The sequence below is a fragment of the Argentina anserina genome, chromosome 6, assembly GCF_933775445.1.
Source record: "Argentina anserina chromosome 6, drPotAnse1.1, whole genome shotgun sequence".
Taxonomy (NCBI): domain Eukaryota; kingdom Viridiplantae; phylum Streptophyta; class Magnoliopsida; order Rosales; family Rosaceae; genus Argentina; species Argentina anserina.
The window spans coordinates 13,204,720-13,326,615 of record NC_065877.1 but is presented as its reverse complement, the minus strand read 5'-3'; the positions used below and the strand labels follow the sequence as shown (position 1 = coordinate 13,326,615).

The 121,896-nt window shown below is 37.6% G+C and overlaps 8 protein-coding genes, 1 long non-coding RNA gene, 1 other non-coding gene and 1 pseudogene across 15 annotated transcripts; 5 read left to right on the top strand and 6 right to left on the bottom strand.

Annotated features, from left to right (window-relative positions):
- Positions 1-217: 217 nt before the first annotated feature.
- Positions 218-1,447, bottom strand: LOC126800086 (uncharacterized). The gene is made up of 3 exons (XM_050527369.1): positions 1,066-1,447; positions 417-535; positions 218-332 (listed from the first exon to the last, which is right to left on the bottom strand). Exons 1-3 carry the CDS (start codon positions 1,441-1,443, stop codon positions 218-220), a joined length of 612 nt encoding a protein of 203 aa, XP_050383326.1. The 5' UTR covers positions 1,444-1,447.
- Positions 1,448-3,418: 1,971 nt separating this feature from the next.
- Positions 3,419-4,515, bottom strand: LOC126796915 (uncharacterized). The gene is made up of 3 exons (XM_050523628.1): positions 4,144-4,515; positions 3,675-3,793; positions 3,419-3,545 (listed from the first exon to the last, which is right to left on the bottom strand). The coding sequence occupies exons 1-3, from the start codon at positions 4,513-4,515 to the stop codon at positions 3,440-3,442; spliced, it is 597 nt and encodes a 198-aa protein (XP_050379585.1). The 3' UTR covers positions 3,419-3,439.
- Positions 4,516-24,399: 19,884 nt separating this feature from the next.
- Positions 24,400-34,914, top strand: LOC126801120 (ubiquitin C-terminal hydrolase 12). 4 transcript variants are annotated; one of them, XM_050528585.1, is made up of 32 exons: positions 24,400-24,538; positions 24,763-24,829; positions 25,042-25,189; positions 25,311-25,468; positions 26,466-26,731; positions 26,819-27,037; positions 27,111-27,219; positions 27,314-27,429; positions 27,752-27,850; positions 28,025-28,134; positions 28,839-28,913; positions 29,573-29,651; positions 29,773-29,919; positions 30,020-30,100; positions 30,189-30,308; positions 30,555-30,677; positions 30,900-30,977; positions 31,095-31,183; positions 31,271-31,379; positions 31,550-31,618; positions 31,706-31,813; positions 31,914-31,969; positions 32,063-32,240; positions 32,337-32,438; positions 32,526-32,597; positions 32,993-33,058; positions 33,228-33,293; positions 33,417-33,503; positions 33,665-33,778; positions 33,869-33,943; positions 34,055-34,141; positions 34,322-34,914. In XM_050528585.1, the coding sequence occupies exons 1-32, from the start codon at positions 24,509-24,511 to the stop codon at positions 34,361-34,363; spliced, it is 3,345 nt and encodes a 1,114-aa protein (XP_050384542.1). In that variant the 5' UTR covers positions 24,400-24,508; the 3' UTR covers positions 34,364-34,914. The 4 variants fall into 4 exon arrangements, with proteins under 4 accessions (XP_050384542.1, XP_050384540.1, XP_050384541.1 ...); XM_050528583.1 differs by having other exon boundaries at positions 33,662-33,778; XM_050528584.1 differs by having other exon boundaries at positions 24,760-24,829.
- Positions 34,915-37,655: 2,741 nt separating this feature from the next.
- LOC126799128 (uncharacterized) lies at positions 37,656-42,311 on the bottom strand. Its single transcript, XR_007672596.1, has 5 exons — positions 41,714-42,311; positions 41,556-41,626; positions 41,343-41,450; positions 41,157-41,260; positions 37,656-38,777 (listed from the first exon to the last, which is right to left on the bottom strand). It is a non-coding gene; the product is annotated as an uncharacterized LOC126799128 (long non-coding RNA).
- On the top strand, positions 42,269-42,341 carry TRNAR-CCU (transfer RNA arginine (anticodon CCU)). The gene has a single exon. It is a non-coding gene; the product is annotated as a tRNA-Arg (tRNA).
- Positions 42,342-47,021: 4,680 nt separating this feature from the next.
- LOC126798916 (agamous-like MADS-box protein AGL80) lies at positions 47,022-49,642 on the top strand. 2 transcript variants are annotated; one of them, XM_050526004.1, is made up of 3 exons: positions 47,022-47,165; positions 47,374-47,415; positions 47,854-49,642. In XM_050526004.1, exon 3 carries the CDS (start codon positions 48,872-48,874, stop codon positions 49,418-49,420), a length of 549 nt encoding a protein of 182 aa, XP_050381961.1. In that variant the 5' UTR covers positions 47,022-47,165; positions 47,374-47,415; positions 47,854-48,871; the 3' UTR covers positions 49,421-49,642. The 2 variants fall into 2 exon arrangements, with proteins under 2 accessions (XP_050381961.1, XP_050381959.1); XM_050526002.1 differs by having other exon boundaries at positions 47,374-49,642.
- A 3,600-nt stretch (positions 49,643-53,242) lies between these two features.
- Positions 53,243-58,520, bottom strand: LOC126798623 (probable glutamate carboxypeptidase AMP1). Its single transcript, XM_050525632.1, has 10 exons — positions 57,438-58,520; positions 56,206-56,448; positions 55,425-55,577; positions 55,213-55,281; positions 55,035-55,122; positions 54,795-54,878; positions 54,615-54,703; positions 54,201-54,314; positions 53,885-54,019; positions 53,243-53,696 (listed from the first exon to the last, which is right to left on the bottom strand). Exons 1-10 carry the CDS (start codon positions 58,368-58,370, stop codon positions 53,514-53,516), a joined length of 2,091 nt encoding a protein of 696 aa, XP_050381589.1. The 5' UTR covers positions 58,371-58,520; the 3' UTR covers positions 53,243-53,513.
- A 13,319-nt stretch (positions 58,521-71,839) lies between these two features.
- LOC126799401 (amino acid transporter ANT1) lies at positions 71,840-75,264 on the bottom strand. The gene is made up of 4 exons (XM_050526602.1): positions 75,082-75,264; positions 74,745-74,979; positions 73,760-74,407; positions 71,840-72,479 (listed from the first exon to the last, which is right to left on the bottom strand). Exons 2-4 carry the CDS (start codon positions 74,955-74,957, stop codon positions 72,111-72,113), a joined length of 1,230 nt encoding a protein of 409 aa, XP_050382559.1. The 5' UTR covers positions 74,958-74,979; positions 75,082-75,264; the 3' UTR covers positions 71,840-72,110.
- Positions 75,265-80,756: 5,492 nt separating this feature from the next.
- Positions 80,757-81,237, top strand: LOC126799374 (V-type proton ATPase 16 kDa proteolipid subunit-like; annotated as a pseudogene).
- Positions 81,238-107,175: 25,938 nt separating this feature from the next.
- LOC126799116 (probable carboxylesterase 15) lies at positions 107,176-109,827 on the top strand. Its single transcript, XM_050526239.1, is given in 2 exon segments — positions 107,176-108,086; positions 109,330-109,827. Coding segments are annotated over 2 exon segments (1,218 nt in total). The 3' UTR covers positions 109,637-109,827.
- Positions 109,828-111,908: 2,081 nt separating this feature from the next.
- LOC126798901 (cell division cycle 20.2, cofactor of APC complex-like) lies at positions 111,909-114,591 on the bottom strand. 2 transcript variants are annotated; one of them, XM_050525984.1, is made up of 5 exons: positions 114,573-114,591; positions 114,400-114,462; positions 113,760-114,032; positions 112,942-113,211; positions 111,909-112,816 (listed from the first exon to the last, which is right to left on the bottom strand). In XM_050525984.1, exons 2-5 carry the CDS (start codon positions 114,454-114,456, stop codon positions 112,103-112,105), a joined length of 1,314 nt encoding a protein of 437 aa, XP_050381941.1. In that variant the 5' UTR covers positions 114,457-114,462; positions 114,573-114,591; the 3' UTR covers positions 111,909-112,102. The 2 variants fall into 2 exon arrangements, with proteins under 2 accessions (XP_050381941.1, XP_050381940.1); XM_050525983.1 differs by having other exon boundaries at positions 114,582-114,585.
- Between the last annotated feature and the right edge of the window lie 7,305 nt (positions 114,592-121,896).

Below are 121,896 nucleotides of genomic sequence, written 5' to 3'. Positions count from 1 at the left end.
TATAAAAAATTTTACACTAGAATGCATTGATTCAATTATTTAACTCTAAAAAGAAACCAGTTATACAACCACTGAACCACAAGCTAGCAAAGCAACTCTGGTAGCTAATTAATTTACAAAGTTTCAACTTTCAAGTACTTCGTTCATCTAGATAGAGAGATACGAGCTAGAGAGTTCACTTGAAATGAAAAGACATAATCCAAATCCACATCCCCGATTACTTTGGAGATGATGCAGACACCCTTGGTCCAGAGCCCATTGGTGGCCTTACGATCATGACCGGACATGCTGCATGATGTGCACAGTAGTTGCTCACACTTCCTAAGAATGCTCTGAAAACATATATATTATTAGCTAGTTATGAGGAACATTTATCAAATAAAGTCGTAATTAATAGTTAGATTGTACGGTCTCACCTCTTGAACATGCCCAGACCACGACTACCTACAACAAGAAGATCGACATGCATCTTCTCTGTGGCTTCACAAATGACCTCCTTTGGATCTCCACTGAGATGCACCGCTTCTGCTTTGACCTGCACAATTGATCACGTTATCACATATTAAATTAATCAAACTATCAAATTGGGGCTAACAATTAATGTTGCCAATAACTCCCATCTAAGTAGGTAAGTTTTAACAAAATCTAACAGCGTTTCCCTGTTTATATTGTTATTGTTAAACGCTAAATTAAACCACACTAATAACGTGAACCCATTAAAGGGAGTTCTACGCTGAACTAGTTATACGCATGTATCTTACTGATTAATGCTCTAAAATCACTGTTCCTAGATAGAGCATGTCGTACTCAAGTCTCATTTGAGTCCCAACTTTTCTCCTTCCTCATATAATACACTAGTTAGCTTAGGGCTTATAGCTAAACTCGATGATAATTTACATAATATCTCCGGCAATATTATACATGCATGTACGTGCATCAGCTTAATGAAAATCGATCATTATATTCTATATATTAATCTCAATAACTACTTTAGGTAATCTCAGAACTAAAATTATACATTTCAATTCCATATAAAAAAAAAGTAATCAGAAGTTGGTGACCTACCATCTTGTCCTTACAAATCTGCAAAGCGCGGGAGAGAATGGAAGCAGAGGTCTCCTCCTGAGCTTTCTTAACCGACTCCATCACCGACGTGGGTGGATAATAGACTGCTCCACCAGGCCCGACAGGGTACACATAGGGCTGAAACGGCTGCGTGACGTGGACTAACGTCACCGTCCCTGCCACCCCCTCATCGCCTTCCACCGTGCTTGGTGCGTTGAGAAAGAGATGGTCAAGTGCCCATTTGAGCGCTTCGAAGCTCCAGTCGCTTTCGTCGATGGCCACCATCACCCTCATCCCCGCTCCCAGTCCTTCATCCCCACCGTGCACCAATGGCGTCGTCTGCTCTGCGCTGCCGCTACCTGCGTTTGTGCTCTCCATTGCAGATTGGGGTGGTGGAACTCGAACAGGTTGGTTTCTGGTGTATCCAAGTTAAATGAGTTTTTCTGAGTAACTATATATTCCCGTGATGTTGAAGATTTTGAAGATAGGAATGATGATTCGTGCTTTCGTGTTTAGAGTTGGTAGCTACGTGGTGGTGCCTTGACGAAAATGGGCAGCTGGTGGTTTGTGTGCGTGGCAATCATGTAGCTACAATTTTCCAATTTTACATGCAATAATAATAGGCAAAATTGTCAAAATCCACATTAAATTTGGCTGAAATTGTTAATTTGCACCTCAAACTTGTATTTGAGTCAATTTACCTCCTAAACTTGTTAAAAATTACTAATTTACATCCCAAATTTGTATTTGAGTCAATTTACCTCTTAAATTTGGTAAAAATTGCTGATTTGCACCTCATCCATTAAATTTAACTGTTTCTATCTAATTTTGCGTCACATGTCATGCACATGAGGGGTAATGTTGTCATTTTCTATTTATATTTTTCTTAAAAACAAATAAAAAATTTCTTTAAAATGAAGATTATTTTGTTAATCAAATTATTTATTTACATCTTTTTCTACATACTTAATCCTATTTTGAATTATATATTAAACATATCCACCCATTCAAATATAGTGTGTTGTGTATAAATATATTTTTATATGTACACATTGTTGGAGGAGGAACAAAACGAGAATAATAACGACGTAATAGCACATAACGTAACCGTTTATTGATTGATAATGAGACCAATATATAGGTATTACATAACCACAATCCCGTAGGATTCAGAGTCCTAATTTATTACAGAGATGCGAATCTATCTCTAACAGGAAACCTAATAAGGCTAAGACACACACAATGGTAGAATAGTAATTCTCTCGGAACACACATTTATTTTTAATTTTAAATGTATTTATTTATTTATATTTTTCTAATATCTTTTAACATATCATATCACATAAAATAATAAATATATAAATCAATAACATGTTTCGAAAAAACAAACATTGTAGTAAGTGTTCCTCTTAAGTAAATTTATTAATTTATTTCATTATTAAATATGAATAAATATATAATGACAATACGACCCCTTAAATGCATGACATATGACTTAAAATTGAATTGAAAACATTAAATTTAACGGATAGGGTGCAAATCGGCAATTTTTACCAAATTTATGAGGTAAATTGACTCAAATGTAAATTTGGGGTGTAAATTGACAATTAAGACCATATTTAAGGTGCAAATTGGCATTTTTGCCCTAATAATATTTTGAGTTAGCAAAAGATATAGTGAGTAATCATCGAATCACCTGCTTTGCAATTGACATAAGCAATTACACAAAAATCGATCAGGCGATAATTGTTGCTCACTAATTATCTATGAACTAATATTACATCGTATTACTACTTTCTGGCTCCATTTTTGTTTAGCTGAAAGATCCATCGACTCACATTTCGCAAGTACATTTCCATCCTCTACCAGATCGACCTAATTGCATGCACATGTTTGGAAATAGAGAAACCAGCTATTTCCCGTTCGGACTATGATATATTCCGATTATATGTTCCACTTGCTTAGGATTTCCTTAGGCATTTGAGTTGCCAGAACCCAATTATGGCTGCGATTACATCAACCCGCCATATCAGAAGCCAATCTATGTCATTGGCCACCGTCGTGCCACTACTATCCATTGTCTACCAACATCTCTGTCACCCCAACAAATTCTAATGCCCATCAACAGACATCGGACCATTGAGCCTAGCCAGCAATACATTCAACCTCCTTGTCACTTGCATTGGTTCATTTATAAGAAGAAAGCAGTTCTACAATCTCAAGATAGCTAGCATAGAGCAACTCCATCAGCATGCAGCTAAAATTAATTTGCTCTTTACTTATTTACACAAGATTACTTTTGAGAGATTTACTATAGCAAGTGATCGAAATGTCTAATTCGATTCTAACTGCAATCTGATCAGATTGTCCCCGCTTACTTTGCAGACATCTTTGGTCCAGAACCCCTTGGTGGCTTTAGGATCATGACTGGACATGCTGCATGATGTGCGCAGTAGTTGCTCACACTTCCTAGGAATGCTCTGCATGCATCACCCGATCAAATATATGATTAGCTAATAACTGTGGGGAATAATTACGTTAATTTGTTGATCGACCTAGAAAATTTAGTAGTGTACTGTACTAGTGTTTACTGAAATGTACGCTCGAACCTTTTCACCATTCCCAGACCACGACTACTTACTACAAGAAGATCTACATGCATCTTCTCCGTGGCTTGACAAATCATCTCCTTTGGATCTCCGTTCATAACCACAGCTTCAGCTTTAACCTACACGATTGAACATAATATTATAATATTGATTAATTGATCGTATATGAAGCAAAATAACTCATATCTAATTAGATAGGCATTAACGATTCGATCTGGCAAATAATTAGCATGGCTCCATATGGATAACCTCAGAGGCTAAAACTACAACACTATAATTCAAAATTTGAAATCAAAATGCTTGATTAGTTGGAGATCAACATAAACTAGTTATAGTCTTGACAATATACGTATCAATCGTTTAGAATCATTTTATTAATGTCAACTATTAATATAATTGATCTAAGAACTGAAACTATACATTTCCGATGCATACACAAACTCAGAATCGAAGTTGGTTATCGACTTACCCTTCTATCCTTGCAAATCTGCAAAGCGCGGGAGAGAATGGCCGCAGAACTCTCCTCTTGAAATTTCTTCACCGACTCCATGACCACCGACGCGTTTGCAAAAGCGGGTGCTCCACCGGCAGGGTACACAAAGTGCTGAAACGGCTTCATAACGTGAACCACCGTCACCATCCCCGCTGCCCGCTCGACGCCTTCCACGGCAGTACTTGGCGCGTTGATAAAGAGGTGGTCAAGCACCCAGGTGAGAGCGTAGAAGCTCGAGTCACTTTCATCCATGGCCACCATCACCCTTAGCTTCGCTCTTCCCAGTCCTTCATCCCCACCGTACACCCTCTCCTCTGTTCTACCGATACCTGCGTCTGCCGCCTCCATTGGTATTTGGTGTGGTCGAACAAGCTAGTAGGTTTTTTCGGGTGTACGTGTATAATGGGTTGTGACGGGTGTTTCGCATTCGATTTCCTTGTTTGGAATTTTTTTTCGACGAGGTAACTCATTTAGATTTGTTACCTTGTCGAAAAAAAATTCCAAACGAGTTACAATTGGCTAAAGATCGACTTTGTAAGCTACGTGGTGGGTTACTCGATTAAGCTTGACAACAGCTGGTTTGTGTTCGTGGCAAGCTAATGGTAGATGGTGTTAGAATGAAATTAAGATACGTGGAGGTCCCACCATCGATCTCTTGTATGTTAACTATGTTTACGGCAAACAAACACACGGTCATTTTAGTAGCTCTCGTCTTCCTTGAATGAGGAGTAGTACGTTTTGCTTTTCTGGCTGAACACAGTTTCATTATGTAAATTGGCAAATCAAATTAACAAGATCAAATGGTGGAAATAATTAATCAGGGACCTAACTAGGGTTCAAAATTTGGGTAGGCTGCACCGGCCTTTAAATTAAAATTGAGGGAAGAGTCATACTTAAATTTATACCAAATTTACTCTAAAGTCTAAACTCTTTTCATTTAAGTGCTTTTCATAAAAATAAAAAAATTTAAGATGATGACTACTTTAATTCAAATCACAAACAAAAACCAATGGAAGACTTTTATGTGCCACCTGCTACCACCTTTTAGGGTATACGAGGATTTATGACAAAATGTCAAATGACACATATCTCACCCACCTATCTAAGCAATAAGCACCATGCATAAGAAAACTCCATGATCAACATGGGAATACAAGAACAAAACCAACCAAAAGAAAAAACCAAAACCTAGAGTTCAAAGCAAACAAAATAGAACAAAAACAAAACGGAAAAACAAAAAAAAAAGCTACAGGAGACCGAATTTCCAAGCCAATTACTCTCTAGATCCAGGCTTACAATCCCAGGCCACCCAAGCCCGGCCCAAGTGTCTCTTCCCAACTCGCTAGCAATGCAAACTCGATGCCAATACTAGATCTCTGCGCCGACCACCGCAGCTGAGACCACAATCCGACTCCATCTTTGAACCACAGTAGCAGAAATGCCTTCTTGGTGACCTAGCCCAAGATTCGACCAAGCGAGATCTGTAGAGATCAATGAAAGGCCCCCAGACAACGCCTTGCTCTAGGCATAAACAATCGCCGCACCACTTCCATAATCTGGATCTTCATAATCGCAGTGAGTAGTTATCTCAGACCCTTGCACACCACCATGAACATCACCCTTCAAAGGGTGGCTTTGCCACAAGACTAAACTAGCCATCCTATCATGGCTCTTTCGAGACGCCCAAAGCACCAATTTCTCTGCAAAAATCTTTTTTTGCCGAATAGGTACGACACAATAGAATTAAAGAGGAGCAATCAAGGACAACGCAACAAGGTTGTGGCCTGAATACAATCTAGACGAGCTAGGATACCAAGCAACCAAGAGCGGCGTCCTTTTTACATGTGCCTCTGATAATTCTTCAATTCTTTTCATAAATTGAAGTTAGACAAAAAAATATAAGTGAAAGATGAGAATTAGAGAGTGTACAAAGTTTCTGAATTTTTTTTAATCAATAATGATATCATTTCATTAATCACTAAAATGAAGGAACCGAAATGATCACGTACAATTCTACAAGACACCCGGCCCTCACGAACAAAATGAAATGTACGTACATGACAACCTGACAATAATTCTAACACTAAATCAAGTTATCCCAGTGTTAGCAACCTTAACAATTTAACCTGGGAAAAATGAACTCCCAATATCACTCAAATTGTCATAGAGGTGAATGTTGGAAGTGTTGGATGTAATCAGTGCCTTCAAACTATCTATCCCAATATAACCCGAACCGAGACAAATGATATATAAAATAAAAATGTATGTTAATCTATACTCTAATAACTAAAACATAATTATCAATCAAAACGAATATGAAAATATACTAATAACCTTAAAATATAGGTTAATTGAATTCATATTTTAATTAAAAAGTAAATAGCAAGATAATAGACATGAATAAATTTTAAAAAAGAGAGAGATGATAATATGGATGGAAGTTATATGCATCATGTAACTTCTACCCCACGTAAACTACATTCCCCACATTTTTGGGAAAGTAAAATTTTAAGAGAAGAGATGATAATGAGATCATGTTGATCTATCCCACAATTTGCAACTACCTTCCTCACATTTTTTGGAAAATAAAATTTTAATGTTGCGTTTGGATAGAAGAAAATAACAATGAATTTAATTAAATTTCAGAAATTTGATATTATTTATCCTATTTGGGATGAAATTCCTTTAAACAATACAAATTCTATAAGAAAAGATAAAAATAATTTGAAGCTTGTTTTCTATGTTTATTTTCCATGAAAAAGCGGTGTCATTTTTCAATTCTCAATCTTTTACATACAATTTATATCACTGAAAATATGATATCTAAGAAATTAACATTACTGGAAAATAGGATTTCCATGAAGGATTGTGAAGCACGATTGCACAAACTAAAGCTGTTATGACCCAAATAATTTTGTCGCATTTATTACTGTTAAGCCTATGTACGAATGGCAGCATAATTCGACATCTTTCAAAGTTTGAGGAATTGGTCTTTCAAACAGAGTTCGTTGGAAAGAAAACTGATTTGGAAAATTATTGTTTTTAGGGGGGGGGGAGTTTTTATATATATGGGTAAATTGTCATTTTGGGAAGGAGGTAAAAAGAAAAGAAAAAAAAGGGGAGAGAGACGCAGCAGCCCCGCACCCCGACCCCATCATTGTAACATCATTGGTTCTCCGTCATCCAACCAAACTAGGTCACCGCACCGGTCACATATTGGAGCTTGGAGTGTCGTCGTTCATCCTTGGTAGGTGTCGCAGCCTCTCGAGCCTCCGTTCGGGCAGCACCATGCTGAGAAGATACGACTGACTATTTCCTCCTTTCACCGGAACGCGCTCGTCCGGCCACCATAGGTAGAAATCTTTAGCTCATTTTAAAGCTTGTGATGTGCGTAGAAACCCCTCCAAAAGATTGATCTAATTCAGTTTGTGCATGCAGAATCGATGATTTATAATTCTAGGGTTTATGATTTGGGAATTTTCGATTTCTGTTTAATTAGACCTTTTGGAGTTAAAATTGGTTATTGATGTTGTAGAGAAAGTTGTTAGGAATGTTGTTTAGATTGTGGTGTTGAAATTTGGTAGCCATTGGTAGTAATCAGAGTAGGGGCGGCTGGCTGCCGCTGTACCGAAGAGGTTTTTTACTGCATTTTTAAATCGTATAATGATTGAGGATGGTGTATAAATTTTTGGAAGAATTTAGGGATGGATTAGACATTATTTTTCCCAAAATTTAATTAATATGGGGATGAGTTCTTGATTTTTAATCAAGGAACCCTTGACGTTATAATCCTATGATATTTTGTGAAGTGTTGAGGTTGCTAGTAAGGTTGGAGGATTTTTGGTTGAGGTTGGAACGGTTTTGGGTGTGTGAAGCTGTTTGTGCCCCTTAGTCAGTTCTTCCGAAATTATAGTATTTAATTCTAAATGTCTTTTAAAATAAGACGTGAGGAGAATCGAACCGATGAGACTTCGAACCGACCCCAGCATAATTGGTTACTGTGACTGTGTGAGTGGACTTTATTTTAAATGGATGCATGCATGAATTATTTGAATTAAATGATTTTGATGTTATTTTGAGTTATTGTCTATTGATGATTGATATTGATTTCCCCTTATTGGATATTTGAATTTGTTGAATGATTATCCGGGAATTGGATTTTCGGGAATTTCTTTTGAATATATATTTTCTTTGGCTTATTTTATACAGTTAGGAACCGTACGTATCGTTTATATTTTAGCTAGCGGGTGTAATACCCTGTTATTTTCTGACATTTAGGACTCAACGTCTCGACATTTTTCTGAAATGTCGAGTTAGTGGTTTAACACTTTAATCTTAGACAACACGTCGCCACGAGCGCGGAAATATTTTCGTAAGATTTTTCCAGCGCTCTATTTATTTATTACAAATTTTCATAATTTTGACAATTTAGTTTGGTTTTCTGAAAAAAAAATCATTTTTCACTAACTTCATTTTCTAACCGTTAGATCTATTTCTTTTTCTCTCTTTAAAACTGGACCGTTGGTCCATATCCTAGGCTTTAAATAGCCCACTCCCTCAGTCCATCTCATTTCTCCTCCACCTCTTTCTCTCACCGAGACCAACACCAGTCACCATCATCTTCTTCGCCTCTCTCCACCACAGTCCGGCGAAACCCAACTCCATGCATCCACACCATCTTTTTCCTCTCGTCTTTCTCTTCATAACTATATCCCTCAATCCCACAAACACTTCCATTTTCTCTCGGATTGAAATTAAGGCAATTGAGTAATTGAAGATTGCAGCGCCACAATGAAGCTCTAGCAGGCCTCCTATCCTCCTTTTCTGGTGAAGTCAATACTCCTTCATGGTATACTCGATTTTCCTCCAATTCCTTGAAGCTCACAGCCTATTTTAACATAATCCTTTTTTTTTTTGGGTTGCGAGCCTTGGGACGAACTTTGTGTTTTCAGAGCACAAGAATCCAATATTTGATATCTTAAGGATCCTTTCATGGTAAATGGGCGGAAATAAGTTAATAGCCCTTCCATTGTGATATCAAATGCTATCGGATTTCTTATAGTTATTTACTATCACACGGACAAGTTTAGTGATTATCGAGTTTCTCGAGTTTTGATCGACTTTGGTCAACTTGGTCAAATTTCTGGTTAATCTAGGAATGACTTGGTCAACACCAAGTCAACATTGGACTTCTCCTAGTCAAACTAGGAGTAGGAAAATTCGACCATGATAATCGTCACGTTTTCATAGTCGAGTCGTTTAAATGACTAACATTTTTATCAAACGAAATTCAAGACTTCATCGCTTTTGGAGCACATGGATTGAAGTACGAGACGTGGACGTCGATGAAGTTGTATCAGGTAAGGGGAGCCGCCCATTAGGGTGAGCCGCTCTCTTCCGGTCAGTCTTTTCCAATTCGTGTAACGCTCTATTTGTTTCTATTTCTTGTGTTTTATGCATATATCCGCATTTTAGTCTATACCTTAAGATTTACATAATTCATATTTACTATTTTACCAATGCTAGACTTCATTCATATATTATATTTCCTGAGTAGACTTGAGAGTGAATGGGAACCTAGAAATAGGGACACCCTCGGTGTCGATAACCGTAAACCTCCGAAGAGGTAATGCCCTGTTATCATTCTACATTGCGCACTATATTTTACTTTAGGGTATTGTCTTAAATGGACACTTTCGCTCACTTATTCTTATTATTGGCAATAAACATAATTGACCTCGACTTAAGGGATGACTATATTCCCTCATAGTCGCTAGGTCTGGCCACCAGATTACTAAAATTCTACAGATTATTATTCTCACAATATTCTATCTATTTTGGTGTTAGCATTTTTGCACATGAGTTTTTGCCAAAAGCAAAACCTTCTTAATTTCTATCTTTTATTGTTTTACTTGAGCGCTCTAAATATGTTTTACATATATGAGCATTACCACATTTTCTAGTTTTCAAACCTGTTTCGGTTGAGTTCGGCCCTTTCCGGGTTAGTGAGGATGAGTGTTCACCCTTACATTTTCAGGTATCTTAGTTCGAACTTAGAGGAGCTGATCATGGTTCATTGATCGAGTTCATCTCCGAGTAGTCATTTGTTTGCTCAATGGTATAGTTGTTTTCTTTGATGTCTGAAATATTATAAGATAATTTGTTGGGTTGCATCCTTATTTCTGAGACCTAAGTTCAATTTTTCTTATATTCTTAAGTCTCATGCCACCTTCCGTAAATTTTGAAATGGGTTGTTTATTTGTAAATTGTCAACTCCTTTTCATCTACACTGTTCAATCTATTTAATTCCTTCATTTCAACCTTGTGAGTTCGGGTTAGTAAGTGGTTAACACTTCTATCCGACATGTTGGTTATTTTCTAATTCGGATTCATGGCGGTTACTGCCATGTTTCGGGCCCTGAAACGGTCTCAGGGTGTGACAGCGAGGCTAGTCTATTCCCTATAATTATTTTTATTCATTTTAGTTTTGACTAATGAGGGTAGTATTTTTTCTACGAATATTCTCATTTATTTTATTTAGACTAGCGGAGCTAGTCTATTTTATGATGATATCATATTCCTATTTCGGTATCCTTTTCTTTAAATTATATAAAAGAGACATGATCGACGGATAAGAACGGTATCCATTTTCATATCACAAGCCATACCTTTTGAGATTTATGCTAACACACTATATCACCTTATGGTAACTCTCTTCGGCCTACGAGGCGATGTGACATAGTCGACAATGTCATAACAGTTCAATACCCTCTCAGGTAATGTGATGTGACGGTATTGAGAGCTTGTGATTATATACTTTGCCATGGGGGCATATTGTATGACTTATTTATATTATTTAGGCTAGCGGGGCTAGTCTACTATATATATTTGGTTACTCTTATTTATTTCTTTTAGACTAGCGGGGACTAGTCAACTCTTTATAATTTTATTAATTTTATTATTTTGACTAGCATGGCTAGCCCATTTCCTATTCTTTGATATTTTACTTTTTATTGATTTGGTACTTCTTTTGGACTAACGGGGCAAATTCTCTTTCTATTATTTTTATATATTCTTTGGACTAACAGGGCTAGTTCACTTTCTAATTATCTTTGAATAATATTCTCAATATTATTTAGAATAGCAGGGACTAGTCCGTTTGTTGTGAGAACATTTATTGTTATTAAAGCTTGTTATAACACTTGCATGCATTGTATTTTTTTTCTCATTAAAAAAATGGGGAAGTATATTAAACTGTGTATTTATTCGATATTTGATTTTCGTCCATTCACTCTAACATATTTGTTTTAAATACTTTTCCCTGGGTCTTTCGTTTTCAACCGCCCAGTTTGCAGGAAAAGGTCGATGAGGTCAATGGTACCAAAATACAAGACATAGTCCATTTTCCAACTTCTGCCTGCTTAATTTGTGAGGCTTAATTAATACCGACTAACCTCTCTACATGCTTTATGAATGTGAGAAATCAGCGTCCACACGTGCTTTATTCATTTTATTTTCTCCGTCGCTCGCTTAGTATAATCATTTAGCAATCATATGATATCAACATTAAAGTTTAATATAAATTTAATCATGCACAACCTAACTCTTTTATATGCATATTATACCTTAAAAACAACTCATAGATACTTTACTCTAACTCATATATTGTTTTGTACTCTTTTAATAAAAGAACAAAATTGTGAAATCATAAAAAAAAAAGTACGTAGTTGAGGACTTTAATACAAGATTCTACAAACCATCCACTCCACTTCGCTAACAGGTCTAAAGAAAAGTTATGCTCCAAAGTATTAGAAGATTCTAGGTGGAAATGAAAACTCTAAACCTTGAAAGTTCTAAAATATATATAGAAGAAAAGATAAAGTTACAGATTATGCAACCCCAAAGTCTTTATATACGTACTTAGATCTATATGACATTAAACAGATTTAATGGTGTGAGATTTGTTAGCAAAGTTCTAAAATTGTAAGTCATTCCCCAACAAGTAATTGCAGTATGTGAAGAAATATATACAATCCTTAAACACCAACTAAAATTTTGATTGATCTCAAAACAAAGAAAAAAACGCATTAGCTATCATTCACCTAGAGTTGTTCTTCTCTAGTTCTTAGGCAAAGGCATACAATCAGTTAGACACATATTTATCAAAGCTCTCGAGGATTGATGAATTTGAATGATAAAAGTGTCATGGGAGTTTTACCCCGAACAATATAGGCAAAAGAGGTCTTAGATAGAACTATAACCTCTGGAATAACTGCAATGACGTGGGAGTAGTTGTGGGAAGGGAAACTGAAATTGACCGGTATATTGATTATAGGCAAAAAATCGCTAATGGTCACTGAGTTTTAACTCATTTGACACTTTACTCACCGACTTTTCAAATACATACTTTTACTCACCGACTTTTGCATCGTTTATCACTTAAACTCACTCATCCCTAACGGTGTCTATTCCTCTGTGACGACATGTTAATTCAAAAGTCATTTTGGTCACAATAGATATAAACGTTAACCATACCAACACCCATTGTCTCATACTCAAAACCCTTCATGAGAGAGAGAGAGAGAGAGAGAGAGAGAGAGAGAGAGAGATAGTGGTATGGAGTTTCCTACTCACTGAGATTGAGTAAAAAGAGTCGGGGGATGAGTGTAAGAGAGACAACGAGTGGGAGGAAAACAGAACCAAGGGTTATCATTGGGTATTTGAATAGCATGACAGAGATCTCGAGTAAGTGGAGTTATTTCAGACTTGATGGGGAGCCACCAACACCTCATGATAATTAAATTCTCCTCCAAGTGGTATAAATTCTTAGTGATAGATGTGTTTTTCTATTTTGTTTTGAATCTAGACGAGTGATTTAGAAATGGAGGTTATCGTTTTTGAAATATGGAAATTGAAATTGGGAAATAAGGGTTTTGAGTTAATCTTTGTTTATAGTTGCGGTTTCTTATTATGTTTATCGAAATTTGAAGGAAGTTTGGGTTTGTTTATTAGTGCAGACATTATTGAATTGTTTAGTATAATGATTAATTTAGTTCAATCTACACCATCTTTTGTTTCTGAATCACAAATTTTATTTTATTTTATTCTTGATTACTTTAGTTCAATTTAAAACATCTATTACACCTTGATTAATAGTATTCTCTTATTTGCAGATCCTAGTTGGTTCACAATTGCATTTCACCATGGGGAAGGTTTTATATGTCGGGAAGTGGTTATAGGTTTTATAAGGGAGGAGATGTGGCTTATGTGGACAAAATGGATATTGATACAATTTCATGGACATACCTGAACTGTTTTGTTGAAGATTTGGGTTGTAGATAACCCTTGATTATGTATTGGTTCAAGTTACCTGGATGTATAAATGGAGAAGGCTTCTTGCCTATCAGTGAAGAGAAGGATGTTCAAGACATGTTGCAATTTATGTCAAGTAATAGGGTTTTATGACTTTACATTGTTGGGGTGGTGTGAGGAGAAAAGAGGAGGCTATAATGATACCTAGTAAAGAAGTCAATCACCTACAGTACATGTGGAATGTTGTAGAGGACTTTGAAGAACTGGAATCACTACAAGTAAACGCAATGGTGATGTAATATCAAATAGGCTGGAGATTACAAACGAATCGGAGAAAGGATGTCATGCAAATATGGTGAAAAACAAGTGTGGCATACCTAAAAACAAGAAGCACACATGATTTACAAATTGGTTTGTAAATATGAAAGGTAGTGAAACAACTGAAAATGGAAAGAGAGTGGGTGTGAATGGTAAGAAAGTTGGACAAACTTCAGTCGCATGTCGGGTGACAAAGAAACCTAAGAGATATGATACTTAACAAACAGGGGAGCACAGTTATACTAAAGCAGAAGTTGCGGAGGAAAGTGAAGAATCTGACAGTGATGATCCAGATTTTGAAGATGACAAGGAAATTGTTTGCATGTTGAGCAGACTTCATACGTTGATAATGTATGTAGTGTCCATACTATTAGTTGATTTGCTTGGAACAATGTCAATTTGTATTTGTTAACATGTCAATTTGTGTTTATTAGGTTCAACCAAATATCACTACCTCTGTGCAACACGATCATATTCATACATATGGATCACTTGAAACACACTAATAGGACAAGTAATGGTATACACTTTTCTTGATTGTTAATTTTTAATATTAGAGAAGGTTAATAAAACAATGAACTATAAAAAATGATTATAGGTGCATAGACAAACACCGTTAAATGTGGGAGCTACTTCATTACAACCACCTTTTTCATCAACATCATCAATAATGTCACAAGTCTACCCACATCCTCAATCATCTTCTCAGCCAAGTATTATCAGATCATGCTCAATACCAAGGTCCAAGACCATATCACCAGCACATAAGCAAGTACTTATGAGAAGTCAACACAACAAAGCCCCTGCACCTAATGGACAATCTCAGCGAATGCCAAATTGGATGTCACGACCCCGAAATTTAGAGTATAAAAACTCAAATTTCGAAGTCATGAAAAACACTAAAACAATCTCAATGAATCGAAATCATTAAAATGTCACAGCGGATCATCGCTGAGTTCATAATACAACTCAGTCAAAACCGATTATTACAAACCAAATTATAATTCGACATTATAACAAATGGAAATGTATAATCCTCACAAAACCTCACAGGAAAATCACACAAAATCCTCACCACAAGCTGGAAATAAATAACTTCAAGTCCTCTGCGTGGTCCGTCAATTCCCGCTAATCCACACATGCGGAGTTATCCACTATACCATCGAATTGGTGCACCGGGATTGTAAACACAAACCCGGTAAGCTTTACAGCTCATATGAGTAAAATAAAAATATAACTCGCATATCAATATATATGAAAATCAAAAACATCAATTATAAATGCAGTCATGAGTCAATGGACGGCCCATCTAGTTGTCCAAAAATATGAAAATGAAAGTGCTCATGAGAATTGGGCAACCCTTATGTTTACCCAAATGCATTTATAATACGGGTACTAATGAACGCTGGTACACCTCTGTTACCCCTCACGTAGTACACCGCCGATATTGGACAACCATCTGTCATCCAATATCAAAATATATGGGTACTCATAAGCCGATAACCCATCTGTTACCTCATATGCAGTACCCCGGCAGACAGACTAGAACTCTAATTGTATCGTAACTTTCGCCCGGACAAAGGCTAGGTTCTGACATGCCAAACACGTCCGAAGACATAAACACGTCCGAAGACAAAACTCATCCAAAGACATCATATACGTCCGAAGACAAACCTTGTTCGAAGACAAAACTCGTCTGGAGACAAAACACGTCCGAAGACATCACACGTCCGTTGACAAAATCACGTCCAAAGACAAATCACGTCCGAAAACAAAACGCGTCCGAAGACAATCACGTCTGAAGACAAAACATGTCCGAAGACATAAACACGTCCGTAGACAAAAATCATGTCCGAAGACAATTCACGTCCGAAGACAAAACACGTCCGAAGATAAATCACGTCTGAAGACAATCGCGTCTGAAGACAATCACGTCCGAAGACAAATCAACATTTTAACAAATCTCCATGTTAAAACTACGTACAATAATCATCATGTCATATTGTACAAATCAAATCACATGCTCGATATATAAATCTCGTCATCAAAATAACATATTCACAATAAAATCATAACAGTATATAATATAGCAAACTATATATATATGTACCTATTTACCATTTATACAAATATATATATATTCCACTATATCATATACATATCGTATTTCAATCTTTAAAACTCTGCAAAAATCTTGAATCTCTGCGAGGGTAGATTCGTAAATATGTGAGATTTTACTCACCTTATAAACTCGAGCGTAATTCCACAATTCCGACAGTAATTCATTTCCTTGAATTATCGATCACCTTGAAAAGATAAGAAGAGAATTTAGAATCGTTACGTAAACCTTGAATGCCGAAACAGTAATAATCATTTACTGTTCAGCAATTTCTGGTTTTATGAAATTACTGTTCACGGAGTTACTATTCACGTATTAACCATTCACGTATTTCTGTACAATTACGTATTCATGTACGAGTACATACTGTTTACGTATTTCTGTACGTATAAATACTAATCAAATGTAAATACTGTCTCAGTAAATAATAATTACTGAATTACCCTTCTAAAATTATTTTTTACATTTACCGTATGTAAAATAAATTTACATTTACAATACGTAAATCACCTTTTTACAATCACCGTCGTAAAAATAATTTTTTACAAAATTACTGTCTGAAAACTCTATTCTCGCTCCACCGCACGTGGCGGCGCGTGGGGTACACCCGCCATAGCAGCGTGTGGGGCCCACGCGCCGAGCCTAAAGCTGGCGCGTAGCACGCCACCGCCGCCCCAAAACCCCTCCTTCCTTCCCCCTCTTCCTCTCCAAGGTCTCACGCCGCCCCTAACCACCTCCACGCGTCCACACGCGCCGCCTAAGGCGGCGGTAACCCCTTTCCTCCAATCCTCCTCCGATCTCCACAAATCCAACCCAAATTCATCCAAAAATCATCAACAATCCATCACAACAATCACACGATGTTAACCCTTACCTCAATCGACGTTTTGGACTGTCGGATTCATCGGAGAAGTTCAAGAAGTCGCCGTGAAGGCTCGGATTCGAGGGGGAGCGGTTGACGGTGCTGCAGCTCAATTTAAGCCTCTACTCCAGTGGAATCACGTCGAGGGGTGAGGGAGGAAGCTCGCCGACATGCCTCCTAGCTCGCGCAGTGCCGGCGACGTCGAGATCGGCGGGGCCGAGGCTATGCTCCATCGTCGCCGCTTGATCTCCGCCTAAGGTGGGTCGCCGCTACAACCGGTTGCTGCATCGTGGTTGTGCGGTCTCAATGACACCGGCGGTGTCAAGCACGAAGGCCGGTGGAGGGAGATCGCCGGCGTGGAAGGAGAGGGTCGGGGGGAGAGAATCGCGAGGGTAGAGAGAGAAGAAGGAGGCGCGGGTGAGAGGAGAGAGAAGGGCTTCCAAAAATGGAAACCCTACTTCAGAACAATTTTCTTTTATACCCCTTTCTAAATCGGAAACTAACTTCCGTCGTTAATAACTTTCACGTACGACGTCCGATTAGAACGCGTGACGTGTCCACGAAATCGTATCGACGAGTTCTACAACTTTCGTGAAGAAAGTTTTCTCAAACGAGCGACGAAATAAAAATCGATTCTCAAGTCGCGGAAACGTAACGTTTTTCTAAATAAACGTTCCGTTAGCGTTTCCGTTTTCGATTTCTGACGTCACAAGCAGAACAAACATGATTTAATGAATTTTCACAAACTTTATAAAGGGAAAATATTGAGCAAGGTTGGAATTGGAGGGAATTTTAAAGTTATTTTGGAGGGAATACTGTACAATATTAAAGTTGGAATGATATTATTGTCAACTTCTAATAGTTGCATGTGGTGGGTCAGATAAATTTTAATAGTTCAATAAACAAAGTGAGTCAAGGGATAAACGGTGTAAAAATGAATGAGTAAAAATAGAAATTTGAAAAGTCGGTGAGTAAAGTATCGAATGAGTTAAAACTTAAAACTCAGTGAACATTTACGATATTTAGCCTTGATTATATTCTACCATTTGTTTGGTTACTCTTATACCAAGGTTTTATTAAATGTTGCTCTATAAGATTTTTTTTTAAGGGAGGGTAATATGAAAATTACGTGTAAGGCAGTTCTATAAGCCACATGTTGGCTTAATTAATACCGATTCCCACCGATGCTAGTGTTGTGTGTGTATATATATATATATATATATTAAAGGAGATTCTATGTTGGTCCGAGTCAAAATCCATCCTGAATGTTATGGGCTTATTGGCAATTCCCCTTTAAATGCAAAACCCTAACTCTTTTCTCCACCATATATATACGCTCACTTCCTCCTCTTGTCTCTTTCTACTACTGTCACGGCAAGACCCCTTCTCATTTGTCTTTGGAGCATCAGAGTCGAACCTCTTTCACGATCGGAGGTACCCACTTTACCCCCAACTTCTTTTCCCGATTACGTTCATGTTTACATCCGATTCAGATTGTGCTTCTTCATATTCAATTTGATTTTGTGAACTAGATATTAAAAACTTAAAACCAATGTGAAAAGGGTTCCGTGTAGTTAATGAAATTTGGCTCAGTTTTTTGGATTCTGATAAACAAGTTGTTGTATTAAGATATGAAGCTCTGTTTTTGTTTGTCAGTATATGGGTTGATCGAGTTTCTTTGGGTCCAAATCAAGCTTTTAGTTAATTGGTTTACCAGTTTGTGATTATGATGCTGAAGGGTTATCAGTGTTACGATTAGTCGTCTTTCTAGATTGTTGTGTTCTGACTATTAAAACAGATAGACGCTTGGTTAGTTATATGATGTTTTGATTATAGCTAATGTGCTATTTAAGAGATAGAGCTAATGTAATGCCTAAGTCACATCCACAATTGGGATTATACAAGAGAATTTTATGCACTTTGTGTTTTCCTATCTGTAGATACAATGCTTATTTCTGTTGGTAGTTGTGTTGCAGCTGTTACTTTATGATTTCTTGCCGTTAGTAGTATCATCTCAGACTTTGAATTTTGTCATGGAATTTCTATATGTCGGAATTATCTAATTTCATATCAATTACTATTTCGGCTAATGTTATGTTTGGAAGGGTATCAGTCTTTTCTATAAGTTGTTATATACAATTATTTCCCATCCCGCTTGCATCGCTTCCTTTGATCTTGAGTTCCTTGTACTTTAATCATGCTTCTCTTCCCTCTTTATGAATATGCCCGAGGCTTCCCAATTTGATCGCATTCCTCATGGCATCTTTCATGCCAAGGTGGTCTAAATCCACATTCAGAAGAGCTAGTCAGTGTATAAGAAGTCTGAACCAATCTCTAGTTCCTTGATAGGACTTCTCTTTGGTATTCAAGGAGGCAAACAACTGTAGTTTAGAACAATGGCGCCCAAGCTTCAGCTTGGAGAACCAATATTCACTATACAACGGCTAGTAACTAATTACTCCATTATGTGTATTCTTCCCAACTTTAGTAGATATAGCATGACGTTTTACTGGGTGTCAATCAGGAATAGTAAAAGAAGGCTGTAAATCCTTGTTTGCTTAATTGCTTAAACTACTGTATCAGTGAGCCATATATTCCTTCCGACCAAGGGTGAATGTGGCCTTTATAATGTAGGGTAGATCAACAACATATCATACATGCTTTCATAACGACAATCATCATCAGAACAAATGGCACAATGAAGACTATGTCTTTGAATATCTGATTTTTCCCTCGGTGATAATCCTAAAGAAAACTCAGTTTTTGGGAGTCAAATTGTCAAAATGACCAAATCTTCTTTCATTTAAAATCAGAGAGGTCACACTCTATGCATAACTAATAATAAGAAGCAAATTTCACAGGAATAAAATACATCCCCAAGGCTCCAAATCTGTTTCCCTTCACTTTGGTCAATGGAAATAGGATTGCCCATATCATCAAGTCATCAACAATACAAGTGGTGGAAAAAAAGCCAGATCCCACTACCCCTACAGTATTCCATACAAATATGGCAAACTTGCCCCCATACTATGCAGCCTTCTATCGCCAGGTCAGCTTTTGGGAAATCCCTTGTGAAATGGTTTAGACCAATTGTTTCATTTTGTCACAAACTGACCACATATGTTATGCTGAATTACTTATTTTTAGTACAAAAAAAAAGTACTCAATCACTATTAAAATTTAAAGAACATCACTTGAAAAAAATAATTCATCCCAATGTTGGATTTAAAATCCTGAAGTGGTTTAGGGCTAGTTTGATATTGTTGCAGCTTTAAAAAACACTCGTTATTAATGTGATGTGAATTGAATTAACTATGAATTTGTTGAGTAATTGTGCACATAGTAAGCGAAAATGTCGCCCAACATAATTTCACTCATATTCATATAGTAAATAGAGTTTTTTTAATTATTTTGGGATCGACCCATTCAAGACAGAATGTGTCTCTTAATTACAACTCCTTGTTTATAGGGAAATACCATTTGATTTCATTTATGAAGAAACCAAATATGTGGATTATGTGTTTGTTTGTTTTTGCGACTACACTCGGAAATTTGAATGAGTTACCTACGTATCTTGGGAGAGGGATCAAACCACTCGTAGTTCAAGAGTTCCAATCCGTGAATGACACATTGGAAGTCTATGGTTTTGAAATGAGAATAGTGTTTGAGACCAATTGGGTGTAAGCTAAGTAGCACGGACACGTGCTCATGGCACCGTATTGCGTGTCCGACACGGACACAGACACGGATACGGACACGCTCGGACACGCGAACTGACTTTGGACACGGCCCGGACACGCGAGTATTCGAATCAGACATGCGAGTATCCGAATCGGACACGCGGACACGCACCAACTCATAATAAAAGTGAAAGTGCTGATGGTGAGAATCGAACCTTGGTCATCCAAGTCACTCAAGAACTCCTCAACCATTCCAACAGATTCAGTTTTTGTTATATTTATGCACACTTTAATATATATATAAGGAGAGAAACTCGTGATAAAAATAAGAATGCTTGTGGTGGGATTCAAATCTTGGTTATCCAAGGTACTTATCAAGTCCTTAGCCATTCTAACAAGTTATGTTTTATGTTTTTCATCATATTAATGCACACTTTGACATATAAATACATCTAAAATTCTAAATACTTTCAAATTTATAAAATAATTTTTTAATATATATATATATATATATTAAAAATAATATTTAATTAACGTGTCCATGTCCAAAAAAATTTCTATATGCCGTGTCTACGTATCGAATCGTGTCCAATACAGACACTCGTGTCATTGTCCGTGCTACTTAGGGTGTAAGTGAACCAGGGATTGGATTTTGTGTTTGTGATGTGGGTTTAAAACCTATGGATTTGATTTGGATTTAATTGTAGTTTGAGAATGGATATGGTTTTTAGGTGTTTGTGAGAATGTGACTACAATAAGTGATTCATTTGGAACTGACCTAATTCGATTAGTGGTGTTAGGGATTATGTTTGGATTCTAAGGGGTGGTCAATGATTTTGTTTGGACATGTGGTTGCATCTAATAGGTCGCTAGATTGCATATGTACCCATTGTGAGATCAAACTGACCGTAGTTCATTGATTTAGGCTTTCAGTTTTGTACCGATTTTTGAACTCGATGGATATATGACGAACTTGAATCCGTTAAGGGTATTTCATTTGGAAAAACCAATTTGGTAGTGTTTGTTGGGCTTTGCAGTGGGCATAAGCATTTAGTGGAGCGTTGAACTTTACAACGGGCCTCAGAATCTGGTAGGCTTGCTTCCATTTCTTTCGTAGGAGGCCTAATTATCAATTTCATATCTGAACTTGCCCATGACTCTCCATACAGCTTCTAGTACTGCTCGAGTGTTGATCACCTGGTCAGCTGTTGAGCACCAGGTGTCGCTCAACAACCTTTCGATTTGACTGTTTGGCCACTATTTGACCAGATCAGATGGCTGTTGAGTGCCACCTGGTGCTCAACAGCTGACTGACGAGGTGATCAACAACAAGTACTCCTCAGTGTCGTAGACTTGATTAATTGAAATTCTCATTCGCGATTGACCACGAGGCTTCCTAATTTTTCAATGCAGGTATTTTTTTCAACGGGGGAGGTCAGCTCTGACTCGGGCTCTGGAAATTTAACACAATGGCAACTTCTTGCAATCAAAGCTTGATAAGCACGCCTGACATGTCTCGGATAGTTTTGACAATGGGTTCCGACTTTGATTTTGAGCAGAAAATGTATGTGTGCTATCATTAATCTTGTCTCCATTGTTTCGTAGCACTGATCGATGCTCATGTCTGGCACCCTTCTAATTGTGACACCATCCTCATTTTTGCATGCATAATTAATCAAACTTTGGTTCTTATAAGCAAGAGTACGCACAGTACACCACCACTTGACCACCATTTCAAAAGCATCCATAATTAACACAATTGACTTTTGCTTCATTTTGTCTTATTGTTAATTAAATTGATCACCACTCCCAGGGACGTGTATTGTCTTTGTTCTGGGGATGTCTCGTTATAATTAACAAATGATTTCAAGGCTTTTGTGTCACTACCACCAAGCTGTACGGCCAAATTTGCAAAAGGTAATTAAGCATCGCGGATAGTTATTTTCCAAAAGAGCTTTTGATCATTCGCTCTTGATTACTGCCTTGAAGTTATTATGTGTTGAGGCTTTGATTACTTTGCTTGATGTTGGCTTTTTTCTGATGATGGATTTAGACGGTGGTGCGAGGTCGTGGGAGATAGTTGGCTATAATCATTTTCAGAAAATTCGACGTCACTGGTGGATCATCGATCAGTATAACGGTGTTTCTGCACATATTTTAGCATTGAAATTAAGCCGTTCATGAACAATCTTTTGTTCCAATGGTATTACAACAACCGAAATTGCATTAAGACTTCGGTTGTTCATGAAAAGTCGTATTGTCTATTGATTCGGACTGAGAACCTTGCATGAGGTTGGTCAAGAATAGCCTACTAGAGTCTTCGAACTCCATAAGAGATGGTTATGCTCTTCCGCAATATATGAAGGCGTTTGTGTTGCAGGGAGTCAGACTTCTTTTATGTCATCAACATCATATGGACATTTCTCAGATAAATAAGATAACCATGGATGCCGCCGTATACCTACAAGATTTTCTTTTCCTTCCTTCTGTAGCGAAACTTGGAACTTGAATTTCTCTGTGTTTCTTTTGTTCTCCTTTGTGCTATCTATGCCGTCCTCTTTCTTTAATTTTTGAGAGTCACGTTATATATCCCCAGGAGAAAGATCAGTTGGTTTCTTGATCAAATGATGAACCTCACCTTAAATTTGAATATGTACATTCAAATTTCAAACCATGCCAAGCTGACTCAATCTTCATTCTATCCTCTTGACCGACTTGCATATATATGCCGATTTGTTTTAATTGCTTGAGAGTTCAAATACTCGTCGGAGTCGTTGATAAGATGAGTTTAAAACAAACCAAATAACTTGTAGTCCAACCCTATATTTTGTTGGCTCACTGTTTCTCTTACTTAAGAGATAATCATAAAGACTATCCAATAACCAATCACATTTAGCTTGGCTTTCTTCCCTCCGTATTACGACCTCAACCATCACCTATTTTTTGGGAGTTAATCAAATTGCACTTTTGAATTTTTTTTGTCCCAACATGATTGTTTTTAAAATCTAGTTCTACTGACAAAAATATGCTTTTATCTTTATCTCAAAACACATCAAAATTAAAAAAAATTACATGGAAGCTAATTTTAAAAGCAAATATATACCAAACTAAGCCTTATAAGGTGAAGTTCAAGATTATGTCAGGTAAAATTTGATAGATGTATACAAACTAGAAAATAACTAGTTAGAAGTGTTGATTCTAATTAATTTATGAGACAATAGTGGAATTGTATCGACATTTATGTTGTTGGTTTAAGAAATAAAGTCTTTTAGACCTGAAAATTTGACAAATTATCTGTAACGTCGAGCATTTCTGATACAACATTTATTTAGTTAATATTTGCTTTGTTAAAGACTGAATATCCAATTATATGCTTGTGCACATTTCATCTTCTCATATTATAACAACAAAGAAAATACCAACAAATACCATATCAAATGTTTTACTCCATTTGGAATGAAAAAATTTCCATTTTTGTTTTCCTATTTTCTATATAGCTACTTGCTACTTGCTAGTGCTAGGTGGTGTAGACGTGGTGCAGCTTTTAAACACGAACAATCAAGCCTCGTACGAGGAAGGGATTATACATTTATACTACGTCACTTCCCTGAAACGTACACGCACGACGCATGTGACCTCCTCCCTCCGCCACGTGTATCCAGGTCCCACACAACCCATCCAGCACTACCTGTCCGCCTCCCACTGGTCCTTTCTCACTCTCAAGATCTCATTGTCTAAAACATACACACAGTCACCGCTAGAATTCCCCATATTACCCCCGCTCTTTCCCGACTTCCCCATTCTACCCCTCACTGAAAATTTGCACTCAGCGCGCGGCTTGGTTCCGAGCCAGTCTCTTTCGGGTGTGCACCCCCCCCTCTCGCTCTCTCTCCCTTTGGCTTTCCTCTTCTCTCTAAATCTCTCTCTCTCTCTCTCTCTCTCTCTCTCTCTCTCTCTCTCTCTCTCTTTCTTCTTTCTCTCTCTACAGTTTTTTTCACTGTTTCGATTCGACTCTCTCAGATTTGTGGATCGGTTCATTGCACGGCATCCATGACTATGATGACTCCTCCGCCGGTAGATGTAAGTATCATCAACTCCTCCGCTGCATTTATCCGCCTTCATTTTTTTTTTTACATCTGATCGCTTAGGGTTCCGGTGTTGATTTTTTCGCCGTCAATTTTGTGATTCGCTTACTTGAGGAGTATCAATTCGCTAGGGTTATGTTGATTTAGAGCTAGGATAGGGTTAGGTTTTGGTATTTGGTTCGATCAGAGCGCTGACTGTGTCTATGGTGCTCGCAGCAGCAAGAGGACGAAGAGATGCTGGTGCCGCATGCCGATGCGGTCGTCGAAGGTCCTCAGCCCATGGAAGGTTTGTGTTTTCAAACTCTAGCTCCTTCGTTTACCGTTTTGGGTTTGTTAATTTGTGCTTTTAGAGAGTTGGATTGAAGCTCTGTGTTTGATCTGGATAATCGAGCTTTCGGCGAATTTTGTGTAGAGTGGGAAGTGGATGGATTTTTGGTTGTTGTTAGGGTTTTGGTTTTGTTGTTTTCTGATTTTTGTGGTGTTTGGTGCGTGTTATAGTAGCTCAAGTGGAGCCGGCGAGTACAGTTGATAGTCAGCCAGTGGAAGAGCCTCCGACGATGAAGTTCACTTGGACAATTGAGAGCTTTTCTAGGTTGAACACCAAGAAGCACTACTCTGACATGTTCATCGTTGGTGGTTATAAATGGTAATTCGTGATTTCTTCCGTTGGAGACGATGTGTTTGTGTTCCGGAAGTTGGCTTATGTTTTGTATCTAGGCAGTTGCATCATTAATTTTAGGTGAATTTTCTATTGTTTGTTTGATCAGGCGGGTACTGATTTTCCCTAAAGGAAACAATGTGGACTACTTGTCGATGTATTTGGATGTGGCGGATTCGCAGGCACTGCCTTATGGTTGGAGTAGATTTGCACAGTTCAGCTTGGCTATAGTTAATCAGATTCACAACAAGTACTCAATTAGAAAGGGTATATTCTCTGTTGAACTCATTTGGTTTTGGTATATGAGTTTTAGTTTTTCCTTACTGTCATTTAGAAGTTTTCCAATGAGAATTTACTCTTGAAATGGACCTACTTCAGGTAATATTTAACCCGATAGATTGTTTTGTTTACACTCCCTCTTCTTTTTTAGTTTTTCTCCTGGAAGTTTTTTTTTAACTCTAAATATCACCCCAATGGACTGCCAAAAAAAAAACAAAAGACTTTAGCAGCCCATGCCTCTCATTCTCTTCCCCTTATTTTCTAAAAAGTTGGCCTGCTGGCAGCATGCTGCATGGCTATCTGAAGTTGGTCCCAATTGTCTTGGTAGTTTAAAATATTTAGAAAAACTGACTGATAAAGAAATTAATGAGGCAAAAAATTAATACTTAACTTTTTGAAGTGTAAACTTGAACTCTTGAAGGGTCCAGGTTTTCTAGTGCCTGGTCTTTGTCTATTATTCTTATACTTGTTTCCAAATTACTCACTATCCATACTGTTAATGAGCATGAACTCTTTGATACCTGGAAATTATCTCAACCTTGTCACCCTCTTTTCTGAACGCTTAACTGTATCCCTTGTTATTATCAAAGATGTTTCGGCTATGACTCCCACCACCCAGAAGAAGTTATAATTAGAAATATTAGTCATTTACCCAAGTTGAAGTGCCTTATGCCATCATTGTAACCGGACGTACATTGCAATTACTTGAGGTATCTGTTTGTCGCCTTAATTTTGTTTTCTACATCTGTTTGAAAACTTTTTTATGGATAAATTAGAATGTAGAGGCAATATGAGGTCTGGTCTTGTTCACATCAAGTTTTTAAACACCGCAACACTAGCTTGATATATGTCACTTTGTACAGATTGATGTCGTGTTTTTAGAACCATTGTTGGAGTGGGATGGGCTTGTTAATTTTTACCTATTATTAGAGCAATCAACTCTGTTATAGATTTCTAATCCTGATTTCTTTGAATAATGATAAAGACACACAGCACCAGTTCAATGCACGAGAAAGTGATTGGGGATTCACATCATTCATGCCTCTCAGTGATCTTTATGACCCCAGTAGAGGTTACCTGGTGAATGATACAGTGGTTGTTGAAGCCGAGGTTGTTGTCCGAAAGGTCCTTGATTACTGGTCGTATGACTCAAAAAAAGAAACTGGTTATGTTGGGCTCAAGAATCAGGGAGCAACTTGTTATATGAATTCACTTCTCCAGACTTTATACCATATACCTTACTTCAGAAAGGTTGTAAATTGATATTCTGTTTCCATGTGAATTGTCTTGCCAGTTTTATTTGGAACTAATCATCTCAATTTTGGACCTATTTATCAGGCTGTGTATCACATGCCTACAACTGAGAATGACATGCCTTCAGGAAGTATCCCTTTGGCTCTTCAAAGTTTATTCTATAAGCTTCAATACAATGAAAGCAGTGTTGCGACTAAAGAACTTACCAAGTCTTTTGGATGGGATACATATGATTCGTTTATGCAACATGACGTACAGGAACTCAATAGAGTTCTATGTGAAAAGCTTGAGGATAAAATGAAGGTATAGGAAGTCTTCTGAGTTTGCTCTGGGATTATATTGCTGTTTAATTTTATCCTGCATTCTGCTGGCTCAGGGAACTGTGGTGGAGGGTACAATACAGCAGTTATTTGAAGGACATCACATGAATTACATTGAATGCATCAATGTGGACTACAAATCTACAAGAAAAGAGTCATTTTATGGTATGTAATTCCAGGCCCAGAAATTTCAATTTTCATCCGTTGGATATAAGTTGTGAAAAGTCATGCCACTGGTTTGTTCTTGCTTTTTCGGCAGATCTCCAGCTTGATGTAAAAGGATGTCGTGATGTTTATGCTTCTTTTGACAAGTATGTGGAAGTTGAACGTCTTGAGGGTGACAACAAGTATCATGCAGAAGAACATGGTTTGCAGGTTAGTTTCTGTATTTCTGTGCTTTCAAGATCCAAATTTCAATCTCATCCTTTTTGGTGCTCAGCTGCTTAATTAAAGAATTATAAAATAATTTATTTGCAAGATCTTGTGGCTTTACAGTCTGTGTCTGTTAGTACAATTGGTGTACATCATTTTTAAGGCATTCCTGTGTCCTTGTGGATTTATGTTTATCCTTGATTGGATGCTGGCACTTGTTTTTTTGTTAACTGTTATTTTACTTTCGTAAGTGTGTTCTTACTTGTGAATAACATCTAGAAGATATGATTCTTAAGGCATATTTTGGGCTTGATGATCTTTTCAGGACGCTAAGAAGGGCGTTCTCTTTATTGACTTCCCCCCAGTTCTTCAGCTTCAGCTTAAGCGATTTGAGTATGATTTTATGAGGGACACTATGGTGAAGGTATGCATCTGGTTTGCTCTAATCACATTCTTCTGCATTCAGTCAAATTGACATGCAAACTGTAGGTCTTACAAACAAATGATAACAAAATTTTGTATGCTTCATCTCTGTGATAATTGAGATTCTATATTGTTATGATCTGGTGATGTTGAATTCATTTTTTTTTTTGTGCAGATAAATGATCGCTATGAATTTCCTCTTCAACTTGACCTTGATAGGGAGAATGGCAAATATTTGTCTCCTGAATCAGATAAAAGTGTGCGCAACCTCTATACTCTTCATAGGTATGATCTTTGCTGCCTTGATCACTTCTTCAGCCTACCTAACATCAGTACGAGCGAACTTAGTCCTTATGTGTGTTATGTGTCTTCAGCTTGTTACCTTATCTCCTTAGGTTTAGAATAACTTTTTAAATTTCTAACTTCATGCAAGGCCTATAGTTTTCAGAGTGGCACGTCTTTTGCTACTTTTTAGACATTATCTTGCCAAACTCAAGCTTTATGCTCGTAACTTTGTTTCCCAAGCACAAAGGACTTAATGAGGACTCTCTAGACCTGGTATGCTCCATGCACAAAAAATGCTTAATCAAATATAAAATATGCGGTGTTGAACATGTGATAGACAAGTTACCTGCTCACTGTTTCCATTTGGGTGTTGGGTCTGTAGCATTAATCAATCAGAGGGTTCAAAATTAATGATCTTCTGTGATATCTGGCGATTCATAATTTGTGGGAGTGAGCTTCTCTGTCAAACTCTATATATATGGCTAAAGAAGTGTTTTCTCTACCACTATTGGAATAGGTTAGGTAGAGATAAAAGACATACATTTTAGGCCTTGATAGTACTGAAGAGCAGCAATAAAATGAAAGAACCCAAGACTACTTCTGCATTTCTGCTTGTTTGGTGTTTTTCAATGCTGTGCTTGAAGCTGTGAGATATATACCTTCAACCTGCTTATACTATACTATATTGTTTATCCTTTCTACAGTGTCCTGGTTCATAGTGGTGGTGTGCATGGAGGACATTACTATGCTTTTATCAGGCCAACCCTTACTGATCAGTGGTATGTTTCTATGAAATTAATACTCTGCTTGTGTGCTGCTCCTTTTGCTTGCTTATTCCAAGAAATTAGTTTCGATGTGATATTAATTTTCACATGCTTTTCTTCTGGAATGGGGCAACAAAAGTCAAATATTATATTTCTTAGATGCTTTATCTTGAGAACACCTCCTGTCACGTGCTGAGAATTCTGAGTACTTAGAGCCATTTTGTTTGTTTTTCATCGGAATCTGAGATCACAGTATGGAGCAAGATGATCTATTGGTTTTTTTTCACCTCTTTTTCTTTTTGTGAACATTTTTAATCATGTCAGAGTATACCTTTCCCATGAGGACACTTGTTCTATTGCTCACAATGAATTGTGAGCACTTGGAGAGAAATTTGGTTCGTTTATTATAGTTGTTGGATTGATGACATTGGTCTGCACAAGTAGGAGCAGGGAACAATCCATAGATTTTATTTTCCTTCACCTTCTTTTTTGTTGAACTATATGCAGAGTATTGCATAACCATATTTGTTTACGGAATTTGGGTGGTCTTGTCCAATGTAATGGTCACTCCAAACAACTTGATTTATAGTGTTAAGATGACTATGAATGTTTTTCTGCGTGCATGATATGTATATTGTTTTCCTCGAAATTAATTATGTCCTGTGCTATTTTAGGTATAAGTTTGATGATGAACGTGTGACAAAAGAGGATGTGAAGAGGGCATTAGAGGAACAGTATGGTGGCGAGGAAGAGGTATTTTTCTTTTGCTTGTAGCTGCTTTGCGAATCATTATTTCTTTTAGTTGATGAGCTATCAACCTTAGTTCATCCCAATCTATTTGTTAACAAATATTTTGTCGTGCTCTATCAAACAGATGCCACAGACCAATCCTGGTTTCAATAATACTCCTTTCAAGTTTACAAAATACTCGAATGCCTACATGCTTGTGTATATCCGGGACAGTGACAAAGACAAGATAATATGTGATGTGGATGAGAAGGACATCGCTGAACACCTAAGGGTAAAATGCTTGTCTTTTACTTAGTTAATGACAGGAAGAAGCGTCCAACTAAGAGACAAATTGTCCAGGAAAATAACCAAACTCACTTTCTTTGTTTCAGATAAGGTTGAAGAAAGAACAAGAGGAGAAGGAGGATAAGAGGAGATATAAAGCACAAGCCCATCTTTATACTATTATTAAGGTGAAGACTTCTTATCCAATTCATTACTTGTTTAGATGTGTGCGCGTCAAATGAATAAATTGTTGAGCTCATCTGCTGTTATGAATAGGTTGCTCGAGATGAGGACCTGGCAGAACAAATTGGAAGGGACATTTATTTTGACCTTGTGGACCATGACAAAGTTCGTAGTTTTCGAATCCAGAAGCAGACACCCTTTAACCTTTTCAAGGTGCGGCAATCCTTGTGTGTACTCGTGTCGTTTTTCTTCTTGAGGTTATTGAGTTGTTGGTTAATCAATGTTGCACATTCAGTTGCATTGGATTATTATTCCTAATAATAATATCAAAAATTTATTAATGTTATTTTATAATTCTAGGAGGTTGTTATGTGGGTGATAACATGTTTTATGCCCAGAGTGTAAACTGTGTAGATTGAAGTTATGATTCTTGCTATGTAATATTCTGATGGTTTACAGGAGGAAGTTGCAAAAGAGTTGGGCATACCCGTGCAATTTCAGCGATTCTGGATTTGGGCGAAGAGACAAAACCACACATATCGACCAAACCGACCATTGACACCCCAAGAAGAACTACAAACAGTAAGTCGTCTAACTAACTATCATGGAAAGATTTCAACTTGTTTAACAGTGAGGCGGTGATCCTAGCAAGTTATCTGTAATTGTGTCACAATGGTTGCGAGGGACTCCTGAGTCCTGATATTCAGATGATGATTGTGTTGTCTCTGAACCTTGTGTGGTGCTGATAAGAGCTCGGTACATTTGCCTGACAAAAGCTAATAAATGTCTATTTACCATTCATAGGTTGGACAATTGAGGGAGGCATCAAATAAAACACACAATGCAGAGCTCAAATTATTTTTGGAAGTAGAGCTTGGACTGGTAATTATGTGTTCCTTTGTTATCATTGTGACCTGTGTGTTTGAGGCTTTGTCACACAGCTCAAAATGCTATATGAAGGGGTTCTTACAAAATTATTTTTTCTGTGCCTTCTTCCAGGAGCAAGTTCCTATTCCTCCACCAGACAAAACCAAGGATGATATCTTGCTTTTCTTTAAGCTTTATGAACCTAAGAAAAGAGAATTACGGTACTTTAATTTTTTCTACCCGGGCTGAGTTTTTTTCAGTATTTAATTTGTGGTAGCTGACCTTTGTACTTCATCTTGCGTGTCCAGGTTTGTTGGTCGGTTTTTTGTTAAGAGTTCTACCAAGCCAATAGAAATAATAGCAAAAATTAACCAAATGGCTGGTTTTGCTCCTGATGAAGAAATTGAACTTTATGAGGTTTGTTGCACATCAATTGATTATTATCAGCTGTGGCATAACTTACACTCTTAAAAAAACTGGTATATACTATATGATGTGTGTTTGTAAGTATGCTACATTTTGATGCACTCTACTGGAAAGCATTTCTCAAATGTAATATTCAATATCTATTCTGTTGCTACTTCCAGGAGATAAAGTTTGAGCCTTGTATCATGTGTGAACATCTTGACAAGAGGACCTCATTTCGATTAAGTCAGGTGATTGTTGCTATAACATATGCAGTGTGATACTGTAAGCAAGTGTCTGCTTTGGCAATTAATTCTTTTATTGCTTCTGTTTTTCAGATTGAAGATGGGGACATTATATGCTTCCAAAAGCCTACTCCTGTAGATAGTGAAGAATGTAAATACCCTGATGTCCCTTCATTTTTGGAATATGTACACAACCGTCAGGTACTTATTGTTGAATATCGTTGTCTGATTGCTAGTGTTATTTAGACCTAGTCTGCTCCATGTTATACTTACCGATACTGAAATTTTTGATACCTTACAGATTGTTCATTTTCGGTCTTTGGAGAAACCAAAAGAAGATGATTTTTCTTTAGAATTGTAAGTATTATCACTTGCGACAATGTTGGTTATAGTTGGATATCCATCTATCTGGTGTTATACGGTACTGCAATTGAACATCATCATTTCTAGGTCTAAGCTACACACTTATGATGACGTGGTGGAGAAGGTGGCTTCCCAGATTGGTTTGGACGATCCTACCAAAATCAGACTCACTGCGCATAACTGCTATTCTCAGCAACCTAAACCCCAGCCCATCAAATATCGAGGAGTAGAGCATTTAACAGACATGCTAGTCCATTATAATCAAGTAGGTGGCATTTATTGAGCTTCCTTCTTTGTTTAACCCGCTCTCAAAAGCGTCATGCATCTGGGCTGTAATCTTAGTTACTGTTTTGATTTGCAGAGTTCTGATATTTTGTATTACGAAGTCTTGGACATTCCCCTGCCAGAATTACAAGGCCTAAAGAATCTGAAAGTTGCATTTCATCATGCTACAAAAGATGAGGTCTGTGAAAAATTGGGTTAGCATACTTTGCTCAGCCCATGATTACACTATTGGTGCGCATGATAATATTTTGTAATTTGTGTACAGGTGGTGATTCACAATATAAGATTGCCCAAGCAGAGCACTGTTGGGGATGTGATTAATGTACTAAAAACAAAGGTAAAATTCATTATTCTTTTGGTTTTTTGTATATGTCTACATATGTGGCTGTTAGTGTTAATTATGTATGAATTTGCGGATTAAGGCTTTCGTGGATCATTCGTGTAGTTCCGACTTCATTAGTGTGTTCAGTTTTCGAAGATATCATTCTTGTGGATCAGTGTGGTCACTTTGACATGCTTCGTTGGGAGCTGTTCAACTTGATACATCAAATATCAGATTGGTTGTACAAAGTCCTTTACATCAGTCCTTTTCACTGATGTATTTTATGTCTTTTAAAGTTGCATATGAGATATCTAATTTGTGAGCATTGATTAAGAGAACCATTTCCAAATCCACTTGACTCTTTTTTTTAGTTGTGCTCCTTTACTCAATATATGATGTATCTGAAACAGGTAGAGCTATCTCAGCCAAATGCAGAACTCCGACTTCTTGAAGTGTTTTATCACAAGATCTACAAGGTATTATCTTCTTTATATGGGAAATGAAGACGTTGGTCAAATTTTTCCAGTGCTGATTATGTTTATCTTTCGTTTTCTGTATCTGTCACGTATACAAAATCTGTCAGATTTTTTTTTCATTTTTTTCTACTATATCAAGCATTCCTCATCTGCTTTCCTTTTTTTTCAGATCTTTCCACACAGTGAAAAGATCGAGAATATAAATGACCAGTACTGGACATTGCGTGCAGAGGAGGCAAGTCTCTCTTTTCCACTTGTTGGGTTTTCCTGCCAAAAGAACATGCACGGGACTAGATTGGATTAATATTCTGGATGCCGGTGTCTTTTGAACCTGACTTTCTTATTTTTCTTGTATCAGATTCCAGAAGAAGAAAAAAACTTGGGTCCTCATGATCGATTGATTCATGTTTACCACTTTACAAAAGAAACTGCTCAGAACCAGATGGTATTGGATTTTGCAAGATTTCTTCCCCAATTAACTTCATATTTTTTCTTTCTCAGAAGTTCATTGGATCAATGAGTACTTCTGTGATTGTAGATGGAGAATATTTGCACTTGAATGTGTGTTTTTCTTAGCACCTTCTTGTTTGTACATTTCTACAGCAGGTACAGAATTTTGGGGAACCTTTCTTCTTGGTTATTCGTGAAGGTGAAACTTTGGCTGAAGTGAAAGCGCGCATACAAAAGAAATTGCAGGTCCTTGATGAGGAGTTTGCAAAGGTACTTGACCAACGCACCATAATTTACTGTAATATAGTAAAACATGAAATTATTATCCCTTGCCTCATAATCCTGTTGTTTTGTTCATAGTGGAAGTTTGCATTCTTGTCATTGGGTCGTCCTGAGTACCTGCAGGACTCTGATGTAGTTTCCAGCCGTTTTCAGGTATGGTGTATTGCCATATTGTGTTGTCTGGTTTTCTCTGTAGAACAGCTAATGTACTGTGATCATTGGTATTGAGAACTTGAATTTAATATTTGATTTCCTGTTTTCCAGAGAAGAGATGTTTACGGTGCGTGGGAGCAATACCTGGGATTGGAGCATGCCGATACTGCTCCAAAGAGATCATATGCAGTGAATCAGGTAAGTGCTGCTGTACCGCTTAAATACTGTATCAATGATTTCCAACTATGAACTTGGCAAAAAGATAGGCATGATTGGAAAGGCCAACTCGCACCTTACAAACCCATATGCTTGTGCTAAATGAGGGTATGATACAAGTCAAATAGATCCAACTTAACAGTATTACCGTAAATTTTGCAGAATCGTCACACATATGAGAAGCCAGTAAAAATATACAACTAAGAAAGCTGATGACTCGACCATCACATCAGTTTGTACTAAGCATCCTTTGCTGCAAGAGAGGCAGTTTGGAAATAACCAGGATGAGAGCCGAGTGGTACAGCTAAAGAAACAATGAAGCTCACATAGAGATGACGTGGTAGGATTTTCCAATATTGTTTGTGGGCCCAAAATATTTTTTTGTCATGTGGGTGGGAAAGGGAGGTATAATCCCTTGGATGTGTAGTATTGCTAGTACTCGCTGCCTGAGTTCTGCTGTCTGTTATTTTCCTTTGTTTATTTCTCCGTCGTGATGGCACCTCCTTTCCTTCAGAGGGTGATTGCTTTCCATATACAGCTCCATAGAAATTTAGCAGTACATAAGGAGATTTTTGAGGGCTTGTATATTGCGGGTACAGTCGGCTGCATTTTGGATTGCTTTATAATATTTATCTGTACCTCCATTTACTTTTATCTTGGTAGAAATGAGTTGTAAGAGCTTGTAATACATGGTTGGGTGATGCAGAATTCTGGCCTTCGTATTGGATAAGGCATATAATTTCACATTTGTAGTAGTAATCATTAATTTTTTTACTTGGTAGCGCTCTACCATAAAGAATCCAAATAATTTGGTGCTTATTTCATCTTATGCCTTGGATGTTGGAATTTTGGATATATGTGAGGATTTGTAGTTGCGTTCTTGAAAATGACGTGATGTGTTGCATCAATTTCTTAATGCTAGTCTAGACCATTCTCCAACATGAATTGTGTAATGAAATTCCTGGACTGCTGAAAGTCCATAAATTTTTTGGAGGAAAAGTTGATCAACTTCTAATTGTGTAGATTTATAGACCAGGAAATCTTTGGAACTTTGAGTTCTCATCTAATTTATCTAAACAAGTCATGTTTTGTGTCATCAAATCTTTCGAGAATAATGTCAGTTGCAGAACAAAGACATGAGAGTGGACAGATGATGTGTGAAAGGCATCGATGAGTTGTTCTCGTTCATCTTTTTGGTTTCTGAACTCCGATTCTGGCTAGTCTTAGTTGAGGATCAGTAAAATCAGCTCATCTCTCCTTTGTAGGCCTGTTGCTGGAGGAATTTGCTCAGGTCTGGTGTGTTACAGTTTCTCACTTGTCGAATCAAATCTCATCTGATGTTTACCCAAGATTGTTTTTAACTTTCCATGCATATTTCATCTTGACGGATGAATTAGTGATTGCTAGCTTCTGCCGATCCGGTAGCACAATAAGCACATGGTGCCATGGTGGTGGTTCCAAGTCGGTCATGACATGCTATAAAATATCTCGTCTCTAAGGCTCCCGCATTTTGGATTAGTCTGAAAATCATGATTTTTTTCTTCTGCTCGTCTTATACTCTGTTCCAATTACATACTTCAATAGGTTTAGGATTAGTTTTGAAACCTTCAAATAAACCTAGACCTCCATCTCCACCTCTTCCGGTGCTCTTGTTTCAATCGAGTTTGAGTTGCAGAAGACGCCCACTGGATAACGACAACAGTTGGTCCAAGCACCTTCCTGATTGAAATCATTGTGCAGCGTCTAACCCTAGTTGATTCCATCAGACTTGCTACCGTGTGTCCTTGGAGAAGTGTATCATCAGTTCATTACAATGGTTTCAACGATTATCCCAACTTCCATGGCCGTGAAATCAATGGAGTCTCTACAGTTCAGGTGAAGACAGCCTACAACCTCAAGTTTCCAGGAGAACTCGTAGAAACCTCCAAATTGTCCTCAAGTTTCAAGTTTCTAGGAGAATTAACCTCGCTAATTCTTGTCCAAATTGTCTCTACTTAGGAAGCAATCACTTTCCAAGTTCAATGCCGGCTTAGAAACGGATTCTAACACAAATATAAAATATAACAAAATTTATACATCAATTAGATAATCAATTACCATTGTTTGCAAGGAAAGCTAGAACTGTCATCAAATTATTTCCTTATGCCATCCACGAGATTCCTAATCCTTCTTGGACACGGGTTTGGAGCCCCATCTGTTACCGAATCAGGACTCCAAAAATCTTATTCTGATTCAAGAATTCAGTTCCTATTTATACATATATAACGATGCTTTTAAAGAAGGTATTTAGATCGGTTCTAAAATAAGGGAGCTATCTTGATTATATGAAAATCGATATGTTGCGCCAAAGGAAAAATATGTTGCAGAAAAGGAAGCATATTGTGATGAATGAGAAAAAGAAAAGATGATTGAGAGAAAGAATAAGGAGAAGGTACAAGTCAGCAAAATCGAGTGTGTCCCTTGGCAAACACCACCAGAAGATGTAATGGAGAGAAGATCCTACAATTTGTTAGCTTTGCTGATCAAAGAAGGTTAAGTCAGGTTAGCAGGTCTTGGAGGTCATTTATTTTCCTAACATTGAGGCGTAAAGCTTGTCATCAACTACCATTTAGTAGTTAGTACTACCTGACTCGCCAAATTGCAGGGCCAGTAAGTGTTTGAACTTTCTTACCTTCACTGACAACAAACTCTCTAAGGGAGAAGTTATCAAGTTAGAGCTGCCAAAACGACTTCAAGGAGGGAGGATATACGGATCTTCGAAAGGTTGGTTGATCCTAGTCAAGGAAAAAGGACTAGAGTCTGAGATGTGTCTAGTAAACCCAATATCAGGAATCCTTCAAACTTCCGCCATTGAGAACAATCCCATCTTTCAGAAAATTTATGCAAACAAGAATGTGGGAAATTTTGGGTCTTGGTGGATTCTATGTGTGCCTCAAATTGTCCTCTACCTCGAATGATTGTAGTTCTTCAAGCAATTTCATCGTTGCAGCAGTACTTTCAGATGAACAAAAGACTTTAGTTGTGTGCAGACCAGGTTACCAAAATTGGTGTCTTCCCGAAATTCACCATTAACGATATATTGTTTTCTTCTGGCACGTTATATGTTTTGGTTGACAATGAACAAAATGACAGCGATGTTGCACCCGCCCTCACCTTAAAATTTACACTTAATGATGCTGAACAATTAAAGTTGAAAGTGGTCTTTGACAGGCTTGAAATATTAGACAAGGATGAATTCGATAATGACATCATTGATGCATATGATAGAGACTACAAGAGGGTTTCCAATTGCAGATACTTCTGGTCGTATTTGTCAGAATCAACTAGTAAGGAAGTTTTGTTAGTCCATCGAATGCCTGATTATTTTAAAAAGAGAACAAATGATGGTGATGAACAAATCAATGAGAATGGTGGCAATTACGGCCCAAATGATGTGGGTGACGAGGAAGACATTGATGATGTTGGATGGAATTATGATGATGTTGATGTCTTCAAAGATAAAAATGTACGTATGATCACAAGAAAGTTTAGAACTTACAAGGTAGATTCAGAAAACAATTTACATCATAATTCCAAGGATTGCATCATATGTAAATTGTTAGAGTTGCTCTTTTTCAATCTTATTTTCACTTGTTTATACATCCCGGGCCCTAGCTATAATGATTCGTGAGGGTTGCGCCGGCGTCCCAACTCCGATCCCTTATATTTATATACGGTTTCCAGTCCTACGTCCTGCTGCATCTCCCCACACCTTATATTAGATTAGACTATATGTCCTTCGTATCATCTTCAGAGTATTGGATTATTAGAGTTTAGATGTAATACAGTACACTCTATTGACAGTGTCACTACAAAGGCTGTGAAAAACATGAATGATATTTGAGCATTGTCATAGATAAGAACTAGCAAGATAGCTTGAAGCAAGAATACTACCTTTTACAGTTGAACTCCAGCAGCTAGCTTTCATAATTAGCTAGAGTCAGGATTAATGTTTGATGCCTTGATGTCTTAGTGAGAGTGTCTGTGCCATATACTACGCTTGGGTAGGAGGCAATGCTCCAGAAGCAGAAGCAGTGGAGGCCCAGAACCCAGGTTCGCAAATGCAACCTTCATCCTCGAATCGATAGCAGAGAAACACATAAAGGCTATGAGTCAGCCAGCTTTCATGCCAAAGGCTCACCCCGACTACATGAATAAACATGGTTTTGTCATTCAAAATTCATGCCAATCGGGTTATTCAAATGCACTAGCTAAGCAGCAACATTTTTTCAAACAGTCTTGTTTTTTATCTTCAATCTTCTTTCACTTGTTATCTAACAGAGAATTCCTTCACTGATAACAAGTGAAAAGAAGATTGAAAATTAAAAACAAATGATCGGAACAAATATCATGAGCACTTTTTAAATGATGTGAATAATCTGACTGCATCAATAAACAAGGTTCATCATGCGATTCATGCCAGTCGGATTATATAAATGCACAGCCCCTCTAGTCATTAGCTAAGCAGCAACATCTTCCAAACATCCTCTTGTTCTTCGTCTCTTTCTTTCACTGGTAATCGAAAGAGAATTCACTGTTTCAGGCCTGAGTTGATCTTCTCTACAGCAGCAAGCAGGTCCTAAGAGTCCAGGAAGTCCAATTAAAGTCATAATATTACACAAGTTTCACAGTGGGACCTGCATAACAAAAACTTCTACACTACACAGGGCATCATTCAAACTCATATCTAATCTAGAATGTCCTTTATCACGTCACCTCTCATCTTATAAGTTGAAAGAAGAGTCTGCAGGACATCCTCAGATTTGGATACCAGAAAGACGTACTCAACAAAAAAGAGCTTGCTCTAGGTCTGTTACTTAGGGGGTTGATCAAAATGGAAATTTGTTACTGAGACCATTCTTGAAAGCAAGGCAGAACTAACTTTCACAGTTTATCATGAATCAGCATTTTATGCTTAAATTCTGCAAACTAATATATTACATTGGTGATAGGAGCACAAAGTGTGACGTTCTTAATGTTTATATGCCTTATTCTTATGCTTTGTTACTTCTTATTTAGTTGTTTTAGGTTCATATTTGTCATATGTATGTTCTAGGTAGAGCTATTTCGAATTTAGATGATTTGATGATGAAAATTGTGCTAAGTGTTAGAACTCCTTATTGAGCTAGGATTCCTTACTCGACTAGGATTCTACTTTCCTATTTTCATTCTTTCCTATTCCTTAATCGACGATTTCTTTTCAGGAAAGACAAATCATATTTGGAAAGAAAGAAGAGTTGCCGAGTTGCATTCCTAGTTGAACAAGGAAATCATATTCGAGTTGAAGAAGGAGAAGAGGAGGCCGGCCTAGCTACTCCTAGTTGGACCAGGATTGTTGCCGTGCAGCCTTAAGTGATCTCCCTATTGGACTTGGTTTCCTACATCAAGTTGGATATGGAGTACATAAATCAAATTCATAACAAAGAGGATTTCAGTTTCCCAATTGGATTCTATTTCCTTATGGGACGGCAAGAAGGCTTCCTACACCTCTATATATAGAGGCCGGCCTCTCCATTCAGCAGGATCATCAGCCCTACACACAAACACAGCCATAGCTCTGCCGAATTCATCCTTCACCATTCCAAGAAATCCTAAAACCGATTCCATCATTCCCCACCAATCAATAGTCTTCAAACACGCTTGTGAAGAAGGTTTCATCCATAGAAGCCACGGCTACACTTGTGGATTGCTTGATTTATAAAGTGTAACCATGATTCAATCTTTGTTTCAATTCGGTTTTGGTTTTGTTCTTGTTCTTGGATGGAGCATGCGATTTGTGTAGAGTAAACTTGTTTCAATTTTGTCTATAAAATAGTTACTTGTTTCAAATTATATAAGGTTGCGATTTTAGGTTTTTAGTTCTATGATTTTGGTTTCTGCCGTGCCTTGTTATTGAATGATTTCGATATCTATATGTTATGTGTACGCTTGTAGCATGATATTTAGGTTGTTGGATTTATGACTTATGCTATGAACATGTTTATCTTTTCTATGTGATTTTCGAAATTGCATGATTGGGGGTTAAGTAAGTGACATGCTTAATGAATTCAATATGCGTGGCTTTGGAGTTGCATGGTAGGATAAGTATGTTAGATTTCGATTAAGACCGCTTGGAATGAATCGAATGTGTTAAGTGTCTATGCATATAAGTTACTGCTTTGGAACCTAGATTGCATGATCCAACCTTAGTTATTCATGATAGTGTCTCGGCATGACTCTTAAAGGAGAACTAGAACTTGTTTTCGTTAGCTTTGTATGATTTGTTTTGGTGATTGTTTATGTGTTGGTTGGTTGATCACATGTATATGTTAGTTTAGGTTTTATTTTCTGTTTTTGTCTTTGATACCGATCATATAAATCAAATCTTTTATATCTTTATGAATTCGTGTTAAGTGTTGTGATCCTAAGCCCTGGATGGATCCCCGGTTTGTGAACGATACCCTCTTGCTTTATACTACTTACGATGCTTACAGGGTTAAATATTGATGTCGAGTAATCGAGCACTCATCAATTGGGAAACTCAATTGATGTGGCTAGAGGTGGCATGGACTCTTTTATTAGAAATAAAGTCAGTACACTGAGAATTCGAAGAAGTGCAATAACAAACTAGCATATGATAGATAAATCAACACTTTATATGATGGATGACTGAGCTACCCACCAAACATAGAATGATTACCATTGGCCAGCAATTAAACTATTGTTCTAACTCCTAACATATGTCATTGAATTCCCTTTTCATTCTCTTTCTAGAATGAATAATGCACGATCAATTTTCAGAAAGCTTCCCTAGTTCCTATCTAGAAACACACCCCTATGTGATTCCATATGCAGTTATCTTGCACCAAAGACGAACAATAATTCGATTCGCAAACACAATCCATTAACAAGTATATTGTTGTTTTTGTTTGTTTGTTGAGAAAAGTCAGAAAACAGTTACAAGAAACATAGAGCGTACCTCCCAGGGCGCTAGACTTTTCATGTAGGAAGGAAGAGACTCGTAACATCCCTGCAGACCTTCACAAGATGCAACCATCTGTTTATCCTCAACCTCCCCTACATCTATTTCAAAAAGGACAACCAATATTACTAATGTCAGTCACATATACAAAGTGGCATAGCAAAAAAGAAAAGTACTGGATACCGCAATCTGAGAGCGATCCATCCAAAGACGCTCCCGAGCTCTCCTTGGAAGGATCATACGAGAGAGACGAAGGAAAAGACACATGTTGGTCTTCATTTCTAGCATTAGCTGCACAGGAACCACAAAAAAGGGACAGTGTCAATGTGAAGGTCTATACGAATTATTAAACAAGAAAACTCTGGACATCACAAAAACCGAAATTGACTAATTCACCTTGGAATGCTAATGTGGCAAGAGAAGCATACGAAAGCCCCAGCTTCTTCAAACTCAAGGGCTCGTCTAATCTGATAAAAAAACTTACTAAGGAATCACAAAGATTACGACTGTCATTATGAATTTCAGTTTCAATTTTCGAGTAAAAGGAAGGATACAAATCGTCGTCGTCTTCTGGTCCATCTTGTTGAGTAATGGGCGACGATACATCGTCATCCTCCTCATCAATTTCAAGTTGTACCCAAAACAAAACAAAAAAAACTAGCAAAAATTAACAAATTGTGATAAACAGGAAAAATTAAATGAAATTGGATTAAGGACGAAATTAGAGTGGGAGAGAAGTCAGAGTACCGGGGACGTAACCGAAGGGCTGGAGGCGGGAGTGGTTGTCCTTGTGGACCTCGTAGCTCCTCGAAGGAGATGGATTCGAGGAGGTTAAGGTGGGAGCTGGCGGAGGAGACGCGGCGGTTGAAGGTGGAGGAGGCGGTGGCGAGAGGGATGGGACGGCGGTCGATGGAGGTCTTGAGGGCGTCGCAGCTGCTCGAATGAAGCCGTCGAATTGCAGAAGCTCCGAATCGACTCCTCCTCCATTTCTCTCTCAAATTCTGAATTGAAACTCTCAGATTTCCTCCCAAACACACTTGTTCAAATTCAATGGGTGGAAAAATTGTTATAGAGATCATTAAAGTGGAAGTGAGTTATGTTAGCATCCAGCGCCTGTAGCTCAGTGGATAGAGCGTCTGTTTCCTAAGCAGAAGGTCATAGGTTCGACCCCTATCTGGCGCGTTATGTTTTTATTTTTTTTCTTATAGGCATTTTTTGTTTTTTGCGCAAAAGTTCGGAGTTTAGATTTTGAAAAGAAGTGAAGATGGTTTTACATTTATTCCAGTTGGTTCAGGCTCCGTGTTTTTTCGACTTGTAAGTAGTTTCAAAAGGATGGAATGATTGACTTCTGTCTTGAAAACATCCCTGGTTTTTAAGAAAAGTATTTTCCGCATGTTAAAACGCTAACTTCATCTTTTCTTACAAGTTAAGCAGCCTTAGATTGTAGCAAATGACTGACCTAGTTGGTAAAGAACTACGTTCGTCCTGACGTTTGCCATGAGATCAGGGGCGGATCTAGGCTTCTTTAGGGGTGACTCAAGCATCCCCATTGGTCAAGACAAGAAAAAAAAAATTAAGTTTTAAATCTTTTGATTTTGGGATTCTCCTTAGCGAAAACATCCAAATATAACCGACTCTACTCATTTGTTTCGCTTCTATACTTTACTCTTTTCTTCCTCAATAACGTATCTTCAGCCAAGTATATCTTCTAAAATGCTAGATAGGTAGATATTACGTCGCTAATCTATTCAATTGTGTATTAATTGTGTTAGATTTTGACTATATACATCGTTTTTTCCGAAGCTTTATTGATCAATCACGATCTTTAATTTAGTTTTCATTGGTCAGTCTTTAACCTTTCAAACCGCTAATAGAATGTTCTTGTAAATAATTTTGGATTACAATGTGCTATATGAATATTTGATTGGTTAATTTATCTTATTTGTATATATGCATTAGAAGAGTAAGCCTCATTACATTTACCGACTAGGTTTATTGATCAATCACGATCTTTAATTTAGTTTTCACTGGTCAGTCTTTAACCTTTCAAACCGCTAATAGAATGTTCTTGTAAATAATTTTGGATTACGATGTGCTAATTGAATATTTGATTGGTTAATTTATCTTATTTGTATATATACATTAGAAGAGTAAGCCTCATTACATTTACCGACTAGGTATATTGATTTTGATTTCAATTAGTAAAATTATTTTACACCGTCGAGAATTTTCACTATTTTTTTATAGTTAAGTTCAAACATCTCTAATGATCCAATCCTGGATCCGCCACTGCATGAGATGCGTAATAGTATGTTCCTTTGTAGTTTATACTGTCGTGGCGTGTTGGTCTTTTAACACCTTAGCTGGTATGTGTTCATATCTCACTTATACACGTACTTGTGTAAGGTGAGGGTTAGATAATTTTAATTGTGAAAAACAATCGATTAATATGACACTTGTCCAAAAGCAATTGGATAAACAACAGTTTTTTTTTATCAAAGATAATTCATTCATTGAAGAAGAATTACAATGGGTTTGAAGGTTTACAACACTTCACTATAAACACTTCACCGTGTAGATAATTTAGTCTAGAACTAGCAAGAGTGCCCGCGCGTTGCAGCGGGTTCTAAACTCATTTAATCAAATAAAAAGAAGGAATTTCTTACTACTCACTGCAACACCCTCTAAGGGGTTGCCATAGAGGTAAAATCCAAGGGATAAAATCCCTCATAAGAGATAAAATCTAAGCATTGTCACGGCAACGGCAAGTACCTTTATCAGTAATCTTCAAAAACGCTAAGTAAATGCAAAATTTAGCATGCCTTTGTATGAGATCTGCAAACACTCATTTCAGATGACAAAAGGTCACTGATCACAACAACGAAAGAAGTAATATAGACCATCAAACATCACACCCTGAAGCTTACAAAATCCCAACCAGAAGGAATCATAGTTCATTATTAACATGTTTGCGGAAACTTTCAACCTAATTAATAAATACCTTTCCCAAAATAGATAACGAAGAGCAGATATAATTTTGATTCAGAAAGATATGAAAACACAATACAAAAGATTTGACCCAACAAAATACATAACTTATTAAGCAAAAAATGAAATACAGACACTAAATTCATATCGAATTCTAGATTCCAATTTGTAGTGAAGAGCTGCAATATACTGATTCAGAATCCCAGAGAAATTTGTAAAAAAAACATTCCCTAAAATATTTTTCCTAAATATAGAATCCATAACTCTTTGAATGCATAAGAAGTGGTATATACCTATGAAATTCACATTGTTGAAGACTGACATAACAACATCAACACTTAAACTTAGTACTTTATTCTTGATTGAGAACTGAAAAGTAGAAACAAACAACAATAAAGTTCATAGATAATTAATTAGACGCTTACGGTAATAATCCATAATGTATAGAGATAGAGCTATAAATTAGAACTCAACAGTCAATATATTTAGTCCATTCACTTTCATTTTAATAGTTAGCAAATTCAGTATCAATAAGCTAACATTGATTTCATCTCCCCGCAAGACCAATATATGTTTAAGTTCAATATGTTTATTATTTGATATTGATCACTAAGAGCTTAATAAATGACCCTATTATGGAGGCATTATCCGGAAAAGAAATGGCACCATCTTAATGATCTTGATAACCATTTTTATCTTTACTATATCAGATTTCTGAAAGGAAATTTCGGAAATCAAACATATTCACAGAACTGAGAAATTGGTACTAACCTTGATCAAAAGCAGAGAGAACAAAGTGATGCAGAATCAATAAGGTTCGACTCTACTACATTGCATCAAAGCAAAATAGACAAATAGAACAATGTTTTAGGAAGGTGGGAATTACCGAGTTTTTTCGTTGACTTGAAAATTGATTAAGCAAATAAGCGCGCAATGATTACTTTGGTACTCAAATAGCTTGAGCTCCTCTTTTCTCACACATTTTTCGAGTACAGAAAAAAGAGAATGTAAGTTAAATACTACTGGCAGCTGATACATGATTTTGAGAAAACTGTTTTCCAAGAACGATACTTTAAAGCTAAGCAGCAAATATATATATAGTCCCTATCCAGAGTGAACCTTCACTCTGAAGTTTCAGAGTGAAGTTCCAATTTTGACACACTTTTCGGTCAAATTTTTTCACCATAAGTGATTCAATATTTAGGTATGCTATTCAAGATCATCTCTACAAAATTTCATCTAATTCGGACATCGTTAAGGTATTGAAATTAGATTAAATCAATGAATGAATTAAAACTGTTTAACGTGAACCGTTCGTGTAAATCTCAATTTTGAAAGCTCAAATCATTGTCAAATTGGATGAAACTTTATAAAGATGATCTTGAATAGCATATCTAAATATTGAATCACTTATGGTGAAAAAATTTGACCGAAAAGTGTGTCAAAATTGGAACTTCACTCTGAAACTTCAGAGTGAACCTTCACTCTGGATATGGACTGTATATATATATATATATATATATATATATATATATATATATAGGCTCTAACCGGATTGCAAAATTTTAGTATCATAAAGGGGAAAAGCCAAAAATGAAAACAACCAGTTAACACTGATAAACCATTGGAATAAGGGATGCAGAAACTATATCTAAATATCATACACCAAAATAATATTAGATCAAAAGTTCTTATACCTTAGCATATAAATTAGTACAATGGATGACTAATTGAAACTTTAGCATATCTATTAGTTAATTGATGACTTGATGTAAACTGAACAACAGATGCAAATAGGAAGCATAAAAGACTGGAAAGAAAAGTAATTGTAAGCCTCCTAGAGATATAAGTAAAGCCTTTGTGTTGTCAATATAACATGAGCTATACTCAAGTCATATAACCTACTATGATCATGGACTATTACCAATAATAGGTATTGAAACAGACTCCTATGATGTGCACTATAAATAACTCTCTCAGAGTGATTTGCATATGATACTAACTATTAATTTAGTGACCTGTCCATTTCAATTCAAAGTAGACAAAAAACTTGAGACAATCCAGAAAGTTGAAGACATGCAAATTCAGATATATTTAAGAGTCCATTAGAATGAGAAACAAATCAAATTAAATATTTGATAAAACTAAAGTGTACATACCTTGATAAGAATAAGTCTTCATAACTTAGAAGTCTGTTAATCAACTTTCTCTGAATGGTCCGAAAGACTTTCTCTTCTGACTTCAATTTTATCAAAACTTTCTCTTATCTACAACGAACAATAAATTAATCTAATCATACAAACAACAAAATCTAAAATTCACACAATTTGATGAATTCATATAATAGGCCCAGAAGAATTTCCTTACCAGAAAACAGAACCTTACTCATTTATCTAGGATGAGTGAAATCTATAACCGATTTTGAAGAACGAACCCAGATTGTCATAGAAGCTTCATGATTCTTGGACCATTAACGACTTTTATACAAACTGAAACAACTAACCAAAAAAACCATGCTATAATCAATAGAGGAATCAAAAAGACTTATTTTCTGAATCTAAAAAAATTAACCCAGTTTATATACTTTCGCAAGTGAAGAGATCAGAAGTAGAGAGAGTCTCTGAAACTGGAGAGAACAGTGAGAGAAACGGAGAGTGAGCGCCAGAAGTTTTGGGACTCAGAAGAATTATGACGCGTGTCGATCATTGAGACCTTTTATACATAGTCGAGTAACAAAATTGCAATTAACAGAAAATTGAGGGCAAAACTGTAATTCGATATGAGTTTAGCAACAGTGGCATGAATAGTGTTTGTCAAATTAATATATAGTAAATACCCCTGAAATATAAGCCGAGTAGTCTACACTTGAACCGCAAAAAAGAGTTTCACCTTTTTGGGCAATCCAGGCAAACATTTCACATTTGTTTACATTGAAGCCAAGCAAATCTACGCCAATACTTTTGTAGATTACGTTGTCAATGCCCATACTTGGGAAGTGTTTTCAAATCAATGAAACGAGTAAGTTTATTTGGTTCTGGAAAAAATTTGCAAGACAATGCCTAGAAGCTGTTTGATAAAATGCCAGACTGATATTTACACATAATGAACTACCACACGTCTGCATCCAAGCTTATTAGGTTATCGTAGTTCATGTTTTCTTCTTCTGCTTTGATTAGATTGTTAGAGCCACTATTCTGTAGCTCACTTCATCTTTATGTTGTTGCAGGTGTGGCGGGAAGAGCAGAGGGATTAAAATCTGCATACAGTGGTATGGTAATTTCAACCGTAACTTGATTGAATTGAAACCATGTTGACATACTTCATTTTTTTTTCCGGTTTGTTATCTCGTGTTCACACATTTTTACCTTTTCTTTACCTTTCCCTCTTTGCCATGTGTACTGGATTTTCTTCCTTGTAACTTTAGGAAAATGCTTCTTTGCTCTCCTCCAAAAGCAAATCGATGACTTAATATGGCTGAATGGCTGCATCTTGCAGCTACATGTATTGACAGTCAGCAAAATGTGCTAATAAATGATATGACAACTGCATATATATTATTGATACAATCTCAAAGCGTTCTTTAAGTCGGAATTAAGCATTCTTTGTCATTGTTGTCTTTCATCTATGAAACTAATTTTTCAGTACATGATATCTTCTAGATTCGTTAATTTACCTTTGGTTATTATAGAAGTCCTATGTTGTTAAGTGACAATGCAGGAGAATGAGGAGACTAACCCACTTGAGCAAAATATAGCCAGCATGAGACCAGCAGGTTATTATTTATTTTTCATGATGTAGTTGGAAGTATTTAATCCACTGTATCTTTCAAAGTATGTTCATTTTTTCTCTGTAGCTTTAAATGGGGGAAATGACAGTTCCATTATTTTCTTCTCAAAATCTGAGTTTGGAACTCTTTAGACAGACACTTGGATTTTGTGGATTGTCTTTGACTTTTAGAATAGACTTGAATACCATGAATTTTTTCTGGTGTCGTTTCTTACAATACTGCTTTCATCATTATATCTTGGATTTCATGAAATTTGTATTGCTTCAGAATTTTTCAGTAAAGTTCAACACTCTTTTATCAGTAGCTTTTGTTTCACCATGGCAAACTAGCATAGGTCTAGTGGTGTAATTAAACAGCTACGCGCCACTGCTCTTTGCATTTATTCTTGCATAAGGTGGCCGTTAGTTTTCTGTTTTATGACTTCTAGAGCACATATAATTTTCAAGAGTGTGGGCATCATATCGACAGTATGGTTCAAGTCGGCACAATCTATACATTCTGTGTGTGTGTATATTATTTTGCCAGCCATTTCTTTACCTTTTCATGGTTCATTTTTACTCTTAGATTGTATTACCACTTGTATGAATATTAATTTTTACCTTAATCACACAAGGACAACTCATTTAGATTCATACAACTTAGAGCACCTCCTTTATTTCATGCTGAAACACATTTCACGTGTTGGATACGGTCAATATTGCTTTGCTCATACATTGCATTAGCAATCATTAATTTTGCATCCAACTGAAAATCGTAAGAAATCTAAAGTGCATTTAATAGAATAAATTTTTCTATTTAGGAAAGAAATCTTCCTGAATTTATTGGGTCAGTAGGTGCCGATGCCTGCCCTATAAAAGCACGCATATTCGCTTCAAGGTAAGCAAACCGAATAGAAACACTATTTTTCATTACTCTACATTTTCATCATTTCTTGGTAATGATGGCAAGAAAGAAGGTGAAATTGGCCTACATCACTAATGACGGTGCTCGCAAAGCGTGCTTCAGGAAAAGGAAGAAGGGACTTTTGAAGAAGGTGAGTGAACTCAGCACTCTTTGTGATGTTAATGCTTGTGCTATTATCTATGGCCCCTATGACACCGAACCAGAGGTCTGGCCTTCGCCCGACGGAGTCCAACGCGTCCTTGCACAGTTCAAAAGCATGCCAGAGACGGAGCAAAGCAAGAAGATGTTTGACCAAGTTACCTACTTGAGCCAACGGATTGGGAAAGCTCAGGAGCAGGTCAAGAACCAGACAAAGGAAAACCGCGAAAAGGATGTGAAGCATGTCATGTTCCAGAGCTTATCTGGAAAGTCCCTCCAGGGCTTGATGCTGATGGACTTGCAGGATTTGACGTGGACGATTGACCAATACCTTGAGCAGGTGCACAGCAGGATGAAGAATTTCAAGGAGGCTTTGAAGAATGAGAACCAGGAGCAAGGAGCCACAGCTGCAGCTGATCGACCAATGGATAACGTTACGCCGTAGATGCAGAAGCAGCACCACCAGCAGAAACCATGTTTCCTGGATTTCATTAACCCACCACCACCCACAGCCATAAGGGGTCTGCTTATGTGATTCCTCCATTTTCTGTAGTCTTAAAAAATTGTTTTGCTTTTAGTTTTTGGTGCATGTCTTGTATGCTTTTCTTTATCTTTGTCTTCTGTTTGAACCACAGAGTTTAATTTGTACTTTGATTAATATGATGTGTTGTAGTTTGTTTATGAACTCTATCTGAATCAGGTCTAGTTTTTGATTAATATGAAATAATGTTATCTTAGTGCTTCAACACTTGAGCAGTTTAACAGTTTGGAAAATTAGAGAACAAGCAGACTGTGCTAATCAAAGAAAGTCGCCCCAACTAGGAAAGTAAAAAAAAAAAAAGTTTATTGTTTTTTTTTTCCAATCGAATATCATACAGTACATGTCTTTTTTTGTTTATTTTCCATTACCATGTTTATCCACTGGTCTTCAATATACTTGAAGTAACTTAACGAGATCACTTTTGTTGCTCATTTCATATAAAGACAACCATAGGTTCAAAATGCTGTCTGTTTAAGAGTCTAAACCATTACGCAGTTTGAAGGTGAATGATTCTGTTACTAAAAGTAGATATCGATACCATATTTGATATATATACTAACAACAGATCATGTAAAAACTACCCACTAATGGTTTACTCGGAATATATTGTCATCTTCAGATGGGTCTGTTGTTCCAATAATTTAATCTATGACTATCGTTAGCAATTAATTTTAGGCTTTCAGATGTTAATATTTAATAGCCATATCCTTTCATATAAAGTATATAACTATATATGCTGATAATGAGTCACAATTAAGCATTCAATGTATTGTAACTAAAGCCGATTTCCTATCATAAGCTGTTCCATTGTCTTCTGCTGTTCTGCAGAATGATACACTCACTATACTGCTATGCAATGTGAGTTGTGGGAAATTATATTGCACTACCTCAAACAAACCTGGTTCTTGCATAATATTTTTTTTCTTAGTTTACATCTGAATTGATGTCTCTTCATCTTTTCGTAGATGCAAAACTGGTAAGACGAGTTCTATATATCAGGATTATCAGATGATTTATAAGTTCTACCGATTAATACTAAATCCTAAGAAAAAAGATTCGTAATGGTGAAAACTGGTTTTGAAAATTTCTTGAATAGATTATGTTTCAACAAAGTTTTGCAGCTGTTTTAGAAGCCAAGATGGTCAATTCAAAAGAAGAATTCATATATTCATATTACACATTCAGTTTAAATGATCCAAGTTGTAAAAGAAAGTAATTTAGCCTGTGTGCTGGGATTTATATATTGGACAAGCACGTCTTGGTGGAGTTACTGGTGCAGGCTTAACATGTCAATTTTAAAGATGAACTCACTGAATTTGAGTATTTGTCATGGAAGATTTCCCCAGGCCCTCACCTTCATTATCCTAAGGACGCTAGGTCTATATTTCAGGCCATGGATGCTGAAGCCTGAGGAGGTGACGTTCATCTATCAAATGTGCAAGTAGTTGAATTATATTGCTCTATATATTGATACACAGATTAACTCTATATATAGCCTAACTAGCACAAATTACTCTCGTGATTCACGCCAATACTCCCCCTCAAGTTGATGCATACATATCAACCATACCCAACTTGTTAAGTGAATCATAAAAGACATTTTAGACACTCATTTTATGAGCATATCGGCAAGTTGCTTTTCTGTAGGAACAAAAGGAAAGCTAATGATCTTAGCGTCTAGTTTCTCTTTTATAAAGTGACGATCAACCTCCATATGTTTTGTACGACCATGTTGCACATGATTCTGTGAAATATCAATAGCTGCCTTGTTGTCACAGTACAGCTGCATAACACACTTATGTTTAATACCCAAATCTTGTAGCAAACTTCTAAGCCATAACAATTCGCATATTCCCTGAGCTATACCTCTGTATTCTGTTTCAGCACTAGATCGAGCTACCACCTTTTGTTTCTTACTCATCCGTGTAACAAAATTGCCCCAAACAAAGGTAAAGTACCCTGATGTGGATCTCCGATCTGTAATATTTCCAGCCCAGTCTGCATCTGTGAAGCCACAAACTTCAAGGATATTATTGTGATTAGAGAACATTACTTCTCTCTCTGGAGCTGACTTCAAGTACCTCAAAATTCTTACAACAACATTTATGTAGTCCACACTAGGATTATGCATGAACTGACTCAATACACTTACTGCATACGCAACATCTGGTCTGGTATGTGATAGATAAATTAGGCGTCCAACTAGCCTCTGATAACGAGGTTTTTCAGTAGGGACTTGATATGGATACTCTGCTAACCGATGGTTCTGCTTAATAGGAGTATCAATGGGAGTGCAGTCCAACACACCTGTCTCTGTTAGTAGATCAAAGATGTACTTCCTCTGACACAGATAGATACCATCACTTCCCCGGGCTACTTCAATGTCTAAGAAGTACTTGAGTGTACCTAGGTCCTTCATCTCAAACTCTGTGGCAAACTGTTTTTGTAATCTATCCACCTCAACAGTATCATTCCTAGTAACTACCATATCATCAACATATATAATTAGGGCTGTTACCTTCCCTTGTTGATGTTTGAGAAATAACGTGTGGTCTGAATTACTGTTTGTAGCCAATTTTCCTCATGAATTGTGAGAATCTTCTAAACCAAGCACGATGTGACTGTTTAAGACCATACAAAGACTTTCTCAATCTGCATACAAAGTTACTTAGAGAAGCAGCCACATATCCAGGCGGAAGATTCATGTATAATTCCTCTGTTAGTTCTCCGTGAATGAATGCATTCTTAACATCGAATTGCCTAAGTGGCCAGTTTAAGTTAGCAGCAAAAGAGAGCAATACCCGGATAATGTTTATCTTTGCAACATGTGTAAATGTCTCATCATAGTCTATGTCATATGTCTGGGTGAACCCCTTCGCTACTAGGCGTGTTTTATACCGGCTCATTGACCCATCTGGATTATATTTCACTGTAAACACCTAACGACATCCCACAGTCTTCTTGCCATGTGGTGGAGATACAAGCTCCCAAGTATTGTTATTTTGTAATGCTTCAATCTCTTCCTCCATTGCTTTCCTCCATTTTAGATCTCTCAATGCATCCTGCACTTTATTAGGTACTGATACAGTAGATATTTGATTCACAAAATGACTCATATGACTTAAATAATCTTTTGGTAGATATAAAATTTGTCACATGATACTTAGCTTTAGCCTGAAGGATATGTTCATATTTTTTTTGTTGGTTGACCCTGAGTAGACCTATTTGGCAAGACATATTGTCTACTATTAGCCCAACTAGAATGACTAACCTCAGATGAGTGATCTTCTGTACCAGAAAAGCATTGGTCAGGTGTATAAACAACAGTACGGGAGACATGAGGGGCAGTTGTGCTGTCAGCTTCTGGTACCTGAATCTCCGGAGTGACGACACCGAAATCATCCGGTGGTGCCTGTGTAGCTGACACATTGGTAATCTCAACGGAACCTGTCACCATATCGACTGGCTCACTTGTCTCCCCCCCCATGATACAACTCTTCAAAATATGAATTCTCCCCCTGAAGAGCAGTATCAGAAGAGATAAAATAACTCATGTTCTCAAAAAAGGTAACATTCATAGTGACATAGTACTTCCGGGTAGGGGGATGATAGCACCGGTACCCTTTCTGATGTCCTTCAAAGTTGAATTATATTGCTCTATATATTCATACACAGATTAACTCTATAGATAGCCTAACTAGCACAAATTACTCCCGTGATTCACGCCAACACAAGTAAGGGTTTGTAATCATTAGGGTTTTTCTTACCAATTATTGGCCTTTGGCCAATCTCTTCGGAAGATCCTTTGGTTGGGTATTAAGCTCTCAACTTCAACCAAGGAAAAGTCTTACCAAAAATATAAAAATGAAGGAAAAGCAATTTCCAAGCTTAAAGAAGAAAAAATAACTATACATCTCGTGAATCTAATACTCAACCAAAAACTGTATGTTCAATGACAGTCATGTAACGGTTGTCTACGTATAGAAATGCATTGTGGTCAGTGAAGGTCTCCTCTCAAGGCCTGAGCTGCCCTCTGAATGGCTCTGGCAACTCTCCAAATCTCATGTTGAAGGTTTGTCTGCCCCTGTCCTGTTTTTGTGCTGTTAGCCTGATTCAAGGCATCTGCTACTCCAGGAAAGAAAAAGAGTTCGCTTCGGTGATCAGTAGGAGGACCATAGACCTACAAAGATGAGAAGGCGTAAGACGGTCATGCAATATGTTGCATGTAAATATGTAATGCACGTTCACTGTTTCTGTAGAACTTCAGGTTTCTTGAATGTATGTATACTGAAGTGTACCAAGCAATATGTTGAATGTAAGTTTATTCAATCAGCAATGATAAACCAAGCTAAAAGAAAATATGCTCACAAGATGCTTGAACCACTGTCTTCCTTCAAGTCCATCAGTATCCAGGAACCCTCTTTCAGCAAGCATCAGCCGATCATTTAAAGCCCGCTTCTTCATCATTACAAACTCACCTGTACTCTCTTCCTCCTTCAGCGTCTATACATGAAAATGATATGGGTAGATTTCATAAGCCATGTCTTAAGGAAGCCAATCAGAGATGGATCCATAAATGTCATCAAGAAATGTGTATCTTTTTTTTTTGGCATAAAAGAAATGTGTATCATTCAATACATCATAAATTTAATTTACTTAACCAGAATTTGAATAGAGATTTGACCTGAGCTTCATTTTCAGCTTCTCTGGCTGCATATGCAAATTCCTCTATTGCTGTCATCAGAGGCTCTAGAGATATACTCCCATCCAACAAGTGGTTCAAAACATCTTTGTAATGCTGCCGAAGGATTAAAAAGATGAAGGTTTAGATTCTAGCTGCACCTGGCATAAAGTCTACACATTCTTCAACCATTAAGAGAGCCCCAAAGCCTAATTTACATTGATGTCTTTTAAGCTGTTTTCTCACTACATTAAAGCACACCATCTAGAAGAAACTTTACTTTTGTGCCATGACTTCAGTTAAATTGGTTTCGCAATTCTCAGTTCCACTAAACAAAAGGTAAACAGAAAAAAAAAAAACTGTAACTGTTGCACAAAAAGAAGATGATTTAAAATATAACTTAGGCAAGACTGATACCTTTAACTGATCTACATAGGAAAAGTAATCAAAAGGGAGAATTGAATCATCAGCTAGGTGGAGTGCTATAAGACCCCATACTCCAGCAACTGAGAAAAACCAAGAGATTGAAAAATTTAACAGTAAAGTAAGCTTCTATGGACAAATTTGACACCTAATAAAGAAAGTGAAATAGCTAACCAGCCACATGACGATGAAACAAAGGATCTCCAAACTTTCTCATCCAATCATACGAGTCAAAAGCAGTGTGATAAACAGGAAAATCTGAACCAAGACTGAAGGTATATCATTCTACCAATGTTAACATGAAAACTCTAATTTTATAACAAATGAAATCTGCATTTTTGCATAATTTGTTTAGCCTTTCAAAGATAACCTAAAATTTTGCAATGCAAAAGTGAACTAAAAGTGTTCGAGTACCTCTTCCATAGTACATGTCGATGGAAGGAACCCCAGCATGTTGCACAAATGGAGCAAAATCAGAATCAACTCCACTAAGTCTTTGAATCTGTAATCCATGAGATAACATCTTCAGTTCTCATCCATTGCAAATAACACACTTATGGGGCAAGAAAGCGAATTGTGGACCTTCACTTACATCAACGATTCTATTTGTGGCTAGCCAGTTCTCATATACAGTGGAGCCCTCCAAGTCAGGATCTTTAACCTGAAGTCATTTGAATAAAAGGTAAGAACATGACATTCAAATTCTGGTTGTTAGGACTTATTCACAGAATAACATCCAAGGAGATTGACCATATTTTTATCAGAACTAAATTGAACCGCTTAAATTTATTAATGTTTATTTACCTTCTTTGTCACCTCAAGAATGAGGTTGTCCAGCTGAGGAGTCGCCCTAACAAAGAATCCTGGACCTAGAGCTGCACAATCTACATTAAGGTAGGCAACAGCTTTGGAGCCAAGATTAACAAGGTTTTGTTCAACCCACTCAGTAGATCCTACCTGAAAACACCAGAGATATTTAATTAATACTTCAGATTAATGAACGGAATGGAACAAAATTCTACGTAATTTGACTCTTAAAAATAATACAAAAGGACAAAATAACATTTAAACATTAATTCCCAGAGAGATACAAACATGCTTGTATGAACAAAGCAGGGCATCACTCCAATTTATCCATATTGGATCCTCTACTATGATGATATTGCAGTTCGAAAATTGACCCATATGTCATTCAAATTTAGGAGAGCAGAATCCTAATCTCCTCTTACTCAATTAATTGACCCTAACAAAACTGTTCCATAAAAGTTGGCTATTGATGATTAAATGTGACAACCATTTGACTGGAAGACAATGCAGCAAAGTCCTACATGAGTTGGCTTCCTAGATTCCTCTTTACTTAGTCATGATATTTGCTAATAGGACCCAACTTTGTAAGCTTCACCACCCTCTTAGCAACACACTGTGTATGAGCATTAGTATTTAATGGAATGGCCTTCTTGCTAAACAGTGCACATTCTGTGGTTACCAGTTAAAGACAGGAGATTGATGCCCAGATCCAATGATCCTCCTCTCAAACACAAAATATGGGAAACATGTCTACTAACAATGATGGAGTATCAGTTACCATGCCAAACTCTTCTGCATCCCAACTACAAAGGATAATTGTCCTCCTAGGCTTCCAACCTGAATTTATAAGAAGAGCATATCGACGAGCAATGTCGAGTAACGCTGCAGTTCCACTGTTAGGGTCAACAGCCCCATATGTCCATGCATCTCTATGGTTGCCAAGAAGCACATAGCGGTCAGGCTCTTCCAACCCATTTATCACAGCGAAGACATTTTGAATTGTCATCATCTTTTTCTCCCCCTAGATTTAAGACAAAAATTATAAGATAAAAAGAAAACAAATGATGATAAAGAGGTAATGATGTGGAATTATCAAGGAATAAAATTAAATTATTTCTTGATTTTTGCTTTATAATTATTATGTGTACCCGCTACACCACGTAGCACTGTCATGTGATGTACCCAACCAATTATATTACGCCATGGTATAATTAACATGCACGCGGTGAAAATGACAAAAGTTTATTTACGTATAAAAACTAATCAGAAACAATTACAGTAAAAATGAATCAATAACATTAAGGGGCACGCCACATGAGATATGTGGCGGATAACAGTAAAAAATGAACCAGTAACATTAAAGAGTACACTACATAAGATATATGACGGGTATATATAATAATTTCTCAAAAAACATAACAGAATTGAGACGTGCATTTATCTACAAACAATTTTTCTAACTTACACGCTTGGTAGATATGTAAAGCCAAGTGACGGGAAAAACAGGTATATAACATACTAGAATAAGCTCACCAAATAGCAAGCTCAATGGAATAGGCATACTCCCCCTACACATTCTTATATAAATGCTTTTTTGAACCAGATTATTTTCCATTTCTTCCTCTGCATTCTCCTCCTTAAATAATAAATAATAACTAAATAAAATTTTCCTAAATGCACGAGGTTCAAGGCTGTGAGAAACGCAGCCTTCTCTTTTTATAAAGATCAAAGAATATATGTCCGTACATGGTATTGCTGACAAAAAATTAACTATCACTAGGCTCCTAGGAGTACCCTAAAAACAAGCAGGGATCTCCACACATGTCAGAAAAACCATATCCATGCCAATTTCCAGAACCAGCCAAGCAATGCCATAATTTCCATTTATGTCAACAACTACACCATATGGCATTCTTGCACTTTGGACATTAAAACAAGAAAACGACCAAATCTTTTGACTTTGGTAGAACATTCTATCCAAACACTACAATGCCACAACATTTCACTAACCTCGTAACTGAAGTTCACCAATGTCGGGCCCGGCCCAACTCGTTCCACTCCCGCCCGCCACTCCCCGGGGGCCGAAGCCCCGCCTAGGGTTGCCAAAATGGCGCCGGCCGCCCCGGCGGACAAGGGCATGGATGGAATATTGGGAAACCTCTTCAGAACCTCAGGGTCCTCCAAATCCAACCTTTCAGCTCCGTCAACTCCGCCCCACCCGGGGCTCAGTGGGTCCCCCACGCCGCTCATCACGAACCCTCTCTCAAAACCCTCGTTAAACCTCACATCCCCCTCCGTGTACAACAGCACGGCCTCCGCGCCGTGTCTCTCGGCATTCCTCACCGCCTCGCTTCTCGGTAGCTCGCCACCTCTTCTGGCGATCACCACGCAGCCACTGACGTTCGCCCCCGCCGCCTCCAAGGCGCGGTAGTCCTCTTCCCTGCCGTAGTTCACGAACACTACCTCGGCGTGGGCAGAACCGGACGGCGAGTAAGCGTGGTAGGGCTTAATGACGCCGTCGTCGCGCGACAAACCCGGCTCGGAAAGCGGGATGTCGACGTGGCTGCCGTTGCTGAAATGCGCGGAGAGGGAGGAGCGGAGGGGGTAGGAGAGGAGGGCGTGGTAGTGGGCCGTGTGGGTCTGGAGGCCCAGGTCTGAGAAGTGGGACTGGACATAGTGGATGGTGTCGAGGGAGGGCTTGGTGCCGGCGACGTGTGGGTGCAGGGTGAGTGCTCTCAGGTAGGCGGCGACGGTGGAGTTGGTGGCAGAGGAGAGGAAATCACGGCGGAAGCGGAGGGCAGTTTGGCGATTTGAGGGGGGATATGAAGCGTGGGGGTAATGTAGAGTATAGAAGCCGAGAATGCAGATGATGATGAGGAGGAAAAGGAAGGTGCATGGCTTGGAGAGGAGGAGCTTAGTGGGTTTGGGGAGAGGTTGCACCATTGGAGTCTGTGAAGTAGAGAGAGAGAGAGAGAGAGAGAGAGAGAGAGAGAGAGAGAGAGAGAGAGTTGTAGAGAGAGAAAGGGCGGCTGAGGCTGAGGAGGGGTTGCAAGGTGCGGTATGGTCTTGGAGTTATGGGGAGGAAATGGAAGAGTTCTGGTTCCAATGGCCCTTGCTGGTGTTGAGAATAAAAAAACAAAGACTGAAATAAGAAGCATGCATTTGGATAATTAACCAAGTAAATAAGTAAATATCCGTTCCTTGGGTTTTTTTACCAATTAAAATACAACTTGAGTCACTTTGATTGACTTGTTCAACCATTAAGCAAGAGGTTCAAACGGCAATACTTGTCTTATCTCTAGTCAAAGTCAGATTGATTGACAATTCAAATAGCCCGCACAAGTGTTATGTTGGTTAATACATACGACCGATTCAAATAGAAGATAGCAGATGATGGTCATTCAAATTTAAATTCAACACTTCGAGAGTGGATCAAGCCGATTGTTATTAATAAGGTTTAAAATATTAATATCGGTAGATATATTTTTTTTACGAGATATCAGAAATATATTTGGGATATTAGATAAAAAATATCGATTATATTTTGATTTTATTTATTTATTATTGAACTACATACAAAAATAAAATTATTAATTTTATTTAGTACTAAAAAGAAGTTCTATATAAGTGTTTGAAAAGACGCACGATGGTCAATAAAACTATGATATTTTGCCCAAAACATACGAGTCATATAATACGAATTATAATGGTTAACATGATAGTCATATATCTCTTTCGAGCTGTCAATAGTTTCTCAAAGAATGAGATAGTAAAGATGAATCTAACTCGATGATTGATCATATACTTCTTCAAATTGACCATAATCGTAAATATGATAACTAGATTGATAGTTGACTTAATGTAGTTCGTTTGACATTTGACTGTGCTCTGTGTCTAAACTGATAAAATCAAAACTTAAGGCAATTGAAGCAACATTAGATGAAATACTTTGATCATCAATGACTCCTCTTGTCCTCCTCCCGTACTTATTATGCTGGTGTGCACCATGACCACCTGCTCTAGATCTATGATCCACATCTTGGGGTAACATGATCAAAATTATTTTTCACGAGTAAACTGCTCAAATCCTCTATCTACATAAGATTGTCTATATTCAAACATTGTATCTCCACCATGTTGTCAATTTCCACCACTACCACCACCACCAACATCATTATTTGAACTATCTGGAGTTACTACGCTGCCCCAAACACTAGCACTATTAGAATCATCTCCCAGGTCTCTAACTTCATCAACTAATACCTTGTTTACATCATATCAATTCCAAAATGATCAATTGCATTTTCTACAACATGTGGAAGAGGGTTGTCATTTTCATCATCGAGGTGAGCATGCATAATCCAATTATGAAGATGATCAATGCCATTCTGAAGTGGTTCACTAGCAACATGAAGTAGATCGATATAGTTGTTTTCATTGATCACATTATCCTTTGTTCGTTTATCACATAGTCGTAATCTCATGTTCCTAGCTAGTTCTTACTTCCTATTCTACTATATTGGATTCACATCATGCTTGATTTACATCCATAACTTTTGTGCAGTAGCAATGAGGTAAATTTTAGTAATGTTATCCTTCCATGATGGGTTCACGGGTTGCTAGCAATCTATGAAATATAAGGGGATGTGAAGGAGACAAAGACTGCTACTTATTCGATATCCTTCAAGAAGAACACTTGTTACTGAAATTACTTGAAAACTCACTCTTTACCTGAAAATTTTGGATATCATCTTATGCCCTTCGTGTGACTTTTGTGATCCTTTATTTTGGATTCCCTTAAGGAGAGTAGTCGTCACTAATATGACTTGACTATTAAGAGTTAAGACTTGAACTTTCACTTCTCATCCAGATATCTTTTACGAAAAATTAAAAATTAGCTGATTGAAGAACTACTTTTCTCGTTTTTTTTTCTGATATCCCTCGAGGTAATTAATTAACCAAAAACTCATCTCCGAGAGTCTGAGACATCCTCAAGTCGAGATAAATTTTTTAAGCAAAATTTTTCAGATATTTCTCTAATATATCGAATATATATCGTAAATATCAGAGATATTTTATGTTATCGGAGAAATATCACAGATACAAAAAAATAAAATATTTATTCTTAAGATATATATATTTTTTGAAGGAAAATATCGAAAATATCAAAGATATTTTGAATAATTAACCAAGTAATATCCGTTCTTTGGGGTTTTGACCAATTAAAATACAACTTGAGTCACTTTGATTGACTCGGTTCAAGCATTAAGCAAGAGGTCGTTCAGACGGCAATACTTGTCTTATCTTTAGTCAAAGTCAGATTGATTGACAAATTCAAATACACCCACATATATGTTATGTTGGTTAATACATACGACCGATTCAAATAGAAGATGGCAGATGATGGTCATTCAAATTTAAACTCAAGAGTGGGAGAGTGGATGACATTATTATTAGCCATATTGTTACAACCACAATGATATATAAGCCGAGCTCTAAGGAAGAAAGGGGAGTCACGGCATATACAGCACCAAGAGGACGACAGAAACACCACCAGAGCTAAGTAAAAGCAATACAGAGAAACAAGTAGAAGTTCCCCTACCGGAGAAGACAAAAGGAAAGCTGCAGTTATGCAGCCACATGTACGGTTACATTTTTTTTCTATGTAAAATTTCCAGATGATGTTTTATGACAGAAACGAAGTCTGCCTCCCTGCAACACAAGCATCCTCAGCTACTCTGAAAGAACATGACCATCTCTTATGGAATTCGAAGACTCTAATAGGCCATTATGAACGACCACAATTATTAGGGTCTTTAGAATTCCGTTAAAGTAACATAGCTGCTAAAACTGGGTCGTTCATGAATGGCCAGACTCTATGGTGATCTACTTTGCAGTTTGGCAATATTAAATGTTCATGAACGGTTAGAGTTATAACGTGCTTGATAGGAGCACTTTGTGCTACGTTCTTAATATGTTTTTACCTCCATTTATACTTTGCTTAACCCTTATTGTTGTAATATCGAGTCATTGAGTCACAATAGGAGTCTAGGACGGTTATGGATGTGTCTTTGTGCTTAAACGAGTTAAAAACGAAGAATTGGTCTAGAGTCCTAGTTTGAGTAGGAATCCTTATAGGACTAGGAAACCTAGTTGAATTAGGAGTCTTCGTCTTTCTACGTTTTAGTCGCATTTGCGATATCTTGAGAGTCCTTTTTGCATTAGGAATCCTTGTTAGACTAGGAAACGTCCCATTTTGAAAAGTCTTACTTGAACTCAAACTCTTATTACGAAACTTTCCTAAATGAACTTTCATGTTCTAGTAACTTACTTATTCTAGTGAGTTTCCTCTTTGCAAATTAGAAACTTTTCTAATCTAGTTGAGCTCATCTATTACATGTGTCTTTTTTAAGACAACAAATGTCTAGATTAAGACATAAGTTTTGAAATAAATTATCTCTTCTTACTAATTTCGGTTTTATTGTCAGATTTGAAGAGATAATTCAAGGAAGAAAAAGAGGAGAAGCCGTGCATGATATTTGAGGAACTTAAGGAGTCTTGCCGTGCTATCCAATTCAGCCTTGGAGAAGAAGTCTTTGTCGTGCCTAGCAATCAGCCCATGAGAGGAGAGCCCAGCCCATGCCGTGTAACCCTAGAGATATAAGGAGATAAGAGTTTGTTCTACAAGAAAAAGAGGGGCAGCCATTCGATCTAATTAAAGAGAAAAGATCCTAGCCGTGCATACATGGATCAGCCCATTCAAAACCCTAGCAGTCCCTCCTCTCCTCATTCCTCTATAAAAGGCATGGCCTCCCTTGATATTTGGCATCACCATTCTCTCACAATCACAGCCGAATTACTGCCCAAAAATATCCAGAAAATTCAAGCCAAAATCTTCATCCATCTCCATCTTTGCCGTGCCATCCTCTTGCCTCTTCCACCACCGAATTCATCTTCCTTCAAGGTTTCTAATGTGTGATTCATCCATGGCTTGTAATTTTTCTTTTTATTTTCTGTAATTTTCGAATTCTATGAAGGATTTATTGGATATTATTTTCGGTTCCATATATGAAGAATATAAATTCAGACTTCTTTGGTTTTATGTTTTGATTGTATGAACTCTTGAATATGTGTTTATGCCGTGTATAATAGCTAAGGGCAGTAGGTTTTCGAAATTTATTTAGGTTTTATTTCAATTTATTCCTTGAATTTGTACATCTAAATCAATGCTTGAGGAAGCCAAGACCATGGTTCTCCTAAGGTTGCGATTTAATTCACCAAAGTGTTCATTGATTGAATATGCGCTTCGTGTTTCAATTATTGATACTTGTTTAGGGTTGTGATAGTTTTAGGAATTTGCATGTTTAATTAAGATGAGTGACGTCATGCTTGCTTACATGTCTCTAATTCGACTTAATGTGCTTATGTGCTACCTTGTTGTTTAACTAGAACGCTTCGTTATGTTGAACTCTTTTTAGCATATGTTTAGAATTGAACGTTTCGTTGATTCTAAATATTTAAGAAGTCTTAACGATTAGATGAACCGTTTCGGACTCTAATTAGAATTGGAATTGAAATGGACTTAGAAATAATCGAAAATACTTGCTGCCTATATGTTGTTCTATGCGTGTCATACATGTTTCTTGAGTAGAATTCGTGTTTTGGTTATGTGATGAGTGGTAGATCAATTGTATATAAGTAATTTAGGATTTATTTTAAGTAGTAGTTTTAGAATCCAACTCAAATCTCCCAATAACATGATAAGTTTTGAGGCCCTTTTGATTTTCCGGACTGAACGATCCCTGCTTATTCTATACTAACGATGATGTTTTTCAGGGTATTTTATATACGTTCTAACAAAACGATCTATCAGTGCTTGCCTATTGTAATTTGCAACGCCGAAACATATAGGTTGTTCATGTACGGCCGAGTTCGGTGCTATGAAATTGTACAAGACGCCGTACTCATGTTCAAATTCTTTGAGACGTAGTGTTGTCGTTCCATTAATGGACAACAAACATGATTGCTCACAAATAGCCGTGTTGTTACCATCAGAGGTTACTAGTACCATGTTCACAAGGACGAAGTACAAAGCCTCTCTTCTGCCTTCGCCGAACAAACCAAATTGGAGAGGAAAATGAGAACGTACACAATCCGCAGAGCATGAAAACAATTGATTTCCAGAAATGGGTTCAATTAAAGCAATACAAAAGGGTCTTGACGAAAGCTAAAATGAATATAAATGCAATTGTCATGAACTTTGCTTCCTTCGTTGAAGCGGTGGACGTGCTCACTCAAAATGTTCAAGACCATCAATTAAGCACAAAGCATGACTCCGAGGAGCTTACAAGAGTTGATATATGTGTTAGTCCACTACAAAGTTATGTGGCTCTTCTAAATGAAATTTTGAAAGTATGGCAACAGGTCACATGCTTGCATGCTAAAGTTAACCATATGTGAATAACTATATGTGCGCAGGTTACTTGTGTGCAAGGCAAACATTGAAATACAAGCTTTGAAAGTGGAAATTGATTGTTAAGGGCATATAGGCCTCCTTTTAAATTTGAGCTCTCTGTCAACACGCAAATTAAAACAGTAGAATGAATTCGAGAGAATAACTGTAATTTTATTGATAGATATGAAGCCTTATATATATGCATTACATCAAGGATTCCGATGAATCTGGGATAAAATATTATTCATGAACTAGTTAAGCTATACAAATTAGGACAAGATATACTAAGAATATCTAGGAGATAATTCTCCTTCAACACTTCCTCCTTGTATCGCGATCTTAATGTGACATAGTGCAATACTGTTGCCTCGGTAAAAACCTTGCCAAGCAAAACAAAAACCTCTTGGGTAAAATAAAAGTCTTGGAGAAAGGACAAAAATAACAACGCACTAACTACAAATGATCAATGCATGTGGTGTAGACTCCCCCTAATGTCTACAAAACTGTTTTCCCTGATCTTTAACTCAATCTTGGAGCTTGGATAAACGACGCAAACCAATGCGTTTCACATGCTTCACAAATATAGATTTTGATTGTGACTTTGTAAACAAATGAGCCACATTATCCTCAGAACGAATATGATTAATTTGGATATTCAACATCTCATGTTGTTGCTAATTGTATAAGAACTTTGACGAAATATGTTTTGTGAGTAATGATTGCTCGAAGCCAAATACACTTTTCACTGCTTCATACAATGCTATAATCTCAGAATAATTCGAGGAAGTAGCAACAAGGGTTTGCTAGGTTGATCTCCAAGAAATCGCCATATTCCTAATGGTAAAAACATAACCAGTTTGAGAGCATCCTTTGTGTGGATCCGAACGGTATCTAGCATATGCGAAACTTATCAACTCATCATTAGAAGTTGCAGGAAAGGAGAAATTTTCGTTCACGTGCTGAGAACTAGCAACGAAGACGACGACATAACCGTGTCCAGCTTTCCGGGCGGCGACAGTGGTGACTCGGTCACTTACCGGCCTGACATCTCAGTCTAAACCTACCGGAATAACACTTCTCTTGTCAGAATACTGATAATATAACCCCATGTCAATGGAACCCTGGAAATATCTGAAGATGTTCTTAATACCATTCCAATGACGAATAGTTGGTGTAGAACTAAACTTTGCAACAAGTTCACTGAGAATGTGATGTCTGGACGAGTACACTGAGCTAAAGAAGGCAAATCTCCTATAGCACTCAAATATGGATATTCAGAACCAAGAATGTCTTCATCGTCCTCTTTCGGAGAGAATGGATCTTTCTTGGTATCCAGACTTCTTACGACCATGGGAGTACTAGCAGGTTGCATGACTTTGTCCATACAGAAGTGCTTGAGCATCTTTCGGACATATGCAGACTAATGTACAAGGATTCCACCAACTCTATGCTCAATTTCCAAACCTAAGCAAAACCGAGTCTTTCTCATGTCTTTCATCTCAAATTCTACCTTCAAGTAGCTTATCGTCTCACAAATCTCATTCAGAGATCCTATGATACTCATGTCATCGACATAGACAACTACTATAGCAAAACAAAAACTATTACATTTGATAAATACGCAAGGGCACAGTTCATCGTTCTTGTATCCCTTCCAAATCAGGTACACGCTCAAACATGTATACCACATTCTACCGGGTACTTAAAGTCCCTCATGAACCTTAATGTATATTTATGTATCTAGATCCCCATAAAGATGTGCGGTCACCACATCTAACATCTGCATGTCTAGCTTTTCAGAAACCACTAGACTTATCAGATATCAGAAGGTAATGATATCCATAACTGGAGAATACGTCTCCTCATAGTCAACTCTAGGGTGCTGAGAGAATCCTTGAGCAATGAGTCATGCTTTATACCGCAAGACTTCGCCTTTCTCATTCATTTTTCGAACAAAAACTCATTTATATTCAACAGGCTTAACATTTGGCGGTATTTCAACAACCAGACTGAAAACTTGCCTATTATTTAGTAAGTCTAGTTTCGTCTGGATTGTTTCCTTCCATTTCGGTCAATCTACTCTTTGTCGACATTCTTCAACTGATGCGATTCCATGTCATTATCGTCAATAATTTCCTGAGCGACGAAATAAGCAAACACATCATCAATTAGCATGGAATCCATATACATGACTTCTTGAGCATTTAACTCGCTCAATGAGATTTCTTTGCTCTATGATATCAACAATGAGTCTAAAGCGTCTCCCAGATTATCAAGAGTTGATTCATGGAGATAACTATAATCAAAGACAATTTGGAAGCTCGATTTATTAGAGTCTATGATGAGTGGATCGGTTTGTGCCTTGACTTTAGCTCTTTTCTTGGCTGTGAGTCAATGGAACCATTCGGCCTCCCTTTCCTCTTAGAAGGGGCCGAGACTGTTGCCATGCCTCCACCTAGGGTAGGCTCGGCCGAGCCTTGCCCTGGTACGACATCATCTTGCCTGAATTTCGGGACTTCTAACCTCATAGGACGGTTTGTAGCAGATATACTTAATTTCATTACTTTTGCAATATCCGTAAAGGCGTCAGGCATTGAATCTGCTACCTTATTTGACTACAAAATATGTTGCACTTCAATCTCATAATGAGATGTGCGGGGATCATAATGAGACATAATGGGGGCGATCCACATCAGTTCTCGACGTTTATCTGGAATAAGTATGTTCTTATCTCCCCATAAATGCAAGAAGTGTGTCTTGTTAAAGTGACAATATGCAAATCTAGTAGTAAATAGATCTCATGACTAAGGGTCACTATAGCGAATAATCGTTGGAGAGTTATATCCAACATAAATTGTCAATCGTATATGTGGACCCATTTTCTTATACAATGGAGGCGTAATAGGCACATATACCGCTCAACCAAATGTGCGTAAATGTGAAATATCAGACTCATATTCAATTACCAACTGGTACGCACTAACATGTTGTTTTCAGTGGGTCTGAAACGAATAAGTACTGTTGCATGCAATATTGCATAACCCCAGGTAGTTATAGGCAAGTTACTATGCATAACATTAGCCCTAGTTATAAGCTATAACTGCTTAATTGCAACTACTGCTAATCCATTCTGAGAATAGACATGAGGTACATGATGTTCTATATCCATCCTTATTGACATGCAATAATCATCAAATGTCTTCAAAGTAAATTCACATGTATTATCCAGTCTAATAGACTTAATTGGATGGTTATAGTGGTGAGCCCTGAGCTTAATGATTTTGAGCAAGGAGCTTGGGAAATGCAGCATTGCGTGTGGACAATAGATCGACATGTGACTAGCGAGTTGATGCATCCACCAGAATTTTAAAGTATTTAAATGGTCCGCACTCTGGTGTTATAGGTCCACATATATCACCTTTGATCCTTTGTAAGAATGGTATGTTTTGTGTATTATTAAGTGCAAAGGAAGGCTTTGCCTACATCTTTGTAAATGCACAAGCTTTGCAAAACAATTGGTGGACATTAGAGATCGCGGTAAATGTATCGCATATCTCCATGGGATCCGTAACGACCTTAAGAGGCCATGGGAGAGCATCGACATGCCTTGGGCTCTGGATAGGAAGCCGTGCCACTGCCATGCTACCATCTTCTATGACGTTTGGGATTCCCACATGCTTGTTGGCTTTGAAAAATGGATGACCGTGTGAAATTTTGAGTATACAGATCATCATATCATGTCCGGGATGGCCCAAGCGCTCATGTCATAGCTTGTAAGCGTTAGAATTGCAGAAAGACTTACTAACTGCATTAGATTCAATAGGACTTAATGTGGTACGTCGCATTAGAGGTAACATAGAGATATTCAATTTTGTTCCCAACTTTGGTGTTCAGTGATAATCGTTGATACGAATATCCTTAAAACTGAGCAAGGTTCGGTTTTCCTCTGGTACATAAAGTGCATTTCTGAATTTTACATGGGTACCATTAGGTAGTAAGAACTCTGCTACACCGTGCCTATGGATCAATTAATCCATCCCAATGAAACAAATTACAGAGGATTTGTAAGGCACAAATTTCATAAAAAATTGCTTATCCCGCAAAAATGTGTGGAAAGTCCCACAATCTCCTAAGCACTCGATCTCGCCGGATGACATCTACAAGTAAATTGTAAAATTTAGTTAGTCTTTGAAAAAAACAGAGCGAACATTCTCTAATGAAAGAGATGAATGTAAATAGTACGGGTCAAAACATGTTGTGATCCCTTAAATGTGCACAACGATATCATAGAAACTTAAAAGAATCACATGAGAAGCTTGAGTGGGTGCCAAAGGGTAAGCATAATTCTATGTGATCCATAAACTAGGATCGGCATAAGACAATGAATACTTTTGCATGGCCGTGCATGAGAGGCTGCGAGAGAGGCTGTGCAGGCCTGTAGGGGAATGTGCAAGGGTTGTGGGGAAGCCGTGCAGGTGCTGTGAGGGAGACATCCAGGGGGACAGCAAGGGCTCGGCAGCGCAGGCTGCATGGGGTTTGCATGGCCGTGGGGAGGCCTGTAGGGTTGCGGGGTAGGGCAGCGAGGCAGGGGCTGTGCAGGGCATCTGCATGGCAGTGGGGCAGCTACAGGTGTAATACCCGAGATTTTTTAATCTCATTTAACCGACATATTAAGCTGAACTAATCGATATTTGTCGATTAACGTAGTTTAATACGTTGTTATTAAACTACACGTCGTCATGAGCGTTTCTGATGTTCTATTTTGTTTTTCTGACTTTAACAAATTATTTTCTTGTGTTTTAAAACGTTTTCACTCAAGTTGTTTTATGCTACTTAACTTCCGCCATCAGATTAACATCGTCGAAGATCTACCGGTGGATTAATTTTCATCACCTATTTTGGGCTAATTGTTCTAGGCTTGAGAAAGCATTTTTCCTTCTTTTTAGCTCAAGACCTGAGCCCAAATCCTTGGCCCAGTTACCTTTCATTTTAATCATGCCAACTCAACTCTCTTCATTTTCATTTCGACAACACAGAGAACTCACCTATGTTCTCTTTCGTCTTCCCACCGAGCCACCACTCTCTCCACCGTCAAGCCTATTTTGTCACCGTTCCGGCGAAAATCAACCATGCAACAACATCTTCGGATGCCTCTCTTTGTGATCTACATCGCCATGTCCATCGATTACACAAACTCCCTTGGTTTCTGTCAATTCGAATTAGAGGCAGTGATTTCAAATTGGAGATTTTCCGACGGATGTTAGAGCTACAACAAGCTTTTCTAGTTTCTTTTGGTACGTAGAATCATCCTTTCAAAGACCCAGTCCAATTCTCTTTTCAATTTCATCATTTGAGACCTAATCTAAATTTCCTTTTCTGTGGTAACGACTATAGTAGTTCTACCTCGCTTGATCAAAGTGGTAATCAAAGTGGCCGGTGAATCACAAATTACTCCGGCCATCACCATACACTAACAATTAGAGAATATAAGCATATTAGGGTTCTTTAAAGTGGTTCAGGACACCCCGATTTTATGACATACAAAAAAGAAGAGGAAAAAGGACTCTGATTTCTTATATATAAAAAAAAAAGACTCTGACGTGTTTACTTCACGGGAATGAAAATGTATTTCACGAATCGATTCCATTCCAGTGTTTACTTGCACGAGTGAATGAAAATTGTGATGGGATCCACCTTCTAAATCCGGAATGGATTCTGGGATAAACCCAGATTTGTATTCTGAATGGGGGAGATCAGAATCGAAGGAAATTTGAAGAATGGATTTGTGGTGGGGCTCATCTTCCAAACTTAAAAATATCCTCATATTTTTAACAAATTACAAACCTACCCAACTCCAAACTACCTAACTCCAAGGATAATTTAGTAATTAAGCTAGATTTAATTCCAACTCATTATTTTAAGTAAACAACAACAATCGTAATTAGTTTCATTCTTATTCCTCCTATATTATTCCATTCAATTTCTCATTCCTTTCAATTCAATTTCAGATGAATTCTATTCAAAGCAAATAAATGTGCGATGATTTAATTGATAAGTACTCTGATGTGGGATTTGAATCCCAAATCTGATGTGAGCATTGATCAAATCATATTGGAGGGAGAGGAGATAGCCGAACAATTTTTTATCAAATCAACAAGTTTGGAATGATTCAACCCAACCAAAAGGACTAAAACAAAATTTTAACTCCTTCACCCCATATGACCATAGTGGCCGATGAATTATGCATACAATTAACTGAATTAAGAGAGTACAATTTTTTTAAGGGAATGAATTAACTTCATTTAGCATTAAGTCATGTACAACCACAAGGATCAAATACAAGAGGTGACATGTCACATCTCATAAAACATAAACCTAAGCAAAGTAAATAAATGCACAAAAACACACTTATTATACCAATCAAAATCTAAAAAAAAAAAGGTCCAAACAAGTTGACAAATTAGAAATGAAATTGCAAAGTAAATATATAACTCCTCAAACACTAAGTTCCGATAAATCCATCAACCGATTTGGGCCTAAGACATCAATTGCATACTCTAACGGAAGAATGGTCGAAAACCTAGCAATTTGAGGAGGATCTTTCCCCAAGAAGTTCAAAATCAAACCAAACCCACATAAAAGAAAGAAGAATGGAATCATAAAGCCTAGCCCGTCAAGCATAATAGCCCAAAAGGCCAAAGCCTAAAAACCCACATCTCCCTCACTTTCATTGAAGGATCTAGTTGGATCCGAACTCCCTAGATTTTCCACCACCACCTCAATATGGCGACTAAGCTAACTTGAAAGCCATGAGACCTAGCAAACAAACTCGAGAAAGTCGTTGCCGTTAAAGGTCCACAGGGGATAAGAAGCTAAAACAACAAAACACTAACCAACAAAGGCCCAAATCGATCACCAAACTCACACAGTCGCGCCCAAGCTCTCCTCCGGCGAAATCTCTAAACCTTGAGAAGCCCGAAACCTCCTAAAGGAATGCTACTACCAAAACGATTCAACGATATTGCCTCAGAAACCAAGCCGCCTCCATTAAAATCCGATTCGGTTACCTTAACACCAATGGAAGCAAACATCTCCGACACCCGAATACTAGCACCACCTTGTCACTACCTGCGGGAAATCGCTAGCAATCTCCGACGCCAAGGCGTCCTAGAGCGGGAGGAGCTGATGCCACCTCTGTGCTTCAAAAAACCTAGGCTTCTAGGGTTCAGAACGTTTGCTCTAGGAAAATTGGAGCGTTTGAGTTAGGTCTCTAGGAAGAAGATTGGAGCGTTTGATATCAAATCTTTGTTATATATTGGTGTCAAGTAGCGACATTATTGGCAATAAGATATACGGCTGAACTGATCCCAAAAATCAACTTGATGTTCAAGACAGAGCTATCGATAGTCTGTTTATTCCATTCCACTTGCATTTCCGTTGTGTAATCTATACCTAAAACTGAATAGGGTGGTGATGAATCATGTCAAGGTGGGTGAGGAGTGAGAGAAGTAGGCCCTTGAAGCATCCAAATCTTTCTATCACCTGAAATTCTTGGCAAAAAGCCAAGCCTACTCTCCAATATGGGTTCTGCTAAGTTGCAAAGTAAGAATTCGATATGTATCAAATGTGTTGTCGCCAATTGATAGCAGATCCTGATACGTTCAAGTGTTTCTAGGATAAATTATGGCATATTTGATCAGAAACGAGGTGTATACCAAACAAATCAGACCAAAACAGGAATGAGACTCGTACTGGAAATCATCGGATGATGCTGGATGTGAGATTACATTCAAATGTCAAGAACTGTGCTCTAGTTTTATTTTTTGCTTAATATGAATCAGATCGTGACACTCCCCTTGTATATAAACCTAGTTCATCACTCAACTCTCCATCTCTGTATCCACCCCTTACAAACAATCAGACACAATTATGAAGACAAAGATAAAAGCAAGGCATATCAAACTGAGCAGACATGAAATTTGCGGGGGTGGGGGGTGAAGACCCTGCCCACATCTATAACAAAAACCTCTGAAATCCATATTTCCCTAGCACTCCAGTAATAATGAAACAGGTACAATAATGGAAGAACTGTGCTACATGTAATTTATAGATACATATCGAGTACAGTTTCTTTTGAAAATCGTCTCCTCCGACTCTTTCTATTCATCTGTGTAAAGCATTAATTCGTCAAAGGCTGCAACAACATCTGAGTGTGTTAAGTGATCAGTTCATATACCGACAATGGCATTGTAGGCACCATATACGGCAAAAAGTACTCCACACAGTAAAATGAAGAAATCCAAGGTTTTCTGCCAGAACTGTAGGGAAGAACCAAATAACTGTAAATGAAATATAGCTGGCAATACAAATGATATCAGTGCACATACTGTGCTTCCCACAAGTGAGGCAAACACTGCAAATCCCGGCACACATGAGGCAGCGATAGCCAACACCATCACCACTATTGCTCGACTCATGAATACTCCAAATTTTCCCATTCTTGTGGATGAATCTTTGGTTATGTTTCCCTCTATGATCTCATTTATTGGGTGGAGCATGATTGGGAATGTAAATACTAAACCCAAGCACAAGCCAATCTGTTGCCAGACAAAGAAAAGTTCAGCAAAACTAGGACCCTATTATTTAACTTTGTTTTTTTTCTTGGTCCGACTATAATCTATATCTTTCTATAGTTTCTTAGAGTAAAATAAAGGACCAGGTGTTTTAAAAATAAAAATAAATGGAAACTGATTTCTGTACTAACAGTATGGCAATATAATATTACTTAGAAACTTGAAAAATGTATTAATTTCAATTTACTATCCTGAACTTTAGGTCTTTTATCAGGTGTGTCAATTTTCTTTTCTTTTAGTCATGTATACCCTTAAAGTTTAAAAAAAACTTTCACAACCGGATAAAATTTTAAATTTGAGCCTACGATGACGTCAATATCTAGATGTGAATGAGAGAATGATGACCCATCGTTCAGTTTATGACCTTTTATGGAGCACAAAAACATCTTATAGACATCTACCTCATTATTTTGATGGCATAAGTTTGAAGGAAATTTGAAGATTTTTATAAGTCTGATTGAAATTCAAAAATACAAGGGCACACATGATTGAAATTAAAAAAAATAGACACCTGATAAAAAACCTAAAATTTAGGATAGTAAACTGAAATTAAATCGTTGAAAAATTCAATACAAAACTACTACACATCAAGCAAATTTGTAATCATATTTTCTTTAGAATAGCACTGAAGACAACAGTTGGCTGTCGTGCAGAAAAGAGACACCAGAAGTGATTCAGCTTTCTACAGGACTGGAATAGTTTGACCAAACGGCTAAAGGAAGGTGCAATAAACCCATATAGTGTGAAATACACATAGGTACTGCAACTTTTTGGCCACGTCTTTTTATCAGATATATATGATATGCTTGTAACTATACAATCTGCTTACCAAAAGGTGCTTGTTAACAATACTCAAGTATTAATACAATGACAGACAAGTCAAAGTACGATTAAAGTACAAAACAGTGCCTATTATTAAACTTAAAACATGTACTAGGACAAAGTAAAGATAGCACACCTCTGGTCAAATTTTGCCTAGTGAAAATTTGCATACATTAATTCATGTATCAAGTGCAAAATTTATAGGGACATATTCATTTATTAATCCAGGCATAGTTCAAGTGTTAATGCAAATAAAAATGTGGTTCTAAAGTTCTCAAATTCCTCCTTATATGATGTATTAGAACATAAAAATTCAACAAGATACCCTTCTCATAGAAAGAGCGTAGGCAAGTAAAAGTGCAAGAACAGAGTTCAAATATGAACCACAGTTTGATATAGAATGCTGAATGTTGGTATATTACCTGAACGGCTATGGAAGACCAATCTTGAGGGAGATTGAGAGTGATTATCTCTTTTGTTTGATCACCAAAAGCCATGTATCCAAAGAATCCAAATAAAGCATAGACAATGCTTATCCCTGTGAAAGCCTGAGCAAGCAATCTTGGGAACTGGCTTTTATCTTTCATAGAGGCTTCCAAAGCCAATGTCATCCCAAACCCCTCAAAACAAAACACTGCCACACCTCCTGCAAATGGCAATCCTCCTATATTTGAGGTGATTGCTGTCCTATCCCTAAAGGAAAATTCACCCTCTACTGCTTGCTGTATGTCTTCCTTCACCACAATTGCCATAGCCAACAAATTGCAGATGGCAGCAAAGATACTGAAGGGTGCTAAAGCAGATAAACTACCAATCCAAGATAACCCAATTTCCACCGGTACTATCAAAAATATGCAAGAATTAACCGAGAGTCCATGACCATTGAATATAGACGAAACATTTTGTCCGACAAACACAAGATACGCTACAGCACCACCGCATTGAGCAATCAAAATCAAACATTCGGTCAGATATCGACCAGTCTTTCCCATGCATTCATACCCCAAATCGCCATAAGACTTTGTAATTACTGAATCTTCCTCTGATGCAAATTTCTCCCTACATTGCACCTACTCATTACACCACAAAAAGATCAAACTTCAGCACTAACTAAAAAATATTATAAAAAAGAAGCAAACAAGACATGATTCTGTTTCACCTATAAAAAAAAGGTAGTCTACCAAGTTCCACAAGCAAATAATTATCTTTGGAAAACATATATGGTGTATTGCAATTGTAACACTTGTCTAACATCTTATATAGCTTCAACAACATGCTATAGCAACAGATAGTATCACTTAAATCTAGCACAGTCATAGTATCATCACAACTTAAAAAATCTCAATTTCTAATGAAATGTATGAAGAAAATAAAAGAGAGAAGCAAAGCAACTGAAAATGAACTCACAAGGAGGAGCATGCAGTAGTAGGTACAGAGACCGGTGACAACGACGCCGAGCGAGCCAGCGAGCCAACCAGCTATTCTCAAAGCATAAGGAAGTCCCAACACTCCAGTCCCAACAACCGAGACGATTATGTTTCCAAGCGTTTGACCCCTAGAAGCCCCCACAGCCTTTTCCAGCAGAGGAACCCCCGCCGCGCTTTGTTTACCGCCCGCCATTGATTTCAGTATTCCCCTGACCCTGAAAAGGAGTGAGACCCAAAATTATGGATGCCTAAATATGCTTCTGCAAGAAAGATAGAATCTTTGGTTCGGAATCGACCAGAACAACAAGGAATCTTACAAAAGGTTGTGGTGGGTGTCAGAGAATGACAAAGTGTATATATTATAACTTAAGGGTAGAGTTTCTGGGTTGGATTTGCTTCTTTCTTTGCTGTACTATGTAGGTAACAAATCTGAAGCTAGTTATGATTGTTATGGAAGTGGAGGAACATAGGCACGGGGTGGAGTCGTGAAACAAACACAAAATGAGGTTGGTTCAGTCAAGATTTGACTGCACATGAGTCATGAACCACCGCCAGTCTGGGATGGTTCTGTTTTGGCGCGTGGCACTATGTTTGGCCGGCTGGGCCTCTCTCTATAAGATAATACGAAACTGGGGATCATGTAAAAAAAAAACTTGGGATCATGTACTTCAAAAAGATTTTACGATGGTCTTTTTTGCACATAGCGAAGCTATATCACTTGCATACTCTACGTTGTCGAAATGGTAAGAGTTTTGGTGTTGTGAGTGTCTCTGATATTCGGATTTGAATCCCTTAATTAAAATTATATCTCAATTTATTTTTAATGGCCTGAGGACGAAGCATTCTTATAACATCCAAAAATATCTCAAATCTATCTACTCAGACGAATAGCTTGAGTTTAAAATATTTAGATTTTTTTTGAAACAGTGATCAGATCTCTTGTACACTATTGGTAGAAATTCTAAACATAAGAAATCAGAACCGGGAGCCCAGAAAATTTCTTCAAAACAGTCGATGTCAGTAACAGAAGTAGATGTGTTTTTCCCTAGATCAATCACTTGTAATGGGCTCAGACACAGTGGTAGTTTAACAACATACAATAACAACTAAAAATGAGGATTAAGTTTCACGTTTTACAACGATTATTCCTAATATCTAATAGAAAAAGTACATCTACATTCAAACTATCATCACAGTACCTTGATTGAAAGTAATAGAGTAAATTTCTTCTATAATACCTGACGTATGACTAGTTGGACACTTTATTACCTAATGTTTTGAAGAGGATAATTTGATACCTAAAGTTCAATTTTATAGGACATTTTGATAATTATGTTTACTAATGGGAGGGTAAATAGACATTAAAATATACATTTACAAATATATAAAAAAAATATGAGTTTTATGTGTTCATTATCCTCAAATCTTAATCGTTTTTATGCGTTTAAGTTAATATTTTTGGGTCATGTTGATAACATAAGTCAATTTTATGTTTATAAAATTCAATTGTCTCACAAAACTACTCCGCGAGACTATATTTAACTAACCAAAAGTATTTCCGTTGTAATTAAATCACAAATTTTAGATTTTCTAAACAAAAATTCAATTTTCACCTTCAATTAAAGCTTAAAATTATTTTCTCACAAATGATACAAAAATGATGAATACCAAGGTGATAGAAGTTAGCTTGAAACCCAAAAATTCTGTTAGTATTTTTTTTGATAAATAATATGAAAATGTCAATTTTACTTTCTATATTTAACAAAGAAGTAAACATAAATACTAAAGTGTCACATAAAATATAACTTCATATATTAAGTTGTTATTTTTGAAACATTAGGTACTAAAGTGTCTAATTAGCCATATCTCAAGTACCATAAAAAGAATTCACCATTTATGTAAGTAAAGTTACATCATAAAGAAATGTTTAAAATGATATTGCCAGTCTTATTCTCTTTAACTTTTTTTTAATAGATGTTAACAGTTAATAATAATAATAATAATAATTGAAGGTACTAGACCTAGAGCTAACCCTTTGCACAAATTCTTCTAATTCTAGTCGAATGGATGCACCAAATTTTATGATCTAGCTGTGACCACACAAGTTTTCATATATCCCAATTTCGGTAGCATTTTATATACTGTTCACTGTGGCTAGAGGCTTATCAATAGAAAGATAATAATCGGTTCCAGTACTTTTTCTTTGACACTCTTCTACGAAGAGTTGACGCATTTTTTTTAAATCCTGGGTCATGATATATTAAGCTCAACAAGCAGTATAAGAGACAACTCACCTGAAAGCCGATAATAAGATAATTCTCTTAAGATTTCCTTCCAAATTTAATCTATGCAACTAGACTCAAAAACTTAAAGTACACAGATTTTCTAAATCAAGGAAGTGTAAATCAAGGAAGTGCCAGAACATATATGTGCTAGAAAAATTAGAGGCCCCTACACCTTTCGTGTGTTCTACCATTTGAGTGAAAGCAGAAATTGTCGGTCAATCCCACACTATTAACTTTTTCTTTCCTCAAATGCACCAAACGGAAAACCCAACACCTCTAACCTGGATTGCAGCCGGATGAGATTTTTCTTACTCTGGGGATAATCTCTGATCAGCGTCCATACTTTGATTTGCATTCTTAATTCATCTCAATAATAGGATGGATGGCAAAATCAGTATATGGCATAAATCAGTTTCAATCTCGGCCGAACTGCATTTGCACTCATATTCTTGAACTTTTACATGTCTGAAACTTTGTGAAAGCTTTCCTAAGAAGAATCCTGATAAAGTGTTCCAGCCCAGAGATCTTCTTGCGGTTCTGGATCATTGCGGAGTTTATAGTGTCAAACTGTCGATAAGACCGCTCAGGGTATTTTTCTTGTGCAAGGATCTGTCACTTGATGTCTTTGCCATCACCTGTGAAATTAACATTTTCATCAGATCAAAAACTATGAGCATATTCCTAAAGGCAAGTGCAAGCAGACAAATAGGACACATGTCATAAGTAATATTGATGCAGATCATAACTTCACATACAATTTGGAATATCTTTAGCTTTTAAAATTCAACCGCAATACGGTTAATTTACCACAAAACAAGTACAGATGTAAGTTTGACATTATGCATACATTTTTCTATAGAAAATGAACTAATTTATACGTATTACTTTCTTAATAGGAGGAGGTTTAATGCATGTTTTATTTCGTATTTGCAATATTGCTAGTTTTGAATCTGTATGGGGGTGATTCTCCGGTGGAGGAGGTTCCCTTATTCGATCTGGTTACGTGGGTAGCACTCCATGGTTTGCCAACAAATCTTCGGTACAAGGAGGCCCTGCTGTGTATTGGAGAGTCTCTAGGTCGAGTGGAGAATTGGGATCGGTCTGCCTTGTTCCGAAGGGAGGACGAGCATAGGGTTTTGATTCACTTTGATGTTAGGGACCAAGTGAGATCTTGGATCTTGTTTGAGGCGTCTCAGTCTCTCAAATCTGAATTATCCCCAATTTTCAAAAAGTTCAAGGGTTTATGTCGGCATTGTGGTTTGTTTCAACATGATGAGCTTGGCTGTGATGAGTTTTTCATTCATGAAAGGCCAGACCTAATGCAGGGACCACCTCTAAATATTGTTGGGCTCTCGTTATAGTCTGATAGTCCTCCGATGAAGATTGTGTATATGGCCGAACCGGAGCTAAGCTTGGTACTTCCTCCTGGATTACCGATGGCATCATTTGCACCAGGGACTAATATGTCGGTGTAACAAGTTGAGAAGGTTTCAATGCATGATGATGAGAGGGTCGTACTGGGTTGTGAGCATGTGTCAGACATTACAAATGGTCTTTCATTGGTGCAAGTTGACTCCGAAGCTCCTTTGAAGGAGAATGTTGTTGATCCAAGGCTGTTTGTTGGCTCCTAAGAAGCACGGATACGGACACGAGTGTCCGTATTGGATACAATACGATACGTTGACACGTCAAATAAATTTTTTTGAACACGGACACGTGATGGACACGTTAATTTTAATTATATTTAAATTATTTAATATATAAATATCTATTTATATCTATATATATAAACAATATTATTGTAGGATATTATTGTAATTTACAACACAATAACCTAATGCTATCATTGAACTGATAAGCCGTCTTGGAGGAGGAGAGTTGAGCTTTTACCTCCGATTCTTATGAGTGAGGATATTATCAAAGAAAAGCTGCTTCTGTGATCAAACCCCTTAAAAAAACCCTATATCGTCATCCACCAAGTTCTCAGAAACTCACATCTCAAATTCAAATCAACTTCAAATTCCCCCTTCATTGAACCAATCCCCTCATAGTCTGCTTGGACACCAAAGATTTTGGATGTGGAATTTGTGGTGTTGGTTTGGGCGGCGCCAGAGGCACAGAAAATGGAGCCAATGAACTCGACAATTGAAAGAAACGCACGGTCTTGACAGTCTTCTCTTCGCCGGCCGCACCAAACTGAAACCTTTCTTCTTGTTGGGCTCCGACGTCGTCACCACCAGCGGCTAATGGTCCATCACCACCCACACAGATTTCGCACTCACATGGTTCTGCATCTTCGGCACCATGGATCTCGATCTCCCTAGCTCAAGTTTGGAGGCAATCTCCGTCTCTCGTAATGTCCGTCGACCAGATCAAAGAAATTTCTGGGGAAACCACATCCTTCTCTGCTCATTCGCGTGTCTGGTCGCGTGTCCATTTAGGAGACACACGTATCGACACCGTGTCCAAATTTAGTATGCGTGTCCTGGCGTATCCTGGAGTATCCGAGCGTGTCCGTATCCGTGTCCGTGTCGGACACGCAATACGCGGACAAATAGCCGTGTCCGTGCATCATAGGTTGGCTCCTAAGTCTCTTTGGGGGTTGTGGGGCCCATAATATTCAAGTCGGTGGCACCTGTGATCAATTTTCTCAAGCGTCATACTACCACGGAGTTCCGCTGCCCTTGGAAGAGGTATTTACATTCCAATGTTATTTTTATGGAAGAGAACATGTCTATGGTGGTGCAGCACAAAAATGGGAAGCTTTTTGTTTCTCCTAAAGCTAAACGTAAACCTTGTCACCCTAAAGGTAGTACTAATAAACATAAGGCTGCCAGAGAGCTAGTTATGGATGGAACTGGGACTTCTGAAGGTTTTGGTAGGAAGCTGCAAAGAAAAAGAAGACCATGGTCAGTGCTTCTGTGAAGGCTAAATTGGCGGAACTTGTGGAAAGTCTAATGGAAGTAGGGGACAAGGACTTAGTGGTTGTCGCCTATGATGAAAACCCAGCAGAGAATGAGAGAGCTCCTTGTGATGTATCTGCATAATTTAAATCGTGTCGCAGTGATATAATGGTGTGGTTGTTAAAATTTATTCACATCTTCTACATCATTTGTATCTTGTTAGTTTTATGTTTCATGACCATGAAAAGATGAGTGAATCTTGGCTCTTATTGGCTAGCTTTACCTAGGCATAGCTAGTTGTTGGCTAGTGTTCTTAGGGATAATTCGTTTTATTTGAGTCAGAAGATGTAGCTTTTTTTGTCGGTATTCGAGTGTGTTGTCTTGGTTCTGCCTACTGAAATATAAATGAGTTGATATTTTGACTAAAAAAAATGCATGTTTTTTTTTAATATCGAATACACATAACGCAAAACATGGTTCAAATATGAGACTCAGTTTATAGACCAACATTCGAGCTAGTTATCACCCGCGCGACTCCTAGCCGGAGCATTCTGTTATGCCCCCTACCTCCAGGAGTCCAAACAAATTTTTAATACGTGTCAAACACTCGCCGGACGAAGTATGAGTAGTGTAACTAACCTCATTAACTTGCAGAGGTTATGAAAAAAGGCAAATGTCGTGCATGTGAATACGTGATTTGGTAAACTGAAATGGGGGTAAGTTCGAGGTAACCCCGACTTTGACTTAAAATCAGTTTGTTGATTTCCAATTCTGAACCAAAATCTCACATTGGAGCGCACAAAAATGGCATCCGCCACCTTCAGCGGAGACTGCACCCTTCTTGGGCTTCCTCAGCACCACCGCTTCCCTAGTCTTCTCCTGTATGGCAGCGGCATACGAGATGGTAAAGAGCGGCGTCGGCATGGCGTCGATGGGAGTGATGAAGCCGAAGCTGGTGATGAAGTCGATTGTGCTGGTAGTTATGGCCTGAGTGTTGGGGATTTATGGTTTGATCATTAGTATTGGGATTAATCCTAAGACTAAGTCTTCTTATCTTTTTGACGGCTATGCGCATCTCTCTTCGGGTCTTGCTTGCGGCTTCGTTGATCTCTTTGCCCGAATGGCCATCAAGATCGTTGGTGATGCCAGTCTAACTAATGTAAAACATCCAAAGCTTTTTGTTGAAATGATTTTGATTCTCATCTTCGCTGAAGTGTTGACTTTGTATGGTTTAATTGTTGGGATCATCCTTTCATCCCGAGCAGGGCAATCCGGAGCAGATTAGAGGTACCGTTTGTGCATGCTTCTTTTGTAGGATTTGATGTAGATCACCTGAGTTTTCATCAAGTTTTTAATTCGGATGAAGATAAATGGGTTTTTGATCCCACCTCATGTTCACGTGCGACATAAGACGTGCTTTGGTTAAATGCAGTGAAATTCACAAGAGAAGTTTTACGTAGAATTTCACATAAATTGACGTTGTTTGCCAAAAAGAGTTGGGCTCTTGGAGGTCGGGCTTGTCACAATGCCTTTGAGAGCATAAAGAAATACTTGGTGAAGCCTCTTATCCTTTACATTGCTGCTCAGGAAAGATCACTTAGAGCCCTTCTCACCCAAGAAAAAGAGGAGAAGAAAGAGAAAGCCTTGTACTACTTGAGTCGGACTCTCATTGGACCTGAGTGGAATTATCCACTGATAGAGAAAATGTGTCTTGCACTCGTCTTCTCCATTCAAACGTTGAGGGCACGAGTGGATCCAGTTAAGTTCGTGTTGTCTAAACCAGTTCTAACATGACGTATGGCTAAGTGGGCACTACTATTAAATCAATACAACATCATTTATGTACCTGCTAAAATGGTAAAAAGATAAGTTTTGGCTGACTTCTTTGCGGACCACCCTATTCCAGCAGATTGGGAAATCTCAGATGACTTGCCAGACGAAGAGGTCTTTCTTGCAGAGGTCCTCCCTACTTGGAAGATGTTTTTCGATGGGTCGTCTAGGGTAGACGGAGCAGGTGCAGGTGTTATCTTTGTCTCTCTACAAAAACATATATTGCCTTATGCCTTCACTCTTGGGAAATCGTGCTCCAACAATGTTGTATAGTACCAAGCATTGATCATGGGATTGCAAACAACATTAGAGATGAAAATTCATAGTCTTGAAGTATATGGAGACTCGAAATTGGTGATTGATCAGCTACTAACTAATTACGAAGTCAAGAAAGAAGACTTAGTGCCTTATTTTCGACACGCCACACAATTCTTAAAGGGTTTTGATGCCGTTACTCTCATGCATGTGCCTCGGAAAGAGAATCAAATGGCGGATGCATTGGCAAACTTGGCAGCAACATTAGCATTGACTGGAGATGAAATTGTGGACCTTCCAATTTGCCAACGATGGGTCATGGCGACGAAACCTTCACCCTAATGTCTAAGTTCTCATGTGGTCTTAGTTTATGCTATCGACGTTGAAGATTGAGACATCTTTTTATCGACTATCTTGAGCATAACAAGCTCCCCGAAGATCCGAAGCAACGTAGAGTATCAAATGGAGAGCACCACACTTCCTCTACCACAAGGAGACTTTATATCGAAAGTCATTTGATGGATTACTCCTTAGGTGCTTGGGAAAAGATGAAGCGATGAGACGTCTAGGGTATTATTGGCCATCCATGGTTAGAGATTGTATGGAGTATGTACAAAAGTGTGAAGCTTGTCAATTCCACGCTAACTTCATCCACCAGCCACCAGAGCCATTGCATCCAACAATTGCTTCGCACCCGTTTGATGTTTGGGGAATGGATGCTATTAGACCCATCACTCCGAAATCATCGGCTGGTCATATGTATATTTTGGCAGCCACAAATTCTTTATGAAAGTGGGCAGACGCGATACATTTAAAGATATAATGCTACTTCATTACGGGAAGCCTCATTCAATGATATGGTATACCTCGATGTATCATTAGGGATAATGCTAAGTACTTCTCAAACACCGCAACTGAAAAGTAAAGTGAGAAATACCACTTCAAGTTTCATTTCTCATCAATGTACAACGCTCCAGTAAATGGGTTAGCGGAAGCATTCAATAAGACGCTTTACAACATTTTGAAGAAAACTGTTAGCAAGAAACATAGATATTGGCATGAGAAATTGGGTGAAACTCTTTGGGTGTGTAGAACGGCGTATCGGACAGCCACAAATGCTACACTATATTCTCTCGTCTATGGCATAGATGTCGTGCTGCCATTAGAGAAGGAGATTCCATCTTTGAGAATTGATTTGCAAGAAGGTCTCACAAATGAAGAAAATATCAAATTACGTCTTCAAGAGTTAGAAGCCTTGGACGAGAGGAGGCTTGATGCATAACAGCACTTAAAATGCTACCAAGCTCGGATGTCACATGCCTTCAATAAAAGTGTTCGACCTCGATCATTTCAGGTTGGTAACTTGGTTCTCGCTGTTCACATACCCATCATCATGACAAACAAGACCAGCTCCAAATTCAAGTCAAAATGGGATGGCCCTTACGTCGTGAGCGGAGTATACACCAATGGAGCTTACAAAATTATGGCAGAAGATGGTTTGAGGATCGGTCCCATTAACGAGAAATTCTTGAAGAAGTACCATGCTTGAAGACGTTAAAATATGCTCCTTGCCTACACGAGCCTAAACTGCACAAGGCAAAAAAAAAAAATAAGTCCGTTGAGTTGAAACTCGAAAGGGCGGCTCAAGCAAAAAAGAACAAAGAACAAAGAATAACAATCTTGAGTTCGGTCACACCAAAATAAAAATAAGGTTTTGTCCATCAAATGATAAAGAAAAGTTCTTATTCCATTGATAATAAGTTGAATGTCAACATTGACTTATTACAAGATAATTAAAGAAAAGACAAATAAATAGCTAAAAAAAAGAGTCTGGTTCATTCAAGTCATCTGTTACATCCTGGTCAGACCCTTGAAGCTGCTACGGTGTTCTTCAAAAATGTCTCGCAACTTCTTTGCTTCCTCAATCTCTTCAGCAGTCAATTCTGGTTCTCTCGGATTTTGAGTTTCTTCTTTACTAGGTCAGCAAGTTTTGCATCGTGAAGAAGAAGGTCTGCATCCAATGAGTTCAACATATGTTCAAGCTTATGTTGTTCCTTCTCCAAGTTCTCAAGGGACTCAACTGCAGACTGGCGTTGATCGAAAGCATTAGGCCGAACTTCTTGGGCTGTTGCAATTTCAGACTCCGTCTCTGCCAAATTTTAGGCACTTGTGCCCAATGCACTCTTGTGTGAGCATGCAAGTTTTGCTGAGTTGTATTGGGTAGCACTTGTCATCAACTGGTATAGTTTGCTTTTTATCGGTGACGGGTTAATTCCATAATGGCGAAGTTCATCTGTTAGCATGTTAAACTCGTCCTTTTGATAAATAATCATCTTCAAAGGATATTTCGCTATCAGACATTCTATTTGTTCGCAAACTTCAGTAGCTACTCCCATGCGGATGTTATGGAGCCTTTGATTTGCATCCACTATCTCAACGCAACACACAAAAGCTTTAGGTAATAGTGTTTTACTCGAAGGCTTTGAATTGCCCATCATCACAGCCAAACCTGCATACATGAGGGATAAGTCAAAAAGCATAGATAATTGAAGAGATATATAAGAAAATTATATATGAATATATTCATATGTACCTCTTGGGACAACTGGTTGCAGTTCACTTTTCTTCTTCCATACTTCTTTTTTTGGGAGAGAATTAACTATGTGCTCTTCAAAAGGAAACTGTGTTCCATCACCAGAGCAGACTTCATCGAAAGAACCAATCTCCTCAATCTGGAAGAAATAAAATCACATCAAGTCAGTAATAAAAAGTGAGAGAAAGAAATCAAGGTGATAGGTGAGATTTGATGTGATATCCACACCATGGACAAAACATGCATCACTGCAAAAAAAAAATCATCCTAGGTGTGCATTAAAAGTGCACTAATCCAAAAGGAAAGGTGATCCATAGACAAAGAAAAGAAAACGTCTTCCTGATGTATGGGTTCATGATGTATGGCTTTTTAAGTCAAACTTGTAATAAACAAATAATAACTGGATACCAAATATCCTAGCCAAATTATCGAATGTGATCAACTGAACATGATAAAGACAGAACAAGTACAAAGTAAAATAAATAAAAGTAAATTGTGGGTTTACCTCAATATATGCCGGCACGGGTTTCGAAGGACCAGCAATGTCGTTCAGAAAGTTACTACCTAGATCAAATTCGGCATTGGGATTGTAGTAAACAGAACCAAGACCAGCTTTGTTCTTGTTTTGGCGTTTGAAGTGCACGTCATTGTGGTTGATGCTGTTGTTTTCACTGCGCCTTCTTGAAGTGGTAATAGTCGCCTTCAACTTGAGGCGAGGATCTACATAGTCACCAATTTCTTCCAACATTGGAGGAAGTGGGGCCCGATGATTATCAATTGGGAGCAATTCTTCAATAGAAGACGTATGAGGAGTAGTCTTGTGTCCAACTTTGCAAGAAATCACATGTTGGCAAGGAAGCGCCACACGGTTGTCTTCTTTAGCTTTTGGAGGCCCTTGTTGCGCAATATTGATGACAATTATTTTCCTGGGCTTCTTTGGTGCATAGCAATACACTTTGGACCACCATTCAATGTAGTTTTGGGTAACCATGCACTTTGTGACGTCATTTTTCATGGGTAAAGTTGCTTCATTATTTGTATGTAGTTTTGTCAAACTATCCCAATACGAATATGTCCAAGCTAAACCGACAAGTCGACGGTTTTGTTTTTGAAACTTCCTGGAACATCTTGAATGTAGCCGAATTGTCTGCTAAATCGATGAGGACTATAAGGTTCGACTGCTCTCCAACTAGCTTGTCTGAAGGACACATATCCGGAACGAAGACTAATGAGGTAAGCAAAGTCTACATAATCGGCCTCATTGGTGTCAACGATCACTTTGCGCACATTTAGTACTCTAGCTAGTCTGTCCATTATCACATTGTTGCATGCAGTAAATAAGGTGCGGGCATGCTCATCCTCGAAATGTTTTGCAGAAAATTCCCCTGAAAAATGAACCATCAAGCGCATGGAGCTTTCTAGAAGGCGAGAGCAGAAGTGGGTACCGAAATACTTGCCCAACCACCCATACAAGTAATGAAAGCGAAGCGCAGCTCGACAACCTCCTAGATCGACAAAGACAAATATAACATTCAAACCCTGATATATATTCGCCAATACGGGAACCGCCAGACAGTAGCGTTGGCCTCGAGACATTCCGTAAGCAATCTTGAAGACTCCTGGGCGAATAAAACCTGTATCATTCTTAGGAAATACGAACAAACAAAGCCAACACGCATAGAAGGCAGATAGGTAAACAGATTTCATGTTTGCTTCTTCTATGCCTAGATCCTTAAATGGTAAAAGGTTTTCTGGAGTTCTTTGATGAATCTCTAAAATGACACTAGATAGATTTTGAGCATTAGTAGGTGCATCCCTCTTATTTCGTGTACTCTTAATGGGAGGCCTCTTATATTTCATCTTGCCTCTATACCAGTACTATATCCATGTGGTTATCTTCACCTTGCCACGCTCTCCCTTGGACAGCTTGTGATAAGCAAGAAACAAATAGCGGCAACTCTTGGGAATGCGATGCTCGCCTTCTTTACTTTTTCTAGAAAACTCATCTATAGGTGGAACGATTTCGTCATAGAACCTTCCAAGGATAGGCATGCCTCCAATATGTTCGAGGTCCCAAAGAGATATAAACATTTCCCCTTGCGATATATGTAGAGTGTTTGTTGTAGGGCAACAGTACCCATAAAAAGCTCGTACAATAGGAGCAACACGATCATAGCTGAATAGTGACGCAAACACTGCTCGATAAAGGCCCGTCTTCTGGATATGGTCTTTGTTTCGGCTCAATACGTCTTCTACCCATTCCTAATAGCATTATGTATAGATAAAGCCACCGGTAGTTTAGAGCCCACTCCACCGCATAAAGTTGTTGGACACAGAATCGTTGAGAAGCTTGAATGGTGCCTGAGGGGCATTCTAGTCGTGATGTGCAGACCTAAGCATCAAAACGTATGAACTTCGTTTCTCATTGCTTGACTTGGGAGGATGGAAGCTAGATATTTGACGATTCGTCGTGTAAGTCCATTGAGAGATCGGAGTTTGGTTGTCATAGGGTGGTGCTTCAACGGCAAACGGCTCGGTGAGAGGGAGAGACACAGTCAGAGTAGTGTCGTCACGTTGCTCATCTTCAACAACGTCAAGGATAGTGACCGTCCCATCCCTGAAACTCTTGAAAGCCATCATGCCGAATGTGATGTCGAATACTGAATGTGATGCGCAAAGCCTAAAACGCTTTGAGTGAGTGTTGTCAAGTCTGTGAATTGAGAGCAGTCAAACGATTAGGTCGTTTGCGTTCTTCGAGCTCCACCAGAGTCACACGCTTTAATATCGAAGGTGGTGCGTGAATGTCGAATATGATGCGCCAAGCCTAAAACGCTTTGAGTGAGTGCTGTCAAGTCTGTAAATTGAGCAGTCAAGCGATTAGGTCATTTGCATTCTTCGAGCTCTACCAAAGTCACACGCTTTGAATGATGTCTACACGTTGAGAACAGTCGGGTGTTTAGGTCGTCCGCGCCCTTCAACTGTCGTGCGAGCCTGCAAGCAATAGTACAAAAGGTTCAAAATCGAACATAGCATACATAAACATGTTTATCGAATAAACTTGCACTGTGGTTAGAAATTTCAAAACAAAATGTGTTGCCATGTTGTTGCGTTGGGGCTATGTTGGGACGTCAGTGCCACTAAAAATAATAATAATAACACAAAAGTGGGCAAAATAATAACACAGTAGCACCAACAACAAAAAAAGCCAAAAGTTATTGATAGCAAGACAATTAAGCAGTGAGTTATGAATGTGGCATCAAGTCATATAATTATAGTGCGAGTGGTGTGCCTTTTCAATTAAAGAAGGGGTGCCCAAATAAGAGCGGGGTATGTAAGATTGTAAGTATGTTAGAATACATACAGCACGAAATAGGTTATAACATGAATTAAAAAAAAAGAGAACTGATGGTGGAGCTCCTCACATAGGTCATGTGCATTGATTTCTTTTATCAGAGAGCATGCAACGATGTATGTGGATATATGTGAATGGGATAATGACCATACATGAGATAAAGAATAATTGTACAAGTTGATTGATGATGCTATACAGATGGTGCGCATGAGCGAAAAAAAAAACAACACAAGAAATTCCATGAAGACTAGGTACGTTGCAGCCGTAGCTATGCTTGTGGGGACAAAGTCTTCTGGTACTTGGGAGCAAGAATAAGAAAAGAATACATACAAGTCTAATCTAAAGGACATAAATAAAATTGATCATGAGAAGAAAAAAGAAGCGGCCACATACACTTGATGTTGTTGTGATGGATGAAGAAGTTGTTAAGAAACCCTTAATTTATATTGATGCCTAGGGTATATTGCGAAGGTAGTTCCCTAATGAAAACCAAAAAGATATGAGGGAATCGAGTAACTTCCACTTTTAAGGCGCCAAAAGGAGTCAGTCGCCCATGTTTTGCTGACAAATATGTTACCGAATCATGGCAGACCAAGAAATCCTTCAATAGAAATGCGGTGAAAATAATTTGGGTATTGTGACTTACCCAATTGAATTCAAATCACATAATTCGATCAAGATGTCGAAGATTTTCCTTCAAATAAAATTTTGGAAGTCCTACTTAAAAGGGAAATTCTCATGATCTCTACAATCCTAGAGAATGTCTACAAAATTTTAGATTCCCTACAAAGTTGGGAATTCTTTACAAAATTCGTGAGTCCCTACAAGTCTGAGGAAACTTCTACACATTGCGGACCTAGAAAATAGCTCTGAAAATTCTCCAAGTCAAAGTATAAACTTCAAGCTGCACCTCCGGCACGTGACATCGACATGTCCGCGGCGCGTCTTGAAGTGGGGCCATTTGTAGACACCTAAAAATTTAATGAAATAAATAATTTTCATTAAAATATTAATCGACCATGGGCCTGAAAAATTACAACGTGACCCAAAAGTCAACAAAGTCAGCGCGGATCCGAGGGGTACACGCGTCAGCACGTAAATGAGTTATCATAACCAAAATTGTGTGATTCCGACTTAAATGAGAAATTAAATGTCTTTGGCATATTCGATATTAATTAAAATAGATTGATTATCGAAATGGAAAGTCAGACATTTAATTAAATTGATAAATTTCTTAAACAGACATAATTAAATTAATTATCTAAATCAAATTAATTTAGTTACGAAAATAAATATTTTTGAATTAATCAGTAAATATAAATTGATTTAATTATACGATTATGGAAACATAATTAATTTGGTGTCATCAAAACATTCCTTATGAGGAGAAGCCTTGACACTATAAATACTCTCTCCAAACTCAAGAGAAAGACTTCAGCAAAACATAGCAAAATCACTCTCAAGAAATTCTGAAGTCTTCCAAGTCTACAAAGAACCATCAAAGTACCAAATTGTGCGTTCTTCACCAAATCCAAATCCAAAGTCTCAAGATCAAGTGATCATCACCCTTGAGTCAATTCACAAATAGAGATAGAATCAGAGCAATTCACAATGATTGTAACTCACACTTGATTATCAATAAAACTATATTTTATTTGTACACGTGTTTACATTTTATTTTATTTTCAGATCCTCGTGTCTACTGTTACTATTTAGCGCTAAGTTACTTTTCAATGGGACATCAGCTTATGGACCCGTTGTTCTGGTGAAGGTTGGAAGAAGATAATTATACTAATAAACCAATTATTAATAACAAAAATAGAATTCTCTTTTTGGACCAAAGACTTCATTTTGTTGACTACCCCTCGATTCCATGAAAAAAAGTTGGCCGTGCATTCTCCAAAGCTGTTACGATGCCTCTAATTCTTTCTTCTACCTTTTGTGATTCATGTAAATTTTTGCTGTTTTCAGAAGCATATTCACGTGAACAAACGCAAATAGTTCAGAAAATTTTGTCCGAACACAATGGGTCAGACTTTGTTTTTTCAGAAGACCCTGATGCTAAAAAGGAACTATGGAAGGTACCAATACTTAACTAGTCTAAACTACTAAATGCTTTTCTTCTGTCAATACAGATTAATGGTTGGTAACTTATATCATCATTCACGTGCTCTTTTAAGGTGATTTTCATTTTTTTTTCCTAGTTTTGTAGACCTGATTTTGTAAAATCATTTTCTTCCGTTTATACTTTTATCACTGTTGAGTTTAATTTCTGATTGAGGCAACTCAGGGCCGGCCATGAGGGAGGGCAGGCTGTGCACATGCATTGGGCCCATGAAAATCAATTAAAATGTTTGGTGTAAAAATGCCCATTTTTTATAAAGATTTTGTGTAAAATGGCCTTTTTTTTTTTCAGAATTTGGACAATTTGCAGGCCCATTTTTTTTCCCGTACTGGGCCTTAAATCTCTCAGGGCCGGCCACGAGGCAACTGCAAAGAAAAAACTGGCAATTATCTTATTGTGTTTTTGTGGTCTTTTGGCTTTGAGTTTCTCGTCCTCGTTGCTATTAACTACTGGGAAGTTGTAGCCACTTTCTCTTCCATCACTAGAAGTTTGCATCTCTATTTCAAAATTTACACATCTTTTGTGTGTTAAGATTCAAACATTTTTACTGCTAGAGTCTTAAGGGGACTAGTCCTTGTTATCTTTTTCTATACTTGTTATTATTTTAATTTTTTTTTGGTTGCATGCAGATAAGGAAGGAGGCACTCTGGGCATGCTGTGCAATGGAACCTGATTTTGAGGCAATGATATCGGTTAGTCGATACTCTGGATCTTGATGTTATGCTTAGGGTGGCATTCGGTTTAAACAGTTCGGTTTTGGGGTCAAATCGTAAATCAAAATGAAATTGAACTTCGGTACAGTTCGGTTCAGTTCACGGTTTTCCAATAGGATAAACTGAAAACCGAACCGAACGGTTCGGTTCGGTTTTTTTTTTTTAAATTCTAGTTTCAAAATATTGTCGATCGACACCAATAGATGTGATCGACATATATATTTAGGGACCATGTAAAAATTTCATCCATTTTGAACATAGTTTGACCGTCCATACTAACGATTAACCAAAAAAGAGGCGTTTTCACATAATAAAACCTCATTGACCGGGGCTTTGCCAAATGAGTTTCCTTGTTTCGACCACGCACGATCGATGACAAAAACTATGTGATTTCAAATATGTAAACAACTTTTCTCATTCGCATCTTGGTAATGGGTCCTCCCTTAGGGTATATTAGTGTTGTTTTTGGTTTACCGGAAATTCCGACGGTCAAACGAGGTCCGAATTGGATGAAATTTTAAAATGGTCACTAAATATATATACTGATCACATCGGGTGGTGTCGATCAATTCCGATAAGTTTCCTTCATATAGTCGCTTTATAATGTGATAGTTTTATTATAACCCTAATATAAAAAGTTATGATACATTAGTGGACACTTCGGCGATCGACAACTGCAGTTTAAAATATGGTCGATCGACACCAGTAGATATGATCGGTATATATACTTAGGAAACCCGTAAAAATTTCGTCCGTTTTGAACATGGTTTGACCGTCTATACCAACGGTCAACCAAAAAACATGCGTTTTCACATAATAAAACCCCCATTGACCGGGGATTTGCCAAATGAGTTTCTTTGTTTCGACTACGCACGATCGATGACAAAAATTATGTGATTTTCAAATATGTAAACAACTTTTCTCATTCGCATCTTGGTAATGGGTCCTCCCTTAGGGTATATTAGTGTATTTTTTGGTTTACCGGAAATTCCGACGGTCAAACGAGGTCCGAATTGGATGAAATTTTAAAATGATCACTAAATATATATACTAATCACATCGGATTGTGTCGATCAATTCCGAGAAGTTTCCTTCATATAGTCGCTTCATAATGTGATAGTTTTATTATAACCCTAATATAAAAGGTTATGATACATTAGTGAACACTTTGGCGATCGACAACTCTAGTTTGAAATATGGTCGATCGACACCAGTAGATGTGATATGTATATATGTTTAGGGACCCCGTAAAAATTTCGTCCGTTTTGGACATGATTTGACCGTTCGTACCAACAGTCAACTAAAAAAGAGGCGTTTTGACATATTAAAATCCTCATTGACCGGGGCTTTGCCAAATGGGTTTCTTTGGTGCGACCGCATACAATTGGTGGTAAAAAATTAGGTGATTTCAGATATGCAAACGACTTTTGGTGTTCGTATTTTGGTAATGTGTCTTCCCTTATGACATATTAGTATTGTTTTCGGTTTACCGGAAATTCCGACGGTTAAACGAGGTCCGAATTGGATGAAATTTTTACAAGGTGACTATATATATATATATTAATCATATCAACTAGTGTCGATCGATCTCGATAAGTTTTCTTCATATAGTTGCTTCATATTGAGGCGGATTTAGTAATTACACATCCGCTTGTATATATATATATATATGTGTTTGTTTTAGCAAACTTATTTGAAACATACATATATGGGCATACATATAAACATAGATGATTATATATACATATATAACACTACAAAAGAGAAACACATAATTATATATAATATAAACCTAAAATCACATTAATCAAATCAAATATTCGGTAAGATAAACGTAAAACGATATTATTTTATAAATAGTTCAGTTTTTCGGTTCGGTTCGGTTTCTTATGTGCCCAAAATGAAACCAAACCGATTAATTCGGTTCGGTTCGATTCGGTTTTTCTTGTGTTCGGTTCAGTTTTTTTTCGGTTTCGATACAGTTTTTTCGGTTCGGTTTTTAATTTTTTCGATTCGGTTTTCGGTTTTTCGGTCTTAAGTGCCACCCCTAGTTATGCTGGAATATTTGTGCATTTATTAGTCTTTAGATATAGTTGACAAACATGTTAAATGATTTTAAAAGTTTCATTCTTGACAACCTGGTGGACCTTTAATAAATCAACTCAATTTATTATTTGAGAAACTAAAGAGTTTCAACCACTCTATCTTTCTTTATATTTACTGATCCCTTAGATTAATATAACACATCATTGCAATTCCAGTTAATAGTTTAAGGATTCTTAAAGTGACAGTCATAAAGTATCCTCAATATCTAAAGGGTGCATTGCTTTATTAGTTTGCCCAAATTTTATATGTGCAGGATGTTTGTGTACCTCTATCATGCCTTGCAGAATTGATATCAAGGTCCAAGCAAGAACTGGATGCGCTCGGACGCGTTTGGTAATGTCTGATCAATCCCAATGTATTCATGAAGAGAAGTTATGATGAAATACATTTTGTATGTATTACGCCTGGAAGGTTAAACGGGGCTAACCTTTGTAATTTTTGTTGGTTTTCCTAACTGCAGCACAGTAATTGCTCACGCTGCTGATGGGAACTTCCATACAGTGATTCTTTTCGACCCTAACAAAGAAGAACATCGACGAGAAGCAGAGCAACTGAACCATTTTATGGTTCATACTGCATTGTCAATGGAAGGTAAAGACTATTTTGTTCATACGTCCGGGGCATATTTTAGAATTTCCTTGTTCTCAGAGTTAATGAATGAGTGAGGTGATATAGAGTACGTCTGGTAACGGTGAATTAACATTATTGTTATTATTGTTTTGAGTCTCTCTCAACTTTCTACTTAATGCCATTAAGCTTAGTATTCTACTTAGTATATGTTATCTCAGGTCAGTTACATTTTTCAATGTTTGCGATCAAAATATTATTTAAACACTGTTGACAAGTTATGGTGCTAAAAGTTGGTCTGTGGATACTGAGCAGGAACATGTACTGGGGATCATGGTGTTGGCACAGGAAAAATGAAGGTATGTATGTATTAACTTTAGAGTTGTGAGCCATTTCATGTACAATAGGCTTGGTGCTTTGGTTGTGGAGCCAAATCATGTGTATATTACAATGTTTATTGAACTTCCGCTTGCTGGACAAAGGGAATCATATGCCAAAAGAATAAGTAATTCACAAAGATATCGTAAACCGTTTATTAGTAGCAAACTATGTGGAATTTTGAGGACCAGCACATGACTATGTGTTACATTATGCCACTAAATTTAGCTTGACTTGAGTGAATTCAATTATTCTAAATTTTATTCACTTTTGCTGCTCCAGTACCTTGAAGAGGAATTTGGAGAAGAGGCTTTGAAGAACATGAAAAGAATAAAATGAGCACTGGATCCCAACAACATTATGAATCCAGGAAAGACCATTCCTTCTCATGTTTGTTTCTAAGCGCCTACTCTCTTTATGCTTGTATCTGATCCATGTGAGCCCGCTATTCCTATCACTCATTGGTGGCTATTGTAACTGAGAAACACAACTAGCCTAAAATTGCTTTTGTATTACAAGGAACGAGTACAGGATTATAGTAATACATATTCACTAGGTTTGAAAGTGATAAGTTTCACCTGCAACTGTGAAATCATCATCTTTAGTTGAATTATCCATTATAATGTTAGTCTTCATTCCCTTGGAACTTTTTTCATAGTTGGGATTTTTAAAAACCTTTATTAGTGTCGTGTATCCAGAATCTAGTGCAAGGCGAAATTTCATATAAATGCCCTTTCTGAAATAGCCCCGCCCCGCTCCGTCCCCTGATTCTTTTCTTATAAATCTTTCATTCAAATAAGCTGTTGAGAAATGCAACGGGCGTAGATTACATCCTTCAGATGAGTCACCTTGTATTTTTCCGGTAATTTGACTTGGATTATTCTGAAAGAAGCTTTGATCGCGTCCATTGTATGTAAGCGTTATGTCTTAAGAAATCAAGTGAAGTAGGGTAGAGAAAACCCTAAAATTCTCCACAGAAAACTAAGGACCAAAGACTAATGCGGGGGACTGTGGCAGATTAGTAGAAAATTCCAGAGTGGAGTAGTGTGGACGTACGGGGATTCAAGTGTATCACTAAATAGCCAATAAGGTGGATGCCTCATGATCTTGATTCTTTTATCAGATTGGATATTAGGATGCTAGCTAATATCCATGAATGTTCTGAGGCTCTGCATCTGCCCCAGGTGCCCCAGGACCAGGGTCCAACTCGAGGATAAAAGCCAACAAATAAAAAGGGATAAACTAGTTCTTATCTCTGATTCACATGGATTTAAGTAAGGTGCTGTGTTTTTTCTCTCAAAGGTTATAGATCTTCATGATTATTTGATGGACCAAGATTCAAATTGATCCTTAAATTGAAACCAATAATAGAGATAGGATCTCAAACTTCCAGCTAGAAGACAAAGTCTTTTCATCACCTTAGATATTACAATTATCAAGGGCAGTTTTTTTAGTCTCATTTGATAGTTAGACAATCTATTATTGTGAAAGTTTAAGAGTTTAAAACTTAACTGACATGCATGAGCAGAATCCTCAACTGACTGTAGGAAAGTTATGTTGGGGCTCACACTCTTTGGGGTTAAATATGGATTGATTGATTGAAGAAGAATTGAGTTCCAGATATTGAAAATAAATGCAGAAGACAATAAAGGCAGAAAGTACTGGACATGATGTTCATTCATGCATTCTACTAGCATAAGTGGACTAAACGATAGATGGGCCAAAAGAGAAGTGAGACCCAATAAGTAACCCCCCCCCCCCCCCAAGCCTGTCCCGAGGCGCAGAAAGCTGGATACTTGGCGGCCATAGCAAATGCATCTTCCCAGGTTGCATCTTCTGCCGAGAAGCCCTTCCACTGAACTAACCAAGTAGAGATGATCTTGCCCTTCAACTTTTTGGTACCCATATCAAGAGTACTCGCAATGACTGATCAGTTTGATTACTCGACATCAAAATTAACTTTGTAAGCATTGTTAGTAGTATAAAACAAGAAAATAACGTTACAAACCGGGGATCAAACCAGAAACTGAATTACAAACCAAAGAGCAATGAATTCACAAAAGGTTTATAAGTTGAAAGTTTTCGATCAAGAACATAAATATTAAATCTAAACTAATATATACACGTGATCAACCAACCAACACACAAATAACCACCAAACAGAGAACATAAAGTAACCAACGAAATCTCATTCTCATCTTATGCATACCGAGCCTTAGGGGTCAATTAGAGTTTACACATCACAACTCAATGCCGAAATAGATTACTTAGGTTATCTCTAAATCGAAACATGATCACTGAATTCCTAGCTTAGGTCATCAGAATATCTTAGCATGTCATTCTCAATCCTACCATTTCATTGATCTATTAAGCATGTCACATACTTAACAAATCAATCTTGGTTATAATCTAGTGATTACTAACAAGTCAAGCATGTCACTTATTTTAACAAGTTAACAAGAACATTAGAGAAACATATATGCAAAACTAACTTAGGACCTTGAATCACATATAGTTTAACCACATGAAAGATAATCATTGAATTATGGCATCATAAACTCACGACATACATAGAAAATCATTGAACAAAAAATCGCAACTACTTTATAAAGCTGATAAATCATTCATTACATAACAACTAATAACCAACCAGAAACATAAAATAATTACAACAAAACAAAAGCAAATCATAAACATTGTAAATAAAAGAACAAGTTACACTCTATCAATCTTCCTTAGGGACTTCAAGAGAAAGGGCACGGTTCTTAATTGAACGGAAATCCTAAACTTAGGGCTTAGGACTGAATAGAGAGGACCAAGGTGGTGTTTATGGCTTGAATGGCTTTGTAGTAATAAGAATGTGTTTGTGGGCAGAGCTTTGGCTTTCTTTGGTGCACAGATTGATGACCATTCTAATGTAGATTTGTGCCACCTATATATAGGAGAAACAATGCCCCAACTTCTCCTCACAACCCTTAGATCAAAAGCAAATCAATGACTGAAATAATTTTGTAGAGCCCACTAGACCTACGAGTATTATTTCCGTCATACTTTTATCTAGGAATACGATATTGATGTGATTCTAAATTCTACAAAAACTAGACTCATATAGCTTTCTATTCATATATGGCACGCTTTCTAATGCGATATGAGCTGTCCAGTGGAATCTGTCAAAGTCGGATTATGATTCTTGACATATTTCTGATTCTTGTATGGGTTGGGCTTTGAGTGCATATATTCTCCCTCCTTGATATTCTGAACATTTATGCATGAAAATTATCTTCAATTATACCTTGAAAATCCATCTCCAACTCTATGCAAGAGTCCAACTTGGAATAGGAATCCATCTCTTGATTGCACATAGCTAACTTCTCCTTATTCAGCTAGGAATTCACCTTTCATTCTCCAACATGGATTTGTCTTACCTGAAAAGAATCGTCAAATTAGAAATAAGAAATAACGAAAATAGGATGTTAGAGTCCTAGTCGAGTAAGGAAACCAATCTCGATACAAATTTTAAACACTTAGCACGTTTTCATCATAAATTCACTCATAATCGAAATAAGCACTGCCTAAACACTTATTATAACTAAATGAACTAAAACACACTAAATAAAGAGTACCAAAGAGTAAGAATATGATATAAACATATTAAAAACGTCACGCTTTGTGCTCCTATCAATGGCTCAGGTATGATTTCCCCTTCATCATTGAATTGAGGCAATGTTCCCATCACTAGAGTTTGATCCCCAATTCTTTTCTTTAAGAGTGAGACATGGAACACTGGGTGGAGCTTGGAGTGTGCCGGGAAAGCCAATTTATAAGCCACTTTTCCAATTCGTTGTGTTATTTCGAAGGGACCATAATAACGAGGGGTGAGCTTGTGTTTTGGTCGTTTGGAAATGCTCTTCTGCTGATATGTTGCAAGTGGAGAAATACCCAATCCTCGATGTTAGACTCTCTGTCAGTGTGTCCCTTATCAGCCATTTATTTCATACAATTTTGGAATGCAAGTAGATGAACGTGCATATTGCGTAGCAAGGCATCTCGGTCAGTAAGTGAGCTATCAACTACCCCAATTGATGTTGTACCAGGGATGTAGTTGTCCACAGTCAGTGGAGGATACCCATAAACGGCCTGAAATGGTTTCATTTTAATGGAGGAGTGGTAAGTGGTGTTTAGCCACCGTTTAGCCCAATGGAGGTAGTCATGCCAAGTTGTTGGTTTGTCCTGCACAAAGCTTCTCAAATACTGCTCAACTGATTTGTTGACCACCTCACTCTAACCATCAGATTAATGGTGATAGGCTGAACTGTGGCATAAGGAGGTGCCCTGGAGCTAGAAGAATGCTAACTAAAAATGGCATATAAAGATGGCATCTATGTCACTCACTATCGATCTTGGCATGCCGTGGAGTTTGAACACAGTTCACATGAAGATGTCTGCAATCTAACTGGCAGTAAATGGGTGAAAAATGGGTATGAAGTGAGCAAACTTAAACATTCGATCCACCACTACCATTATTGAGTTGTAATCATTGGAGAGGGGCATGCCCTCCACAAAGTCCATTGATATGTCTGTCCAAATTTGGGTGGAAATTGTGAGTGGCTGGAGAAGACCAGGTGGGTGTATTGCTTCGTATTTTTTTCATTGGCAGTGATCACAAGCTGCAACATAAATCTCAACATCACGATGCATACCGGGTAATTTGAAGTTGTGAGACAGACGAGCTAATGCGTGTAAGTAGCCAAAATGACCAACCTGCACGGTACCATGGAACTCATGAAGGAGTTTGGCACGCCGTTCTGATGTAGCATGCACATAAATTATGCCCTTGTAGAATAGATGACCATTGTGTAATGTGAAATGCTTCTTTGTGTTCGTACCTGTCTTGATTGCTTGAATTATTGCCCCTGCAATGGAATCATGTTCACAAGCCTTGTCAATCATACCAACTCCAACAAAAATTGGTGCAGAGGTGGTGGTGATAGCACATAACTCATGGCCGCGTGATAGAAGGTCAGTAACTACATTTGTCTTGCCTGCTTTATACTCTATAGTATAGTTGTAACCTAGAAGTTTTGCCACCCATTTATGGTATGCCGGTGTTAATATGCGTTGATCTAGAAGGTACTTGAGTGTTTGGTGGTCTGTTAGTATTATGAATGAGTTCTGAAGGTGGTACGATCTCCACTTGTCTTTAGCAAATATAATAGCTATCATCTCACGCTCATATGTTGGTAGGGCTTGGTGGTGTGGAGATAGCGCACAACTCAAGAATGTTGTTAGATGCTTGTTCTGGGTGAGCACTGCCCCAATAACCATGCCACTTGCATCGGTCTCTATGACAAATGGTTGTCCAAAATCCGGAAAGGCTAGCACTGGTGCCGTGCTGATAGCCTGTTTCAGAAGCTCAAAGGCTAATTCAGTAGCAGAAGTCCAAGAGAAGATGTTGTACTTAAGCATATTGTGCAAGGGTTGTGCATTGACTCCAAAATTGGCCACAAACGGCAATAATACCCTGCAAAACTAAGTAAACCGCGCAATTATTTTGGAGTTTTGGAATTGGGCCACTCCTTCATGCATTTCACCTTCTCTGGATCCATAGAGACACCTTGGGTATCCACCACATGTCCCAAGTATTAAACTTTGTTTTGAATCAAAGAACACTTTGACAATTTAAGTTTTAGCTGATTTTGTTGTAAGACATTGAACACAGTGTGTATATGTTCCAAGTGGCTCTTTAAATAAACACTATATATTAAAATGTCATCAAAGAAAACTAATACAAACTTACGTGCATTATTTGAGCAATTCGTTCATGCAAGCTTGAAATGTCGACAGAGCATTTGTGAGTCCAAACGGCATAACCAAAAACTCATAATGTCTGTCGCGAGTACAAAAGACTGTTGTCTCATTGTCACTCTCATGCATACCAATTTAGTGGTACCTGGATCATAAGTCCAATGTCATGAAGAACTTTTCCCTATGTAACTCATCCAACAATTCATCCACTGTCGGAATTGGAAATCGATCTTTTACGGTGGTGGCATTGAGTTCCCGGTAATTGACGCAAAAAGGCCATGTTACTTCCTTCTTCTTCACCAAACGCACCAGTGAAGAAAATGGGCTAGAACTGCGCCGAATGACCCTTGCACTCAGCATTTCCAATAAAACCAAGATTGCTCAACCATTTAACTCCTAGAACTAAGTCACACCCTTCGACTGGGAGGAGTAAGAAGTCATCAGTGAAAGTATAGAATTGTATATTCACTGTGACTGGCGTGCCGTACCCGCTAGACTGAGGTGATGGCCTGATGTCAACATAAATCGGTGGTTCCTCCCCAAGTCAATCGTACCACCAAATTTCCAAGCAATGGTTGTTCAAAAAATTCGATGTTGAACCGCAATCGATAAACACACGAATAGGTTTGCCGACAATCGATCCATGCAATATGAGAACCTGACTCATTGAAGATTTTGAAATGGCATGTAATGGCAACACATTCGGACCTTTGTCGGACTCATCCAACGTGGGTTGAGCATTAAGAAACTCTTGGTGGTTCTCCTCACAAGTTGGTGGCTCTAATAGGGCAAAAAAGGGTTATTGTAGACGTGGTTCCGAGAATATTCTTGTCACAGTTGTCACACAATCCCTTGGCACGTCGCTCCCTCATTTCGGTGCTCCCTCATTTCGGCGCTCCCTCATTTCGGCACTTAAAAATGTACGAAGTTTGGATGGATTAGAATATCGCGGGATGAATTTATGGTGTGGAGGTTGTGTTGTCAGTGGTCCAGGGTTGGTGGTGATTGATGTGGAAGAGGACAAAATGGAGGGAGACACTGAGGCGTGGTTGGTCATGTGCCATAGTGACAATTCGGGTGATCGGAGGGCAGCTGCTTTGTTGCCCTTGACTTTCACCTCAAACCGGCGGGCCGGGCGGTGTGCATATGCAAAGGAGCGAGGATCAAATGCCAACACATCATGCCAGATTTCTATTTTTAGGCCACCACAAAACATTGGGACCAAATCGGTGCGCGACAAGAAAGTTTAGTGAACTCCGCTACGAATTCATCCACTGTGTCTTCTTGCTGCAGGTGAGATAGTGCCGCCTTGAAGTCGTTGGTGTGTCGGTACCAAAATGGTCTAGCAACGCTGTAACAAATTGTTGTCAAGTAGTGTTAGGGCTATAAGTAGGTTTGAGCCGCTCGTGTTCAGCTTGCTTTTAGTCCGTTCGACTCGAGTTCGTAAAGCTAAACGAGCCAAGTTTGAGCTCAATATTTAGTCCGATCTTGAAAATGAGCCGAGTTTGAACAACAAGTATTCGGTTCGTTTAGCTCGCAAGTTAGCTCGGGCTTGTTAAAAGCTTGGCTCGTTTATTAATTAAGTTTGACTCATTAACTTTTATAGTATATATAAAGTATAATTTTTATATGAGAAATAATATTAAATATAATATTAGTTCAAAAAAGTAAAAGGTTTTTTTCAAGAATAATTAGTTAAAGACTTTAAGTTCTATAACAAGTTTGATTTGTTATTATTTTTAGTTTATTACAAATAAAATGGATTTTGTGTGATGAAATGACGTTAGATTTTAGATTTTCTTTAAAATTTCTAAATTTTAAAATTTTAATTTCGTATTATTTAAGCCGTCTTGATTCGAGTTCGATCTCATCTAATAAAATGAGCCGGCCCGAGCCTAGCTCGAGCTTTTTCAAACCGAGCTAAGTTTGAACATGAAGAATAAAAATCAAATTTTGGCCAGATTCGAGCTTGATCGAATGAAAACGAGCCAAACATGAACAACTTAGTATTCGGCTCGACTCAGCTCATTTACACCCCTAAGTAGCGCTACCCCAGGGGTAGCGCTGCTCGAAGGCATTCATCCAAATTGAAGTAGAGGGACCCTAGATGAGAGGACGCTAGAAACACACGTTCATGGAGAGGAACATTGTAGAAGAGCATATAACGCCCCACCATTGCCATCAACCCAATACATCCTCACCATTGAACCGTTGAAGCTCCACCTTTGGTGCCTTGTAATGCGGCGGTTCGTAGTTTGGAGGTAGGCTGTAATTGTAACGGAGAGGGAACTGTGATGAATTGGGATGTGAAACAAAACTGGTGGGGTAGAGTGGGGTAGAGCATAGAAGTTTGTAAAACCAGGAGGAGGGAGTGGAGTAGTGGTTTGGTTCGGCATAGTGACCATTGAGTACAACGTGGTGCTGCTCAACATACCGGCCAGAGGTGATGCTTGCGAAGGGTGGTGGGCGGAAAAGTGGGTTGTGGTGGAGTTGAGAGAGAATGCCACATGATGGGAGGAGGGTTGGGTGTGGAGTTGTCGCTTGACTGGTTCAAGAACATATCTGTTTGGGGGAATGTTTGTGTGCTGGATGGTAGAGCGCTGCCGCCACAATGGTGCTTTGCAACGAAGAAATCTGGGCAGAGATCTTGTTTTCAAAGGCAGCTTGAGAAGCCTGGACATGTTGTGTGAGCTTTTCCATGGAGAAGTGCAAAGCATCATTCTAATCTTGCAAGAACTCGATTGTATTTTGGAAGTTGGAAAACTGGGTTTCAACAGAGGAGTTAGAGGAAGAGGGAAGAACAGAGCCAGAGGGTGGTGGTGGGTGAGGAGGGTCAACTAACACAGTGGAAAATGATAAGGAATGAGGTTGTTGGTGAAGGTTACGAATCATGGAACGGTGCTAGCTCTAATACCAATGTTGGGGCTCACACTTTTTGGGGTTAAATCTGGGTTGATTGATTGAAAAAAGAAGAATTGAGTTGCAGGAAATGAAAATACCAAAAATAAATGCTGAAGACGGTAAAGGCAGAAATAATACTGGATAGATGTTCATTCATGCCTTGTACTAGCACAAGGCTATTACATATATATCTCATAAGTGGACTAAACGATAGATGGGCTATAGCAATGGGCCAAAGGAGAAGTGAGACCCAACAAGTGATGCAAGTTCTTATTAATGGTATTTTCGGTATCTTGGGTTTAAAACAGTAATTAAGTATCCCCGGATTGTTTGTTAGTCCGACCTATAATAAGTCCAACATACGTACATACGATAGGCACTAAATCTCGATCTTCTATTACGTACAGTTTCTACGTACAATTGGTACAAAAGAGAAATTCTGCTTCATATTCTGTTGGAGTCAATATGTGGAAGCGCCCTAATCCATGGTCCTCTTTCTTGCACACCAAAGTTTTAAGAGCAAAATAGAATTACAGTTTCTTACGTACAAAGGAGAAATTCTGCTTCATATCAGGAGCGGATCTACCTTAGTCCATGGGGTTACTCAAGCATCCCCCAATCTAAGACAAAAGAGAAAAAAACCTAGGTATTTAAAACTTTATTTCTTTAGCTTGGGTTTACTAAAGCATCCCCAAATCTCCTAGAATCCGATTTGACTCTTCCTCAACTTCACACTTCTTCCACAACCTCATTAGCGTGTCCCCCTCAGTTACTCACTCACTCACTCCTCAGCCAACTAGGCTACGAAGCACTCTGCTACGTTTTCAAAGATAATTATATATATAATATTATGTAAAATCTTGAGCTAAAACAAAAACGTTCAAATCAAATTACTTCATGATTTTATGAGAAATGTAGACTTTGGAAATTAGAATATTCAAATTTATTTTTCCATATTGTCTCTAAATTTTTATGACCAACTGCAACCTTCAATTAGTCTTCACTAGTCAATTAATTTATATTGAGAAAAACAATGTTAAATCTTAGATAATGAGGAGGTGATTAAAGAGATCAAATATTCATCAACTAATATGCGAGAAACTTTTAGTATATGCGAGAAATTTATTAATTTTTTATATAAATTTTGATTTTGATTAATAAAATTATCTCATACTATCGAAATTCTCTGCTATTTTTTTTTGTACAAAAGTTTAAACATCCACAGTATTGTGATCCAGGATCCGCCACTACTTCATATTCTGTTGAAGTCAATATGTGGAAGTGTGTGTGTGTTTTAGAAAATCCTATTTAGCGTGATACTTAGAAAGTCTCCTGTAGAAGAAAGTCTTGGATACAATTCTTCTGTTCTCAATGATTTAGAAGCTATCGTCACGTAGTATCGTTTGTACAATGACGAATACTCAGACTCAAACTTCTCCACCCCTTGTGGAGAATCAAACAAATAGGTCATTTTCTCCTTTCATTTTCTGTTCGAGGCATACCCTCGGTTACCTGTAGTTTTCAAAGCAACAAATACTAAAGAGTTTTGTGGTGTACACAATACCAAAAGTTAGCTGAACAGAAATCAGACTGCCGACTGCGGTAGCAAATTTGAGGTTATTTTCGAACTCCGATCACCATCAAAGACAGCTTCAGCCAATTAGGATCGGAATATCCCCATCAGTTTTTTAAGCTGGCTTAGTGGCTTTCAATTTGTTCTAGAAGCATATACAAATTTGCATGTTAGCCCATGTCGTGCCGGTTAATAAACGAAATTACTTACATGGAAAAAATTTGCCAAGTCAGATATATGAATTATCAACTATTAAGCTCACTTTTTTGCTGAGAGTAATCACTCACTATAGAAGCTACAGTGATAAAATTGCAGTTGCTTCATGGTTTCCAATAGACTACTGAGAACGGAGAACCTACCTCCACCCTCCATGGACCATGGAAATCAACTATGACAATTTCTCAGTTGCAACGCAGACTGAGCCCGATTCTAGCTTGTTAAAAAGACAAATGAAGAGAATGCAATAAAACATCTTATTGAAGCAAACCCTAAGAGTGAAATTGGGAAGTACAAGCATAAGTATTATCATGTAATGTTAAGGTTCAATCCCTTATGAATCAACGGATCCAGAAATGCACTAATTTTCTTTTTGCGAGAAGCAGGGAGACGATCGAAAAGAATGATGACAAGTGACAAGTTTAATTAGTGGTAACTTATAAAGAGGGATAAACCTCAAAACTAATCGATAAAAAATTGGTACAAATTAGAGCAAGCTAGTTGATAAATTTGATATCACCATGTCGACGTCGACTTTTACAGCCGCCATCGTGATGCACGCATACATAAATTAATCACCAAGGGTTAAATTTCATATAAACAAGAAAAGTTTACCTCTCCAGCCCCAGGCTTCCACTTTCTTTATCGATCAACTTGCATGGCTTCCGGTCAATCTGATTTGTAATAATCTTTTCTTCTTCACTGTTTGCCCTAACCCTATCATTGCATGTGAACTATGGATTTTCCAGAGACAGTGGAGTTTATTTTAACTTTATGGACTTCATTGGATTTACATGTAAATTATTGCCATCGATCTTTTGCTGGCTATATAAATGCAGATATTTGGGAAGAAGACTAAACTGTGCTAATATTTATTCCTGATGATCGTGTCAGTGTTAGGTACGAACAGAGGCCTCGACCTTTGGAGATACTTTAGCCACATCTTAAATCATGGTTGAAGAATGAGGGGATCTAATGTGCTGTATACAATGACGACGCAGCTACACACGGGTTTATGATAGGTTACAACTCATCTTAAATGACTAAATTTTTTTATTTTTAAGTTAAATTTTGGTGTAAGAAATAAAAAAATTAATATTAGCCCACCTTAAATTTTTATATATAGCCCATATATTATCGTAATTGTGTTTACACCCAACCCATCATGAAGTCTTTGCTCCACCATTGGTTATATATCTAGATCTATATCTCTCTTTGTTGCAGTTTTCATGTTTACTATACGTATATAATGTTATTTTAGTTTTTTTTAATTTAATAGGACAAACTGATCTTAATTTATTGAAATCAAACTAAAAATGAGAATGACAAAATAACCTGACCTTCTAGTTATATGCATGCATGCTTAATTAGCTTCTGTTTTACTTTGACATTACTATTGAGAACTAATGAGAGTACGCTGGTAGCCTAGTATTGGCACTTAATGATATGCTTCAATGGAACATGTCATAAGTTCATAAGCATGACCTTGATGACTAGCTAGCTGAGAAATTGTCATAGTTGGACACCAACACTAAGAAAGAATTTAAAGAAATAAAAATACGAGGGCTTTGCTAGAGTTCCGAACGTAGTGGCCATCGAAAAGCTAGCATCGGGGATCCTAATTATCGACACTTACCGGCCAGTTACCAAGCACCTAGCTAGTGCCCGGTCTATTTTCGGTCTCTTTGCTAAATAAACTAGTAAAGCTTCTCGGTTGTAATCTCTGTATCCCGATAATTCTGAATCAATAACGATATGTGAACGAAGGTTTTTTTTTTAAGACGTTAGTGGGATAGAGAGAATGAATCGAACTAGCTAGGTTCCACGCGTTCTTGCTATTTCTCCACTAGTAGACCAACTCTCAAAAAACATGCATGGATCCCATATCCAATAACTACAGTGATTTGGAGACAATAATCTGAAGCGAACACGATCGCGAATATGAATCCATAGTTCCATTACTTCCATACATACGTACACTCATGCCAGTATCCTAGTTATTTCGATCGAGTTCAAAACTTCCAATCTCGGGGCTAGGAACCTCGGAACGAACGTCGTCATCATTGAAATGTTTTTGCTGGCAAACAAAGGAACTCCCTGTTCACAGGAAGTCGTGAAACGCTCCTGCTAATTACACAAACAATATCGCCCAAGACGATCTGGAAAAATTAAGCGGGATGACTCTAACATGGTATTGGTACGGTACTTAACTACACTAGGCTTGGCGTCGACGCTATCCATTATAAGATAGAATCACAATTCTCATTTTTCTCATTCTAGCTAGAACAATAAACTCTAGCACACTTCTATCTCTTTTAACTTCATTGACATGTAAACACAGCCTAGAAGGTCGAGCTACAATGCTACGAATCTGCAACAACGCAATTTAGACGTTTTCTTTTGAAAAAATAATACTCCTAGTTGACCCAAAACAATATGCCTATATTTTCTTAGTAAATAATACCTGAAATTCACTTGTCAAGCACACTTGGTGAGTGTGAACCAGCAAAGATAACCCTTATCTCCATCAAACAGTTGAACAACTTGTATAATACACGACTCAGATGGACAAGTTCTAATATCTCTATTCCAAGTTTCCAACACATCGCTTACTACTAGAACCATATTAAATAATTATAATTGGATAATCACGCACAGAGGTAAGATACATATTGAAAATTTGAACACCTCCCAAATCAAAGCTGAAAGCTGGTGTAATTTTCAACCGTCCAAGCAATAGCAACATTCACCTAAGGGAGCCACCAAGCCCATCCGCATATGGTCCATATTCAAAACAATAAGATAACCAATGGCCATGCATGCATATGCCACCATCTTCAATAATGTCAATGTCCCCATCAAAAATCTTGCACAATCAACCCCCTAATTTCACTCTATTCCCACTACCACCCTCCCTCTTGGTCCTGCTCCTATCACTACTACTCTATATATACACCTGACCAAATGGAGAAGTTTAAACCTCCCCTCCTCATCGAGCTTAATTCTTACACCAGAAAGAAAAATGGGTTCCCTCCCTCACATTGTCGAAGACTGTATGGGCGTTCTCAAACTCTTTAGCGACGGATCCGTCCATCGCTGCTCTGTGAAAGACATAAACTTCCCCATATCAGTCGTTAACGACGACTCCGTGGACTTCAGAGACGTCGTTTTCGATGAAAAGCTCAACATTTCCCTACGTCTGTACAGACCTAAAAGCCACACGTCCAGGCCAACGGCCACACCCGCCAAGCTCCCCGTGGTGTTTTACTTCCATGGGGGCGGCTTTTGCGTCGGCTCGCGAGTGTGGCCCAACAGCCACAACTGCTGCATCCGCCTTGCGTCGGGGCTCGACGCGCTCGTCGTGGCGCCGGACTACCGTCTCGCCCCCGAGCATAAGCTCCCGGCCGCGTTGGACGACGCGATGAGTGCGGTGGAGTGGCTGCAGAGGGAGGCTCTGATGAGTGAGGGTGGTAGTGATGATTGTGATGCATGGCTGGGTGGTGGTTTGGTTGACTTTGACCGGGTTTATGTGGTGGGTGACTCTTCAGGAGGTAATATGGCTCACCACGTGGCGGTACGGCTTGGAGCTGGGTCAGTCAAGGCGGCGCCGGTGAGGGTACGGGGTTATGTACTTTTGGCACCATTTTTTGGCGGAGAGGGGAGGACGAAGTCGGAGGAGGGTCCGCCTGAGATGTTTTTGAATTTGGAGATACTTGACAGGTAAATCTTAAGCTAAACACTCAACAAATTAGGCACTAAATAATTTGGTAATGCCTACCCTAATGTGCATGAAAAGTATGTACTAACCAATTATACGTAATTGAAATTTATGCACGGTTGAGGACTAATTAACACATGAAAGATTGAAGGTGAAAGTTACATTTGTATTAAATCTTTCTAGTTAATCTAGTCATATTTTTCTAAACTTCTATACAAAAATAAAGGACTCGAAAGTGGGTATATTTACTTGTTGTGGTGTCATTGGCTGTGTCCGGGATTGCCATGTTAATATTCATGCTAATTTTCACATCAGTCGTATATTAGAACAAATAATATCACTTAAAATTACAAAATAAGTATCAAACAATAAGTATCATCGTTCTTTTTCTGTGAAGAAGTGTAACAGATCGATTTCAAAAGGAGTAAAGGAATCTCATCTGTTGAAATTTGACTAAAACCGTATGTGCATATATAAAGCATCAATGGGCGTTGTTATGTTTCTGAGCATATATATGCAATGGAATGTCTAAGCTACGGACAAATTTCCACTACATGCATGATCGATCATCTCGACTTTGGAATGCAGCTTCATTTCGTGCACATGAATTTTGCATTCTTCGTCCTTTCCTTGTGGGAATTAAATATAGAGAAATGTGACTAGCTGGTACAAGAGACATGTATAGGGAAAGTCGGGGAACCAGAAGATGCACCTCTAAAGTTGCATCTTTTTGATGTCAAATCACTCTAAAGTTGATGATTTGAAAATAACCAGTCATCTTGTTTATGCCTTATGTGTCCTCTTGGATTTGGAATGAGTCATCAAAACTGAAGTTGGGGGTGTCCTATCTGACAATATTAATTAAGCTTCTATTTGCCCTCGTCGATGTATTTTCAATAATCTAATTAAACATCTCTAAATAGGATTATATCATGATCAAAGAAATCTGAAACCTATCAAACATTTTATTTTTACTTGCTATATTAACATTAAGATAGCAAGTAGGTATATCTTATTGCGAATTAATAATTAGTGCTTAATCCAATACATGAGACTATGCGTATGACCTAAGTAAAGGATTACGATAGTGCGCGCCGTATGCCTCATCATATCCCATTAACAAATAACAAACCCAGTCCATGTGATGAATAATTAACCAGGATTTCATAGAAGGTAAACCCTATCCGATCCAAAAACTAATTTAGAACTTTAAGCTGCTGTCTTACTCCATATACGTATGTGCAGATTTTGGAGGCTCTCAATGCCGAAAGGAGAAACCAGGGATCATCCGATGGTGAACCCATTTGGACCAAACAGCCCCAGCCTTAAGGAGGTGGATCTTGATCCCATCTTGGCTATTGCAGGCGGCAATGAAATGTTGAAAGATAGAGTGGAGATCTACTCGAGGAGACTGAAAGAGTTGGGAAAGAAGATCGAGTACGTGGAATTTGATGGACAACAACATGGCTTTCTTACAAATTATCCATACTCAGAAGTGGCAAACGAAGCACTTCAAGTTATCAAGAGATTTATAATTGAAAACTCCAGCTAAAACAACGTCCTAATTAAGCATGATAATTATCACTGTTGTAGTCTTAGTTTTTGAGATTCCACTTTGAGATTTTTGTTTCTTCTTTTTTGAGTGTTTGAGGTACGTTTCGCAATAGTAGTTCTAGTATTCTAGAGTTATTGTAATTTGTCTTTGTGAACCTATTAGTTAGTTATACGGTAGTCCTTTGCTTATTATCTTACGCACGTACCTAGCTTGGCTCTATGGTGATGATAATCCTCTTGTAATTTGGCCTGCCTTTGAAAAATATTAGAGTTGTGATTATATATATATATATGTTGGGTTGTCTAATCTATATATCATAAGGTAGACGTCCTTTGGGATAAACAACAGATCGATGGCTTTTCAACATCTTAGATTACAGAATCCAGTAGTTCTTCTGGATCGTAAGGACATTTCAGTTTTCCAGGATCAAGTAGGTAGGTTTACCCTGTAATGGAGTTCGCATGGTCTCTTCACTCTCCGTAAACGCTTCACAGTACGTAACAAGCGAAACACCAATATGGTTAGCTTTAGTTCGATTCTAGATGAACCCAGTAGCGGAGTGATCAGCCTTAATTTTTAACTAGGAACAATGGTGGATGGAGAAAAACTGGGCAGCCTAATTAGTCATTACCCTCAACAGAAGCGAGACTTGAGGTCACTTCTATCGTCATGCATGGCTGCTATATACATAATCGATATTCGTCGGTGGTTTTTGAAACTGCTATATATGACAATATTCTGCTACAATGATCAAGAATTGCACTCATTACAAATTATTAATGACTTCGCTAAAGTACTTCCATTGAAAGAAAGATAAAAATTAAGATATCGTTGATAAGAAGAGAGATTTAGGTTGATCGATCGAATCAGTTCAACTGTTCAATTAGTAAAAGAGAAAGAAAAACCCATCATTATCATATGATTCATATCAGCTATTCAGCTTATAATAAAAGGTTTGATTCATACCGTCGACCAAATATATTTAAGGGAAAGATATTTCTTGATTGGCAAAATAAACGTCTAAATCCAAAACTTTTTGGACTTGAACTCGCGCACAAAAAGCTTAGTCTAACTTTTGCTCCAAAATCATCGATCCTATCATGCAATATTGTTTTTAGGCAGCCTTGTTTTTATGCTAGATGATAAAATTATTTGTAGTGTCACCATGAGTATGATTTAGAGAAGATTATGTGGGTCCTTATTTAATTCATCCATGCATGCTTGGGCGACTTTGGCTTAGAGTCTATACATGATATTCAAATTTATCTCCATCTAATTAATGTTCCACTGCAACAGAAGTGTGCCTTATGCCCTTATCTTCTCTTATTATATGATCCAATATTGATCATACTCTCACTAGTGTTACGCTCTTATGTTTTATTTACGAGGGCTAAAAATGTGTAAGAGAGCCAAGGATTACATGATATTTCAGTATATATAGCGCCTAGAAATATATGCAACTGTAAACTTCACGAGATTGAAAGAAAGGAAAAATATATAAATATAAATTTTAGCAGGAACTATTATATCTATTTACTTCTACATGCTCACCAACATACAACTGATATAAGGTGTTAAGAGTTTGATTCTTCCCTAGGTTTCTTGTAATTAGAAACAAAAAGAAAAAAGAGAAAAGAAAAAAAACGTGTCCTGATACTTTACGAATGAACAAAATCTAGTCTGATCCGTAAACAAGCTACTAGATCATGGCATTGACAAAATACGTGCCCAAAAATCTATTCCTGATTTCCTGACTTGGCATGTTGAGCTTGATTTGGACACTGTTTGATCGTGCAGCACTCCAGTGCATCAAGTAGCCTGCACTAATAGATTAAAATCCACTAAGCGATTAATGTATACTGAAAGTTTGATAGGACAGGGCTTCTGGGTAGGTTAGTCTCTAAAATGCACTACAAGACAATAATAGGAGACTGAACTAGCTGGTGATTGATTTCTGATAAGGATATATAACTATGCAGATCATGTATGCCAAAAGTGGATAATCATGTATGAACACCAATTTTAAAATGTGATAAACATTTCGAGTGCTAGTCAAGAACTCAAGATGTAGAATTGAAACTTCAAAGTCGTGAAAAGCTGCTTCCTAATTAGTCTTTACAATCTGGATCAGCCCGTTTGTCTAACAAATGAACGAGCGCAGAAATAGTATGCCAGAAATTCCAGTATCACTGTCTGCAGCCGACAGGAACGAGTGCAATATAAACAAATCGAAAAATCGTAATTCCCTATAGATGACTCATTTATCAACTGTATTCTATCACCTCTCTCAAGATGACACTAGTTCAACAAAACAGATACGATTCTCTCCTGCATTTACATATTGACACCAACCAGTAGTTCACAAAACAGATACAATTCTCCCCAGCATTTACAAAATTTCCCTTGTCTCCCAAGTCACACAACTAGTGATACAATCACTTAGTGATATCATTTTCCATTACCTCAACGAATGAAGTGGTACCTGGGAGAAAATGGCATTGGACTTTGTTTTGGAGTAGGCTTAGCAACTTCTGGGATCCCAAACACATTCCAGAAGCAAAGAGTCTCGTCCCCTGCAGAAGCAACAGTGAAACCATCTGGGCTCTGTGTCATATAGGGTACTCTAGAAGTATGCCCACTGAGCTCTGCCAACCTCACCATAGAAGGGTACTTCCACAGGATGAGCTGGTTCTCTGTAAATCCATGAGAGCTTAGCAACTCAGGTTCATGGCTGTTCCATAGTAGAGCACACACTTGCGAGCCTGTGTAGACTGAATTTAAGCAGGAGCCTGTGTGAGCATTCCAGAACTTGATTGTATCATCCCCTCCACCACCACCAGAGGCCAGTAAATTCGCTTGGAATGGACACCAAGCAAGCGCCTTTACTGCTGAAGTGTGATCTTGAAACCTGTGAAGCCATTGTGCATTTGGAGACGCAAATGACCTATCCCATATGAAAAGGAGACTGTCATTACCTCCACTTGCTAGCTGTTGGCCGGAGGCAGACCATTTCATGCCACAAACCTCCTGCTGGTGGCCCAAGAAGGTTTGAACAATATGGGATCTGATTCTCACGTCATTGTTGATGATATTTCCATCCCTTGAACCTGTTGTGAGAATCTCTTTGTTCCATGCCAATGATCCTACACGTTCATGGTGACCCTTCAATTTTCGTAACTGCATTGTGATTAGCATAGTACATATTAGCACAAAATGTTTTGTTTCAAAATAAAAAAGGGGGGGGGGGGGGGGGGGGGGGGGAAACAACAATAATATACATATATAAGCAGCAATGGTCATACCAGCTTATGAGAGATAGTATCCCACAATTCGACGCAAGAACTGTTTAAACCAAGGGCAATGTGCCTCCCATCAGCAGCCCAGCTAATGCTTGTGACAGGACCGTCATCATCAGAGACTGTCACGAGCACTGAAGTGGAGCTGTTTGAAGCATCCCATAGGTACACCGTGCTTCCAAGAGCTATTGCAAGGATGTTATTGCTTCCCCAGTCCAGTAAATTCAAATAGAAATCATCAGAGAGAAGGGGAGCATCCAACATCCTCTCTGGTTTCTGCAATATCCAATTAAATCAATTAGACAGCACTAATAATACAAAGTATAAATCTGAAAAAAAATAGCATATCAACATGGTATTCCTCCAAGACACACACACACACACACACACACACTGACAAATAACTTGAAGAAGAAGCTTCAACAACAACGTTATTATTCCTACATCTTGCCTCACACCTGGCACATACTTTACCATAAACACACACATTGCAAACTTAACACGAACTGACCAGCACAGCCATACTGACAATAAATTAGTTTTACTCTATGGCACAGATATTACAAGATCAATTCAAAGAAACTAGCACCGGAAGAGAGTATTCATATGTCTCACACAAACGCACACTCTGACTGCACAAATTAAAAGTATCAGCACATCATTCCTATTTATCACACACAGATGCTCATCCTCACAGATACATCACCAACCCAATCATAACTCCCTTACATACAAACCCGCAAAATAGATATAATTGAACAAACATAATACGTTTTGAAAAGTTACCACAGTCCAATTCAAAACTGAACCTTACACAATTATACCTGAGAAATGTGTCTCCTGGCCCTGGATTTGGCCTTATGATCTGGGGGTGAAAGCAATGCCCTCGGAATCGGTTCAATTGGAGCAGGAGGCTTGCTCTTGAATGTAAGAATCCTCCGGTTCATGTTGAGTGTCTCAGCCAATAGCTTCTGGTATGCCACACTCGACGCAGAGCTCTCAACCGAAAGGTTCTCTTTGCCTGTTCCCCTTTCTGCGAGTACTGAATTTGCATAGCCAATGTCCATAGCCTCCCGATTGGGAATGAACCTATCCAACTGTAACAAGAAACAAACCTCAAATTTAAGAACCATTAGTATATAACAGAAAACATAATTCAATCAGACAATTGGGGATGAACCTATCCTAAAGTTCATGCTACAAGAATAAACAAAATTCAATCAGATATAAACAAGCAAAAGAAACCGTAAAGAATCTCTCTTTAGTTTGTACAGAAAATGAATCAAAGGTTGAATCTTGATCAAACCATGTGGGGTAAAATCGGTATTAGAGATTTCCAAATGAAAAGAAACCCAGAAATACCAGAATTGGGGCAGATTGTAAAGAACCCAGAAAAACCCTAAGCTAAAAAATTGGGGCAGATGAATTGAGTCAAATTCAAGAACCCAGAAATGGTTTACTTACATTTTCTCGAGTACGATGTTTTGGGTACTGGGAATTGGCCTCTCTTGATGAATCCATGGTTGCCTGGACCCAAAATTCAGACAATAATAAGAGAAGGAAGCAGAGAGAGAACAGAAATAGACGAAAATGAAAGTTATGCAAAACTCAAAGAGAAAAGAGAGAGAAATCGCGACGAATATCACAGAGTGCGACTGGAAGGACGATGATGAGAGCGAGAGAGAATCGAAATTGAAGGGTTTGGGAAATTTGAAGGCTTTAGTTCAACGGCTATTGGTTTTAAATTGGAAAGGTTTGAACTTTCAAGTGTTCCTTTATATATAGAAAAAGTAAACCGGGTTTAAAGCCCAAGGTTCGATCCGGATCACAAAACCACCTGACTCAAATTCACTTTTTAACAAAACCACCTGACTCAAATTCACTTTTTAACAAAACCACCTGCTTACGACACTCCGTCTAGTTGCACAGGAATTGGGAGAGTAGCAAATCAAGGGTGGAAGCTTGGTTCCACAAGGAACTCAAAGTGGGTAGGCCTAGCATTTAAGGCATGCAAAAAAAAAATTATAGTAGAAAATGAATTTAGTTATTCGAAAAGAAAATGTTGTAACTAAAGAAAGTCAACGCATCGTTCAGTTGGGTTCTTAACCAGTTAACCCACATAACCGATTGATGTTTGATGAAGAGAAGCACATCGGTGGCGGAACTTAAAACAAAATTAAGGAGGGGCTCATTCAGTATGAAATTTTGATTTACAATACTAATAATTACACAATCATGTTGTAGGGAAAAATGGAATGATCTACTCATCTCATTGATAATCCCCTTTATATAGGGATCAAGATTACAATAGAAATAAATGGTAATTACAATGACAATTAAGGCTATATAATGGTGTTTGATCCGTTACATCCGTTGACCATAAACGTCATTAATTTATTCCTTTATTTGCATTAACGAAGGCACACTAATGGTGTTTTCCCTTTAACACTCCCCTTTGTGCCGAGTTTAAAAATATAATGGTACATAAGATGTTGCCTCATTAAAAACCTTGCCAAGCAACAAAACCCAATGGGAGAAAATAAAACCTTGGTCGAAGGAGAAAAGAGTACAACACACCTATTATATTTAAGATTAACATATATGTGCTATACTCCCCCTGATGTCTGCACCTCCCCCTGATCTTTACATTAATCATGGGAGTTTTGATAACTTTTACATATTTAATGATGCATCTTATTTGGTACTTATTTCTTTACGCCAAATGTGTAACGACGTGAATAAAATTCATTCTCATCATGTCGTTTTATCTTTTCTTTACAGGGACTATAAACCTAAACCTTTAGGAATTGTTGTTGCGTGGGCGCTAAGCTATACATCGAATGAGAGGTCAAATCAAGTATATTGTGTTTATTGCAATAATGCGTCTTTGCACTTGTATATGGAATCTCATTTCCTGACACTTATTCGTCATCTTTCATTTAGACGACAACAGATCTATCTTTAAAGACTTCGACTGATCATGGGAGCTATGGAAGCCTCACTTTTAACATTTAGAAGCCTCACTTAAAAGTCGATTGATGATTAATCATCAATATTACAGTCCTCAAGATCCATTTTGAGACTGTGTCATCCCAATGATCTTTTTTCATTCTCGACTTAGGATTTGTAATGGCGACATTTTTTCAGTTCATCAAAAGACTCTGCAAATCCATATTGAATTCGCAATGACATAACACATCTGATCCCTATTCATAATCAAGTATTTTACTTCGTGAACGTTTCAATTATTTTGTAACGCTACGTGATTTAGAACAATTTCTTGGGTGGATAAAGTCTGTTCTATGACTTTCATGTATATCTATTAATTTCGATCCCAATAGAGATACCTTATTTCACCATTCATAAGCTGCATTTGTCAGTTTTTCGGAAACTACCAAACTGATAATGTAGTGGAGTGCAATGACTTCCATTACGAGAATATCTCTTTATGGTCTAGTACAAAAGGATATTTCTCGTAGTCGATTCCAGTGCGTTTGTGAGAGACCTTGCGCCATAAGGTGAGTTTATACTCTTAATTCTCATACGCATCCTAACAAAGATATATGATAGGGTTTACACTTGCGGTGTCGGCTTCACCTGCCCAAATACCTATCTCTTTGTTAGTGAACTTTAGTTCATGCTGGATCGCTTCTTTCCATTGGGCCAAAATTACTACGTTGTTATTTCCCAACGAAGTATGGTTCGATATGAAGACTCAATATCATACATCCTCATGTGGTTTGTACTTGGTAGAGATCTCTATATATTCAAAGATTTGTTCTAACATCTGAGGCGTCCCCCAGTGATAACCAAAATCCAGGAATTCTCATAAGGTGGATTTGAGATTATGGATCAATGGATCCAATTGTGCCAAACTCGCTTTCTTCCTTTAATCGAGTATATATTGAACATAAGGTGGTCTTCCCTTCTTCCTTGGAGAGCCACGGCCTATGACACCATTTATGCCACTTTATGGTGCCAATATGCCACCATCTATGGTGGCAACGCAATACCCAAGTCCTTTTGGGTGGCGTCATGTCCTCTTCTTAGGACATTGAACCTTGCAAGCCTATTTGCAGCTAATATATGTGATCTCATCACTTTGTGCAATAGTGGGGATCAAGATGAGACACAGTGGGGACAAAGCACGATAATTCATGTCGTTCCACTTGAACATTCTTTGTTCTTATCTCCCCCTAACGACGGGAAGACTGTCTCATCAAAGTGATATTCCATATCTAGCAGAAAAAGAAATCACTTATCAAAGTTGCAATATAGCGGACTATCTGGATGCTCGTCTCCAGTGAGAAAATTTATTCACATTAGTTGGCTTCACCATTATGCGATGTGGCATCGCAATTTGGCACGTAGGTTAATCTAGTTGAGCTCAAGGATTCTAGATCCGTGTCAATCCTGACGAGCTCAAGTATTTCGATTATTCGATGTTATCGATTGTAATTTCTTTTACAATGATTAAGGTGATAGCCAAAAACTAGTGAGTAATAAGTTTTTTATGCAAAAATTACATTACCATAAACAGAAAGATTGGTGCGCATTACAATTTAGCAATATTAAGACTAGTACTTTAGTCATTTTCCGTGAGACCAAGTGGGTTTGTAACTAGCATAAGTAATATTAGTTTTAGTAGTGAATAGTGTGATGACACGTGACCAGCGTGTCGACACATCAACCAACACTGTAAATTATTTAAAGTATCCGCAAGTTGGTTGAATTAATCCACATAATTGTCGTTGGATTTAATCCTTGAACATAGTGAGAATACATGTCCTTTGCATAGGATGATCTCAATCCAAATTTCTTTAAGAAATTGATAAGATTTGAATGATTAGCTTTACATACCTAATCACAATGGATATAAGAAGCATAATATGGTGTTAGTGCATATACTTATACATCAAAAATATCAATGTTCCGTCTTAGGAGAGCGACGAAATCTGGGGATGAAATTACATCTTCAATTCCTCCATAAAAATAAATTTAAGGATTTTGACAGTACTTTATTTCTTTAGTTCTTACTTCTATTTTATCCAAAAAATATGAGTGTCCTGGTGTAACTCATTTCATATACGGACACATATAGGACGACCTGGGTATCCCAGTTAATCAGGTCAAAGCTCAAATATGCCAAAATCCTGAAGGTCAATTTCTTTTGATGTTGTTGAATTTATTAAGCAGTTTCATATATACTTGCTAAATAGACATATGAACTTCTCTAATACTCAGTTAAATCCACATTCATTAGAGATAGTGCAAAAGAAGTAAACTGTAATCTCACTTATTCATTTTACATGAAAAAGTCGTTGACATAAATATTTAAAACGTATGAGGGTTCGATTTTCTCATGTTGACCCTTGTTACATAAAGTGCTAATGAAGTATATATGTAAGACATGAAAATGGAATATAAACCCAAATTCTTTAGAGTAATTTGATAGAATCTTAAAACGATATCTCCATATCATAATGCATGTATATTTTGAATCCCGAATGATTATATATTAGCGATCATTATTAGTATTATTATTTATATCTACGGATATAGTACGATTATTCTTCAGTACTACTACTGTGGGGATCGCATGATGCATTTCTTTGCATTCAGTTATTCATGTCATACTAATATTTTGTGAAGTTGCTTTACTTTATGCGGTACTTCGCAAAATCAAATATTAAAAATCGAACAATGTATATTAATATTCGAATATTCTCAATTCATTGAGAAAATTCATAACCTTGGTTGTATGTCAACGATTGCATTAAGGTCTTGTCCAATCCAAAGGCACTTCAATACCGAACGTTTAGGCATATATAATAGACATTACAATTATATCTTGGAAAATTAGTGACAGACTGTAATCGAAGTCTGAAACATTTTGAATTGACATAGATTTATGTCGCTCTTAACATTGAGGAGGTTTCTCCTCGTAGTTTGATATTGAATATACTTTTTCAAATTGTCGTACTCTCATTATTATTTACTCTTTTTGTAAGAGGGCATTCCATTGCTCATATCATATCCCCTATGCATTTTTCAAACGGTACATTGTTATAATTGCCATGGATCGGTTTGTATGAATCTACATGTTCATAATATTTGCCCTTTGCTTTAGGGTTATTTCTTCATTATTATCCATAGTTCGTTCTGAGAATTGTTCTTTTTTTTTCTTTCTAAAATACATTTCTTTGTCTTGAGAGACATTTCTTTGTCATTCAAGATTTTAAATATGCTTCCAAGTTACGTGCATGGAAACATGTTTGCATAATTCGATCATGTTTGAGCCTTGGTTGGCTTGTAGGGAAGGTCGGTACTCAAATTTTTTAGAGTCCAATATATGTTGTGTTGGTTTAACCAACTGTAAATAGAGTACGAGACTTATTAGTTTCGCAGTCTAAAAGTCTAAATAGACTTACACGAAAATTAAACATACCAAAATACATTATGGTCACTTTGGAGCTTTATGAAGATGTTTTATCACAGTAAAGATATACAATATAATTAATTTCCAAGAAATACAAATCGGATTGCAAGACCAAGAATTGAAATGGTCGTATTTTTTCGATACTTCATGAAAATACTTTATCACAAGAATATATTTGTCCTCTCTTTGTTTTTGAATTATAAAATTCTCATGAAATTTCGTTATCATGGAAATGCTCATATAATATGCTAAATAACATAACTATAAAAATTATATAAACATAGGGTATATGCAACAAATAGAGCATATCATTTAATATGGTTAAATAATTTACAAAACTTAGGCAATTATCATATTCATGATACAAGTTTAGGAGGTAAATTGGCTCAAATACAAGTTCGGGGTGTAAATCGGCAATTTTTACCAAGTTTAGGAGGTAAATTGACTCAAATGCAAGTTCGGGGTGCAAATTGACAATTTCAGCCAAGTTTGGGGTGCAATTCGGCATAAATATATAATGCTTAAAATTTTAAATCATAGTATCATGATTTAATGACATGCTAAGTAATTAAATTTTGATAAAAAGTATAGCATATAACATGAATAATATTTAGAGAGTACTTTGCTCATATAACATATATAATTTCATTTATATGAATGAAATGCAATAAAACTGACAATACTAATTTAGATCTTACTTGTCAGTTTGCTAAATAAACTGCATATTTAAGCGATTCTTGATCTCATGATTCCATGTTGCTCGTCACATGGTTATAAATAAATCACATGCAAAAAACAACAATACTTATATGATTAGTCACTTTAATCATATGTAATGAAATTGCATTTGATTTTAATTTACCTTATTCAATAAAGATAATAAATAATATATAAAAAGTAAAGTGGATTGCACATTTACCATTTACATAGTAGTTGTTAAAATGAGAACAGTAACAGTGAATAGTAAATATGATTCATTGAGCGGTAAAAGTAATAAAATAATTACTTTTAACTGTTTACCATAAGAGGTAATTTTTTTAATAACCAGAGGTAAAAACCTTTTTTCATGGGTCGGATCGGGTCGACGGATCCGATTTAGGAGTCGCCGGGTCGAGGTCTGTAACCGTAGATCTGAGTCAAGCGTCGTCGAATTTGTAAATTTACCAAATAACTGCTTGTAACTGTGGTTGCTTTGCACGTTCTATTGAATCATCGTATTTCTTGCATTAATCGTCGTAGTGTAAGTGATACGTTACATACAAAACAATTAGAATTATATGATTATGTCACATTTAATTATATAACGAATACTAATTTACTAATTCACCACAAAGAGTAGTAAATAGTTAAATAGTAAATTAAATGATTAAATCACATTTAATCATAATTTCTATTTAAATTAAGTGAATAGAAAATATGATTCATATAATAATTTAAATTACTTTATCAATTATACCAGAAAGAGGTAAACATATTTCTTTATGTTCTTGGGTCGAATTCGGGGCAACGAGCGGACCAGATCGAGTCGAGTTTATCGATCTGAAAAAACTATGCTACAGCGGCGTTCAGTCGATGGAGGGGAGCGGCGATGGAAGGGTGCCAACGGTGAGAACAAAGAAGGATGTGGGTGCCCAAATAAGAAATCTGGATGCTTTTCTGCCTTCTTCGTCTTCTTCTACAAAAATTCTTTTCGGCAGAAGCTATGGTTTCGATCTAGGTTTTCTAGTTATTTTCTTTGGCTAAAACTCAAATCCAAAGCAAACGTGCTGATAACGTGTTGTAGGGAAAAATGGAATGATCTACTCATCTCATTGATAATCCCATTTTTATAGGGGTCAAGATTACAATAGAAATAAATGGTAATTACAATGGCAATTAAGGCTACATAATGGTGTTTGATCCGTTACATCCATTAACCATAAACGTCATTAATTTATTTCTTTATTTGTATTAACGAATGCACACTAATAGTGTTTTTCCTTCAACAAATCATACCATATTTAGAATCCAAATATACCATAAATATATACAAGTATATCATAATTATAGCAATTAAACCATAATTAGATTATACCATAATTAGAAGGGAAATTTTTGACTTGTCGCAAGGGCCATAGCCCATAGCCCCCCTCCCGCCCCTGAGCACATGTAAGTAATTAAATTCAAAGCTAGTTTTCATCTGGGTTAGAACCCTACCTGCCCTCGACATACTTTCACCCCTATAGCAAATGATGATTTTGGTACGGGTATTGCGGCACTGGCGAGACATTTCTTACATGCACACTTGGTTCTTAACACGGAAGCAAGCAGAGACAGTAGAGTTGGTATTTTTCTCGCCATCCACTAACGTTTATTTTAAAGTTTTGGTTAGAATTCATCCTATGTAGCATGTGTTGCATATAGACTTGTACATCTTACTAAAATACTAATTCTGGTGGTACAGATGATTTGTGGTTAGGGAAGACTCATACATTATTATTATTATTATTATTATTATTATTATTATTATTATTATTATTATT

Excerpts from the sequence above, each read along its gene's own strand:
- LOC126796915 (XM_050523628.1), bottom strand. The coding sequence starts at position 4,515 with ATGGAGGCGGCAGACGCAGGTATCGGTAGAACAGAGGAGAGGGTGTAC. Across the intron at positions 3,794-4,143 it reads AGATTTGCAAGGATAGAAGG|GTTAAAGCTGAAGCTGTGGT; the intron begins GTAAGTCGATAA and ends TCAATCGTGTAG. Across the intron at positions 3,546-3,674 it reads GGTCTGGGAATGGTGAAAAG|AGCATTCCTAGGAAGTGTGA; the intron begins GTTCGAGCGTAC and ends TGATGCATGCAG.
- LOC126801120 (XM_050528582.1), top strand. The coding sequence starts at position 24,509 with ATGACTATGATGACTCCTCCGCCGGTAGAT. Across the intron at positions 28,914-29,572 it reads CCAACCCTTACTGATCAGTG|GTATAAGTTTGATGATGAAC; the intron begins GTATGTTTCTAT and ends GTGCTATTTTAG. Across the intron at positions 33,944-34,054 it reads TAGTTTCCAGCCGTTTTCAG|AGAAGAGATGTTTACGGTGC; the intron begins GTATGGTGTATT and ends CCTGTTTTCCAG.
- LOC126799401 (XM_050526602.1), bottom strand. The coding sequence starts at position 74,957 with ATGGCGGGCGGTAAACAAAGCGCGGCGGGGGTTCCTCTGCTGGAAAAG. Across the intron at positions 74,408-74,744 it reads ACTACTGCATGCTCCTCCTT|GTGCAATGTAGGGAGAAATT; the intron begins GTGAGTTCATTT and ends TGTAATGAGTAG. Across the intron at positions 72,480-73,759 it reads GGTCTTCCATAGCCGTTCAG|ATTGGCTTGTGCTTGGGTTT; the intron begins GTAATATACCAA and ends GTCTGGCAACAG.
- LOC126800086 (XM_050527369.1), bottom strand. The coding sequence starts at position 1,443 with ATGGAGAGCACAAACGCAGGTAGCGGCAGCGCAGAGCAGACGACGCCA. Across the intron at positions 536-1,065 it reads AGATTTGTAAGGACAAGATG|GTCAAAGCAGAAGCGGTGCA; the intron begins GTAGGTCACCAA and ends TCAATTGTGCAG. Across the intron at positions 333-416 it reads GGTCTGGGCATGTTCAAGAG|AGCATTCTTAGGAAGTGTGA; the intron begins GTGAGACCGTAC and ends ATATGTTTTCAG.
- LOC126798623 (XM_050525632.1), bottom strand. The coding sequence starts at position 58,370 with ATGGTGCAACCTCTCCCCAAACCCACTAAGCTCCTCCTCTCCAAGCCA. Across the intron at positions 55,282-55,424 it reads TTCTTGAGGTGACAAAGAAG|GTTAAAGATCCTGACTTGGA; the intron begins GTAAATAAACAT and ends AAATGACTTCAG. Across the intron at positions 54,879-55,034 it reads CGACATGTACTATGGAAGAG|ATTTTCCTGTTTATCACACT; the intron begins GTACTCGAACAC and ends GTCTTGGTTCAG.
- LOC126798901 (XM_050525984.1), bottom strand. The coding sequence starts at position 114,456 with ATGGATTCATCAAGAGAGGCCAATTCCCAGTACCCAAAACATCGTACT. Across the intron at positions 114,033-114,399 it reads AACATCGTACTCGAGAAAAT|TTGGATAGGTTCATTCCCAA; the intron begins GTAAGTAAACCA and ends TTCTTGTTACAG. Across the intron at positions 112,817-112,941 it reads ATACTATCTCTCATAAGCTG|TTACGAAAATTGAAGGGTCA; the intron begins GTATGACCATTG and ends ATCACAATGCAG.
- LOC126798916 (XM_050526004.1), top strand. The coding sequence starts at position 48,872 with ATGATGGCAAGAAAGAAGGTGAAATTGGCCTACATCACTAATGACGGT.